The 139142-nt window shown below is 41.9% G+C and overlaps 4 protein-coding genes across 15 annotated transcripts in view; 3 read left to right on the top strand and 1 right to left on the bottom strand.

Moving 5' to 3' along the window:
* Positions 1-6762: 6762 nt before the first annotated feature.
* PSMD12 (proteasome 26S subunit, non-ATPase 12) lies at positions 6763-14419 on the bottom strand. Of its 2 annotated transcripts, none has more exons than XR_001920719.2 (11): positions 14286-14419; positions 12278-12337; positions 11938-12066; positions 10946-11053; positions 10562-10666; positions 9982-10131; positions 9722-9856; positions 9133-9245; positions 8591-8765; positions 8033-8165; positions 6763-7208 (listed from the first exon to the last, which is right to left on the bottom strand). XR_001920719.2 is itself a non-coding variant. In XM_018073110.2 (11 exons), exons 1-11 carry the CDS (start codon positions 14346-14348, stop codon positions 6999-7001), a joined length of 1326 nt encoding a protein of 441 aa, XP_017928599.2. In that variant the 5' UTR covers positions 14349-14419; the 3' UTR covers positions 6763-6998. The 2 variants fall into 2 exon arrangements, 1 of the variants encoding a protein (XP_017928599.2); XM_018073110.2 differs by having other exon boundaries at positions 8033-8110.
* A 4144-nt stretch (positions 14420-18563) lies between these two features.
* Positions 18564-95115, top strand: PITPNC1 (phosphatidylinositol transfer protein cytoplasmic 1). 2 transcript variants are annotated; one of them, XM_018073113.2, is made up of 10 exons: positions 18564-19101; positions 53683-53831; positions 57638-57726; positions 58179-58186; positions 67220-67291; positions 76292-76387; positions 84547-84702; positions 85435-85498; positions 88620-88738; positions 91586-92022. In XM_018073113.2, the coding sequence occupies exons 1-10, from the start codon at positions 19054-19056 to the stop codon at positions 91589-91591; spliced, it is 807 nt and encodes a 268-aa protein (XP_017928602.1). In that variant the 5' UTR covers positions 18564-19053; the 3' UTR covers positions 91592-92022. The 2 variants fall into 2 exon arrangements, with proteins under 2 accessions (XP_017928602.1, XP_017928600.1); XM_018073111.2 differs by lacking the exon at positions 88620-88738 and having other exon boundaries at positions 91586-95115.
* Positions 95116-98202: 3087 nt separating this feature from the next.
* On the top strand, positions 98203-108166 carry NOL11 (nucleolar protein 11). The gene is made up of 17 exons (XM_029960142.1): positions 98203-98337; positions 99062-99118; positions 99661-99806; positions 100053-100110; positions 100586-100724; positions 101084-101281; positions 101540-101616; positions 102334-102457; positions 103123-103226; positions 103480-103557; positions 104342-104526; positions 104783-104908; positions 105070-105291; positions 106028-106106; positions 107082-107174; positions 107463-107570; positions 107864-108166. Exons 4-17 carry the CDS (start codon positions 100069-100071, stop codon positions 107975-107977), a joined length of 1689 nt encoding a protein of 562 aa, XP_029816002.1. The 5' UTR covers positions 98203-98337; positions 99062-99118; positions 99661-99806; positions 100053-100068; the 3' UTR covers positions 107978-108166.
* A 3931-nt stretch (positions 108167-112097) lies between these two features.
* The window catches only part of BPTF (bromodomain PHD finger transcription factor), a 61129-nt gene continuing 34084 nt past the window's right edge, over positions 112098-139142 (top strand). For 8 of the 10 annotated variants that reach the window (XR_003212727.2, XM_025895130.2, XM_025895131.2 and 5 more), the window contains exons 1-13: positions 112191-112383; positions 123308-124130; positions 130745-130968; positions 131113-131313; positions 131827-132012; positions 134621-134782; positions 134943-135118; positions 136038-136393; positions 136664-136795; positions 137331-137460; positions 137858-137993; positions 138475-138690; positions 138969-139142. The exon at positions 138969-139142 is cut by the window's right edge and continues 2215 nt beyond it. Coding sequence is in view for 9 of the 10 variants with exons in the window: in XM_025895130.2 (XP_025750915.2) it covers positions 112191-112383; positions 123308-124130; positions 130745-130968; positions 131113-131313; positions 131827-132012; positions 134621-134782; positions 134943-135118; positions 136038-136393; positions 136664-136795; positions 137331-137460; positions 137858-137993; positions 138475-138690; positions 138969-139142 (3109 nt within the window). In the remaining variant the exon portion in view is untranslated. Of the gene's footprint in view, positions 112384-123307; positions 124131-130744; positions 130969-131112; positions 131314-131826; positions 132013-134620; positions 134783-134942; positions 135119-136037; positions 136394-136663; positions 136796-137330; positions 137461-137857; positions 137994-138474; positions 138691-138968 lie in introns of all 10 variants that reach the window. The other 2 variants (XM_025895137.2, XM_025895136.2) reach the window with 1 other exon arrangement.

Below are 139142 nucleotides of genomic sequence, written 5' to 3'. Positions count from 1 at the left end.
AGAGGGAACGGGAGGGGATGGGAACGGGAATGGGGAACCAGGAACGAGATGGGATGGGAACGGGAACAGGGAAACCGGGACGGGATGGAGATGGGGAGAGGGAATGGGGACGGGAACAGGGAACCGGGAACGGGATGGGACGGGATGGGATAGGAACGGGAACAGGAACAGGGAACCGGGGACGGGATGGGATGGGAACCAGGAACGGGATGGGATGGGAACGGGAACAGGGAAACGGGGACGGGATGGGATGGGAACGGGGACCAGGATAGGGAGCAGGAACCAGGAACGGGACTTGGACCGGGATCGGGACGGGAAGGGGATGGGGAGTGGAAACTAGGAACCGGGAATGGGATGGGGAGGGGAACGGGATGGGAACCAGGGACCGGGACGGGGACCCGGCCCGGGGTCCCCTCACGGATCGGATCCGGGGGCACCGCCCGCGCTGGAAACAGGCAACCTCCTTGTTTTCTTCATTTTTAATTTTTCCCTTTTTTTTACGCCCCATCCCCTTTCCTGGGGCTCGGGGGCGCAGCTGCGGAGCCCGAGAGGCGCTGGCGGGCAGGACAGGGATCCCACCCCTGAAAAAAAGCATGGAAGTGGCTTTTTCTCATGGTAATTCTACTGTGCGAGTCGGATTATTTGTGTCGGATTGTTTTTTTTTTTTTTTTTAGTCCTTGTTCTGTATGTTTTTTTTAAAGTTCCTTCCCTCAAAGACATGTCCCGAGGCTGGGTCCGGGGACTGCAGCGGGGATGGAGCAGCTCCCGCTGTACATCGTGTTTTCCCAACCCATCCACCCGTGCCCGGGGACTGTTGGGAACAAGGTCCCGGCCGCGCGTGAATCCCAGAAACTGCTTTGCAGAACAGTTTTATTTTCACGGAGTAATCTTCCCTGTTAGCTGCTGTTTTCAAAATGTTTGGCAATCGGTCCTTAATACCTACGCTGTTTTGCGAACTGGCTTTTTCAAGGCGTTGCTGGCCCAGCTGCCGGGGGTGTGTGCCCTGTGCTCTGTGATTTAGGGCAAAGTGGACAAAAAATTGGGGAAAGAACAGCTTACTTCAGGATCTTTGTCACCAAGACAGGGTTCCAGTGTTTTTGGAAAAGTTCTCCTTCCACTTTAATTAAAATAATTCCAAGATCCAGATCATTTTAGTATTGGATTTTCCTAAATACATTTGTATTAAAATTTACGTTTAATGCCTCCTAAGTCTTTGAAGAATAACCACCAGCCAAGCCTCTGATGCACTGCCACTGCAAGAAGATACTTGTGCCCAAGAAGGTTTTCAATATTCATCAGTGATGCATTTATAAAGAGAGAGCTCCTTGCAAAAATGTAAATACAGGAGGAAATAAACTTAAATAAATCCTTTGCATTTGCAGCCCCAGACTTAAATCAGTCCACTTTTTAACTTTAGAAATAGGGTTGGGAGTACAGTTACCTGGGTCAGTGTCATGCCAGAGGGGAGTGTGCATGGTCTCAGCCTAACCAGGAGACAGGATTTCAGGAGGTGACAAACACTCCCTAGAACCTGCCCTAGGCCATCTCTGCTGCCCCTGCCTCAGACACCTCCCCAGAGCTGTGACTTGTGTTTTCCATGGGCACTGTGCAAGGAATGGGGATCAGATGAAGCTGAAACCATGTTTAGGATCTAACTTTGTGCCTCATTCAGTCCAGGTTGTTGAAGTGGAATTAGTCCCTTTTGGAGGTTGGTTGTGGTTGTTCCTAGTGAGCTTTATATTACTGATAAATTTTTGTTATAAAATGCAAAGGTTTTCTTTAAAATAAATGATAATTTTTTTAAAAAGCAGTGGAAAATAGGATTTGTATTCTCTGCATATTTTTAGATATAAACACATATATATCCTCTGGAGTTCAGATTGGAGAAGACAGAAATTTGATGGGTTTATTTTTCCCATTTGTTCTGAGTGTATTTCTTTATGATGTGCCAGGAAAAAAACTGTGTGGCAGTGACTGAGTTATAGGAAGAAGGATCTGTTCAATGACAGACCCCGTTTTTATTGCTCTTTGTCTCTGGTGATTTAAAGTTCCAGGTTGAAAGTACCAAGTGGAAAAAAGGCTGCTGTAAAAAGGTGGCAACTCTGCCCTGGAGGAGCAGCTCAGAAGGGAGCTGGGAAGGACTCTGGGAACAGGGAATCCTCACCTCAGGAAAAGTGCTGTAACACATAACGTGGAGCCTCTGCCCTTGCACCCACTGCTTTTTATGATCTTGGTACTTAAATTAACCCTCTCAGCCCCCTGATGAAGGAGGTTTTACCCTATTTTGTGGACTGGTTAATGGTATTGAATAAACTCTCAGTGGACATGCCAGAGGCTGGACAGGGAGCCAGCAGCTCCTAGAGAGTGGCTGCCAAGCACTGCTCTGTCCAAGCCCTGCAAGGTTGGAATAACTCTCCTGTTTCCATGTGGTGCCCCCTCCAAGCTCTTTCAAAGTCTTTGTTACCAGATAGAAAGATGAGGACTGTTGGTCCAAAACAAATTGGGGCTCCAAGTGCTCGTTAACCTTGGAAATGCTGCTCAAAGTGAGAATCCTACAGCAACTGGCTCAAGGGATGAGATCCCAAATCCAAAAGGCCTTAATAAACTAAATTTGGTTTCAGAGCCACTTCTCTGCCTCCTGTGCTGCTGTAACAGGATGTCCCAGGAACTGGTTACACACCTACATGGGAAGAAAGAGACTGTGTGGCTTTCAGTGATATGTTTCAATACAGTATTAAAGGATAATTTAAGGAACTGAGTTGACAAGCCAGGTTCCCTCAGCACCGGGCGAGGCACAGAACCAGATGTGTTGGGTGCTGAGTGCTGCCTTGCATTTCCAGAATTGTCCAGACTTCCCAAGTCCCCGGAATCCCCGTGTGCTCTGCTCACCCATGGGATTTCAGAACAAGAGGAGAGCTCACAATTCTAGACCTCTGCCCAAGGAGACCAGGAGCAGCTGGGCACAGAGTCTGGGAGCAGAACAGAAGCAAGAGCGGATGTTGGAAATGTAAGGAATGCCAAAGGCACAATGGGGAAGCAGGAGATAGGAACAAAACCAAGGAATTCCCACTCAGCATCATGAGACTTGACAGGAGTCAGATCCTCAAAAGCCTAACAGTGATATTTCTAGGGACTTGTCATAATGGTAAAATTAAAAAACAAAAACCCCCAACAATATCAAACTCAGTTCCACTTTACACTTCTTAAGGTTTCAAAATCTTTCCGATCTGAAAATTGCACTTCCCTGCTGGAAGTTTAGAAAGCCCACCCTGCCAGGGGCCAGATCTGCAAGGAATGCCTGTGCAGAAGCACTAACAGATCCTGTGTCCCTGACTCTTTAGTCAGGATTCCATAAATTATGCTGGTTCACAGGGCCTCTCCCTGTTCTGCAGAGCAAGGAGCCATGCCCAGGTCCTTGGAGAATTTAGGATCCTGGCCAAAAAGCAGGAGTTTGAAAAGCTGGGGCCACTCAGAACTGCCCAGCTCCCTGCCACGAGGCCAAGATCTGAGCAGGGCTCTGAAAGGTGTGGCACAGATTCTGGAAGAGTTGGGAACTCAAAGCCTCACTTGCCCCAGGGCTAATGGAGAGCTGGGAGCCAGAAAGCCCTGGAGTCTTGGCTCACCCGTGAGCTGCACGCTTGGAATCACAGCTACAGCTTGGTTTCTACATTTTCAAAACAAAACTGTTTTAATTGAAACTTACACTGCTGCTTTTTTTCCTTCTCCTCAGACTTCTGTTTTCACAGGAAATTCAGAAAAATCAATTTCCATTCCCGTTTCTGGTAACTGGCATTTCTTGAATACAGAAAACTTGATTTTTCAATCAGCCCCACTCATGATGTCTAATACAGGAAACCCCATTACAATTAACATGTAAAAGTAATAAGCACAGAAGAGGATACATTCAGCAGGGAATTGCCTCCCTGACCCTGCAGCCCAACATCCCACCAGGCTTCTTGAACGGATCGTTCACCCCTGAGAACAAAACAACAGGGGGCCCTTCTCAGTGAAGTGCCAGACTGATTGCAACAAGAGGAGCAATGTTTTTATTGTCTTAGCACACTGGACCTCTATAAATTTTTGAACTCCCTCAGAAGCACCAGTCATGGGAAACGAACAGAAGTTAAGTGGTTTACCCTCTGCCACAAAGGAGGCAGTGGTAGACCTGAGGTTAGATAGCAACAGTAATTCTTAGCCTTACTAAACAATAAAGCAGACTGTTTCTAGGGTGCCATTAATGGCTGGTTATTAGGCTGAAGAGTAGCAAGTTTTGATTTTCCAGCAGGAAAATTCCCCTGGAATTCCTCCAGAGTCCTCTAATGAACAGATGATCTCAACTTTAATCTTACTTCATAATTATCCAAGGGTAATATTTCAACGTGAACTCCTTAAACACATACAATTTCTAGAGCAAGTAATACTCAAACTAATGCATTTCTCCTTTGATCCACAAAATGAGAGTGTTGAGAAGCAACCAGCAATCAGGGGATGTTGAGGGTACACTGAGGAGAGAGAAACTACAAAGGTCAGAGTAATGTGATGGTTTGATCCCACACTATCAAGATCAAAGATCTTCGGTCCCTGTACATTTTTTTTTAAGAAGCCAGAATGTCTTTATGCTGACCTTTAAATTGCCCATGGAGGAGCTCTAGCTGACATGTATCTGCCTTCCTGGCACCAAAAGTTCACAGCTTTTTTCTTAGGAATCTGAATATGGCAACCTTGTCCAGAGAGACTCAAGATACTCATTTCATTTTCATCCACAGTAGTCTGCAAACAAACAAAAACCCCCTGAAATAATAAAACCAAACTTCAGGCTAAATAGATTGTTTTCCACTCAGTTTGGACTTACCCTACAGCCTATAATTCTACAATCTTGTTTTAAAACTTCTAACTGTGATGTGTGGGGAGGGAAACCTGAGGGATTCTTGCTTCTGGCACCAAGCACTCAGCACACAGCAGGAATGTCTCAGTCAGGACAGAGGTAGGGAGGGAGCCTGCCTTGGGCAGTATGTTCCAAAACAAGACCAAGGTGATTTAAGTGAGAACAAAACTCTGTTTTGGATCAAAAGGCAGGAAGCCTGATCACTGTGGATCTTTGGCATGAATACAGAGCATGAAAGTGAACCTTCATAGTCCCTCTGAATCGAGTTTTAAAGAGATACCTGGACTGCCCAAAGGTAAGTTCTTTGCAGTGCTGACAGCAAATAGTTGTGAGGGGGGAGAAACCACCTCCTTTCTCCCAACAAACTGATGCTCTAAATACAAGCAAAGGCAGCATGGAGGGACAGAGCCAGGCCAGAGAGGGAGTTCTTGTAAGGAGAATCTGCAAGATCCTCAGAAAGCAGGGCCAGGAACACTGAACCATTCCACTCCAGGATAAAAAGGACAAGAGGGCTGGCTGGGGAAACAGGCCCAACATATCTCATCTGGCAGAAGCATCAGAGTGGATAAGCTTTAAAGCTTGGGGCTGAAGATTCCAGACCAGATTGCAAATGGAAGGAAAATGTTTATGATAACAGGGAGAGGCAAGTTCCACTTCCCCTGATGACCCATTGTTCTCCTTTCTGATGGCTACTGCCTGTTTCCAGCACATTGGCTGGGTTTTAAGTTCCTCTGTCCCTTATCCTGGCAGGAGCCAGGTCTGGTTATGTTACTGAGGCCTCACAACGACCAGAACATCCCACACTCAGGCAGGGCTGTGACAAAGTTTTACACAACTTGTTCCACTGAGTTCTAATACAAGTTAGGAAGTGAGATGCTGAGCATTCTGTGCATTCTGAACAGCTGCTCCTCTCTCTCCCTTCCCTCACTGAGAGTTCAGCTGCTTTTTTGTTGCTCAAGTGCGAGCTGGATTGGTGGGGCTTTTAAAGTTACAAGCCTCCAAAATGACATTCCCAAATCTCCCATAAGTATGTCCAAAGTCTGCATTTCCAGTGCAAACCTGCTCACAGGCTTCCATCTTTTCCTGTCCCTTCACAGACCTCCCTCACTCGAAATCCCTGCTTGGTTTCCAAACTTCCTGGGTATTCACATGACAAGAGTGTTGGTCTGAATGAAGTTCAGTGTCCTTGTGAAGAGATGGGATTTATACACATCTCAATACATCATTTACAATTGGAGGCTCTACCTAATTAATTATGAGCAGAGTGGTTATGGCTAGAATTAAAAAGCATTCAAAACCAGACCAAATTCATGCAAAGTTCCACTGATTCTTACTATACTATCTGTGCTATTTTACCTCCTTAAAAAAAACAGATCAGGGACATGGAGAAAAGTCCACAGCTTCCCTCCATTACAGGGGGTAAAAGCAAACAATAAATAGGGCATTTTCTTCTCTGAATGTATCACTTTTATGATGAGAAGCAGAAGCTTCAAAGTAACTGATTAATTGCTATTGTAGCCATTAAAAAGTATAACAACAAAACAGGGAAAATTAGTGACTTGCACCAAACAGACAAGATTTAGGTACTTACTCATTAATTGATTGCTCTGTCAGTTCAGAATTAATTAATAAAGTCTAACTATAGCACCAAATCACAAGAAATAGCATTATTCTTAAGCATAAACATCCAGAATTTTGTTCAAACAGTATCTTAACTTTACAATAAGTTACCTCACTGTAAACTCCTAGGATTTTATTATTTACAGTAAATCCTCTCAATCACAGCCTTAAAACCAGTCCTGTAATGAAATAACCACAGAATTATGTGTTAGACAGGTAAAGGTACACGTGGAAAAAAAGAAATCACAAGACTATTGTTATACAGGCAATACAGTTTTATTATGTTCTTTCACCAATTGTAGCAAAAACATTTAACAACTGAATGAATAATCAAGGGAACTTAATTGTCAACGGGAATTTCAGAATTATGTTCTAAATTTTAGACCAGGAAGGCTTGACAGGGAGAAAACAAACCATATACACACTTGTAATAATAGTCTCTATTATGAAGATTTAATGCCTTCTTTAAAAGCACTGAGATTATTGAGGCACCTTACTGCAGGTTATGGATCATCTCTTCTTTGGCAATGAGATGTGTGGTTTTGTTAACTAGGGCCATGAGGGAGTTGAGCTTGTGAGACCAGTCATTGAGAATATTGTTGGGGTCCTTAGGCCTCTGGAAATTGATAATTCCTGCCAGCCTGTCTACTTTAGCAAAGATGGTCTTATTAACTACTAGGTTAGACAGGAACTCCTCCGATTCCTGGAAAGACAAACAGCACTGAGTCAAATTAATAGCATCAGAATTCCTCCCAGACAGCACGAAAGCACCAGAAACAAGATTTCTGTTATACCTAACAGAAATATAGTTGTAACAATATTGCACTTTAAAAACCTTTTTTTTTTTCCATTTGACCTATATCTGATTATCTCCCATGAAATGAAAAATTAAAAATTTAATACAGACTTCTACACTTTGGAGTACTTGGCTACACAGATATGAAAGTGAGCCACGTGACAAGCAAGGGAGAGGAAAGTCTCTGTGAACTACTGACCACTGGAAAAAAAAAGGGTTATTATGAGTTTGTGGAAAAGCAGATTCAATGAAAAGGCAGCAGGGCAAAGCTTTTTATTTGCAGTCAAAATACCAAAATGTGTCATTCTCTTTAAAAAGCTCTTGCAAGCACAAAGGGGGATGGTAGGGAGACCACTCCACCCTGTGTTCCCAAAGTACCTCCACCTCTGACCAGGGACATTTAAAGGTGAGGAACCTTTCTGTGTCTTCAGTTGGTTTTAATCACCAATTGACAAGAACTTTTTAACACTGAAACACAAGAAACTCCAGCATTTAAACAAGACCTTGAATATATAAACGAGTTTTTAAGAGCAGCTTTTGCCTTATGGGCACTGGCATCACGAAACTGAGCTCTGCCTGGAGTAAAGAACACTTTTCTACCTCCCATAAAGGTACAAAATCAAATCAACAAGAATATTGCTCTGCTGAATACTCACATTTTTGCCACAAACACAGCCACACACACACTTCTACACCCCTTAGGAAAGAAGGAGAAGCGAAGCAACACTTACATCAACGGACAGATCCAAGAGCTGTGCCATTCTCTTCATTGTAATTCTGGTATAATATTTAGCCATTATTCTAATATTCTGGAATAAAAGTGTTCAGAGTAGAGGGTTATGTGCAAAAAATAATTGAAGCAGGCTGCAAAATATAAAAGTCCATGTTAAAAGCAGATTAGGAACTGTAGTGCTCTAACTGCAGTCCAGCATGGGGTGTGTGAGGGAGTTGTGAACAAACAGCTCTTTTGTAATAAAAGGTATGAAAATCCCTATGTGGCAAATTCTTAAGAAAAGAAATCAACCAATTATGAATTTAATACAAAGCAAGACTTTAAAGTTTCTGTTCTATTGAAATGTGAATGCTATATGAGTGCAATATGCTCTTTTTTCTGGCAACTGTGCCAGAAAGATATACAAGCAAATAAAGTGTTGAACCCTAACACAAAGAAAAGGCACCTTATCTGCTGCTTCACTCCCTACTTTTTTGATTTTCTTTGTTATTAAAATACAGGAAGCAAAAAGCAGTTTTAGCCAAGGCACTGAGTACACAGCTACAGTCAGACTTACATGTTCCACAACTCTGTTCTTTAAATCTTTCCATCTCTTTTCACCTTCCTCTGTACACCCAAAAACATCTGTTGCAGGACTGTCAAGGGATCCTTCTCTCAACTCTTTCCCATATTCTTCAACTAGGGCACTCCACCGCATCAGCTCCATGGTGGTAAACAGTTTTAGGAGGTCTCTAAAGGGTTTAGTAAAGTTGGATTACAATCCTGTATTAATAAGGCTTAGTTCATCCTTATAACAGATCAAAGGCATGATTTGAAATGTTTTATTTTTATTAACATTAATATTCATTGTTCTTGAATATACTTTGATACTTCATGCTGTCAGGAGACAGCTCAAATCAGACTGTATTTCTAATGAAAAAAAAAAATCTTTCTCTTATAAAGAGATATCTATGTTCATGTACAAGTTGCACAATCATGACATTTTTACAGTATTTTTCAGGCACCCTTAAATTCTGAGTTGCTTAAAGAGATTTCACTTGCACTGTTGGAGAGAGACATTTTTCTTTAATCTAAGAATTGTTTATTAGAAACACTTACTTATACTTGGGGATTTCTTCTAGCTTTTTGTCACTACTAATTCTGTGCACCAGATCAGATTGTTCATTGTCATAAGGTGAAAGAATAACATAAAGAACAACACTCTTCAGTGCCTGTTTAAGAGAAAAAAGTGGGTTTTGCCCATTAAGTTAAGAGCAAAGTGATGCCATCTGCAGAAACAAACCCTCACTCACAGTGATGCATTTTAATTGATACAGGTCAACTAAAATACTAGTATTTAATATATGAAAAAAACTCCTTTTCAAACATGTGATATCTGTACTGCACACACAACTGTACCATTCAGACCACACTAGCACAGCTATATATAATCTCTGCACTTATATAAAACACACAAGACATTCTGGAGATTTCAAAGACAATATAATGAAGATGCTGGTCATAAATATTCTTTTGAAATCAACTTTATCATATCTGTTTTCAACTAGCCAATTTGTTAGTACAGCCATTAAAGAAAACCAAACTCAGAACAGACTGGTGAGCTATTTCATCTGCTGCACATTGATCTGGTAAGAAATGAGGATTTGCCACATGGAAATACAGATATTTGGTATGTGAAGTTTTTTACCTGTTGCCACTTTTCACTTTCAGCCTGGATACAGGGAGTGTCATAAATGGCTCTGTAGTGCTTGCAGATGGAGAGGTAGGAGCCTTCATGTTGATCCAGCTGGATCATTAGGTTGTAGTATTTCAACTTTAGTTTCTGAAACAGTATCAAAGAGTCAAATTAATACACATAAAGGAAATTCAACTGGATCTCAGAAATACACTTGGTCCTGAAGAGAGGTAAGTCAGATAAAAATTGGAGTTGGGGAGGGAGTGACTTACTTCTGTGTTTTCTTCTTGGAAAAACTTTGTATTAATTTTTTTGCTGATAATTTGAGTCCGAATATAGTCTTTTACAGCTAGACAGAGTCTCATCTGCTCCAAGATAAATTCTACACGTTCTTTCTTTTCCATTGAACCATAGGTTTCCACCTGAAATGAAAATGTAACTATTTAACACTCAAAGTCAAATCAAGTCTTAGCTGTGCCAGAAGGGTGGGAGTTGTTTGGAGGGGGGACACACCAAAAGAAAACAACACAAAAAAGCTATTACAGAGCAGGTGAAAATGGAGTAAATGTTATTCCATTTTAATTATGGGCCCCATTTATACCAAAGAATCCACTAAGGCTAAACTCAATGCACTAGCTAGAGAACTGAACTCTACTTTCCAAGTAGAAAATACTCTATGGAACCCAACCCATGAGAGTAACAAAAGCAGTTACAGCTGAATTACACCTTCACCAATAACAGTTCATCTCATTCCAGGTATTTCTGCAGACGTACCTGATGCAGTTTCTAAACACTCAGAACAGTCAGAATTAATTGCTGCTGCTGATGCAATTTTGAGTTCCAAGGTGTTACCTGCAGTTCTTGCAGAATGGAGGCAGCTTCTTTCACTTCCCCGTTCTGCTCCTTTATTGTTGCCAGAGTCTTTGTCAGGCGAGCGCGTTCAATCTCCACGTAGATCTGACATCATAAATAAAGTTTAAACTTTACTGGAATCCTCTAAAGCAGAGTGCAAACTCTAAGCCTGCAGCCCCACCAAGAAATGTATTTGATGTGTCACACAACCAATTCATTTGTTGTGTATCCATACTCCACACTGGCACTATCCACAATACACACTGGAAAAATACTATGGACAGTTGATATTTGGACCAAATACTGTTAAGGAGCTACACCTTTAAAGAAGGTGAACATTTTTATTCTACCTTTCAGACATTCAGCCTTAAAACAAACTCTTACTTTTCCTTCTGTCACCATTCGCAACGTGTCGATTAAGCGCAGTTTGACCGGCAAGTCTGTGATTTCTTCGACGTAAGTGCAGCACTGCTGGACCATTTTAGCAACTGCCTGGTATGAAAAGAGAAAGGAAAAACACACTGTGGTTTTAGATTTCCCAAACTGTAACACTCAGGTAAGTAATAATGTCATTTCAAACTGAGGAGACTCATTTCAACAAAAAGCACCCAAGATCCATCTCCTGCCTTCGGTTCATAAAGAGCTGTTAAATGACACCAGTGACTGATGCTACAGGTCAAATGTGATGCTGTTCTGTCATCTCCTTCATCTCAGTTTTTCCAATGATATTCAAAATAATCCACTGCATTCAGTTCTCTCCTGAAAAGCAGTTCCTCCTCCTCTGCCAAATCCACACAACTCTCACATGCACTGGCAGAACTTCTCTGTTTGCCCTAAGACCTGCATGGCTGAGGAGAGATGTATCTTCTCTTAACTGTGTACACTCCCCCTTCTCCTTAGGGCACCTGCACATTCCTCAGGAAGGGAAGGAAGAGGGGTGATTATTTCCCACTGATGCTTTTATATACACTCCTAATGTTTCTGCACATTGATAAGTAACCTTTTTCTTCCTAAAACAATGTCATTAAAATTGCCTGTTGCTGATTAAGTCAGTCTAAACACAGAGTGCAATAAACTTTGCACTTTCCTAAATGCAAGTGCTTTCAGCCATCCTGACAGCTGATTTCTCACACAGGACTGAATGCCAAAGTATGACAGTTTCAAAAGGAAGCATGTGAAGCACACACCTTATCTGATCACAACAAACTGCAGTAATTCTGTTTAATGTACATCTGAACATTAAAAAATATGAATGTAGAAGAGTATAAAGATGAATCATCATCTTTACCCACAAAGTCCCTACACACAGGAGGAATCAGATACATAATACAGCTCCAAAAGGAGTTTTATTCCTTGTTTCAAAGGATTAAACTCACCTGTTTTAACTGACTTCTCCTCTTTGATAGAAGAATAATATTTTCATTAAGAGCATCCCAGTCTTTTGCTTCATAACACATTTTCACTATGGCAACCAGGATGCGGGATGTGGAGACCATGTCAGACGCCTGGAACAAAGCAAGAGCACGTCAGAGGTGGGGTGGACCTGCAGCCCCTCCAGCACCTGCACTTCTGCTACACAAAGGCAATAATTACTGTGTCTGGCCTCAGTGATTTGCTTTCTAAAGAAATGCAAGACTGAGACTCCAAGTCCCCTCCTGACTTTAACACAGGAACAAGGGCTGTGTGGACATCCCAGAGTCACCACGTCCTACTCACCGTCCGTGTTTGCTTTTCCAAGGAGAGAAGGTTTTCAATGACTTCTTGCAATCTTCCTTCCTAATAAGACAGGCAAAGAGTCAACTCCATGAATGAAGAACATAATTCAGTTTAAACTGAGAGCAGCTCTAATTCTCATCTAAGTAAAAACAACAGACCAGCCTGTACATTCATTTTTCATTTATCAGGAAACACACATAGCACCAACTTTAAATCCAGGGTTCTACACAAAGAATAAACTGGAAAGGTACAGTTTCATTTTTGCACAACACATGCTCTAAGTTGTCTGCCTTGAGAGAGAAACCTGGCAGGTTCCAGACAGGTTTGGTGAGCTCACATTCACTGTGCTGCGTGGAAGACTCATTTCTTCCCTGGCCAAAACAGAGCTTTAAGTGAGAACAGAAATGCAATTAAACATCTCAACCAAAAAAATTGTTCTACTATTACTTTCATCCACATCCATCATATATTAATTACAGAGTATTACACAAAGCATAAACTACATGGAATTACAGTAGTCCTGCCTTTTTGGCGTGGGGTTGAGAACTATATATGCCTTTGCTTAGGGGAGTTAAAGATATCAGAGTGTACTTTTAGTCCTAAATTGTAATTCCTAGAGAACATCTTGCAAAAATTTTAGTATGCCTCACTTTGTATCAGCCCATGGCAATGGTGGGGCTGCAAAAAACTCAAAAAGTTTAGAAGTAGAAAATGAGTAAAAAACCACAGAATATTAGATTTGTTTCTAAAATGTAGCTACTGAAATCTTTTTACACACAATGTTTGTGAGGGATGTGCTCTTACTGCCACGGAATTTACCTGTTGTGCAGGATGAAACATGGTCATGGCATCCATTCCTACACAGAGCTGTGCCTGTGGCATAAAACCCCTGTGCCTGCTCTCCACACAATGGTCTCAGGACAGTCTAAGCCTTAAGATAAGTACAACTGCTGCACAGGACAGCAGCTTTCACAAGATGCAGGGATGGAGTGCAGCATTTGCAACACATAAAGAGTCAGATCCATCCTACTGGGACAACAAACCAGGGAAGCTGTGGCTGCCCCATCCCTGGAAGTGTCCAAGGCCAGGCTGGATTGAGCTCTGAGCAACCTGGTCTAGTGGAAGGTGTCCCTGCTCCCGGCAGGGGGTGGAACGGGATGGTCTTGAAGGTCCCTTCTAACCCAATCCATTCTGATTCTGTGACTCCGTCTGTTCTGAGGTCTCAGATGCACAGGAATCTCCAAGCTACAGAACAAGTCCTTTATAAAAAAGCCCTTAAGACACACCGTGTGCACGATCACCGCTAGGACCCCACCGGTAACACCCTGCGGTCACAGGCGGGGGCACAGACACGGCTGCTGAGCCGAGCGAGGCACCCCAGAGCCTGCCCTGGCCCTGCCCCTGCATTCCAGCCTTTCAGGGCTCGCACATCCCCGAGTTTAGGGATGCCAGGCGCTGCCTGGCCAGCCTGACCCGGGACCAGTCACAGGAAGGCAGCGGTGGCGCAGGATGAGCAACCAAGCCCGCGTGTGCCCGGGCAGGGGCAGAGGGAAGGGCTGCACCCCTTGCGAGGGACTCAGGCCCTCCCCTCACCCGACAGCTCCTCCCGCCTGAGAATCACAGAATATCCCGAGTTGGAAGGGACCCAAAGGACCATCGAAGTCCAACTTCTGGCCGTGCACAGGTCACCCCAACAAGCCCACTCTGTGCCTCACAGCGTTGTCCAAACATTCCCTGAGCCCTGGCAGCCTTGGGGCCGTGACCACTGCCCTGGGGAGCCTGTTCAGTGCCCCACCACCCTCTGCTCGGGCATCAACTTCCCACAGAGCCCTGAAACAGCGGAGCCGTCCCTCTCCTCCCCTTCCCCAGCCCGGCACGGAGGTCCCTCTCTGGGCCCCCTCAGCACCGCTCCGCGGGGGCAGGACGCGGCCGCAGCTCTGCCCCGCGCGGCCTATGCGCGCCATGACTCAGCCCGGTCCGCCGCGCCGGGCATCGCCTCCCGCCTCACCTGCGCCAGCCGCTCGCACTCGGGCAGGCGCTGGTCCACGGTGGCGCTGTAATCCACCTCCATCTTGACGATGCGGCCGTCGGCCCGCTCCGGCCCCCTCCGCCATGCCGCGCTCCGCCGCCTCAGCGCCCACCGGAAACCGGCGGGCCCGCCGCAGGCGCGGCCAGGGGGCAGCCCCAACAAGGGCCCGCGCTCGCGCCAGGCAGGCGCTGCCGCAGGACCACCCCCGGTGCGCGCCAGGACCCGCGGAGGAGGAGCCACAGCTGAGGGGGGAGGAGCCACAGCTGAGGGAACCGCCCCTCACGAGCCTGGGGGGGATCGGAGACCCCCTGAGGGGACCTGAGAACCCCTGAGGGAATCCGAGACCTCCCGAGCCCCTGAGGGGATCGGAGACCCCCCAACCCTCTGAGGGGACACGGATCGCCACCCACCTCTGAGGGGATCTGAGATCCACCCGAGCCGATCTAAAACCCCCTACCCTCTGAGGGAATCTGCCCCTATAAGCACTCGCCTCTGAGGGGATCTGAAACCCCCCGCACCCGTCTGTGCGATGTTGAAGCCATGCCTGTGCAGGTAGGTTGCCATCAGCTCCCAACGCACTGCCACACACTACAGAAGTTTCATTCCCCAAAGAAATTCAGAAAAACTCCCTCTTGTTTGCAAGCAAACAACTCAGAAAGAAACACTGAGCAGTGAATGCCCTGAATCAGAACCACAGAATGGTTTGGGTTGGAAGGGACCTTAAAATCATCTTGTTCCGACCCCCTACCATGGGAATCTTTGGATGTTATTTAAGATTCCCAGAAAGAATAAGTTACCACAAAATTACATTTTGCATTGTGCTACTTTGAGACTATACTGCACATGGACCAATACAATGTGCCAAAGGGGTGTTTGACATAACTGTTTTAAGTCTTTAGTTGACAGAATTAAGACTGAGTTCCTACATCTGCTGAACTGTTGTAAATTCAGAGTAATTCAATTAAATGGATTCAGAGCTCTAATATTGTATTTTGCAACTGTGTCTGATGCATGCCTTCCAATTAGCACAGCACAGACCGTGGGCCGTGAATCACTTTCTGTTTGAACTCAAACTTGATTTTAAAAGTCCCCTAACACAATTTATCCATTATCTTTAATCATTGTTAGCTGATTTTAATTGACCTAAGTACTGAAAATACATGCACGTGTCACTCGGAGTGTATCAGTTGTTCTTTCTTAACTGGCCATTTACAGATTTTTACAGAGCTTTTGATTTTTAAAATCTCATTCCTTTAGCTCACTGTAATATTAGTATAATTTTACAGCTCATGGATTGTGAGCGATGGCTTCCAGGGAAGTTGAAAGTCACACACTAATCTAATTGAGCATAGTCCCATGCACTGTAATTTGGTTCAGACAGCCAGTGAAAGAGGAAGAGAATGAATCCATACTGCAACTGTCGTTTTCCTTTACCTATATGGGTTTGCTGGGGGACAAGGAGGCAGCTTTTGCCTCCAATGCAGACTTCCTGGATGGCTAAAAAATCCTCTAAATTTTTATTCAAAAGTCCTTAGCAAAACACGCAAAAAAACCAGCTTGGCTTTTGCTGTCTCTTATTCTGAAGCAACACTTTGCTGACACAAGTCCATCTGGAGTTCATACTCAGCATGATTTAACATATGGGCTTTTTCCCCTCAGGGCAGAAATGAAAGATGAGTGAAAAATGTCTCATTTTCACAACTGAGCGTAGAGAGGGTGTTGCAGAGGTAAGAGTAGTAATTTCTGCCAGTTCGTGGAAATCAAAGACCCAAAATTGAGGCAGGCACTGCCTGGCCAGTGGGAGCTGGAAGTTTTCTGTCTTAGCATATCTCCTGGAAAATGGTGCATGTAGAGAGGCTGGGGACAGTCATCCCAGTGGGGAGTGGTAAGGGACATCCTTAGGTCACTGCTTTTATCCAGTGTGCATGTGCAGCCAGCACAAGACTGAGCTGTGCCTCTGGCAGTAAGTTTGGGGTGACTGCAAGTATAGGAAGTAGGGGTTTTTTCCATTTTAAGCAGCTTCTGGATTTGACACACTGCTTTCCACAGATCTGCAGACTTTGTTATTGTACACAGAGCTATAAAGTTTGGTTTACGTTGAAAGCACGTAATAGGTGATAAACTGATTTAAGTCTTTCTCAAGGTCTTATTGAAATCAGTGTCCTTGCCTGTAACTGGGTAGCATCAAGGCCCCATGTAAAGAAGTTCAGGTTTTTATGCTGCTTTTCAGCAGAAACACAGAAATATTGTTCCCAATGTACGAAGCCACCAGCAAACCACTTAAAACTGAAGTGGATGTTTTAGATCTGAATTTGGATTAACTCTCCTCTCTGGGTAATATCACAGAATCACACAATCGTTAAGGTTGTAAAAGACCTTTGAGATCATCAAGTTCCAACTGTCAACCCAGCAGCACCACAATGTCCTCAAGTGCCACATCCACACACTTTTTTAACGCTTCCAGGGATGGTGACTCCCCCACTTCCCTGCACAGCTTGTTCCACTGCTGTGAAGAGATTTTTCCCAGTATCCAATCTAAACCTCCCCTGGCAGCCTGAGGCCATTTCCTCTCATCCTGGCCCTTGTTCCCTGGGAGCAGAGCCTGACCCCCACCTGGCCACAGCCTCCTGTCAGGGAGGTGTAGAGAGTGAGAAGGTTCCCCCTGAGCCTCCTTTTCTCCAGGCTGAACCCTGCCAGCTCCTCACAAGACTTGTGCTCCAGACCTTTTCCCAGCTCCATTCCTTTCTCTGGACTCACTCTAGCAGCTCAGCGTCCTTCTCGCAGTGAGAATCACAAGGTATTGCCTTGTCTTGGCTATTTTGCCTGGAATTTCAGGAACATACAGTACCAACATTATCAATTATAGCCACAGTTTCCATATTTATAAATGGCTGTGTCACATTTGAGACAGAAGTCTCATTAAACACATTGTTCATACCTCAGTTGAAAATGCAGACTGTTAATAGAGCTCCCAGATTTTTTATTTCTTTGTGTAGGTGTTTGCACTTCCCTGGGAAAGCAGGGATGTGAAATATTGTGCCATTATTGCAAGGGGCTGGCAAAGCGACACAGTTGGCTCCAGGAGATGGCACTGTGTCCTCTGGGCTAAGAATTATACCCACAGCTCCGAAATGTACATCCAGAACCAGTAAAATTCTGAGGGGTTTTTGCTCTTTCTTGTTATGAAACACACATTTCACTGTAGACATAAATTCATCTTCAGCTGTCCCAAATACGGCATTTCATCACTTTTTTTTTTTTTTTTGCAAATAATTGATACATAAATGCAGATGGATATTTTACCACTATCTGTGCAGTGCCTTGTATTTTCCTCTTACTGTCACAGCACTTCTCTGCAATCCAGAGAGTGGCTTTAGAGCCACTGGGAGCACAGGAGAAACAGCAGGATGAGCATATTAAGCATAAAATGCTGAGGTTGTGTAACAGTTCAGGGTTCTCAGCTAGTTTCAGAATTAGGTTCCAGTGCATTTCAAGTGTAACTTAATGACAGGTAAATGTCTCTGAAAAACACAACCCCCAAGCATATTAAAAGCCGATTTCAATAACAAATTGCAACTAAGGGAGGGGGGGAGCCCTCCCGAAACGGCTCTGGCTTTATTGTTCAACTGGGAAGGAGGCGCTTTCTCACTGAACTTTCTGCGTGGCATCTAAAAGTAAAAAACCCGATACCAAAAAAAAAAAAGGGCGGTTTTATTTGTGCTGCAAAATGTGCTGGCTGATAACGAAAGGGCTGACCAGAAGGGAAATGGGTGAGGCCTCCACATCCTGTGCTGTGTCCGCACCGAGCGCACGCTTGTCCTTTCCTTTGTACCGGGGGCGGCTGCGAGCCCGGGGCTCACGGGGTGCGAACGCTTCGCAAGGTGCCTGGTCACACGCAGGGCAATAAACTTCCAAAACCCGGCAGCTCCTCGCGGAAGAATAAACCAAAATCGCGGTTTCTCCGTGCTCGGCGCTGCCCGTTCCCCCTCCCGGGAGGCTCCGGCGGGCGCAGCGCGGAGCCCCCGCGGCCCGGCCCGCTGAGGCCCGCCCGGTCCCCCCCCTCCTTCGCTCCCTCCCTCTCTCCTCCCTCCGTCCTTACCTGCCGCCCCGCTATGTCAGCCCAGCCCGCCGGTGGCCGCGCCAGATACCGCCCCGCCGCGTGACCACCGCCCGCCCGCGGCTTGCGCGGGGGACCGCGGCCGCCCGTCCTCCGCTGCCCCCCCCGTGCCCCCGCCCGAGGCGCAGCGGTAGCGGGAGAGGGAACGTTATAAAAAGCCTTTGTCTCGGGACTCGGCATCGCATCTCTCTCCTGCCGCCCGACGTGCTGCCGGCGGGGGCGAGAGCCACATTTTCGGCTCGTTTGTTCTTTTCGCCGCCCCAGGCATGTCTTGACACAGCCGCGAGAGAGCCCGGCGTTTCCGTGCACTTCCGACGGATGTCTTCGGCTGGGGCGAGAGCGGTGGGGGTTTGAGACTTGGTAGCGTATCTGGGTGCGAGCGTCCGTGAGATTCCCATGATCGCGGTGTGAAGGAGGAAGGACGGGAAGAAAGAAGCGGTTGTGTTGGTTTCTCTTCTTGCTGGGTCAGCCTTCCTGGATGGTTGCACTACTGTCTTGTGGACACACTGTCAAGCGCGCACAGAGAAAGAGGCTTGATTATTTCCCCCCGTGTTTGGTTTTCGTCGTGATCTCTGTGCAGAAATCCGCACTTTTCTCCCAGTTCGCCGGTCCGCACTGAGCAGCAGGAATATGCTCATGAAGGAGTACCGGATCTGCATGCCTCTGACAGTTGAAGAGGTAAGATCCGCGCTCGTACCGGAGACGCTGTTCCTTACCCAGGGTTTTCTCTTGCCAGGCGACTTGAGGTTGTATTTGTTTTACTGAATATTTCTTCTTCGTGTAATGAACTTAGTCGGAGATGATTGGTTAGAGAGGAATGTTTTTATTGGAAAATAAAGGAATCCTGCAGGAACGAAGGTAACTTAAGTGTATCAAAAGCACTGTGTCGTCAAAATATTGGTTATAAAGGTTTTCCAACTAGACTTTTCAGAGGAATCTCATGCCTGTTTGCAAGGGAATGCTTTTGTGCTGAAATTTCTATCTGATAAAGCGTTTGTCCAAAACCCAGTTTCTAAATGTATTTCACCTTTGCTTAAAATACCCTCGTAGCTGAACATGGCCTGACACTCCCTCCAGAACAGGTAGGGAAAAGAGGCGATCATTTATTAGTAAAACTTTGTTGTCATTTAAAGAAACGACTGAAAGTCAAACTGTTCTTTGTCGGGTGCTCTCAACTCCGTGTTAGGAACACTGGTTTTATTTGTGTGCGGACAGTTTTCAGTAGGACCGTGACACCCCCACGGAGCACACGTGCTCTGGAGTTACTTGTGAAGTGTTTGCGGGTGCAGTAATTACCTAAAGGCCTGATGGAATACGAAACAGAGACGCTGGTTTATGGTTCGGTGCCCTGCAAGTGTGAAAAGACCCTGTTTTATGGAGCCACTTGTGGCGCGGCCGGGGCTGAGCCCGCGCTGGGCGCGGATCTTGCGCTTGAGCTGCGCCCAAAGTTCCGCCTGTGCCCCCGCGGCGCCGCCAGGGGGCGCCCTGGCCCAGGGTCCCTCAGGAGGGGCTTAATTCGCTAATTAATGGATAATTAACTCGCTAATTGAGTTACACGTTCGTTCTTTGAGTCCGTCCAGGACGATGTTGTGCTGCACAGTTTTATTTTCTGCGATATACGCGTGGAGGAGTCTTCAGGAGTACGGCGGGGTGGTCATTTCAATGGTCTTTTTGTCCGCATCTTCAGTTCTGGCAAATTAAACAGTTTTCTGAAACTGAGGATTGGAACTGCCAAATATTTACTTCGGGCTGCTCAGGAAATTCCTTCTGCAGGGAGCAGGACCCAAAGCCACCACATACATATAGTTAAACAGGTATAGGTTTAATTCTAGCCCTTTTCCATCCAAGTTATATCGTATCGTGGCATTAATCTTTTGCATATTCTATTATGCAAATATAGAATATTTTGCATTATTCTATTATGCATATTGGATGGCATTATTCTTTTAATACATAATTTTCTTTGTTTATTGCATTACCCTACTGTAGACAACATTTTATCCAAGCCAGTTCCTGATGCCCTCAGACTACTACACTTAGTTAATGACAGTTCACTACATCATCAGAAGGGAGCAGATCTAATTTATTTTGAAACATTGTTATTAAACAAGACTTCCAGACGCAGAAAAGTTCAAAAATCTCCCAAAACAGGAATGGTCGATTCATGATGAGGCAGAAGAAAATGTTGGATGTCATTTTTTTTCTCTAGAATGTTATCAGAATTAGTACAGATACACTATCTTGTAGTTTCTCTTATGTTGAATCATCCATTATTTAATCCAAGTGCTGCAGCTGAGATGCCTTAATGAGGAACCTAGAACATGTCTGATATTTAGCATCAATTTAATTACTAATTATAAAATGAACTAGGACAAAATTGTAAAATTAGCAGATATCTTATTTTGGTTACAGTATTTACATACTAAAAAAGTCCCACACTGTGTTTCTCGTAGTGGTTCATCCTTGTGACATTCCCTACAGTCTTATGAAGTGGTGTTATCCTACTTTTATACCCTCAGTTGCACATTAACTGCCAACAACGTGTGATGGTTTTTGCCACAAGGTGATGGGGTGGTTCAGTCATCAGGAGAACATCCTGGGGAGATGCTCACCCTTCAAATACCAGGAGCACTTTGGTTCTGAGAGGCCCAAACTGCCTCCTGCAAGGTGCAAAGTCACTCTGAACCTCGGTGGGCTTTGAGGGAAAGGCAGTTTCCAAAGGATATCCAGTTTCCCATGGGGCTGGGATGTTGGGCCCTGGTCTGCAGTGGCACTTGGGATCCTGACTCACATGGACACTGCTGGCACTTAAGCATCCAAGAAGGGTTTTTGAGGTTCTGTGTTTCAACAGGTATGGGAAAAATGCAGTTCTTATGCAACAGCCTGGCTCCCCCTTTTGTGCTGTTTTTCTTACTTAGGCTTTACAACGCTGCTTTTCCATGGTTGATGCTCTGGCTTTTGGCCTGTGCACTTTAGACATAAATCCAAAAGTATTTCCTTGAGCAGTTTTCCTTTTTTAGCACTGCCCTGCCAGTTACCCGTCCACAGAAGTCTCACAGCGTGAATGAGAAAGAACTGTGTCTTTAGGCTGTGGTGGTGTGTTGTCACCAACACCACAGTGGTTCCCATGTCATTCCTGGGAGGATAATCTGGCACAGGGAGCAAAATGGAGTGTTAAGTCTGCCAGCCAAGCACCTGTACCTGATCTTCTGCAGTCGGGTTTTGTGTGTAATGTGAAAAAATGTGCTGTAAAATGTTGTGTAATGTCCAGGCAAGTCATTACCTTGTGTGTAAATTCCTATGCATGCAGCAGGGAGCAGTTAGTGCTGCTCTGGATGACTATTATGACCTAAATTTATCTCTAGAGAAAAGAACTGCTACATCAGTGTAACAGCAGCGCTGTCTCCAGGTTGGAAGAGTTTCTGGCATTGTTGTGGGTAGGAAAGCCTCCATTAGCTACTGTGGATCCTGTTCCTGAGTCGTGCTTTCCTTGATGCCCTTATTAGATAAGATACCCAAATATTTATGGGAGTTTTGTTTACCTACCTGTCAGTTTGAAGGCCAAATGCTTTCTTGCAAAGAAAACATTTCCTGAGAAACGCTGTTTGCTCCAAACTGAGCTGCTCTGGTGTATTTTGAGCTTGGATAGAGGAGCTGGACATGCATCTTTGTGCCTTGGCCATAAACACCAGGAAAGACAGGTTGTTCCAAGAGTCCTTGCTGGGATGCTGTGGCACCACACTACAGTTCTTATTTAAAGCTGAGGCTAAGTCAATAAACTGAATTTTTATTGGCAGCTGTTTAGGTCTGTTACATATGTATGGTCAGAAGCTGCCTGATCAGCTTTAAAATAATTTAGGAAAGGAAATACCACGTTAATTTCTAAGCAAAGTAATAACAACTGCTGTAAGAACTTTGTAAACTAGGTCAGAATAGAGCTGTTGGTTGACAAAGCCAATATGATTGCCAATTAGAAGTCATTCTTTACCTCATTCGTGGTACTTTTGGGAGGGACCCATGCAAATTCAATCCTTTTGTTAACACCAAGATCTTAAAAATTAGGAAAAAAAGCTGTTTCTTTGCATTAATATATAAAGCAAGTAAAATCTGTTCCAGTAATTGCATAAAATATGTTACCAATCCTCATCCCAGCTGCAATTAATAAACGAGCCTGCCTCAGTTATTTTTCCCCTTGCATTTTCATGTGTTAGTTCATTCTTACAAATAGCTCGTTACATCATATGGGAGAATATTATAATAGGCTGCATTGTGGGTTTTTAAATATCATCAGTTTAAAAAGCACATTCCTAAGCAAGTGAAAAGAGCACCAAGCAATGGAAAAGAGCAGAGATGCTAAAAAATTCTCAGACATGGGTCTCATTGCAAATCACAATTCCACAATTTTTCACAGGAAAGATTACATGGCTTTGTGCTTTTGAGATGCCTTTATCTGAAAATGGAAACCAAATGTGACAGGTTAGCATGGTACTGAACTCTTGGGGGAGAGGCAAAGTCCAGGGAAGTTCCTGATTTGTGTGGAAAGCGATTCTTCTATTATGGAAGAGGCCAAAAGACATTTTTGCTGGATCCTATTGAAAATGGAGTTGTTACTGCTGTAAAATGCTGTGAAAGATGTGAAGCTGGGCTGTGTATATTTGAAAGCTAAACATCAAATAAACTACAGGAATCACAGGGTTTTTTCCTCGGAAACAGGGATGCCCATTAACATTTCTGTTAGTTCTGAACTCTACGAGCACGGCCAATCCCTGAATTCCTAACAGGTTTTCCTTTGCTTTGTTTCTTTATTTCAACCAAGATTATCTCTGCTGAGCCTGGTGGAATTGCTCCCACCCTGTGCTTTAAATAAAAGCCAGGTTGGATCTGTGGGGAGCTCTGCCTGCATGAGGTGTGGAGGAACAGCTGTATTGTCATGAATACAAACAAGCAGAGACCTGCAAAATGTCCATAAATGGAGATCGTGGTTTTTCAACAAAAAGTCCTCTCAGCATTCCCAAATTCTGGGTTTAGAAGTGTTATCCTTGCCCCTTTATAAAAATACCCATCGTTTAGCTCTTGTTTCAAACATTATGAATTCTCCCAGTGTGGATTATTTACGTAAAATTATTTCAACAACATCTGTGTAAACAGTGTTTGTATTCTCTGAATCTTGGGTACATTTCTTCTTTAAAAGGTTTCATAGTCTTCTGTTTTGTGCACAGAGGGTACTTGTTATAACATGTTTTATTCAGACAGATTTCAAGCTCATTGAAAGCATTTGAGAAGGTGGTGTTATGCCCTGAGAGTCAGCAGGTGTTATGATATTTAGACATAACTATGTGTCTGTAGTACAACAAAGCCTTTAGTAGAGTATAAAGTGTAAAAAAATTTTTTTTCATAAGTACAGTGATCTACTGCAGGACAAACTACACCAACTTGTCCTGCAGTTAATACAGATAGAATAAATAATGATCAACTGTGTGTGCTGCTTTCGTTTCCCAGCTGTAGCCACAGAACATGTTTTCAGAAGTACCTTAATGTATGAAACATTTGTAAAAGCAGTATGTTGGTTGTAAGCAAGAGGACTAGAAGCAAACAGGAGGTGAAGTCAAGTTTTCAAATGTAATTCAGTTTATTGCTTGTAAATGAAATAATAGTTGCACCCGGTAATGACGAAAAAGTTTCTCTGGCAGTTTGGAGCTGAGGTTGTCCTGCAAAAATGGAGTCTTGCTGTGCAATTTTAATTGAAACTATCAACAGCTATAATGCATCTTGCACCAATTCCTTTACAAGGCACTAAACTGCTGTGAGACATAAAGGACCTTTTGCAGTAGTTAATCATTGTGTCTGGATGGGCCTTAGAGAACATCAGCCATACCTGCCTTCTGCATTCAGCACCCCAGGGGCACTGCCACGTTTGTCTGAGGGGTATTCAGAGTTAATTATTGATCTAGGAAGCCTCTTTACACCATTATGAACATCTTTTTACCCTTCAAAAGAAATCCTTGTGTAAGTCTCTTGTTAGCAAAGGGATCTGGCCTTTGGTGGGTGGTCATGTCTGCTCACATCACAGGGCCTTGGCTCACACAGGGTGACCTCACATTGACCTGAGAGCTTCTGGCCTGGGGAGAGTCACTGTGACAGGGAAAACAGGTGAGGGAAAGCACCACAAGTTAACTATTATACCCAAAAATCACCTATTACGTTTTCTTTTGATGCACTGTCTAGCTGTGAGAATGAGTGGATGAAAAGTGAGAGCTGTGTTTTACCCTGGGGAAAAATAAACCCCTTTTTTAGCTTGGCCTTCCCGTGCTAGGTGTGGTCAGCTCCAAAGCACAGCAATGCAGAGCACGTGTCAAATCTTTACTGAGCCCCACTGCAAAGAGAAGACCAAAAATACCCAATTTTCTCCCTTACTCCTGTTTGCACTTTTCAATAAAACCCTGTGAAGGGAACAAGACAACCTTTGCTCTCCAAGTTTCAGTGTAAATCATTAAAAAAATCTGGCAGTGGAAAGGATTAGATATTACCCAAGGAACACCAGGCTCTGACATACATCTCTCTTTATCTCCCTTGCTCTGTCTCTCCCTGTCAACACTTGTTTTCCCCAAGGTATATATATATATATATATATAGCAAATAATACCACACAGTTGATTTGAGGACTTTTTTAGCAAAATGCAGGGCCCAGTTTTGCATTTCCCATAAAAGAAAATGCAGCTTGTCAATGTTTTAGGACATTTTTGAGCTAAGGCACTCTACAGAGCTTTGATGCCATCAAGGACTCCTTGAGCTCTCTTTGTCTTTGAAGCATAATGCAGGCTTGGAAAGAAAAGAACTGGGAAAGAAACACACGGAATGTCAATACTGGCTTTTAAAACTCAGCGCTTTAATTATTTCTTTGGTATTTTGGGATGAACTTTGACTTGCTGAGAACATGAGGTTCTCCTAAGAGTTGATGTGGAAGCTGAGTGATCAGCTCTTTAGAAATTGAGACCACTTCTGTTTATGTACCTAATAATGAATGTAGATGTCTGTATTGGCAGCTTGAAGTTTGATAGCTCTGATATGTCAAATACATTTTCCCTTAGTCCAGTCTGTTTAATTTCTTCATCTGTCTTCTTTTAAGGTTAGAAATAATATAGTTATATCTATTTTTATGTGATTTTTGCCTGACTGCCAAAAAAATTTAGGTGATTTATGGCCCTTAAAGTCTATAAAGCCCTTTAGATTAGAGGAAGAGAAAGATTTTTGTAATAACTAGGAAAGATTACAAATTATATTTTCCTTTATGAGTATTCATTTTATTCTGATAGACATTTGTATTGTTAAAATCTATTAGAGATCCTGTTCTTGGGTACAAAAGGCTGCCTAGTCAGATAATGGAAAACCCATAGTATATAACAATGATTCATTCACTGTATCCTTCTTTGTGAGTGGTGAGCTGACAAATATGTTCCCCAGGCTGTCCTTACAGAGCTGAGGCAGTTGTGGATGCTAAAATCCATGCAGGCTTTCCATCTTACTGTCCAGCCTACCATAGAGGCAACCATTAGACACTCTAAGGATGGAGATAAATGGTACACACATGAAACCCCTTGAAATAGTCATTGTGGGCGAGGAGTAACCCTTTGTGTCCTTACTCATGGAAAACTTGCTTGTAATTTAAATAGATATTTCTTTCAAATAGTTATAATTTTCCTTATATTCTGTTCTTTACCTTCTTTGGTTCCTAGAGCATCTCTCGTGACCAGCAGTATATTTTGTAGGATTTTCTACCAAAATAAAGCCAATAGTGACATTTCATGCAGATTTGCTCTGAGAGCCCTCCAGTGCAGCCTGAAGAGCTCTGTGTGGGCATATTGTGCACATATTCAAGTGTAATTATTGATGTCTGCAGGCATCTAGAAAGCAAGGAAAGGTGCTCCCCAGGATTATTGACTGTGTTTAAAAAGGAGCTAAGAAAAGGTAATATAGATTTCAAGTTGTGTTAACAGATGGGTTTGCAGTCTGTAGGTGGTGGAAACCAGACTTGAACTTCACCTGTGTTTATATATAATGCTTTTAGTCTAGTCTTAATCTTGTTTATCTCCTTCTCAGTCCACCATTTCTTCCCAATTTTGGCTGTAAGTGATCAGCCAATTTTGAGTGCTTGGATATGTATCAAAATACCATTTTTATAAAGCATAACGCAGGGTGCTAAATTGCAGGAATGACATTTTAATGGCTCTTCTTGGCAAAAAAAAAATATGCATCTTCCATCTTTTTTCTTTGTTTGTGGTCAGAAAACGCTGAGGCGGTTTTGGGCTCCGTTAGTTTTGTACTTTTGCAGTTCCAAAGCTGGTTTTGCACACTCTGAGCTCTGGCACATCCTGAGCTTGGGCACGTCCTTAATTTAAAGCACGAGGAGTCATGTGAGTCACACACATGAACGTTTGGGGATGAACCAGTCTCTTCCTGGATTTAGGAAAAGACTGGTTCATCTGCTCTCCAGAAAAACCATGGTCTTTATTTAGGAGTTTTTACGTGTCTGTTCTAAGATTAGTCTTGCCCAAGTGATTTAGGAATACTTAAGCTCTGTGGGAATTGTTTTCTGTGGGCATGCTGAGTATGCCTTATTTTCCATTTCATCACACTAAATGTCATCTTGGGTTTAATGTGTTCACCAATTAATGACTATGTTCAGGGTTTCTTTCAGTAAAAATATTATTACAATGCATGACAAAGTAATTGTGTGATAATGACACTCCAGTGTGACACACACTGTTGCTCGATTGCTTGATTAACAATCAGTCACTGATGACAAACACAACTAATTGTTGAATATATTTTCAGCTTTTTGCTCTCATTTTCTATAAAAGCCATTAAAAGTATAAAAATAACCATTCGTGCTTGTGTCACCACGTTACTTGAAAGGTTCCCTAAATGCAGAAGTCCACTGGGAACCAAAAAATTGTGTTTACCAGTAGGATAAAGACAATGATAATTCTATTGAGAAGCATTAAGTTCTTACTCAGGCCAAGCTTGTATTAGTCCTGGTCATACAGAGATGGTTGGGCTTTTTGTGTTTTGGGGTTTTTTTTGGCTGGTTTTTCTTTGAAAGTGCAGATTAGCTGACCTTTAAATAATATTTCCATTTAATAACGTAATTGTACAATGACTGCAATAAGCCAAATGAAACACCTGAACTTTACACATAATTACACTCTTAAGTAGCCTGCCTGCTTCTGTTGTTACATAGGCTTGATATAAAATTGATATAAGTCTTCTTTCAGTGGATCAGTTTTTATTTTGCTTCTCTCTGTGTGAAAGGAAAATCATTCAGTGAAATTTCCATCGTAGTGATACCAATGAGTTCTGTCACTGGTGCTAAAGAGGCCAAGATTTCACCAAATATGTGTCATAAAACACAGCATATTTATAGAACAGAAATGTTGGGAATTTAAATTCCAATCCAGTTGCATGGTGCAAATCTGAAATAATTCCCCTGCTCTCAGGAGATCCATTGCAGATTTCTCTCAGTCTGAACAAAAGTTGACTTTAACCAATGGCCATAAACTAAAAGAAAATATACATTTCTGGAATCTGTCGTTCCACGTGGAATGAAGTTATTGCTGTCCTCATCCCCCAGACTTGTCAGTCACCTCTCTGCTGTCAGTTTTCAGTCCTGGCTTTATAGGGGCTTTGATTCCCTTTCCCTTCTCCCACGGTGGAGTCCTTGGTCATGCTCCCCAGGAAGGAGCCTCTCCAGGCCCAGCAGGCATGTGGCCAGCTGGCAAAAAGCTGCTGCTCTTGCTGGGCCTGGGGCTTGCAGGGAATAAGGAACTGCACAGCAGAGCAGAACAATTGATAATTCAGCTCCCTCTCGAGTGCTCAGCTCGGGCTTGAATCCCTGTATTCCCTCAGTTACCATGGATCTTTCTCCCAGGCTGAAGCTGAAGAGAGCACCGAGTTCTGAAATCTCTCCAGTGTCTTCCAAGGTTGCTGAGTTTATTTGCATTTCCAAATTGTTTGCTACTCAGTGAAGCCCAGGTTTTTTTGCTTTCTTTTTTTTCTTTTTTTGCTTTTTTTCTTTCCCCCCCTCCTCTCAGGGATGATTCAGTATAAAAACATGTTTGTGTATATTGAGGGGACCCTGTTATACATTTAGGATATGTTGGTGTGTTTTTTTCCATATTAACTTCAGTGGAAACAGAATAAAGCCTACAATGGGGACTTTTTTTTTGTTCATTTGTTCTCTGGTGTTTTGCTATACTTATTTTCTCCAGTGTCTCTGCTTTCTTTCATGTCTGAACTTGAACTCTCCTAGAGTCAAGTGATGGTGAACTTCTAAATGTGTTCTGAGGGGGTTTGAGATGAGGCAAACAGCCTTTGAGTGGAAATGTTATGTCATAGTAACAAATGCCTATGGATTAGTTAGTTTATTTCCAGGACTTCATGGGCTATACATTGCTATTTATAATTTAACTTTCTCAAGCAGCCACGACTGTGTTTATGTTGCCATGGTGTTCCTTGCCATACTTGAGGGTGGATAGTAAATGCTATAATTGAAAATAGATACTCCCACTGAATTAAGGGTAACAGGTGGTTATGTTTTTATTTAATCATGCTGAAAGCATATTACAAGTTAAATGTGGATACCTCTACCCCTGCCTCTCTGCCAAGACATTTTCAGACATGCCAGTTTGTCTTCAGTGGCCAGGACTGGAGTAAACAACGTGAGTGATTTGCCTTGTGACAGGCCAAGGAATGTCAGTGGCAATCAAGGAGCATCCTCCACTTCAGGCTTCAGGAAGCAAATGTTCTCATCCAGGAGAAAAGGAGCTGCTCTGATGTGTGTGGGGAGCTCTGTATCCTTCTGGGGACCACAGTCTGGGCAAAGCCCTAATTCCTTATGAGCATCTGAGCAACAGCAATTACTGTTTCCTTGTGTTTCCTCATGTTAGCCCTCTAACCTCATCTCACCTCTTCATTTCCTTCAGTTTTCCACTGAAGTTTTCCAGTTTTTCCATGTGGGCACATCCTCCTAGCAAAACTATTCAAAGCATCCCCCTCTCACAACCATAAGAAATAGTTTTTGATTAAGTTTTGTCAACTCCCATAACCAGTTAAATATTATCTCTATAAAACATGAATCATATAATACATAAATATATGTATATATTTTTTCCATTTTTCGGAGTAGAAGGACAGAAACATATGGATATTATCCTAGATTCTCATTAATATTTAGGTGGTGGGGGGGAAAGTGTTGTAGATTTTTTCTCTCAAAGATATTCTAAAATGTGAAAATGAAATAACTCAAAAATAGCAAGATTGTCTCGCACTCTCTATATACTGCAAAAAGTAAAGATGCCCAGGAGGATTAAGTAACCAGGTGCAAACACTTCAGCCAGGATGGTGTGGTTACTGTCAGAGGCATTTGTAAAATCCATGTTCATAGAACCAGAGCAAAGGTACCTCCTTGGTGCAGTTGTGTGAGCAGTGAAGGGCAGAGAGGAGCCCGTTGCCTGAGTTCTGCACAGCAGTCTCCTGGGGAGGATTTCTGGACCTTTTTTAGAAGCAGCTGTCAGACTTTGGTCTTTATTAAGCTTGTATCAACCAAAGCCTAATATTGGGTCCTCCAATTTTTCCTATAGCTATGGGATGTCAGATGAATTCTCAGCAGCAGGAGATGTTGTGTGCACACACAGAGTTTTCTCTTGAACTCTGTTCGAGGTTGTTCCTCAGTTTTCCTTTCACATTTTGCCATTTTGTAAAGCAAAGCCAAACTAAACAGTGGTTCACAGATGGTAGGATTTGTCATATTTTAGTTTTAAGCTGGTTTACATTGGCTGGAAAGGTTCATGCTATTGAAACCAATATCACTTCCTTTGTACACAAGACCAAGAGAGCCGGAGTTTGCATCTTAAAGCTTTGCATTTAGGTCCTTAAGGCCTTTTCCAAGCTTCTGGCAATTGCATTCCTTTCCACAGGTTGTTCTGTTTAATATCTTTGTTTGCAGGCCTTTTCCACAGTTTTGGAAGTTAGACTTGCAAATTAAGTGAGCTGCTTTGGCTCTCTAGGCTTATGTTATAGGTAGCACTTGATTGAGTTTATTGTTACAGAAAGGCTGAGGACATTCCCTGGGGCCACTACCAAACTTCCATGTCAGAGTAAGTGTGCAGGAAAGCATTAGGCTTTGAAGTATTCATGCATATTTAATGGTGAGGGAAGAACTCAGCATTGCAGCCAATCTGAACCTTTTACAAGAACAATGAGTTATGGAAAAAAAATTGAGTTTGCAAGACGGTTTTGATCAAATGAATTAAAAAATGCATTGCTGAAGGTGATTGATGTAGATTAATACATCCCATGTCATAAATTCACCCATCCAATGGAAATTCCCTCTCCAACTTGGGGTTTGGATGGCCTTGCTGAGATATCCCTGCTCAGCCTGGGCTTTTTGGAGGGGTAGGATCTCTGCTTCATTTCAGTGCTGTTCCAAGTCTGAAAGTCCCAGAGCCCTTGTGTGAACCTGTGGTGTCCTGGAGCTGCCTAAATCTCCTCTAAAGTAGACCATTGACCTGGGAAATAACTAACTGGCCTTTCTAACCAGTGCAGCCCATGTGGGTACAAGAGTGAGAGTCTTGAGTCGGGCTGCTGGTCTAGCAAAGTCTTCATCAATCCCAAACCAGTCTTGCTGTTTGGGAGAGATTTGCCATTGTGCTCTCCCAGGCTTCGTTTTGTTGAGTTTATATCGGGTTATTCCACACTTCTCTTAAACAGTTCTCTATGAATATTCATCCTTAACAGTCACGATTCTCTGTGTGAAATTGTAGCGTGAATTTTTGATAGGTGGTTCCTGATACTCCCCCCTCCTGCCCCGAGTATTCATTTCTCTGGTGTCTTGTTTCATAACTCCAGGTTACACTGCAGTGCAAATGCTCCTTGATTCCTGGTCTAAAATGGGATTTTTACCCATTTTGTCAGTTAAAGGTGACAATAAGGGAAAAATAAGGGAAGAAGGAACTGTACAGAAGGCATTTTTCAGGGAAAGAATTTAATGAGTAATAAGGTTGTACAGCAATAGAGAGAATTCACTTGCTCAGCCAGGTGACATTTAAAAGCATTTTCCATTTTTTAGCAACTGGAAATATAAGGAAGCCATGTAGGAAAAGAAATAGACTTGCTGATTAATGAAAGCTTTGTCATTCTTTAAATATGTTGTTGTGTAATCACTGACATAAAAATAATGACAGAGCTGTTGGGGTACATTTTTGCCTTTCTTATCTTGCAAACCCTGATTTTTCTTTTGCACTTTTGACCCTTTCCGGTCAAGAGTTTGAAAGAGAAAGGATTTTTCACTCCATCAACAGTTCAACACCCCACTGATTTATGTGTGCAAATTGTTTGTGTATGTCAGATTGAAACATATACTGTTTTGGAGGCGCAGTAAACTTTGCAAGTTGACATATAAAGTTCACCTCAGTAAATCCTACTGAAGATTTGGTCCCTTGTGTCCTTTTAGCAAATTATTGCATTGCATCTGCTTATGATATTCAAGACAGCATGGAAAGAAAAACTATATGATCAAACTTTAAAATATGTGGAGCATCAATAGTTTTTTTTTTACCATTTCCCATACCTGCACATTGATACCAACTTAAAACTATTTTCCTTATATCAAACATTTCTTCCTATTTTGCATTTATGCTGATGAGGTAAAGAGTTGCTGGCTTTGCTCCTGTTAAATCTTTAGCATCTTTTATAAGCTAAAAAAATATACAAGCTCTCCTGTGAAGCATTTCTTGACAGAAAGCAGCGTCTCAGCGTGTCTGTCTAATGAAATGCTGAGCAGGTTCCCACTGGGGAGTCTCTGTCGTGAAAATGCAAAGACCTGTGGGTGACAGAAAAGGTGACATCCTGAGCACACTCCCAACAACTTTACAAACTGACCATTCCCTGGAGGTGGGATGCACTGGGATGTGCACTGTGTTTTCACAAGGATGAGAAATAACTCTTCCAGGACGGAAGGCTCGTGTCCTGCATTCCCGAGGGACCGTGCCCTGCTCTCAGGGGAGCTCTGGTTTCCTCTCCATGCCCCTCTGAGGTGTTCTCTGCACTGTCACACTGCTCAGCCCTGTGTCCCCACTGTCCCTGTGTTCCTCAGTGGCAGCAGGACCAGCAGCTCTGTGGTCCAGCCTGACTAGCAGGAACCTGGGGCTGCTCCACTCCTCTGGGTGGTGAAGCCTCAGTTTTTCATCCCTGAATTCTTCCGAGGTGACCCCGTGGGGAATTTGGGCTAAAGAATTTTAAGCTGGTGTTCCAGGTGTTCACTGCCACTGAGGTCAAGGAGATAAAGTTACTCTGCTTTCCATCTAATCAAGAGTTGCTCTCTGAGCCTTGCAGGCTGCCAGTGATCACTGTAACTGTATCCTCTGTTCTCTCCTTTTCTCTCTTTGTACTCTCTGTAATATACGCCTCCCACTCCCTCTTTTAAATCCTTTTTGTAGGAGGTTAATTACAAAAATGTAGCTTTCCATCCTTGTTGGCTTCTAGTTATCATTTGTTCTTTTTATATATTGTTCATTGGGGATTTTTTTTTAATAAGTTGCCACAACCATTGTTAATGAGCGAGTCGGACACTTTCTCAGACCCAGCTCAGATTCCTCTGGGTTTCACTGTCCTCTCTCCAGTGTTAAAAATTATCTATTTATTTTACTTTTTTATTGCATCTTTTAAACACTGATTTGTCCATATAAGGACCTTTCTTATGGCAAATTTGTTTCTTTTAGAACATCTGGGCAATGACCTCAGCAAAATGGGGTTTTGGTATTGAATTGCTTCATATCAGCTGGGTCTGCTCTGGCTGCTTCACCTGTGACCTCTTCAGAGACAAACTAAGACATGATTTTCCTCACTAAAGCTGTGTTAACTTTCCCTCTATATTTATGAATCCAAGCTGTACTATTCACACACTTTTTTTTATTTTTCTTGAGTAATAGGAACCACCCTCATGCACTCTTTCTCTTTCTCAGTTTTCTGTTCAATACATTGAATGGATGATAGCAAATGAAAAGCATATGAAAAGCAAATCAATACAACTCCTGTCCTAGTTGGTGAAAGTATAGAATTTTAATTTCATGCCAGCACAATATATTGAATGAACTGTAAGTGCAAAGATAACAAATTTCAATTAGAGTACCAGCTAATATTTTGTTTTTACCATAACTGTCTGCTTTACTGCATTTAAGAATGAAACCTCGGTAGAAGATTTTTGATGACTATTTTTTAATTCTTATTCATTTAAATCATTGACTCTTTGGGGACTGCTGAGAACCACAGAGGTAGCAATAATGCAAACAATAAGGATTTCAGGCACTTTATTGATATGTTTGGCAAGTCATATTTGTCAGTGCTGTGCACCAGTGTTTCCATCTTACAGTAGAAGTTGTTTTGCCAAGTGCTGCTTGGCAGTATGTCATGTTCCTTGGATTCCATTTGGAGCTGAGAACTCTTCTGGTCATTTTGTCTCTGAAAGGAGTTAACATTCGCTTTCTTTTAGATCTCAGCTCTTGCAGGATGCACAGCATCCAAACTAACAGGTCCTGTTCCTTGCTTTGGCACTGCCAGGAGCAAACTCTGCTGTGCTGCTGTGTCATCCCCACCGTTCCTGCCCAGTGCACACACAGCTGTCCGTCTGGGAAAGGGAGATAAACTTCCATGGCCGTGTTTAACTTTGATTTGTTGTTACACTTTGGCTCTGACCTCCTCCCCCTGACTGTAAATCAGTAAGGGAAAAGCACACCACGTCCATGAGCTGCAGTCAAGCATTTGATATGGTTGTAATTAATTGACAGCATTCCTGGATGTGCTGGTAGGCAGGATTAATGCTCTTCCCACCTTTACATGGGAAGTCAGTGGGAATTTCTCTCCTTTTGCATTAAGAATTTAAAAATATGAACCTGAGAGGGAATTCATTGAATGAGGAGCTGTGTATGACATACAACACAGTTCTGTCCTGAGCTGCACTCTAGAACTCTGTCACTTCAGGTCAAGTGCTCTTTGTCTTCCTCTCCCACGAAGTTACTACAGGTCATTTTTGCATGTGACGTTCACATTTATGTTTTCTTTAACTCTGTGCTGTCAGAGGACCAAATTATGTTGGAAAATTCAAACTGTTTCTGAGGGACTTTTAATAAAATTGTGAAACTGATGATTTGATAAATGATGCATAATATGGACAAAATGGCACAGGAAGAAGCAAGTTTTTTGTCTGGCCAGTGGATTTCTGGGAGGGATAAGCCTGGCTTGGTAAGCCAGTACATTTTTCTGTTCTGGCACTTGTTGCTTTACTGCCTCAGCATCCTCAGCAAGTGACTTAATAGTGAAAAAAGTTCTTCATGTGTTCTCCTTTGTTCTGGAACTTCAGCAGTTTCATTGTCTGCTGTTGATACATGAAAACCTGTCCTCTTCAGCAGAAAACGTGTTTTCCTCCTCAGAAAACCTGAAGCATCCCATGACCACAAGTGCAGGAATCCTGGCAGTCTCAGTTGTGCTCCACTTCCAATTAGGAATGACATCAGTGGATGGTTGGGCCCTCTTTGTTTCGCTGCTCCTGCTCTCCTGGAGTGGCTGCAGCCCTGGGATTGCTGCAGCCCCGGGATTGCTGCAGCCCTGGGATTGCTGCAGCCCTGGGATTGCTGGAGCCCTGGGATTGCTGGAGCCCTGGGATTGCTGCAGCCCTGGGATTGCTGGCCCGTGGAAGCTTTGGCTGCCGGGAATGGGGGAAATATGCAAATAGAATAATCTTGTGAATCATCTCTGTAAGGCACTGCTGGATCTGAGGCAGAGTTACAAGCCATCAAAACATGCAAATCACGTTTGTGTGAGTGACACAGTGAGGGTGTCCCTGTGCTTAAGTAGGGCATTACTCAAAATAGTACTATTCCAGCTTTCCATGGGAAAGTACTTTCTGTTCAGTGAGATGTTTTCTTTCTCTACCTAGTCATCAAAAACACCATCAATCCCCTTTCCAGTGAGGCAAGCTTCTGTGGAATGTGACATTTGTTATTTCCCTTACCTGATAAGAGTGTAGACCTAGATTTGTTCAGAATGCAACACATACTTCTCTTTTTAATTTAATTTTTTTTTTTATGCTTGAAAAAGGGCTCATCCAGGAGAAGTTGCTCCCCCCAAAAGATGATTTTTTTTCTATATGCAGGAAAGGTAAATTCACTCTCTCTTTGGTTTTCAAGCACCTTAATGCAGGGAAGGAAATAGGTTGGTTGCAGTCATGAAATAGAGTATATGGTTAGAAATAATTCAGAGGTAACCTCCCACTAGTATTGCTCTGTTGAAAAGAAGAACATTATTATGGCACACAAGCCTCAGGTGAAATTTCATAATTGATGTATCACAGAAGTAGAATATACTGTGCATATTATAATCATGCTACCAATTTATTGAATGGGGTTTTTTATGGGATTAACAGCATAAAATTAAAATCCATATAGGCTATAAACATATTATTCACCCAGTTGCCCTCCTGGATCTTCAGGCATGATCTTCTTTTCTCTGCATGCATGGAGTTTGTGCAGGCATCAAGAATTTCACACTAATCTATGAACTGATGTCAAGCAAGATGCAGTGAACAGAGGTGATAAAACTTCCCCCCCTCGGTATCCAGCAGTGTAATTGCATCACAGATACATCACAGAATATTTGGATAGAAAGAAAAGCTTTAAAATTTCATAGAACCCAGGAAACAGTGTGACATTGTGATGTTACTTTACATGGCTCCACTTTGTGTCCTGTAAAATAAAATGTTCTGATCCCGACCACTTACTTTTTTCAGTTTCTTATGAGCTTAAACATTTAGGATGATTCTCCAGTTTGGTTGGAAGCACAAAATGGGGTGTACTCATGCAAGTATTACCCTGGTGTATCTGTCTTTCTGAACATCAAATTAATAGTTTGAATCACAGAGGTTAAAAGGAATTTCAAGAGCTGCTCTAATGAGGACGGACAGGAACATCTTTTGATACCTTGTACTGAATTCAAGCAGTTCCCTATCTGATATACTGGGATAGTGGTGCCCGCTGCACTTCCATAATTATGGGCCTGTCAGCATTTCCATTCCTAACCCCTATATTACAGCTGGAAATATCACTCCAGGATGAAGTTTTGTACAGAGCCTTTCAGCTGTGAACGAAGAAGCTTTCAAAATTAATTTTGCTGCTTCTCTGATTTAAAAAACGAAGTTTTGCTCTTGCTCCGCCCAGTATTAATGTCTTGTTTGCAGAGAAAAACCCCACAGGGTCAAAATACTGCTGTTTGTTTCCTGGAGTGTGAATGTAACACTGAAAAGATAAGAACTGAGAGCTGAATGCTTCTATTTAACCGTTTTTTCTTTTCCAAAAAGAAAAAAAAAAGCAGGAAAGACAGGAAAAAGTACATCTGCAAGGTGCCACTCTGAGCTCATCCCCACCTCCCCTCATCTGTAACCTGTCTGCAAAGGTTTCAGTACCTGTGTCCTTTTGCACAGATTCCAAAACAGCAAGGAAGATATAATTTTGTGTTTTAGCAACGCAGACTGATTTAAAAATCATTATTTAAGAGTTCAAGAATACTTAGAATTAGGAGGTGACAAAATTATTGTTGCCCATACAGTTTTGGTTTGCCTGCTTTTTGAATGTGTTTGCCACAAAACTGGTTCCTGGAAGGGCTGGGTGAGGCTCAAGTGAACACCATTTTTTCATTATATAATTTTTTGGTATTTTTCCAGTAACTTATTACCTTTCACTGAAGTTGGAACCAGTGTCTATCATGGTTTTCAGTTATGCTTATCACTAAAGTTTATGAATGTTTACTAAATATTAGGCAACATTAATCAATTTATTCTCATTACACTCTTGTAAAATGGACAAATTTTCTAATTTTACAGATGACAAACGTCTGTATTGGGGCATAATAGTTGAAAATAGTCACTTTTTTTTGGAATATTTAACACTTGGAACCTGCTTTTTCAGAGTGGAATTCTGTAGCCCATTGAAAACCCAGTTCTCATTGACTTTAGCAACGTGGTAAATATTGAGCATTTCTCTGAATCAGATCCCATGTGTCGAGTGGAGCACCCAGCTGACGAGGAACAAGGGAATAGCGATTTCTTGGGAAGCTTTAGGATGAAGGGATTTGCTTTGTGCCCCTACATTGCTTCAGTTTTGTGATTCCTCATCCTTCCATCGTGCTGTGCTGGTGATGTCCAGAGGACACGCTGTGGATCTTCAGTTCTGTGACCTTGAGCTGGCTCTGTTTGCCCTTCCCAGAGTGTTTTGCAGCACTCCAGCAAACAGAGCAGAAGCCCTACGTAAAACCATCCCCATTAGTATGCAACTGCCTCCAACAGGGAGAAAAAGTGCTATGTGATTATCTAATTGTGCCACAGCCTTTAGGTCCCCAAGTGTATTAATATCCAATCACCATCCATCCTTTCTGGAGCTCCTCAGTGCCTGCCTTTCCAGCCTGGATTCCATTGCCTTAAGCACAGCTTTTGTTTGTAATTATTTTGGGGGCTTTGGAAAACTTCAGAGGGGGAAAAAAAAAAAAAAAGCTTGACTCTCATAGAATCATGGAATGGTTTGGGTTGGAAAGGACCTTTAAAGGTCATCTGGTGCCACCCCTTGCCGTGGGCAGGGACATCACATGATGTGTGATCACTCATGTGAGCACGGGCTCTTATCACCACTGCTGGAACCTTGGGATGCTCTGCACAGGCTGCTGCACTGGAGATAATGGAGGGGAATGGATAAAATGAGCATTGGAAATGTACACAATGACATATGAGAGAAGGGAATAAGCCATAGAGAAAAATGTGTGATAAAGTACATGAAAATCATATATCCTAAATATAGCGAGAGGCTTGAGAGCGTGCAGGAAGAACACAGTATTTTGATAATTCCTCTGAAAAGCCCTATAAAGCTTCTGTTGAGAATATGGAGCTGTATTTGCAAAGACTTAAATTTAAAGGTTTATATTTAGCCAGGGGATTTTCATGCACAAGATGAGTATTTATGCAAAGACTACATGTCTGTTGAATTTCAAGTCCCTTCCCTAGTTTGCTGTAGGCATAAGAGCCTTCCAAAGGAAAAAAAAATCTGACATTTATTTCCAATACAATGAATCATTTTTATTTAATAATTGCTATTATTCTTAGCAGCAACTGAAACATTCCTGAGCCATTTTGATTGTGGCTTTCTGAGCCCAAAGTAGACACAGTAAAACATCCGTGGAACTAAAATTCAGCAGAGTTGTTACCAAGAAGAGAACAGTCTCTAATGGAATTTGTTAGCAAGCTTAATGACAGGTGATCTCTTACTTTCTCAGCTCATACTTTAGATACAAATCTCTTCAATGTAAGTGGTTCATTTTCGTTTTACTGTTACTGATGGCATAAATTTTAAACACCATTCCGTTAAGAGAAAAATACCTCTGCATATTTACACAATATAGTGCTTATGTCAGTGTTAAAATAAATAGCTGATGGTAACATAAACTTGTGTTTTACTTACCTGGCAATGACCTGCTGCAGTATCAGCATCATTGGGAGTAATATAAACAGACAGCTGGTAAATACACAACACGTGCACTGAAGTGCTTCATTGGAATTATCCTCAGAGCAAGACTGGATTAAGTGAAATTTCCAGCTGCTTATGATATTTTAGGCCAGATTCAGCAAGACAGTGGCCGTCCTCAAGTCAAATACAGATCAGCAGGAGATGAGAAGGGTTATTTGGCTTCAGTTTTAAGCTCCTTTATCTTTTGTTCCAAAAAAATGGTGATAAACCAAAAGTCAAAGTCAGCAAAAATGAAGAAGGAGCTAAAGAGTACAGGGACACTCCTGAGGGCAATATTGCAGCTGGGTTACATATATATATGTGTGTATATATATACATATACACCTGGGTTACCTGCACATGTTGGCCTGGGTGTTGGCAACAGTCTGTCCATGGGAGCACAGAGCAGTTCAGCCAAACAAATTAGCCCTGGCTGAGCCTGCACTGCAGGACATGTCTGTTTTATTCTGTATTATTTTCATCTTGTTTCACAGATTAATTATCTCCTAGCCCTTAAAACTCGTCTTCTTTCAGCATCCTCTGCATGTAACCTTCTAAACCATCTCTCAGCTGTCATTTCAAGAAAATTTAAAGTAGTTCCACCTCTTTGAGCTTCTCAGTAGCTATTCGTACAAATCTTAAAGCTGGTGGTGTTCTCTGAGCTAAGATGAATTTCTTCTATGTTTTAATGTATTTCTGAAAAGGTAAAATGTTCCATTTTTGCCCATGGATTTCTGTTGTTGCAGGGGCAATTGCAATTTTAGGAATTTCCATGAAGTTGTTGTGACGTGAAGAAAATGGTTTTGAGGCCAATATCCTGTGGTAACCTGAGGATTCATTTAATGTCACTTCTTCCCTCTGATGTCACTGGAAGGAGAAATGTCAGATGGCCCTAATGAAATGTTTGGTATGAGGAGGAGAGGCAGATGTGTCTCTGCAAGTTTCCCTTTGGGATTGCATTTCTAGGCTTGAAAAAGTGCATCTTGTGCTCTGTCATTGCCCAAAAGCTCTTCACAGTGACACCACAGTGACATCTTCTAGTTAATCACATGGCAAAGGGATTATAATGCAAAACCCCTTTTGCATCATACTGACTTCACAAGCACCTCAGCTGCAAAGATAAAAGCATCCATTTTGTAAAGGTGGAGAGTTTTGTGATATGAATCTCCCCAGTTGAAGGGGAGAGAAAAGGAACTAAAAATGGAATGGCAAAGAATAGTGTAGTGTTTCAGCCCTGCAGGATTGCCTTTAATAGTAAGTGGAAAACCAATGCTAGTTTTAACTTCCTGATGTAATGAAATTACTGAATTATCCTTTCATGTCCACAGGTCAAAAAAAAAAAATAAAATTGGAAAACTTGATGCCTTGTAGGCATTTATTCATATGAATGAATTCTTAGTCATTCTGGCTGTCTTTGTGACAGGGAAGTCAGTTTTGAATAGTTGGGGCTGTCAGGGCTCTGTGGCAGAGCAGAGGACTAGAATGACTATATTAATAGCAAGCCTCAAATTCAAACCTCCTGGCTATGGAAGAGCATGTTGTGTGTCTGTCTGTGGCACATCAGGGCTGGGAGGAGAAGCACAAGGTCTTTTTTAAGCAAAGAGATGTCCCAAATGAAGGCAGAATAAAGCAGGTTTGGTTCTCTCATTTGTGTGAGCTCTGGCACCAAAAATGGGGCGACCTGCAGGGAGTCACCTGCAGCCTGGGGGTTCTGTTCCAGTCCTGGGCTCGGGGCTGCTCAAGAACTTCCCTGAATTTTGTTTAGGAGGCCCCCAGATCCAGATTGCTGTGTAGTCATCCTTGTTCTCTCTGCCATATTTTGCCCATAAAAAAGAAAGAGAAGAAGGTGCAGGACTACCATGAGAGCTGGATCTGATGGATTTGTACCCACGGGGGGGAACCGATGTGTGCTTGCCACATGTGGAATTTGGTGTTGCTTAAGGCAGCAGTGCTGGGTAATATGGGAGAACCAAGCAAAGGCAGCCAGGCTTGAAACTCTGACTTCATTTTCTCCCTTCCACACTTTGTAATTCAGGTACTGTAATGCAAATCTTTTATTTGTCCTCAGTAACTCAGGAAGAACTGGGCAATAGGAATCCTCTGAGTTGTGAAAGAAGAGCTCTGACCCGTCACTAAATCCAGTTGAGTCAAACACACTGTTTGCCCTTTTGAAAGGCCTGTTTGGCTGTGGGATCTGAGCTTTTGTGTTCTCTGTTGATGGTCATTATGTGTTTGTGTGTTAGAAATTATTGGAAGAATAAGAAAATAAAGCAATAATCAGTCATGCTTCCCAGACTCTGTAGTTTTAATGACACTAAGTGCCATGGGAAAATGACATGAAAACACTTGTCATCCAGAGCCCTGAATGCAGCCCTGCAGCTTTCCTTTCCCCAAAACAGCTTTGTTTACAACCCTCATTCCTCTTCTGTGTTTAGGCCTCACTTTAAACATCTGAAATATTTTTCAGTAGTGTTTACTGATTGTGCAATTTAAATTTAGAAAACCAAGTTGGAATCTAAAGTTCAGTTTGATTTTTCATTTCCCCACCCCTCTTTTTGGCATTAAATACTATTTTTGAGACCGCTGCATTATCTGTTCTATTTTATTGTAATACTGGGGGGCTTCCTCTTTTCTAAAGTTACTTCATTGATGTGTGTTAGTTGTTTATTTGGTGTGAGTAGTTGTAGATCCAGTTTTATCAGGTGGCTGTTAATTCAGAGTCATGACAAAAGAATAGGCACACAACAGGTTTAGTATGGTTGAGTATAGAGCATATAAAGTACATAGCAGAATATACTCAGTGCATAAACCCATAACTGCTTGTGTGTGTGGATGAATCCCAGTGGAAATGCCAGATTTCTTCCCACCTATTGCCCTCCTTGTCAGCATTTGTGCTCACAGCAAGTCAACCATTTGGCTCCAGCAGCAGTAACTGAGCTTCCCACAGAGCCAAACTGGAAGCTCTGGCTCCCAGGGGCAGTTGTGACCACTCCAGACAGCAAATTGCTCATTACCATCCTTTCAATCAAAGAGGAGAGTTTGATGCATTCATTTATTTGGTTTTAACTGGTTAACAGCATTATCTGGTTAACAAAGCTGAGAGTTCATCAAGTTTATAGATTAAAAAATTTTGTCATAAAAATGTTTCATAGCCACAGGCCTGAAGAAATAGTAGAAATTATCTAAACCATTATAGAAGCAATGTTTAAACTTAAAAGTTATGCAGATATGTATGTCTGCAGATATCTTATAAATATTTGACTGAAGCACATGCACTTAAAAGTATGTTGGACTAAAATTTGATTACCCACCAACCTGTTGGGCCATAGACCTTTTTAGCGAGTTTCATTCATGTTTTAACATTTTCTTCCATCTTTTTCCTTAATTACACCTTTTTGTGTTTCCCAAGGAATAATTTCCATGTGAAAGAATTCTATAAACTTGTCTGAATTCTTTAGTTTTATGAAAAGTAATAAGTTTATCAAGACGACGAACTAGAGGAAGGTCAAGTCGTGTTGCCACGCAACAAGTTTCTGTTCTTGCTGTCTGCACTTTCTGCATGCTATAAAAAAATCAAAGATGTAGGAGATAAGGAGCTTTCTTTGGGTTGCCATTGCTGCAGCAACCACTTCCTCCCTGAGTTTGAAGCTCTGACTTCAGTGCTTGTCGTTTGGGCAGCACAAGGCCCTGGGGTGGCAGGGAGGGAAGCGAGGATCTCTTTTTAACTGTATTTTTAGACCATGGCAAGGAGGGTTTTTTTGTTCAGCTTCTGTGCCTGTGGTTTTTGTGGGGGGTTTTTTTTCAATTATTGAGGTCTGCAGCAGAATGTTTTCGTGTTAATTCTCTTGACTTTTTCCAAGCCCAGCCTTTTGCAGGGTGTGTGCATTTAAGGTCTTCGAGCTCCATGTTTTCCGTTTCAAACATGTGTCTCAGACAGCAGATTCCAGCCTCGGAGAAATGGTGCTCTCACAGCTGTCTCAGAGCACTGTGCTGGTCTGAGGGGCTGGAGGAGGAAAAGCAGGTTCTCTATAAAGAATTCTTATCTATTTATACATTTGGTTGTTATGGTTTTCAGCTCTATTCCCTGGTGCTACTGTACACCCTGAACTCTTATCCCCCAAGGATCCCTTCCAAGTGACGCAGCTGCTCCAGCTAATGAGGAAGTGGTTAACTTGGGAGTGGGGAGTGCAGGGAAGCTGTTTGCTCACTTACAGACAAAGCTCTCCAGAGTCAACAGGAGAGTCTTTCCATGGAGCTCAGCAGGGTCTGTTCCAGCTCAACTGGCCTTTGGGAAACTTCTCTGTACCTGGAAGTTTGAACACCAAACAAAATTCTTTGTGGCAGAAAGAAAGATGTTCCCGCTGGCAAGTATTGAGGAATTGATTTCTCTATTCCTTGTGTACAAGCTGCTGTAAAAGAGTGCACAGTCCAGCCCAGAACCAGGAGCTGCTCATTCTCCTGGTGGTCATCACTGCTGTTGCTGGTATCCAAAGGGATAGGGCAGGAATATCTGTCCCAGAAGAGTTTTTTTAGTTCTCTGGTGTATGGTCAAGGCTCCATTTGTATCACTGGATGCTCTGACATGTTGCATATCTGCACTGAGAAATTGCCAGCTATGACTTACAGCCTCTGGGTAACTGTTGTTATCCCTGTGGAATATAAAGATATTTATTTGCTGTATAAGCTCAAGAAATGAAATCCCATTCAACCCAAACATTATCACTTTCTCTAATCTTCCTAAATATGATGAATCAGTGTAATTTTTCTGTATTGGTTAAAATCTGCACATTTGTGGCAGTTTTCTGAACCTCCCTCTGTACTGTTTCCAGGTTCTGTCCCAGAGGAGATGCTGGTTGTGTTTGTATCATGTTCTACACTCCCCTTACAGGACATTAAGAACAGATAAGCACTGCTGGAATGCCTAATTGCTGGAACACCATCTCTCCAAAACATCTGGAGACCATATAGCTTCCCATTTCTGGATTATGATAAAATTGAATTAAGCCCATAGAGTTCCTTGGCAGGAATTCTTTGCCTTCATCCTTCTTTCATTCTACATGTGGTATTGTAGGAATGTCTGCTCTGGAAGCTTTGTAGCCTGTCAGTCAGTCAGGAATGTGGTCCTTCCTGGAAATTTTGCTTATACTTACGTAAGAGCTTGTGTTCTGTGTTGTGCTGGAAAGCAGCAATTCCACCCATCTGTTCATTGTCAAAGAACTTGCACCCTCAAGGTGGAAAGTTTGAGATGAAAGGTTGTGTAGCCTGGAATTGCTCTGGACAGAGACATGAGGTGGCAGCACATTCTGTCCCCAGCACCCTCACCCTCCCTGTGTGCACCCACAGGTGTCACCCTGCACTGCCTTCTGCAGCAAACTTGGGGGGTTCCTGCCCAGGAGTTTATTTGGCTGCAGTTTGGGTTTTCCATAAGTATCAGGAAAAGAGATTTCTTCCCTAACCATGCTCAGGACATTTATTAGAGACTCGTGCCTGTAACAAAGGCAAAGGTGCACCAGCAGTGACTCATTGCAACGTGGGGGGATTCTGTCACAGATTTACAGAGTAGGTATTAAATTGCAAAGGTTTGTTCTAATGAAGTAAAATGGAAAAAAATTATATCTTCTTTTCGTATTAATTTTGAGATTTCAGTGTATCTCAAAAATCAGGGAGTGGCGAGGAAAGTTATGTCTTCATTTCCTTCTTATGCAACTCAAGTCTTGCTCTCGTGCTTCCTTTCATCAGATGACTTTAGATAACATTAAAATCTTCATCACCCTGAGCTCTGGGTTAGATGGAGAGACGCAGGAGTGACCTCAACTAATTACAGACATTAGATTGTATATAACATTATTTTTATCTACAGGATGCAGGCATAAAACATGTGCATTTGAAAAATGAAATTGAAGTCAGTTTTATTTTCGAAGATCAGAAAGTAGGATGAAGTATTTGTAATAATCAAATGAAACATTCTGGACTGTGGGTGTATTTTTGTTTCATTGTAAGTAGCAAACAAAATTGCACTTTGTTCTGAATAAGTTATCAGAAGGCAGATTGGATTTGTCTTGTTCTGCTTGTAAGTACTAAGTACTAATTCTGATGCTGTTTTATTCATTTTAGATTGTGTATCCTAAGGAAGTTCTCCTTTTTTCATATTTATGAGCAGAGTTATATTGCTTGAAATGCATTGTAAGAAACTTGCTTGCTAAAAAATCTAATTGCAGAACTATTCCCTTCTGTGATTCTGACAAAGTTTATGGAATCCTTTGTAGTCTCTTTGGTGCTTCTAAACTCAAAGTTTACAGGCAAATATTTCTTTCTGAAAGCACTGAATTCTCCTTAGCTGGAAGTTGATGGTGTTGGTGTGAGAGAGATCCTTGTAAGTCATAAAAATGAGTAATTACTGAAGAAGAGTAATTAGAGAAAAGAAGCCTGAGGGGAAAGAAGTTCTACTTAAACATTAAGCAAACACCATTAGCCATGCAAAGAAAGAGAAAATAATTTCTGAAAGCATGAATAGATGCACACGTGTTTGGTCCATTTAGAGTTAAAGATAAACCCAGCTCCCCAGTCTGTTGAATTTTGAGAGGCTCAGGGGCTGTCTGCAACTTAGAATACTCCCAGCTTAAACTGAGCTGAATTCAAATTAATACATTTTTAAAAATCCTGCACTTACAGGAGTGAACCTTCATGTTCAAACCCAGCTTTGCAGCCCAACCCTTTGCTGCATTACCTGACTGGCCAAACAAAACTGTGTTTCATACACAAGGCACACGAGGTGGTTCTTGCCCTCAGATCCTGTTTATTTTAATAAAAAAATAGATAAGAGCTTTTGCTGCCAGGTTTAATAGAGCAAACTCCTGCATCCCCATCACCAGTGCCTGGAGGATGTTCCTTTTCACTGGGATTCAAACAAATTCCTGTGTGTGTCACCCCCTGTGAGCTGCTGGAAAAAGATCAGTGACAGGGATGGAGAAGGAAGCTATGCTTGTCCAGTCTGACTTTTCTTGGAATGTCTGAAATGGAAATAGCATTTTCCTGGAATACCAGGAGAAGAGTTTACGTTACTAAAAACCCTTTAGTAACCTCTACAAAAATGATGTTGTCGTTTTACTTCATTTTACTGCATTACTAAGTTAAAATTATAAGATATTTACTGAACAGCTCCTTGAACGTCAGCCTTTAAATTAACTACAATCTCATGAATGAATTGTGGCTAGCAAATAAAATGTGCTTTTGTAGTGACTTGGAAAAAGTGTTAATTATCAAAGCAGTTGTGCACTGTAAGGCAGAGTGAACTGGGCATGAAAAGCAATAAGGTGTAATTAAGACATGGCATGTTTGCAGATAATCAGAGACAGGTCCTGATAAACAGGGCTGAGGAGAAGTGAAGAGTGTCCCAGTATGCAGGACAAACTGGTTATCAATGGTCCAGAGACACAGTAAGTCCCTTTTAGCTGTTCTCCATGTGGACAGAGGGCATTGGAGACACTGGAAAATATATCTGCATCCTTTGCTGGAAATACATGTGTAAATCTACATAACAGAACATTATTGGTATTTATGTCCAAAGAACATGGTGTAAATGGTGGAAAAAATGTAACCAGCTGACTCACTGTAAAATATTGTTCATGAAAACTCATTCTTAAAAATCTACGAGCTCGTACACTGCAGATAAACAGCTGGCTGTTTTCAATAGCACAGCTGGTGTAGAAGCATAAAATGACTACAATTTGAACAGGACATGAGCTATATTTGGTAAACCATTTGCATGCAAGCAGAACATTTGCAACTTAATTTTCATTTGTTTTAATTTTGGTTTTCATTGTACACCTGTTAACCACAGATCTGGACCTGCTGCCATTGATTTCAGCCTCACTTGTTTGGTTGTAAGCCACGAGGTGCCAGGATGCTGGAGATTTAGGGTAGGCTGTGGTTTTCTAGCTGGAAGTACCAGAGGATAGTGACTTTCTGAACATCCAGTGTGTTGTTGCTGAACTGCCATTCACGGGAATTTAGACAGATAAAGTATCTAAAGGATGTAATTTCTTCCCTGAAAAGGCAAAGCAGCATGAAAGCAGTAAGAATGGCACTTCACAGCGTGCAAAAGTCAACTGTTCCTGCTGCAACTGTTTGTTTGTGAGGCTACAAAAGCTTGTTCCCATGAATTTGGGCAGCAGCAAAGAATACTGCTGATGCAAGTCAGCAGATGTGTGGTGCTTTGTGACTCACAGATGCGTGCAGGAATTAGCTGAAAGAAAAATTTCAAGCTCAACTCTAAACTCTGACTGGTGGGATTCTTTATGTATCACCGGGGGAAGTGACATTTATACCTCTAAATGACTTTCTAGGGCCTCGAATCCCAACAGTGCATCATATGGATCCAGATGTTTGGGGTTATTCCTTCTGGGTTTTTCGGAGAGTTGCTTGATCTTTTGTGTAGATAAAAACAGATTTGCTTTTGAAGACAGTAGTTTAGAAAGCTGCCTCTGCTTCTGGAGCTGCTCTCTCCTGTTTGTGCCTCAGGGACACGTGAAACACCAGTTCAGAGAAACTTCTTTGCACCAAGGATATTTCTGCCTGACAAAGGGAGTGCAGTGCAGAGGTGCCTGGTTTGCTCTCAGCAGCTTAGCTTGGAAACAAGAAGTCAAATGGTGGATTAGTGTAGAGTCCACCCTGCTGTTTGGCCAGGCTAAAGGAGATTTACTGTCAGTTCAGAGGTAGTCTGGGATCTCTGCACAGAACTGGAAGAACCCCTCCCTTCTGCCTTCTCTGTTTATTATTCATGCTTTCCTTGCAGAATTTCCCAAGCAGTCAAACCCAGCAGTACTCTTTTCACAGACCCCTAACCCACAGTGTAGTTATTTCACCAGGAAAATCACTATTTTAGAAATACAAACCACTACTTCACACTGGTAAGTTCTGCTACATAACAGAGACTTCCAAGTTTGAGTTAGTTTTCTTCCTGCATGTAAAAAACAAGGATTATTTCAGTGGCAAGACGTTTTCTAACTCTGCAGTGGTTCTCAGTTTGACTAGTTTCCCTCCATAGCAATGTCCTGCAGTAAAAACCTTGAGGGTGGTGTTTGTCAAGACATCCTCACCTCCACTGCTTGCAGAGTAGAAGCTCTGTGCAGCACCTGAAAGGAAACCAAACCAAAACCCAACTGCAAAAAGCAGCCAAGGAGGAGCCAACACAAACCCCTCAAACACCAGCACATTGCACATTCCTCCACTCTTGTTAAAACCCATGTAGGAATGTTAATAACAGGGAGAAACAAATCACCTTGTCAGAACCTGGGGCTTGTGTCAGGACAAGATTTTCTGAAATGATTGTTAATAGCTGTGAATCATCATGGGCAGGAGTTTGGGGATCAGAGGGCACAGCCTGGGAGCTCCATCAGCCAGGGCTGGGATTGCCCACATGTGAGGGCTCTGCTCCAACCTCCAGATGAGCATGAGGAGGCATCAGGCTTCACCCACCTCAGAAGGCAGATTAAAATGATGTCTAACAGTGTTAACATGAAGGATTTATGGTTAGTGAGTGAGATAAGAGAAACCACTTCTGTTTCAGTAATTACCGCTTAGAATTAAAAAGAAATTACAGGTGTGTGTTGTGGTAACAGCACTGAGCTGGAAATCACTACATTGAGGCTAAATTCCCTGTCCTACCACAGACATCTCTTTTCAGGTTGAGATATTAATTTCTGTTCCAATTAATCAAGTATAAAGTAAGGATAATGCTTTCTTTGCCTGTCTTCAATATCTTAACTGCAAGCTTTTCATGTTCATAGCAGGCTTAGGTCTTCATTCAGACCTGAAAACAATGCCTTCAACATCAAAACAAACACAATAGGAAACCTCAGTGTATCCTCCTAAACAAAAATATTTACTCAAGCAAGTACATTTCCAAACAAGTTATTCCAGAGGTAAAATATCTCTGGGAAGCTGCTGGGAAGAGGTTGCTCAGAGTGACAAGGCTGTGCATGTTTGGACAGGGAACTTCCCTGGGATCACCGTGCTTGTCTCGTGGTGGTCCTTTGAGGAATAATCAGAAATTGTTTTAAAGCATTCTAAACATGGACAAGCAATGAATAATATTCCTATTAATATTTTTAATTAAAAAAAAATCTGAAGTTCTGGAACACGTTCACAAGGAGCACACAAAGAGTCTTCAAAGACTGTGACTTGAAAATAGATCAGAAATGTGTCAGTTTTAACATTGTTTTCTATGAATGAGACAGCATTCTATCAATCAGAATTCCATAATCAAATTGCTACTGTTTTGCCATAACCAATGCCCTTGGGTTCAGTGTAGCTGGGCAGATAGAACTAAAGGTGAAGCTGATTCATGGTATTTTCTTGCTGTAAATAAATCTTTACTAAATGGAGGTCAATGACAAAACAACTCCTGCCATCAGTGGAGGCAGGACTGTGCCCTTTCGAGCTGCCCTCGTGCACAAGTTCAGATCTGTTGCAGTTCAGTGGGTGCTGGTTTTCTTCATTTTTTTTCTGTTTTACCACTGCAGTTTTCTGGGAATGGGAGTAGAAGCCACTGGCATGTTTTAGCATGAATCACTGCGTGAGAAATACTTTCCATTGTGGAAATGCAGCTGAACAATCCTTACCTTGAATAGGTAGAAAAGACACTCAGTGTCTTCTGGCCTCCAGCTTTTGTCTGCAGGGAGGGATCTCACTGCTGGCTTAGAACAAAAAATTGCAGAAATTGAAAAGGCAGCACCATCCCCAATGGTTTAGTTTAGTTATAGAAAAGTAAATGCAGATGAAAGGGTTCAACCATTCTTTTGAATGTGAGAATTGACTCGTAAGACGAAGCCAGTGATAAATCTGTTGCATTTTCTGTGAGCATTCAGATAAGAGCTTCAAGGAGTGGTATGAAAATTTCAGATAAGAGATAGTTTGGGGCATAATTTCTCCTTTGAGAGACTTTCTTTTTTACATTCCACACGGAAGTTTGAAAGTTTGCACTCTGAGACTTGTATTAGATGAAACCCTGAGCAACAGTTAGTCAGGCTGAAAAAAATTCAGACATGTTTGTGCAAAGATTTCTTGTGCAGCTTCTGCTAAAGACAGTGGGAGCTCAACAAATGAGAGATGGGGAGGGTGGACCCCTTTTTTCATTTTTTTTCTTTTTTCTTTTTTTTCCCCCCTCCTATCTGGGGGATGAAAAAGCTTCTGGTTTCACTTATAATTTTAAACAAAATCAGATTGACCACCATCATGCTGTTGCTAACATGAGCCTTGTTTCTTGTCTGACTAAACTCCCAACAGCAAACACCATCTGCCTGTTGAAGGAGGAGAGGAGTCACCACCCAGACAATGTCTCACTCGTTGGGGTTGGAAAACATCAAGTCTGCTACAAAAACTACATAGCAATACCCTTAGAAACCCTCGAAATCCATGTTCTGTGCACTTGTTTTTTGAAGTTCTTCCTCTGAGATTGAATACATTTTCCTCTGTTAAACAGAAGAATTTTCGAACAAAGACCTTTTGTCCAGATCCAAATTCAGGTCAGGTGCCACCATGTGAACTTTTACTGAATTCCTTGGAACAGTAGATGGTCTTGGCAAATTATCTTGCAGCTAAGAACATGTAAATTCAGCCTGTGATAGAGCAACATAAATAATAGTGGTACATCAGTTTACCCTTTCAGGAATAATGAGTATCATTTGCTGCTGTAAAATGGTCCTTAAGTGCTGTTTCTCCACAATATCAGTAGGAACTTTGAAAAAGCTGTGACTTTTTATTCAGGCATTTGAATTCCAGCAAGTTCTAAAAGACACGTCTTTGCTTTGGATTTTATTCATGTAAATAGAAACAGTCACTTTAAAACATGTTATTTTATCTGAAATAATAGTTTTGTACTCTCTGGTTTGGTGAAGTACTATTATTTTGGAAGTTAACATTTTCCATCCTGCTCCAGAACGATTTTGAAATATTATGAAGCAGATAAAAACAAATGAATAGCACACAAAAGAGCTAAGTTAGCTACTTTAACGTATGTTTTGTAGAATTCCAGCTGGGAAAGGTCATGGAATGGTTTGGTTGGAAAGGACCTTAATGCTCACCTCATTCCAACTCCCTGCCAGGGACAGGGATGCCACTCACTGGATCAGGTTGCCCAGGGCCCCATCCAAGCTGGCTTTGGAGGGGGATATTTCTCCTTGCCTGGAGTCAGATCCATAGGTCTGGAAAGCCATGGCCTGTGGAGAGGCAGGAGCAGTGGGATTCCTGCAGGAGAGCTGTCCAGCACTGCTCCTGGTGCCTTCTGTTCCCTTCAGCATCTTCCAAGTGAGAGGAGCCTGCTGAGCTGCCTTGGATCCCTTCTGGGAGATCTGGGGTGTCATTGGAATGGGGGGGATTTTGAGCCTCATGGGAGAAGGAGAACCTTCCTTTGAGCACTGACTGGGCAGCCCCTGTAAAGCAGCTGCTCCTTGACAGCCCTGCTGCTGATACAGAGTGCAGAGTTTGCTCAGATTGATTTGCAGGCTTTGGGGTTTGATATTTTGCAAGCATTTTATGGTAGTGTAGGTCCTTGAAAGAACAACAACCTCTGTGGGTATCTCTGATTCATGATGCTGGAGCAAATGAAGGCTTTAGTACAAGCCCACTGTTAGCTGTCAGTGTGAATGTACCTTCATCCTGATGTTTCTGAGCCAGAATTTCCAGCAGAAACTGAGGTGTTTGTGTTTGACCATTCAAGCCGGGAGCAGAATTACAAAGGACTGCATGGAAATAGGAAATTGATATGTGCAATTATGAAACACTTTCCAGAAGTGTCCATGGCAACTAAAAGTCATGACTTTATGGGGTAACAAAAATCCCAAGAGAGATCTCAATCGAAATATTGACTTTATGGCAAAGTGTAATTTATCTGCCCTCTGCTCACACGACCTTTTCATATGGCACAGGATATAAATTACTGACCTCTTCCTTTCCATTAGAAGATAAGAACCTTATCACCTTTCCTCTCTTCTGCCATCCTTGTCACTCCCCAGGCACTCATCTTTGTTCTCAGGGGGTCTAATTGATACATATCTAATTAAAGGCAAAGCAGTTTTTCTCAACTTGCACTCGGCTTTGAAGTGTGGTGCTTTGATTTCAGACCTGAAGAACAGCTTCATGTGCCTGAAAGTTATTCTTTTTCCAACTGTACTTGTTGATCAGATCAAATACACAACCTCTGTGTACAAACTCTGCCTTGCCTGTGCACCAGTGCATTCATCTATTGTTAGTGAAAAAGAGAAGACAATTTGTCATGGATCTTGTTAGAGGGTACCTGTGAGGTCTGCAGCTCTTCAGAGCTTTGGAGGTTAGGGCAAAATGTTCAAATCTGATGAGATAGGGGGAAAAAAAGGGTTCAGTAGAGACAATGGTAGATAACTGGATTAGCAAGTAAAAAAATGTTAGGATTTAATGATCCTGCAAGATGCAAGTTCTAAATTTCTTACCTTCTTGTGGCCTGCCTGCTGCAGAGGAATAAACTGGAGTTATTCCTCCATCATCCTCTTCCTTGTCATTGTGTTTATTAAGACTGTCCTGTTGCTAGTTGCTAATAAAGTCTGTGATGGTTTGGTTGTTTGTTTTTTTTCCCAGGCTAATTGCTCTTTTGATTTGGGCTTTTTCAAGTGTGTGATAGGATTGCTGTTTATAAGATGCAATAACCACAAGAATCTCATGGAGTTTTCTGAGGTCAGACTGTCACTGTGCTTTTGTTTCCTTATGCTGAGCTGGTCCTTGGCAGCCTGTGTGGCAGCTCAGCCAGTCCCTAAATTAACAGGTTGTTCTTTGTATTGGAAGGGACTGATGTGATTGAAGTTATTGGCAGGTATATGCCCAAACAAATTGTTCTGGGGGAGAGAGAGGGATCCAAGTGGAGAAAACTGGACAGGTCCAAAGACAGTTTGTTATAAAAACCCTGGTACGTTCAAGAATGTGTAAAGGACTAGAGAATAAAATTTCAGACCAGAAAATGAATGGGAAAGTACAGTTTTATTCCAAAATCTTTGTTAACGAAGGTTCAAGGATGTACTTTTTGTTATATTTCTCTGAAGACAAAAGCCCTGGTGTACATGCAAGACATAGTGAGAAAAAAATCAATTGCTGGTGCAACAATTTATTTTTCTGTAATAGCAAAGTTGGGCCAATCCTCCTGTGGTTTGGCTTCCTGAGTAACTCAAGAGCCTATAGAAAAAGAATCATTGAAGTGCTTAAATTAATTTTAATAATATTGCCAAATCACTCATCTCAAACTTCTTTTTTCAAAGGGCTTAGAGTCTTGTGGGTTGTTTTTTTTTTTCTGTTTCTGTGCACCAGCAATAGTTACCCAGAATCTTTTTGCAGGGCAGGACAGGAGAATCCTGTCCCACAGAACTTTTAGAGTTCAGCTGCTGGTTAAAATCCCTTGTCAGCACATGGAAGCACTAGATTAATTGTTTATTTATTCTTCCTTTATATACTTACAGCATAATTCTTTACATGTGCATGCACACAGATTTTGTTATTTTTTTCACATGTGGTGCCCTGGGCTGAATAAGACAACGGGAGGACCCCAAAAATAGCGCGTTTTGCCTTTAAACTGCCTTTTATTCGCACATAAAATTACATCATTACATCAAACTAATCTTTTTGTCTTGGTTTTGCTCTGCAGTACAGGATTGGCCAGCTGTACATGATCAGCAAGCACAGCCATGAGCAGAGTGACCGAGGGGAGGGGGTGGAAGTGGTGCAGAACGAGCCCTTTGAAGACCCCAACCATGGCAATGGGCAGCTGACAGAGAAACGTGTCTATCTCAACAGGCAAGTGCAATAAAACTGTTTTCTCCCAGCGTGGGCTGTAATAAAAATTTGCAAGGAATGCCCCTTGCAGGCAAAGAGAGAGCCTTTCTGTTGCAGTGGAACGTGTTCCCAGGAGTACCTGCTGCTTCCTGAGAGCCAGAGGAAGATGGGATAGTTCAGTGGCTTGAAATAGAGGGATTATTGCTACTCCTTCTAGAGAATCTCTTCCAAGAGAAGGAATTATAACTTGAAGTTAAGGGTGTCCTGAAAATCAGAACTTTTGTTTTCTTTTACACTGAACTGTTTGTCATTTCGTTTTCTAAAATTGTTGGGGAGGGGGAGCCAAAACTAAAAACCAAAACCAACAAACGCCCCCCCAAGAAAACCAAAACCAAACCATTAAAATATTTTTTTTAAAGTTTTTCTCACCTCATAATCGTGTCCCAAAGCCAACATTTTTGGTGCTGGAGTTTGCCTCGGGCGAAGTTAATTTGCGTTATAAATGATCGTTGGGCTCCTACAATGACAACCTTCTGGACCATCAGGCTTAAAGACCTGGTGGACAATTTGCTTTTGTTCCCCCCGAAGTTCCAGCATTTCTTAGACTTGTGGTGAAATGATGCTGCTGAGGCATCGATTCCTCCCCACTCCCAGGCCAGAGATGTTTATATATAGATTTGTGTCCTGTGAAATATATTGCTCAATCTGTTCCCGTTTGCACTACTGCTGATCTAATTGAATATCCCTGCTTTTTTGAAGTTCTTCTTTTCCCCTGGGCCTGTTTCATTTTATTAAACTTTTGCTCTGCAGCATTTTTGGAGTGGGCATAGAAACACTCCAGCTATTGTTTTTACATTGCAGGTGACTCCTGCACTGCAAACCTCTGACATCTCTGACCTTAACTCAGGCCAAATTCAATCACCAGTGATGTTGCACACACACACACACACAGATAACATAGGAGTCCAATAATATATATCTTGCCAACATTTAATATTATTGTAATTGTAACTGTTCTCTCACAGGCTAGATACAGGACTTGGAAAAAATCAATAAATGTGTTCCCACTGTAGAGCTCCCAGAATTTGTGTGGTTTTTTAAATGTTTCTGGATATTTCTTTCCAGCATGTTAAAAAGCAATAAGGCTTTAAGCATTTCAGAATTGCCACTTGAGGGTGATTCAGAACGACCACAAGGACCTAGAAAACATGTACAAACCATACTTGGGAAGTGGTTCCTGGTAACGCAGGCAGTGGGACAGAGGATCTTTCAGCCAAAGATGGGTACAAAGACTGACAAAGAAGATCTGAGTGCCCACTCAAATCTTTTCAGAACATCCACAGCCTCCAGCTGTGGTGGATGTTTGAAATCAGGCTGACCAAGTTTGATAATAACTGTGAATCCTCCATCTCTAGATTTGCCATTTTAATCTGGGTTTGGTGTCACAGTGCCACCAGATATTGCAGTGCTATTTGTGGGAGGGATCAGCAGGTTTTCAGGCCACTGTGGATTGTGCCTGGAGGCCAAAATATCCCTGGAAAGCTTCACTCCAGGAGATGTGCTTCAGTACAAGATGTGCTGCAAACTTCTTTGCCTGCCTTCCTTGAGGAACAGGACTCCCCACACCAGCTTTTCTCTGCCTCAGCTTTTCTCCCTCCAGGGCCCACTGCCCTAATAAACTGGGGAACTTTGCTTCACTCTGTTTTCTTCTGGACTGATCTCTCTTGAAGAAATTTGAGCTTCTATATTTTAGTGATGGTTTCTTGCAAATACTTGTGTATTATTTGTGTTGTCTTCTCTTATCTGCCAGTCCTTTAATTCTTGCAGAGGGTCTTCTTGCTCACCAGTGGTTTCAGCTGCACTGCCTTTAAAAAACACATTCTCCCTGTGTGCTGAGAGACTGAACTTCACCTGGGGAATAATAATAAGAATAAAAATAAGAAAAATAAGAGATAATGTGATCCACAGATACCTGTGCTGCTGAAATAGAAATATTATCTTTTCATTCTCTGAGTGGACCCTTGGAACAATTCATGTGTGCCTGTGACTGGGACTTACTGGCAATTCTGAGTATAATGTATTTTGCTCATAAAATTATTTTTTACAAGATGTGCTGTACCAGTGAGGATAGGTAGACAGGCAAATATGCTAAAAACAATAACCAAAAAAACCTGCAAAATGAGCAGATGTATGTTTTCGAGTGTCAGTGTAACCTTAGTTATATTTAGAATTGTTTACTGCCTTTTCTCTCCTGCTGGAACAATGTTTTCAGAAGCTGAAAGTCTCTGCATCCTCTGGTATTTATAATTTAGGCATCAGAGTAAAGTTTAGCAAAGGTAAGGGAGGCAGTCATAAAAACACTGACAGAGGCTGACAAAATAAACAGATCTGATACAGGGAAGTCTGTTATGCAGGATGTAAAATGCTGCTTAAAAGTCTGTACACAAGAAAGGTTTATGTAAAGAAAAGAATTGAGTTTTGAGCAATGTCATCAAAGAGCAAAAGTCAATGCACTTGGCTTTGGATCTGTAGATAATGTACTAACTCTGCATTTTGCCCCTGGACAGATAAAATATTTATGTGTAGCTAGACCGTAGTTAAATAAACCCTAATGATCCGAACTGTATTTTCTTCAGAAATTTGCTAACGTGGAAAGTTAATTTACTTTCTGCACACAGTTATCTAAACAGAACTGTTTCAAACATTTCCACTTGGAGGTTTGAAAGCCTCCAGTTCAGTAAAGATTCAGTCTTGGTCCAGGTGACTTTCTCAGCTAGACCAACAATTGGAACTGAGTCCCTCAAGAACAGGGATATTTGTGGTTTTTCAAGGTGCCTCAGAGTGACCAGTCCTGGCAGCCTCAGTGCTTATAGCTGAAGTCATTAAGAAAGGCCTGAAAGAGGAATTACAGTGAACTTGCCTTTTTAAAATGTTTCTTTGCTCATCAGTTTTGTGACCAGAGTGCTGGAAATAAGAGACCCAAGAGCCATGGTAAAAGAATGCTCCCCCTCTGCCATAGTATTATTTAATTATCCTTTAATGATGCTGTATCCATTCATTTCTGGCCCTGCTGCTGTTGTACCACCATGCTGGTGAGTTCTGTTGACAGACTGAGCTCTGAGCTGTGACATCAGTTCCATTAATTCCCTTCCCTTTTGTTATTTACTTTTCCCATCTGCAGAGAGGGGCAAACGCTGCCTGCCAGCCTCACGAGGTGTTTTGAGTGATTTGTTAATTTTAATAGAAAACCCTCCCACCTGGGAGTTGGTGTTGGTAGTGTGGGAACAGCTGCGTGCCAGGTGAGCTGAACATGAGGGTTGGAGCGCTGGCAGAGAATATGGAGGGAGAAAAAACAGCCTCTAAGAAGAAGAAATCATGGATTTGGGATGGAAGTGGACTGAAATCCGTGTTTCCTCACGAGCTCTTGTCGGAGGGTGCCTCCCTGTGGTTAAGGGTGTGGTGCCCTGGTTACACCTGGGGTGGACCAACCTGTTGAGTCCAGCCATGGCCAAAGGGCTGGGGCCAGCAATTCCCAAAATCTGCCAGGAATTCCCCAAATCTGCCAGGAATTCCCCAAATCTGCAGCCTGGGTTCAATCTGCTCAGGGATCATTGCAGTGGCACCGACCTGCTCCCCCGGGGAGGGGAGCCAGCCTTGCTTTCACCTGTGCTGTGGGGAAAGCTGAGGCATGAAAAATGAAAATACTCCCATGAAGTCTGAGCATTGCTGTGGCCCCTAAAACACCTGCCAGGAAACGAGCACCTTCTTTTCTACAGGGCTCAGAAGCCATAAATTCTTCTAATTTTATGTTTTCTTTTTCCTTTCAGCAAGCTGCCTAGCTGGGCTAGAGCAGTCGTTCCCAAAATATTTTATGTTACAGAGAAGGCCTGGAATTATTATCCTTACACAATCACAGGTAAGGATTAAAGCAGAAATGATGAGTGGGTTGGGATTTTGGGATAGTTGAATTTATCTTCAGAAGCTCCAAGTTACATCCTGAGCAATAGATGCCAAGTTTCTGTAATAACTCCTGTTGAACTGCATATATTTTTCCACCTTATATTTACTAATATCAGAAAATAAAGATTATTTATTATATGTCTATAAGGACAGATAAAAACTGGAGAGTTGTATCTATGCAGTTTCATCCTTGCAAAGAAAACATCAGGTGCTTGAGTTCTTGTGTCCTAAATTTATTGTCCCATAGACTTTAGTCAAATAAAATCAGCAGACTATCTGACACAATAATCTTTATTATTAATGTATGTTTACTGTAAGGATCTTGCATCATTGTTTTATTTCACATTTCTTCTTTTTTTTCTTTTCCTTCATCGTTCTTTTTTTTACAAATGGACAACTGGAAATCAGAATACACAGTAAGTTTTTCTTCCTCTTTTTATTCTAAAAATAGAAAAAATATGTAAAATATAGTAGTAGAATCCAAACTGATTCCTTTCTAATATAACTAATTCATAATGGATTCAGTAGTGTAACTTTATTTCAGCTATTTGTTTAAGAAATTTAAGGGGAAATTTGAAGTGTTTCTATGGAGATCCTATAAATTATTTACCTTATTTTTTTATCACTTCGAAATAATTTGATATATTTGTAGATACTCACTGTAACAAAGAGAAGCTTCTGTAAAACAGGGAAAGGCTTTTAAGGTTCCTGTTATTACGTGGAGACATGAGAACAGATTTTATTTTATTTATTGTTTTATTAACTTATAAAATGCTCGTCTCTGGTATAGTATCTGGGAAACTGTACAATCTGTAGACAAAATTAAACATAATCTGGGCACAGTGCCCAGAAAAATCAGCTATTCTCTCTAGCAGAGCTAAGGCAAAATATAGCACATAAATCATGAGAAAAAATTGTTTTAAATGTGCTGGCCTCAATAATGTACAGTAAGTTTTCAGCAGCCTTTGGAAGATGAGGAGGAGATGGTGAGGAAATTCCAGGTGAAGGGACCTTCTGGAAACTCCTGCTTTGATTTAGTCTGAACTTCTGACTGGTGGATAAAACATAATCCACTTGTTTTTCTTAACTCTACAGTGCTCAAAATGTTTGTGCAGATTTTTTAAAAACTCATAAAGCATAAAGAGAGGAAAGAGATTTCAGGGTGATAAATGTGGAAGAGGGAACATAAAGGGATTTAAAGGCTCAGATCTGAAAGGTGGAGACCAGGAGCTGAAACTGTAATGGCCAGATTTGAAAACCCAAAGCACCAAACTGTGCTTTTCAATATGTGCTGTAGATATTTCTTTCTTTTTCTGCTTTATTTCATGTTTAAAGTTCATTTGATTGTCAGAGGAAACACAAATGCCCCAAAAGGGACAGTAGTAATGAGGGACAAATTCTCAGCTTTTTGCCTGAAGATGTTTTCAGTTCACATTAATTAAGGGTTTACCTTTGAGAGCACATTTAGTTTTAGGCTGGGAAGGTGACATTTGCTGTGTTGCACTGATGTCTCTCCATTGGATATTTGAAAGTAAATCTGAATTTTTTTCTGTGAATCTTTTTTTTTCTTTAACTGAAAGAGACGAGTGGGAACGATGAAAAGGGATGGTAGCAGACAGAAATATATATGTCTGAATTTGAAATGCAACACATTCTCAAAACCAAACAGCAATGCTGTGCTCAAAGAACCTGAACCAGGAGGTGATCTCTGTGTAATCCCATGAAACCACAGCTGGGACACATTTCAGTGCAGGTTGGTGGAAGGTGAACAGCTACAGAGATGTTCAGGAGCATCAGCAGAAATGATTGCAGGGCTGGAGAGACTTGTAAAGTAAAACTAAATTGGTCTCCAAGTGTAGAAGGTAGGCAGAGCAGTCACAAGTGACAGTATAACTGCCTGGGGGAGCTGGGGACTAATTACTCACCATGGTGCAAGGAAACAGAACTAGAAATACTGGGATGAGATGAGGGAAACTACTGCAGACAAAAATCTAAACTATGTTTTAATGCAGCTGATAGACTGTGAATTTATCTTCACGGAAAACAGAGACAGTGCCTTTGCCTCAAACTGTTGAATCTAGAACAAAAATGTTAAATGTACCACTGGGAATAATTCCTATCCCTGTCTGGAATATTTCTCTAAATTATGATCTTCTGTAGTCATTAGAGAATTCTGAAAGAAAGAATAAGCCCACAGGCATTGCCCAAAATATGTAAGATAGCTTGGAAACCCTTTTCTTACAGACAGCAAATTCCCTCCAAAGGGTCTGTGGGCCGTGGTAAGAGTTAAATTGAGCCTCACTTCAAGGAAAGCTGATTCTAAAGGCAGGCCAATAATTGGATAAATAAAGCATAATCTTATCAAGTACATACTGCTCTGTGGTGTGTTCACACCTTATTAACCTTCAAGTTCCACTCTAAACAGAGGGAAGGACCTTAAAGGTTTAGGATGTTATTTCAGTGTCTGTCAGTGACTTGGAAGAGGATGAACAACAGACTGAATCTTACTGATGGTCTGAAGGCTTTTTCATTTGTAAAATACGAAGGCTGATGAGAAATGTTCAAGCCCATATTCTGTCAACCTGGTTCTTCTGTGGAATATTATGGAATTCATAAATATGACCTTCTTAGGAGCCTGAAATTAGGACACCTAAGAAAAAAAACGCTCGCTGGGCATTGAAAATAATTTTCAGAATATTGCTCTCTGCAATGGCTGTATAAAAAGCCAAGAGTGATTGGATGCATGAAAACAGGAATGGAAATTATGCTGTCATGATGTTAGTCCTTAATAATCTGGGGCCAGTTATGGATAAATTTGACAGCAAACAGCATGTCTGCTCCCAAGTCCTGACAGCCATATTAAAAGTATGGAAAGCAGCTGACACACTTGAGATAATGAGCTGAGCAGAACTATTGCACAAGCAATGCCTTTGTGGTGTGTAAGATGTGAAATCGTGGCGTGGCAGGGGAGCATCTGCAGATGTACCTCGTTAAAGCTGCCACACAAAAGACTTCCTACCAGGAAGATGACACATGGCTACTGTCCCAAGAAATGCTGTCTCAGAGCTGGAGATAATCCTTGAAAGCTTCCTGCTGACATTGAGAGGGAGGAAGAAGTCGAAAAAAATACTTTGGGAGCTGAAGCCAAAGGAAGTCAGGCAGATTTGGGGGTGCTATTTCGGGAGTAAGATGTCCCTGTAAAGTTCAGTTTAGGTGGCTGTGTGAGAAAGTCTTTCAGGTTATTCAGGAGCTGCTTTGATTTTGATCTTGTCATTAGAAACCTGACAAGATATCTTGCCAAAATACGTGATTAATTTTTATCTAGGAGTTCATTTAATATTGTGATTAGGTTGATATTAAGATGATAAAGTTGGGACACTGTATCTGGGGCACAGCAGAAAGGGAGCCCTATGGATTCCATTCCATAAGGGATTCCAGGACTTGGGAATCAGCAAGTGCCTCCTGCCCAGCTACACCTGCATTCCCAGGGGGAAAGCTGCTGTCTTGGGAAAGAATTCCTTTGCTAGTCACAGGCTGGGCCCTTTGTCCCTTGGAGGATGGAGGAAAGATGCCTTGCAGCTCTCAACAACCCCTTATGTGCCAGCTTATCACAGCCTTGGCAAATACATCTCTTGAGTGGAAAATATTTATGCTATTCTTGGTGGGCAAGAACGAGGGAACTTGCAGGAGGCTTTGTTATTTTTCTTTCTGGATTAGAAATAATTAACTAGAAAGCAAACCTGTGTCTCTTGCAAACCAAACGAAAAGGAATTGTGTAGAACTAAGTTTCTTTGCCTGCACTGGGATATCGTTGGAAAATAAACAACACAGAGCAAATATCCATTTGAGCTGCTCAAGTGACAGTGGAGATTCTGGACAAAAAAAAAAAGAGAGGAGCCCTCAAGCAAACAAATAATCAGATCACGAATGTTTGGTGACTAAACCGTGGTACAAAAACTTCATATGATCGAAGTGCAGTGAGAATGAGCCAAACAAAGTTTAGCTCTCAAGTTGGAGCACAAAGAGCTTTGGAAAAGTACAAACAGAATTGAAGCAAACTCTTTTGAGTTTGAAGGAGCAGTTCAAGTGTTTACCAGGGAGCATTTCAAATAGATTTGCTGCCTGACCCAAACAGCTTCAGTGTTGTTAGCAATATTTCACTTCTGGGGCTGAAATTTAAAAAAAAACAGCTGGACAAATTTTTTTTTGTGCATAATTTATGGCCAGTTGTTGGTTTCATAATTATGTAAAGCAAAATAAACACTGGAATGACATGGTTTACTCCCTGTGAGGAGGAGGATTCCTTCAAGATGCCAATGTCTCAAATTAACTTAGGAATGGGATATAAATTCAGAATGTTTATGAAAAACAGTTATGGAACAGAAAGCAGGAGACAACAATTCCTTTGATGATTTATCACAATGACATTAGTTCTTCCACAGCAAATGACTGAGGAAAATAAAATTATGTCATCTGGTATGTGTCAAGGCCCCAGAGTGAGAGTTGCTAAATGGTCCATTACTGACCTGCTGCTTTCTGATTACTTTTGAGAATAGGCATGTTTTGTGCTTCACTTTGCTGCTGGTTTATCTGTGAAGTAAATTATCTGGAAGGAAGGTTTTTGTAACTGTTATTTTTATAATGAGATGACTTGAGAAGGAAAATAGTTGTTTCAGATAAACATGGCTGTAGAGTTTTTTCCTGTGTTCACTTGGTCTGATTACCAGCCCTTGAGATTTGGATGTAACCCATCACTCTTCAGTGCATAAACTTTTCTCCAGTTTGAGTAGATAAAGAGCCTGCATGAAAAGTGTAACAGAATCTTATTGAAGGATTAGAGCCTAATGCAAAGTCACGACCAGAATTCCTCCCCTCTCACCCCCAACTCAGAAGACAGGCTGGTGCCACTGCTCTAAAAAAACACAGATTTGTGTCCCTTAGAGGTTCCAGCAAACAGGAAGGACCTCTGTAGTATTTATAAAACCCAAATAACATATTTTTAGAAAGCTTCAAACCTGTGTTCTCATCTAATAGCTTAATCCCATTGAAACAAGTAAATCAAAACTGCTTAGAGAATTCCCTTTTTCCAGCACTGGCTTATTGTGAAGCAATCCAAACCCCCCTGATTGATGGGACTGTCATTTCCACTTGTGCACGCAGCTCCTCCCTGCTGTTCCTCCTCAATAAGCAGGTTACTGCTCCCATGCATCAAAGACAGAGATCCTAAGGGAAGGCAAAGCCAGAGAGAAGAGTTTCACAGTGGTTGGAGGCATCTTGTTAGTCACTGTTTCATCTCCAAGTTATTGTATGTAATACAAACAGTGGGTTTCTTTCTCAGCTTGTTTATGAGTTTTGCTCCCTGGTTTATTTTCAAGCCCTGCTTTTATATTGTTCTCTACCCTTCCCGCTCAACAGCACTTCTGTTTTGCTGTTTGCCACCTTCCTGTGCTTATCTTGCTGTCCAAATTCTCCTCCCTCTCGTGGAGTCACATCTCCCCAGTCCTGCCATCCCCCTGCCCCGATCCTGCCATCCCCCTGCCCAGCCCTTTCCGTCCGTTCTCTTCCACCCTTGTCATCCTGGTGGCTGCTGGTCTGTGCCCTGGGTGACCTGTATCCCACAGCAGCCCTGGGGGGTCCCAGGCAGTGCTGTCTGGAGCAGTCTGAGGCTACTCAATAACATGATGGCCATTTTCCAAGGAACTGTGGATATTCCACCTTCCACTACCCCCTAATGTCACATCCCCTTTGTCTGTTATAGAGAAGTAGGGACTCCATTTGCCTTTCCCAGTTTTTTGATCTTCAGCAAAGAAATGCTGTTGTCACCCACTGAGTACCAAAATAGTGCCCCAAAATTTTTTAATTCAAAGGGTGTGGTATCTGGAAATGACCCTTTTAGAAAAGATTTAATTTGGCTTGGCCACTCACCTCACTGTAGCAGTCACTGGGTTCTTTACCTGGAGGTTCCATGGAGATTGCTCTGTAAAGGATCCAGTTCCACCTGTGTTGCCAATATAATGTATATGTGACCATATAGAAAAAATCATCAGTCTAAGAAGTGCTGAGAAGTGTCTGAGAAGACATTTATATGAAATGTCTGCCTGGCCAGGCTTTTATGTTAAGATTTAGGGGAATGTGCTTCTGCTGCTTAAATAAAAAGTGGGATTAATTCTTACTGTACAAAAATAACTGCCAAGGATTGTGGATTAATATTCACAAGGAGCAGGAAAAGTGAAGTGCAAGGGTGAGGTCTCTAGCAGGTCTTTGAACACTCTGCAGACAGAAACCATGTGGAAAATGAAATGTGGAAAATGTCAGCTGCAATGGCACTGATGAACTGGCATCACTCACACAAAGCAGGTTCCAGAGGGTAAAGAAACCTCTCTCAGACGAACATATTTACTGACAACTCCAGTAATTCCTGCAGCCACCTCGGGTGTAATTACCATGCAAAGGTTAATCTGACAGCCCTGTCCATAAAACCATTGTCACACTCCGTGTGTGTGACTGTCTCTTTAAGACTTTGGCAGTGTTTTGGCACACTTGGGTTCTACCCTGTTCTTGTAAGTGTTGCTTATTGCCATGGCAACGCTAATCAATCACCGTGCTAAAAATAGGCCTTTCGTTTTTCAAGAGGTTATATGTGGGGAATTGCAAATGCGAGTGCAGGCTGTGCTTTGCGTGTGCTGCATTCATTCCCTTCATTTTGATGAGGAAATGCCCCTCTATCCTGCATTCATTCCCTTCATTTTCATGTGGAAATGCCCCTCTATCCTGCATTAATTCCCTTCATTTTCATGTGGAAATGCCCCTTCTCGTGTGTGGTATTTGCATTGAGTGCTCTCACGAGCCTTAAACCTCTCTCAGCTCATCCAAAATTGAGGTGCCAAATATAGAAAGTTTAAGAAAACAAACAAATAAACCCCTGAGAATATACCCCTTGTTTGTTTTTGAGTGTCACAGGTATACTGGGGTATAACAATTTTTAAGGGGTTTATAAGACATCTAAAATGTCTGGAGGTGACCATATAGAAGACACTTGCTTTGAGAGCTTTACACCTTACCATTGAAGACACTGAAGATTTTGTACTATTTTGTAGAATTTAAGTCTAATTTCAAGTTAAAGATTGAATTTGCCACTGTTTTATTCCAAAGAGGAACCTTGCAAGCTGTGGATACAGCGAGATGGAGAGCTGAAAACAGTACCTTGTGCATTCCTGAGTGTGCTGGGGATTGATGACCTCCAGGTCTGTGCTGGAAGAACATGGGCCCCAGGAGAGGCAGAGCAGGAAGGGAGTAGTGCTTGGAAGAAAAAAATCTGCTCAAGGGTTTATTACCTATTATTCACTCCCCAGTTTGATTCTGACTGTTGCATAACAATTTTAATTCCCAGTTAAGTAAATACGAGGCCACTTTAGGAGGGGGGAAAAAACCCAACAACTTTTTGCATGATGAATAATAGTCTTTTGAATGATGCATAAACAGTGTTCTGGTTCTGCCAGAGCCCTCTGCCAATTAGTCAGAGCACAGCTGATGAATCATGAGACACATTCTGTGAAATGTTCAAAAATTTGGGCCCTGCTAAGCGTGTTCCTGAAAGCCAGCGAGACCCCCCACGGGTGCTGGAGCAGTGGCTGCCAGTCACTTGAGTTTCTGGGAGATATATTTGCAGTGCAGTTACTTTTGGGTGAATTTTTCACTTGGGGTAAACCCATGTTACCATTTATAATCTCAAATTAGGTTGTTACAGTCCTCCATGCCTAACACAAGGGAGGCTGACTGTGGGTGGGTTTACACAGGGTGACTCTGCTCTCTAATGAGGTGGCTTGAGGTAAAAGGCACTTATGATTCTTCTGTGCTACTCTAAGGATCCTTGGTCTTTCCTTAGTGATTTTTTTTTTAAATATAAGGTTAGAAGATCTCGTGTTTTAATTAGAGTTGAGATCCTGGGTCACAGGAATCAACAACTAGATTCAAGCAGTGTCTTGGTGAACTGCTACAGTCAATATTTGGGACAGCACCATTTCAGTGTCATGACCTGACTCACGGCTGGCGACCTCCAGGCAGTGACTGAAAACAGCAGGGGTTTTTTAGTAGCAAGGGGAAAGGGAAATCTGGCATTTGGCTTTATTCATAATTTCATCTGCAACTGCAGCCACGCCTCAGATCAACGGCACAAAGGGAGGGGGTTGCCTTTCACAGCACCTCATTTTGGGAAAACTCTCTCCCTTGTTTTTTAAGGATTGCCTGTGGATGTGCTGGTTGAGTACTGGATATCCTGGGCTCAGAAGAACGTTGAGCAATGACTTGTTGGGTGATATCCGGGGAAGAAGGGCCATATTTTCCGCAGCCTGCAGGGAGCTGGCTCCTCATTTCAGTTGTGCTGCAACTCCACCTGGCCTCCTAAATCACCTCTCCCTTAGTCATCAGCCCCTCCCTCAGAGCTTTCCCGCTGTTATCAAGCCCAAACTTGGGCCAACAGCACCGTGGCCACTGAGGCACCGTGTCCTCATTGTATAACCTGTATGTACAGCACCTTAGAGAGCCATTTGCTGTAGGGGATTTGTGCTGCATCAGTTAATGCAAGAAAAGACTTGGTGACTAATGGTAAAGATGCTGAACTGGAGTCCCTCAGGGTTGGTTACACAGCTGCTCTGTCTGCCTACCTGCAAAGTTGCTTTGAAAGGAAAACTGTGACATGCTAAATAAAAGATACTTGAAGTATTTTTTCTACTCGAATTATGTTGCCTACTGTTATAAATTCTAGTCTTCGTAAGACAGCTAAGCTGAGCAATCCTCAGAAAAATAAATTTATTCCCATGTAAATACAGAAATATTATCTTTAATAGAAAAACCATTTGTGTATTCTTAATTTTTTTGCATTATTGAAAATTTATTTGGGTTTAGTGTAAAGGAATTTCCCCAGCAGCTCATAATCCATCTTAATTTCATTAATAGGAAATTACACTAAAATTCATTTCTCACTGAAAATTGTAAAAAGCCCTCACACATGAAAGCATTGCTGTCTGTTTGGTCAGGACCTGCAGGTAGTGAAGTGTCCTTGGCTTATTTTATAGGAGGGATAGACTGATCCATGATGAGGAATATCAAATTGCTCTCAAGATCTTAGTGAATTAAATTTATAACAAGGCATTCAGTACATTCAAACTCATTGGCATAGTGAGCATGGAAACAATTGTATCTAGTAATTCCAGAGTGCCTTTACTAATTTATTTATACCTTCATTATAGTATTCAGCTTTTAGGTAAAATCTCTACATCCCTCCAGAATCATAAAACCCTTTGCTTTTATGTTCTGTGAACTTTTACATTTTTTTCTTGAAGTAACCTGCAAAAAATAAGAAAGCTGATACCGAAGGGTTTGTACTGAATATGTCAGCTGATGAAACAAGGTGCATTTTTTATGTTAAACATATCTTTCTTCTGTTGCAGTGTTCCTTTTTGCCTAAATTCTCCATTCATATAGAGACAAAGTACGAGGACAACAAAGGAAGCAACGACAGTGTAAGTTCCATGGCTTGTGCAACATTAGATTTAATCCTCTTAGTTACCCGTGGTCTGTGTCTGGGGGTTGTGGGTCTCAGTTTGGGGAAAAGCCCCATCAGTTTGTGCCTTTGCCTCTCCCTGGGTGACCTGGTCATGAGGAGCTTCTAAGTTTGCAGAGGAGTTGCCTCTAAACCAGCAGGAGATGAAAGATCCGTGTACACACTGTCCCCTCTGCCTGTCCCCTTCTACTTGTTACTTCTCTGAGCACAAGTTACACATGTGAATTTAGTCCTGGTGAACCTTTATGCAGAGTAAAGAAAAGATTACTCTTTTTTTGGTGTAATTGTATTCCAGTTTCACATAATTCTCTGTGGGTAAAGGGGGTCGAATTCCAAGGTGGTGTCAGGAAGAGCAAACAGGAAACTAAACAATGGTCAGAGATCTCAGTAAACAGCTTCAGGGGAACAGTGGGTGGGGACCGAGGTGATGCTTTTTGCAATCATTTACCCAAAGTTAAAAAGGTTTCAGAGTTACAGCTTAAAAATGAGAAGACAATTAACTATTTAAAATCCTCTCTAGGGAAGGATGGGATATCCAGCAGCTGCTGATCCGGGGGGGCTCAGGAGCAGAGGGCAGGAGCTCAGTGGGGCTTTGTTGCTCAGGGAGCAAAGCAGAGTCCTACACCTTGCCAAAAAAGAGTAACTTCCAATAAAGCCCAACATTTAAAGTTGCAGCCCTTGGATTCACACACAAACACGTTCCTCTGTGTTTCATTTTGGTTTGCTTTAAACAGCCATTGGCTGCACACTTAGGGTGAGAAGTTTCTTGTAGGCATGAAATACAAGTTACAATGTCCAGAAAAGTGATCTGTAATACGGAGACCCCAGTGAAGGAGTGTTTGAACCTGTTCTTGAGAAGGAAGAAGGCAGTAAAGCAGGTTTTAAGGGTTGTGAGACACAGCCTTCCAGTGTCCTGGAGGTGTCCCTCCTGCAGCCTTGGTGAGGGGAAGGTGTTTTCTGTTCTGCAGGTGGGAGGCACATTTCCCTCAGCCTTGCTGTTAACGAGGCTGACAGCTGCTGGGCTGCTCATGGCAGGGTAATTACATGTACAAGAACAAGGTATCATTTGGAATAATGCTTTTGGCATACAGACACTTTCCCACTGGGAACATGACAGGGATCATCTATTACCCCCCAGATACCCACAGCCCTCAGTCAGCGCTGCTCTGAGCCAGTGCAGTGAGCGAGTCAGAAAGAAGTGTGTTCCATTACCAGCTATGTGAGCATTATGTAATTTATGCACTATTTAATGTTCACCTTCTGCTTTTTGGCAGCACTTTTCATTCAGAGCAAGCCCACACCTTTGGCTTTGGGAGGGTGCAGACTTGTCTTCTGGTACATCATAATGTCAGCAGTGAGCAGACACGTTCTGTGCTGCTGCCTGACAGAAGGAAAACTGAAGCTGTTGAATCAGTGAGTTTTCAGGGTGTCAGCTTGTGGCTGAACCCCTGTGAATCAAGCCCTGAACAGTACCCAGCCAGGGAATTTAAGAGGAAAGGGACACAGAGGTGGGATACTTGGGTGATGTAAATCAAAGAGTCTCTACTCTGCTTGAATCCAGCTCTCCCAATGTCATTTTTCCCAGAGTGCCAGGGGGATAATATCATATTACCTTTATATTGCAGCACCTGAGTCACAGACTAGGCAAGTGTTTACCTAGATTAAGAGATTTCATTGACCCTTGCTTGAACTGAGGAGGAGAAAGAGAAACTGAATTAGAGAGTTGCACTGCAGCCCTAATTTCCCTGGTTTTGTAATTCTGTGAGCTGTGCTATTCATGGGTGTGGACACAGTAAACCAGTGGAATATCTACATTTTTGTGCTGTTGATCCAATGCCCTTGATCTGGTGACACAGACATGGCTGGTACAGCCCTGAAATGCTGAAAGGTTCATAAATATGGAGAGACTTCTGTTAATCCAAACCTTGGAACTGGGGTCCATTTTGTTTCCATTACTCACTGAACAGGCTTAAACTTCTCTTAAGAGCACACAAAGTGTATTTGTCCTTCGTGTCAGACAAGTTTAGATTAAATTTCACAATGTTTGTCTGGCTAGAAAACAAAAGGAAGCAGCACCCATTCCTATAGATCTCCTTAGATACAGTATATATTCCTTCATTGCAACTATCAACCTTGGCTGATGAAGAAATAATTAATCCAAAAAATACTTCTGTAAATTTTGCAGTTGTAGTGCAAAATAGACTGAATGAATATTAATGTTATGGTAATGAGGGTAATAATGCATGTCTGATTTTAACTCAGCTATTTCTTTTTTTTTTGAGATCATACAGGTTTTTTGAAATCTTTTATCTCTTCTTCATTTCCATGCTGTCTGGTAAAGTAGATATTGATTGTGAAAAGCAATAATTAGATATAAGGATACTAAAACTCTGAAACTAATTCCACTGATGAATGGAAGAAGGCAATATAAATGCTCTCAGGTTCCTGGTGTCATTTAGCAGGCTGGTATGTTATTGGAATTGTTTTATTTAACATGTTGCATTGTCTGGTATAATTCTACCAAATTACTGCAGTATATCTTGATGCAAAATTCCTCCTGATTTTCCTTCCTAATTGTCCTGACAGAAGATACTGGTGATCAATAATGATCACTCCTCCAGAACTAGATTTTTTTGTGTCTTTAACTTTGTTATCATCTTAACCTATTTTAAATGTGTTAAAGCACTATTGTTCTGATCTGTTAAAGTTTGAACTTGATTTGCACAAATACAAACACTGACAGAAAGAACAGTGGACAATAATAAAGTCCTTTATTGAGGTAAAACCTTGGGTAGTGGTGCAGAACCATAAATCCATCCAGCTGTGATTTCAGTGCCCAGTGCAGCTGATTTTGCTTTATCACACGAGATGTTCCATGGCAACTCTCTCCCTGGAAAAACAGAGCCAGTGCTGGATGAACACGTTAGTACATCAAATATTGTCCCTGCTACCTTGCAGTTTATAGCTTTGGTAGCTGTTAGAAACTGGACCAAGGAGTCAGGCAGTGTTTCCTCTTTTTCCTTTTAAAAAGCCGAGTTCTTGATTTAAAGAGAAATTTTATTTTTTTTATTTGACTTTTGTTCGAAATTACAAAATGGAATATCTAAAAAATTAGAATGTTTTCTGTCATGTAAATGCCCCAGGAGGTGGGATCTGCAGGGCACATGAAAATACTGCTTCCCTTTGCATCCCCAGCCCGTGACGTCGGTTGGGGCCGCAGAGGGAGCTGCAGGTGCTGCAGCAGAGCCTCAGTGAGCACAGACCAGGGGGAAAGTGCAGAGTAATCACACACTTCTCTTACCATAAGGGAAAATCAGCACTTTGGGAATTGGAATGTAGAGACAGAAAGTCTGTGTTTTGAATATTAAAACCGTAGGGCACATCCAGGAGAATCCCTGAGGTTGCCCAAGGATTGAAATGGTCACAAATCCGGGCAGGAGGGGTGGGAGTTGCTGCTGGTTTGGGAGTGACTGAGGTGTGTGCTTCCTAGGAACAGTCTTCCTTAATCTGTGCTTTTATTTGGGCAGGTCTTTTCTTTACCCAGTCCGTTGCATGGTCAGTATTTGTGTCACACAGGGCTCATTTTAATCTAGTTGGTGTCTTGCTCTCACTTTCCCCCATCTCCTGTTCTCACTATTTCCATGTGCACTACAGACACACATTTTGGGTTTTTTAGTTTTAGTGAGGAATGCACCAACTGTGCATGACAATGAGCTGTGTTGATTCCAAAGGATCCACCATATGGCTCCAGTGGATGCTGTAATCAATGCACAGTGATCTCACACAGCTCCCTGTTTTCCTTGGATGCCACACTCTAGTCATGGGGAAAAGGTTTGAAAAGCAGTTTGTAGCTGAAGGTAGAGAAAGGCAGAGTGAGGACAGACACTGTTCAAACAAATCACTGAATCACAGAGACACTCAATTTTCCTGTTTGTTGCAGAAGGGTCATTATGTTTGACTGATTGCTGTTGGTTTGTTTTGATTTGTTTTTTAGTCACAGAATTAATTGCTGCTGATATTTGGGCAGTGAATCTTTGCCATCTGACAGTGTCTGAGGAAAGCAAAAAAGTACAGCTTGTAAAATAATCCAAAAGTTGTCAATAATGGAAATTCACTGTATATAAAACTTCCAGTGCCTTGCTCTTTGTAGCATAACATTTTTCTCTGGAAAACTCCATGGCTGGGTCTTGATTATTAAACTGAAGTAAAATAAATTTTAGGTATGGCAGCTCACAAGAAAATCCATTTCTAGTTTGGCTTGGTTTAGGGTGGGCTTTTTTTCCATAGTTTTATCTTCTGTCTTAGTAACATGGAAGTAGGTTGTAACAAACTTGAATATAGCACATGGAAATTAAATGTAAATTCACTATTTAAAGCAACTGCCATGAAACACTGATTTAAGCTGAAAAGGATTCAGCTGTGCCCTGGTTTAGCCTCACTGCACAGCAGGATCTCATTCTGGAAACTGTCAAAAGGATTGCTGGGCATCACTCAAAACATGGCAAAGTCAAAGCCAGGGGCACTCTGAGGGTGCTTTTATTTGCACCTGGACCTTTCCCGTATTTTGGTATTAAATATCCATCGTCTCCTGTGTAATTTGCAGTGAAAAATCCTGATTTCGTAGAGCTTTCCCCCTCTAATAATTCTCAAAAAATACAAGCCAACCAGAGGAGAGGTTAGCCTGAAATTCCTCCTGTGTGAAGAGCTGTCTCTCTGTTGAACTCCAGATCGTGTGTCCCAAGCACATATGGCTCTCACAGAACATATGACAGGGCCCACACTGACAGGGAGTGTGAACAAGTGCTGTGGTTGTGCCTCTACATTTTGATTTTTCTAAATGAACTGCCGAAGTGAGTTAGTAAATCTGGCACTTGAACTAGATGTGACTTAAAAAAACCCCTAATCCCAGTAAATATTACAGATAGTGTATCATGGTCTTGGAAGCATAGCTACTTTGACATAATGGCATAAAAATCCATTTCTGTGTCCGGAAAGTACAAATCTAAATGAGATATTTTGTAGGAGATGGAATAAGAGGGGAGTCGTGACATGGAGAGCAAAAGGAGCAGGGAGCAAGGCTGCAGATAAATATGTGAGTGCCTCTCCCTCTCTGCAGCAGACAGGGATATTCCCTTGCAGTTCAGGGAGCCAAATTTTCTGCTCTCACAGAGGGATTCAGCCTTTTCCCATAGAAGAATTGCTCCCAATTATGTGTGTCCACAGAAATAGTTTTAGCCAGCAAACAGGTCTGAAATTGGTCAATTCCTGTAATCTTTGCCCCAAAAAAAGCAAATTAAGGGACTTTGGAGGTAAAAGAGGTTGGGGCATGACTTACTGAAAAGTTACACAATAAACTCCATGAGTAAAGTTCTGAGTGGAAGTTCTTTTGGCTTAGAGCAAATTTTCCTTCAGAAAAACGAGAGCTGCAGTGCCCCAGGTGACACAACCTGCTCAGGGGTTCTGGCCCTGGCAATCTGAGGAGATCAGAATTTCAAGGTGGAGAGTATATTTTGTGCCTTTTTTTTGGTAGAAAAAAAAGGATTATTCTTGCAGTCCTTGCTGCAATTACACCCCTAACACGAATTAGCTGCCTCATTACAGGCTTCTGCCCACAAACTCCTTGTGTCTGGGCTGGTAAAAAAAGAAACCATTTTGTGGTAATGAACAGAGCTGAACACCTTTTCCAGCTGGTAATCCTTGGATGGCTCTTCTGCTCTTGAGGGCACAAAAACCAACATCACAAGAGAGGATCATGTATTATGAAATAAAGCCCAGCCAGAGGCAGGGATGTGACCCTCCTGGTAGTGCAGAGGAGCGAGGAGTTTGCCAGAGTGGGTGGAATCAATGGATTCAGCAGGATCTGCCTTTATACTGTTTCTATCCAACCCAGGTTAGCTTTGGGGATTGGCCTTGAAAGTTAAATTTTGGATTGACTACATCTGAGTGGAATTGAAGCCAGCAACTTAGCCTGAAAAAATAGGAAAAAGAAGCAAAATGGGAGAGAAGCTTATAGCAAAAATGATGTTAAATTTGCTCTTGACTTCCCGTCCTCTCCTAACCTGAGTTTTTATTCTGGCTGTGGCCACCTGGGAAAGAGAGTCACTAGCCAAGGGTGTGCCAGGATATGTTATTGAAGGGCATGAGAGAAATTTAAATACCTCAGGTTTTACATTTCTGCACTGTCCTGTGTGAGCTCTCTTTGCTGAGGTACCAGCATCATCTGCCAGAGGGGTTTTTTGTGTGCTTTGATTGGTTGGTTTTGTTGTTGTTTTTTTTTTTATTTTCACCAGGAGAAACTACTGAGAATCATAAAGACCCAGTTGAAACCTTTCTTCCACTTTCTATCACTCTGTGACGTGCTGAGATCCATTCCTCTTAGGAGGAGGAAGTGTATAAATGTTTGTTTTAGAAAAGCTGTCACATTCCTCCCCCCCCCAAATAAACCCAAAACCCACAGCAAAAAGGACACTTCAGCCTGAATGTTGCTCTTTGTTTTCCATTTGATTGTGTATTTCAATCTCAGTTAATTACTTGGCTTCCAAATGTAAAGCCTGTCCAGTTCTTTCCAATATAATATTTAATATTCTGCCTTTCTACATCATCTCCTTAAGGATACAGATTGTTCTCACCATTCAGTTTCTGCACATTTGCAAAGACAGTTGCACAGATTGGGAGCCTTCTGCTTCTTTTTGTGGCCTTTAATCTTTTCCCTTAAAACTTTTAAATTTCTCCAGTCTCTTTGATCACAACCACAATAAACCCATCCTCCCTACAGGGTTTCAGGCAATCCCACATTCTGTGGCTACGAGAGGCAATAAGAGAATTAGAGCTAAGAAAGAAATCAGTCTTGTTCTCTAATGACTTCTTATTTTCCACTGCTGATAGAATGAGAAGATTAAATCTCAAACTGCAAATCTTGTGAGGACAATCTGAGAAGGGGAGAAGCATAAATGATTAGACAACAAGTTCTGCTGGCAAAGGGAAGTGAAAATGTCATTCAGCAAAGCTCTGGAGTAGAGGGAATGGTCAGAGACAGCCTGGGCAGCAAATGAGGCATCATTGAAATGGTTGAAAAATTCCTCCTGGTTTTGACAGATTGGCAAAGGCATCTGTCATCCCCACTTCCATCACAGCACTTTAAAGAGAGGAAAGGAATTTAGAGCTATATTCTAAATGAGGTGAAATACATGGATCAAGCCTGGGACAGAGCAGGGCACATTTCTTTGGATAAGATACTGGGTAATAATCCCCATTTAGGGCCTTGCAAATGTGCAGAGATTTGCATGTGCTTAAATTTATGAGGCTTGTACCTAAACCATGGACAGATTCAGAGCCTCAGCTGACCTGGTAATGTCCATTTAAGAGCAATCTCCATTATTTTGTAGAGATTATGGTGGAAAGGATCTTGTTCCAGAAATAGTCCAACTTATTTCGTTGTGAGCTGCTCTGTATTTCTGAATTTGTTTAGGAAAAAAAGCAAGGGAAGAAGCTTAGAAAAAGCGACCTATATTATATATATAAAGCCAGCAGTGATTTACATCAGTGTGCCCAATTCAGAGAAGGAGCACTACAGGGGAAGGACCTCCCAGCTCCAGTTTGTTCAAATAATCAGCACAATTTTTTGCAAAGCAGGGATTGGAGAAGGAGGACAGGCACACAAATAAAACTAGGCTGTAGTTTCTCTTTTTCAGTTTTTCTGCAGTGTCAGATGTGTGAACATGTTAACATCCAGCTCAATGAACATGCAGTGCTGCCTATTTCATTCACTACCAAGACAAGTTAAAATTTTAGAGTCAAAACTTCAGCTTTTCCTCTATTTGAATTATGATTTCCTGAGCAATGTTCTTCTTATCAGCCGGTTCCTGTGTTCACTGGAGGCCATTGCTCACTTCAAATTCTTTAAATGGGCAGCTGCATTGCTTTCAGAAATAATAAAGTAGCATTCTTGTTCCTAAAGAGTTGCTGGCATTTTGTATTTTTAACTGTTCCTCCAGGATGAAATTAAGTGAAATTAAATCAGCAGAGCATTCACTGCATTTATTTAAAGAGGGGGGAAAAAAAAGGAAAACAAAAATATTTATGCTTCCTGGAAATGTCAGCTATAGAACATTGTGCCCCAAAGGAAAAAAGCACATCATGAGCTTGTTACTGATCCTGACAGTGGCTGCACAACTTCCCTGAATTTCATGGCACTAATTCACGGCAGCCTTTAACTCAGCACTATTTCCACGCCTCAGAATTATGAGAGAAACATATTGCAGACACAGTGTAAGTCACATGGGTCACTGAGATGCCTAAATAATTAAATTATGGACAGAGGCACAGAAGGAGACTGTGCTGCAGCTGCAAATGACCTGGATTTTCAAAATATCCCCATCGTTTGCCTTGCATAGAACAAGAGACTTGGGGTTCCGAAGCAGGTCCTGAAGGATTGAAATGAAGATGGGCTCTGTGTGTGCACAGATGGATAGGAGGAGCTTGCAGCTTCCACTGAGGCAGTTCAACCAACATTTGGAGTCTCGGTATAACAGCAGCTTAGGCTGAGTGTTCACAGCAAACACCTGCACCTTGCTGTCATCCTCAGAGTGAGAAGGTCAGAAACACCCCGAGTGCAGAGAGCTGGGGTTTTACACAGTGATGGGCTCTAGGGCAAACACTGGAGAACATGGTAAAACCAACCTGAGCTGGTGACTTTACTGTTTGGAACCAAAGTCTCCATCCAGAAGGCCCAGGGAAGAACAGCAGTGGGAGCAGGAGGTGCTGAACACAGTGTGTGCAGGAGGCTGGAGAACGTGACCGTGTCCCCGCAAAACCCTGAGTGTCTTACACGAAGCTGTTCAGGCACAAGCCTAAAATACATTCTGTTGCAGGTCATTGAAACTGCTTGTAACCACGACTCCAGGTGGATTTTGTGAGGGTGTTGTTCTGTCACAGCCTTGAATTTCTTTAACTCTTGCAGATTTTTGACAAAGAAGCTAAAGACCTGGAGCGAGAGGTTTGCTTTATTGACATTGCCAGCGACGAAATTCCCGAGCGCTACTACAAGGAGTCAGAGGTAAGAGACAGCTTGGTTGTGAAGTGGTGAGGAAGGGAGTGTAAGGGGCTGCAGAAAAGCCTGGCTAGGAATCAGAACTATTTTTATTTTGGTCTGAAATCTTGCTGGTCAGTAGTATTCCAAAAGCTATCCAGCAGAGGGGAAGCAGCAGCAGCCTCTCTGTCTGGATTGCCTGACACATTCCTTTGCAGATGATTCCTTTTGAAATGCTTCCCTGCCATTATCAGGAAACATCCTGTGCCAGACCTTTGATATTCAGTTGAATTAATCCAAAATAGAAAAGGCCTTTTCTCTGAATTGTGAGGCTCAGGGAGAAGTTTGCAGGTCTGAGCAGTTTGAAACTTCCCTGTTGGCCTTATTTGCATCCCACCCCAACTGTTAAGTCCTGCAAAGTGCCCAAGCCCAGCAAAGGGCAGATGTGCTGCAGTGACAACGGGGCTGGTGCACAGTGATGACACAAGACCAAGAGGGACTGAAGCAAACTGCAGACTGCAGCAGATCTGCCAAAAAGCATCAATGGCAGCAGGCAAAGCCACTCTCCAAAAATTCCCTTGGAAGTTGCTCCCATGTATATTTGATGGAGCCCGTCTCTGAAGAGCCCGTTTCTTCTGGGTCAATGCACTTCACTGTTTGGAATCAGCAGCCACCATGCAGAGGAAGATGAGGTCTCTCAGTGTTTTAATCTCAGGGTTGAAAAATGATGGTTCACAACAAGCAGCTCGAGAGGAGTGATGGGATCTGTGCTCGCATTTAATTTTGGAGATATGATTTGTCTCTGGAGCCAAGTCTATATTCATAGCTGGCAGTGAGTATGGCAGCTGTTTGACTATATAAAACGAGACTACAGAATCATTTTTAGGATAAAAAGTGAAGACTTGCCAATAAATGTATTTCTATACTGTAGGAGACACGATTTTCAGACTAAAAAAGTCGAGTACTTGTTATCTTCCATTTATAGATCCTATTTCAAATGTTATGTACAGGTCATAAACCAAAATTGGGTCTCCAGTAGAATGAAAAGTAGTTCTATTAGTTTCCTTAGATAATGAAACCCATCTGTTTAGTACCAAAAATTATATAACACCTCATCAAACAGCTTATTGGTCCCATCATCTTATCAGAACTCCAAGGATTCTCACTCCATTTAGGAATGAGCTGCTATGGAATGGGTCAGCATTTGGCTGTGCTTTAAAGAACTTTATGTGAGAGTTTTCATCTCAGCCTGTGCAAATCCAGAAATTATAAACACAAAGGTAACATCCAGTTTTGCAACTTTCCTACCCCTTTTTGATAGCCATCTATTAAGCATAATTTCCATATGATTAATCTCATGGTATAGAAAACCAACCTCATCTTGAGGGAGAAAAGAATTTCAGAGTCTTTGTGTTGTTATTTTGAAGACAAATCTAGAGACCTGATTCCAAGCAAAATGGAATTTTATATGGGTTGAAACAACAAAAATAGCCCAGCATCTGTTGTTTTTTTCTGTACTGATGGATGATTTGTCTGTTGACTACCAAATTCTGTTTCAGAATTCATACAGAACAGTAAGAACACCTTTAGCATTTAACTGTGCACATGCTGTAATTGAGAGTGAGTTAATAATACTTGAAAATAGTGTCTCTTCCAAAGTTTACCAACTATGGGGGTTTTATGCTACCCTATGATGAACATGAAGCCAAATCCCCATTTCTGATGAGGCCTCTTACATAATTTAGGCACTGTAAAAAGGTTTTTAATGTTTGTAAATGTAATTTCCGGCTGTTTTCAATCAGAACAGCATGAAAAAGTAATTCCATGCAAATGAGAAAGGGTTTGTGTTTCCCAAGTAGCAGCTTCAGAGATAACTAAAACCAGTTAGTGCAAGCTTTTGAAATGTATTTTAGTTGCACTAATAACAACAATTTGGCTGCTTTTAGGTCATGTAATCTGAACTGATACTAAGTTTAAAGATTAAAGGCAAAGCGCAATCCTCAGGATTTACCAATTAGATCCAACAGGATAAATGTCCTGACTCCCACCCAGAAAGACCAGTGGGAACGATTTTAACTTCAGGCACGGCAGTAATCTCTCCATTTCAGGGGCTCTTTCACAGGCTTAAAATAAAGCAAGTTCTGTATCAGGGTCAGCTTGTTTGGCAGCTTCTAGAAATGAGCTTTAAATTGCTTTACATCCTGACGAAAGCTCAGCCCTCTTCAATTATAAATATACTTCAGTTTTTAACAGCAAATGTCATTATTTAGCTGTATTACTGTATATTAGAGAGTGGCTTAAATAATTTAGACCCTTCTTCCCACACTACTTGCACTGCTTGCTCTGTGTTGGTGCTTATGAACCTGATTGTAAAGGGACAGTCACCACCTTCCATTTCAATGATTCACACACAAAAAGACAAAATGTATAAAACACCCTCATAAATGTAATATTCCATTTGAATTGCACAGCTCATTCTGACTGGTGCTGGTACTGATGAGAGAGGAAAAGTGTTCCATGAAAATGTCCTGGCTGCTGAAGGGAAATGATTGAATTCGACTTTGTGCATATTTGCTTTTCTCTCCTTCTAAATATTAACTAAAATTGAAAAGTGAAGAATGTAGTTAGCTGGAGGCTTAAGGAGAGCTGTTGTTTCATTGAGGAACACTTTAAGGGAACCTCTGCCAATGATACCGAGGGATCTCTTGAACAGAATCATTCCAAGTGATTGGAATTCCCTTAAGGATGGAGGGCTTATCTGGCAGTGGGAGCACAGAAGGACCAAAATCACCAAGTCAACAGTGAATCAGAAGGCAGTTTTGTGAGCTATTACAAACACTCACAGAGTCTAGTTCTGTCTTCTGTGGAGGACTCATTTCTGTCCTTGCAGAAGGCTGTAGAAGGCAGCAATTCATGGGTCCCAAAGCACGACTTCATTTTAACTTCATGACCATCTACAGACTCCACCGTGAAGCAGCCACGTCTGAAATACAAGATGTGTTTTTTACAAGCACGGTGCTAAAAATCCTTAAACTTTGAAGAAGTTTAGATTGGAGTAAGCTTGAGTGTGGATCCAAGCTGACAGGTTCGCCTGTTTGTAAGGAGCCACGTGTGTTCCCAAATCTGAGTGTACTTACTGCACTGAATACAGAATTTTGTGTTTCTCTACAGAGCCTGCAGGTGAGAGTAGTTGTACATTTTGTAAAGTCATTTCCTTGTGACTTTACCGTCCATGAATATGTATCACCAGCCAGCCTGTGTTCCCCCATATAGACAGACATATTTATCTGAATTACAGAGAAGAATGGAGCTGAGCTGAGCTGAGGAGCGAGAGCCTCCAGTGAATCATTCCTGCAATGAAACATTGACCGGAGCTGGGAGCCACTGAGCGAAATGTTCTGTGCAAACATATTCCAGTTCTCAGAATTAGCAATGTTTCATTTCCTGTTTATATCAAAGCAATGGAGAGCTGGACAAATGGAATAAACTTTTTCAGGCTACCTCCAAACACAGGGATTTCGTGCAGCTGCTGCAGTTTTCTTCTGCCATTGCTGGCTTTTTTTCCTCTAGCACAGCAGCACTGTCCAGCTTAGCACAGTCCAGGTGCTTTCAGAGTGACACAACCTCTGTCACATCACAGAGTGACAGTAGCTGAAATAATCCAGCTGCCTCAGCCCCCCAGTGAGTGTGGGCACCGTGTCAGCACAGGAGTTCAGTGCAGGATGTTGCAAAAACATGAACATTTCCTTTTCCTTACTCTCTTCAGTTCTGAGTTTATATAAACCTGGCTGGATTATCATATTTTAATGCCTCAGAACTGTCCCAATATTTACAATTCTGAAGTATTTAGCTGGCTCTTCCAGAAAATACATTTTAATGGAAATTTTTAAAGGAGCCCTTAAAAAATGACTCTCCATAAATGTCTGTAGTAACATCTTTACATCAACAAATCTTTCCTGAGCCCTGGCTATAAAAGCTGAAATCCAAAACCTAACAACTCCAGCTGATGCTGAAATGCCAGATCACAGGTATTAAACTCATGAAAGGTTGGTGCTGAAATTCAAGATCAAACAAAATGGTCTTCAGCTTAAAGGGGGGAAAAAATTGACTGCACTTCAAAAGCACCGTGATATTGCAATAGGAGTCTGAAAAAATTAACCCAGGCATTAAAAGGAAGGAAGGAAGGATCTCTTTCAGGGACATCTGGGTACTTCCAGTGAGAAAACAGGATGCATGGCATGAGCAGCATGTTCAGCTTGGGGACCTTTGCCCAGGCTGAAATGGCCACCCAAGCACCAAGGGGCTGTCAAGGCAAGTGGGTGACAAGGCTCACAAGGTGTCCCACAGAGGCTTCCAGGGTGTGGACAAAGGGGTGTTATCAGCTGCATCTTCAAATCATGTGTGAGAGCGGGACGGAGCCAAGGGCAAAGGTGCCCCTGCAGGTTTGGAGGTTTTCTGTGAACAACAAATGTAGTTCATTGTTTAACTTGAAGTACAAAGTAACATTTAGCAGAATTAATACTGAAAAGTCATTGCAACAACCCAATGTTGGTGTTTGCTTCCTGGAAAGGGGGGTGAGGATTCCATGTCTGATGCCCGTGACGTCCACAGTCCACGAGGAAAGTGAAGTAAATAAATGCTAAATGTTAAATAATAGACACTCCAACAAAGACCATGTTGAGCCAGGACTTGTGGTCTAAGTAATAAACCCTTAAATAATGAGAGTGCTAGGTTTGAAACCATATCCAGCACATTGGGGCTTTTATTTCATTGTAATTTTACATTTTATTCTCAGCTAAGCCCAGCTCGTGGGTTATGATGTTTCTGCTCTGTTGGCAGAAGTGCTATTTTTAAATCACTCTGCACCTGGCAATAATGTATTGCAAATACAGAGTAGGTTTTGCTCCTCTAGCAAAAGGATTTGCCAGATGGGCTTTCCTAATAAATTGTGTCTGATAAAAGGACGAGAAGGTTATTTAAACAAAAAGATTTTAGCTATGCCATTACATTTGAAACAGATTGAGGATTTTGCCAGTAGATAAATTAAGGGGAAAACAGTGGATAGACTCAGTATTCTTTGGATGATGGCTTCTCTAGGAAGGAAGGCATGGGTGGCTAAAAGCAAAAATAAGGCACACACAAAATTCATTATCTAAAGAATAACATAAAACTGGGGCCAGAGCAAAGCTCAGCTTGCCCAGTTTCTAGTCATGGACAGAATTGTTTCAAACACTGTGTCACGAGTCCTGCCTAGAGAAGCAGTGCTGGGTACCAATATAATTTCTTCTTGGTTTTAATAGAAAATGTTCAGCCCTGCTTTATTGGTTTAGAAGGACCTTACAGGCCTAATTGCAGAAAGGATTCCAGGCTGTAATCCTACTGTGGCAATTTGACCCCACGAGTTAGGCACAAAAAATCATTCGTGTCTGAGTTCTCACTGATTTCAAGGGGCTTTGGGACAGCACTGAAGAGCAGAAGATGAGCAGTCCTGGTCCCACCATGTCCCTCTGGCATGGCATGTTCTCCATGGCTGTGACCAACAACAAAGGCCTGGGAAAAGTGGAAATACATGCAAAATATAGAGAAGAATGTAGAGATTCTTCTCCTGAACACTTCCTGGTATGAACTATAGCTGAAGCAATTGTTGAGACAGAATTTGTGTCTTTCTGAACCAGTCCAAGATGTTTTTAAACACCTAATTTTTCAGCATCTGGGTAGATAAGCTCAGTGATGTTCATTTTAGCGATGATAACGATGATAACAGCTCACTTCTGTCAAACATTTGTGCCCTTCAAACTGAAGGCCTGGAGGTTGAACCCTCAAGTTCATTTTGCCTCATGCCTCTCATCCCACTGCTTGGCTTCTGTGCAGCCTTTGAGCCTCAGCCCCCTGAGCTCAGTAAAAAATTATAAACACCTCGATCTTTCCCACAGCAAGTCTGCAAATCTGCCCCCCCGAGTCCTGGCTTTCATTCATCAGTCTGCAGTTCCACAGTAGCAATATGTTAATGCTTTCAGAAAGGCAGGAATTTCCCTAAAAGCTCTGGGATGTGAGTTGCCCGGACTGTCTGTCATCGCCTGGCTCTTGGCTTGGAGCTGTGCAGCCAATTTGTGACTAATCTTCGTGTCCTTCAAGAGAAAGGGACGTGATGAAGGGACACAAAGGTGCCATCTCTGGGTGCTGTGACAGGAGAGTGATGTCAGGGATGAGCTGCATTGACTTGTGGGCCACCAGGTTCAGGGTGATCCCCACTGTGTGTCCCCTTGTCTGGGTTAAACTCAGCAAAGCAAAGCAGCCCCGAGGTACAGAAGCTGTGGCTGAGCAGTGGGACAGGGCAGTTCCTCCTGATTTCATTTTTATTTATAAAGTCTCAATCCTTGATCCTGACTCAAGTTGATTACATTATATCCCTTTGGACTGCACTGAAGTTATTCCATTACAGATCTGGTTACCTCTGAAAGGATATAAAGTACAACACTCAGAATTATTAAAGAGTGTGTCTGAAATGCTGAATCAAGGCACTGTGTGTGTGTAAGGAACAGCAGACCCTGCCTTATAGGAAACTATTTTCTCTTTCAGAAACACTTATTTTACACTTGGAATATTTTGCAGGGCTGTTTGAAATCATATTTTCTGTAATTATTTCTTTATTCAAGGAACCACCTACTAGAATGTTACATCTTTCTGAATATCATGTCTTACTTCTTCCCTTTTTTTTTCTTTTTTATTCGTATTATTTTCCTATTGATTGCTTCAGATCAATTAGAAAACAACTCTTTCAGCCAGAAAATATCCATATCCATCTGAGGTCAAGCTGTGTTGGGTGAGAAGATTGGCAGCATGATGTGACCATAAGCTGTGCTGCACAGGGGGGTGTTGCTCTGATATACGATGACACTGAATTGTTTTTATGGTGATTTAACATTGAAACCTTATTATGCTGTGAGCCTGAAGTCTCCACTTAGCAAAGCCTGTGTCAGCAATAAAAGCAGTGACTTTCACAGAGGGGAAAGACTCTTCACCTCATTAGGGGTTTGTAGAGGAGCTTTAATGGCAGAGCTTCAGTTTATGGGTAAAACCAGAAGCCAAGTCAGGAGATGAACATCAGGGAACAGGAATGCTGAATGATACATAAACTCACACTGAATGAAAGAAAATTAAGGTCAGAGTAGTCTTATCAATTTTTTGTTAGTTTTTCTCCTAATTGTCTTCAATATAGCACATAATTAAAGCAGATATTTAAATACATGTTAAACTGCTTTTATAGCAAAGGATCTTCCCAGACCTCAGCTTTGGGGAAGGAACACAGCTGAGCACTGGTGGTTATTCTTGAGGAGAGATTTTAGAAACTCCACTGTGAATTTTCTAAACTGACATTATTTTCAAGTTCTGAAAAGCAGTGCTTAACTCTAAATTATTTCTATTTACAAGATATAATTAGCAGGATTGGACATAAAGGGAAATGGGATTATACCAATATGGAAAATAACACTTTGATAGATAAAACTGCATCTTGTACAGATAAAAGTAAACTTTAAAGATGAACTAATGTCTTTAATGGTTTTATGAAATTATGTTGTGATTTCAACACCAATTTCTTTGATTTTTTGGGTTGTGAAAGAGAGGCAGAGTTGGAATTAGTGTTTGCCCATAACCAGAGAAGGCTAAACTGGAGGACTTTCCTACTGAGGTGCCCACGTGGCTGTACAAATTCCCTTCAAACTGGGAATGACATTGTCAGGGTCACATCAGTGCTGAGGTGTCAAAGCCCCAGCTGGCCACGATTTCAGGAAGACGGGAGCGGGTGGAAAGTAAAGAGTCACTCACACTGAGGGAGAGTGGAAAAGCAGGCTCTGAAGAAGCCACTTTTTGTTTCCAAAGGCCATAAATAACCCTTGGAGAGCACTGCACTGTAATGACTTGCAAAAACAGATTTTCCTACAGCAGAAAACGTCCCAGCTGATACGACTGTCAGTGCACCTCCAGGAATACTCTGCCATCAACTCACTGCCAGGGTTGGATTACAGGATATCCTAGTGCTTGTGCAACTCAATTCCCTGTTCATTTTTCAAGATGTTTGTTAGCATGGTTTAATATTTTATGACTTACCAAAACATTTACTTTAGCAAGCTGACAAACACGACTTCCCCGCCTGCATTTCCCTGTTTGTTTTCTTTGTTTTGCAGGATCCCAAATATTTCAAGTCACAGAAGACTGGGAGAGGCCAATTGAAAGAAGGCTGGAGAGAGACCCACCAGCCAATTATGTGCTCCTACAAGCTTGTGACTGTGAAATTTGAAGTCTGGGGACTTCAAACCAGAGTAGAGCAATTCGTACACAAGGTCAGTGAAATGGGAGCTGTTTCTTACCCTTCACATAAGCAGAACTTGAGCACACACAGGAATGTGGCTCTGGTTTTGGAGAGGCCTGGGAGCTCAGCTGAGTCCACTTCAGACCTCTCTCAAGGTCTGAAAGATCTGGAGCAGAGCCAGGGAGTTCATCTCTGGGTACAGACTTGACAAAGCCTGGAGCTGCTCAGGGCTAAGGATGAGAACAGCTATCCATAACATTCTCAGGGCTGGGACAAATATGTGAGCTAAAGTATTTGTGAGTATATATGAGCACTGGACATGTAGCAATGAGGTGCAGAATTCCTTACAACAGGTAGTGGGAAAGTTTTCCAGTCTATTAAACAATGAATTAATGAATGGCATAACAGCCAAATGATAAGATTTTTCAAAGTATTGACCTTCCACGTGTTTAAAAAAACTAAGAAGGAAAAAGAACTGATGCAGAATGTCTAACTGCCCAAAGATTAATGGATTATATGCACATTCCCAATGGATTACATGCTAGTCAAGGCCATGCTGAAGTGATCCAGCTTTGGCAGCAGATCCATTTCTAGTGGGAGACTGGACTTTGAGCCCTTCTGAGCCAGCACCTCTGACTCTGCAGGGCATGACCTCTTAGACCCAAAACTATCACAGTGATTTTCACTTTCAGTGGTGTTGAAAGACAGCGGTGTTACTTTTCTGAGGTGTTTTGTTGCTATTTAACCCTTTCCCTGTTTGCAGGTGGTCAGAGACATCCTGTTGATCGGTCACCGGCAGGCGTTTGCCTGGGTGGATGAGTGGTATGGTGAGTGTGCTCCAAGCTTGGCCCGTTTCTAAGGGCTCATGCAAAGCTCAGGACAATTAACAGCAGATTTCCATTGGATTTCCTGGACCATCATGTCCAGAGAGGTTGTGGACTCCCATCCCTGGAAATGTTCCAGGCCAGGTTGGACAGGGCTTGGAGCAACCTGGGATAGTGAAAGGTGTCCCGGCCCATGGCAGGGGGTTGGAATGAGATGAGCTTTAAGGTGCCTTCCAATCCAAACCATTCCATGATTCTGTGGTCATCAGGTCCTCCTGTAAGTTGTTCATGAACAATGAACTATGAGATGTTCACAGTTCCAGGAGGTGGAACTCTGAGCAGTTTCTCTGACCCTCTTGGACCTCATTTGCTGCAGGTTCTTTGTAACCAGAGCAGGCTGGATTTAGGCAGCCAGGAGGCAGCATCCAGGGATGCCTTTCCATCCCAACATCTGAGTGTACCTGCCCCAGTGCCCTCTCCCTGCACTGCAGGCAGGGAGGAGCTGCCCCTGCCAGGAGAACCTCCTTCAGGTTTGCATAAAGCTTCTTATTAAGGCTGCATTAACATGCAGTCATTTCCCTACTGCAAGCTCCAAAGGCCTCTGATCCAACACAATTCCAACTTTCTAGGAAAGTTTTAAACTGCTAATGTGGATTGCAACAAAGAAAAGGTGAAGCTTTTCTGAAAAAAGGTGGATATGAGCATAAAGCCTGCTGGATCTGATGCAGCAGCAGCTGCATGCAGAAAGTGTTGGGAATCCATGAGGCAGCCCTGGGAATGGGCACTTCCAGTAGGACACAGTGATCTGAATATCAAAAAAGTCAATTAGATTGAATGAAATAAGCTTGTGGAGTTATTAAGCCTTTTACATGTATTTTCAGTAAGACATATCCATCATTGTAGATACTCATCAAACAAGTTCTGAGGCAGTCCTGTAACATGTAATAGGAGTTTGGGAATATATTTAGAATGTTTATTTAGACCCTCCTTAAGCTTCAGGAAACACCAATTCGGGCATTTTTTAATTTTAGATTTTTTTCTTTTCTTTTTACCTGAAACAGAGTGATCCATTTTTTCCCCTGTACAAAGTCAGGGTAACTGATAACTTTAAATAAAGCAGCCTGACTTCGTGTAAAAATTGAGCCCATAAATTTGCCCCAGATCTACCCAAAAAAATCTATACAGTGAGACACAGAGAATGTTACTGGGAAGCAAAGTGTCAGCTGTACTTTAGCAGAGTTACTGGTAATGATGGCAAATGAGTAGCCCTGAAGTTAAACTGAATAGTTTAGCTCAAAAACATTTCACCACAGATTTTCCCCCTCCTAACTCTGAAATCACCCTGTCAAAAATACTCTTTCCACAAATGAAATACTGTGGTACACAATTCCCTCATGGATTTTTACTGTCATGGTGAGGCTTTTTGTTAACTAATACAGTGAACTTTTAGAGCTTAATTATCAGGGAAAGTACAGAACCTAAAAAACATGGCCCTGCTAAAACAGATGTGAAAAAAAGACTCAGTGTACAGCATCAAAAATTTAATTTTTAAAGTCTTTTAACATCTTTAAAAATAAAAGTTTGAGAAAGACCTGGAGATGATGGGAGTCAGCTGAAGTGAATGAAATAATCAGTGTGATAAACAGTGTGTTCTGTTGTGGATATTAGTGGCTGGTTGCTGTTACTGACACTGTAAGTATGAATGTCTTGTCATTAAATTTACTGAACTATATTTAGCTTTATTATGAAGAAATTCTATTCTCTCAGTGTTGTTTACTAATAAAGAGCATGTTCTCTGCTTGGCAAAGTGCATCCCAGCATGTTACTGACACGGCTTCTGAGCTTGTTTTTCTTTCCAGATAACACTAAAAGACTGAAAAAGCAGGAGTTAGTGGTATTCCAGGTTTCCTTTTGATCAGAATTTTAGACTGCATTTCTTTTTACCGATGAATTATGACACTGTGCTGCAGATATAATGGGTGAGGTTGTGTCTTTCCTTAAAAGCTGCCTCATAAAATGCAGCAGGAGCCTCCTGGCATGGAACAAGGAGTGGTGTGATACAAGAATTTGCAAGTCCTGGTGGCACATAATAAACTTGAGAAAAATGGGAGCCTCAAGAGTAGATCACACTGTGCAGGACCAAAGGGGCACCCATTTGCAAGTCGACTGTGCCAATAAAATGCTCTTTTAAGTGTCAGGAGTAAAAAGTTGATGGCTGTTTTTATGAGGCTCCAAAGTTACCAAACCCTTGTAAAGAACAGACCAAAATCCTGACACCATTCCTGTTCTGACTCCTGACTCCCAAGTGGATTTATTGAGAGCATGGGAATACTCAGAAGAGTAAGGTCACAAGTCAATTATTGGATTCTTTATGTTTTTACTGGAGTTGTGGTTGATGACAAATCCTGTTAAATCTGTAATTATTGCCTGGTGTTACGAGACAGACTGAGCTGGTTGGACACCAGAGCCAGGCCTGGGCAGTGGGAAATGATCCTGCTGGGGGGATCAGCCTGATTTGTAGGATATTTCTAATTCTTATAATTCATTAAATTGCTTCAGGCTCCACAGCTTGTAGTCACTAATGTAGTCACTATTAATTCACTTCCCTGTGTAAGTAAATGTTAGTTGCTGCAATCTAAGCTGGGGGGCTTCTAACACTTAATTTGCTGGTTATGAGCTGTACAGTGCAAAGATAACGTGAAATCTTTTTGCCAGTGCTGGAAAGGTAAGTAAACATTTATAATGTTTATAATGTTTTCTATCCTTTTTTCCAAGGGATCTTCTAAAATCTGCTTAGAAGATCTTGGCCTTTGCCAAGGCCTGCTCTTCAGTGCTTCCTGCCTACCTTACATTACACAGACACTCCTAAACAATTTCCACTCCTTCCTGTTCTCTGGCTCCCTTTGACTTAACCTCCTTGCACCTTCCTTGGCTGACACAACTACCTTTATGAGGCAATTTTCATAAAGCTAGTTGCTCCTTGCTTTTTAAAAAAATCCTTTGTTGGCTTCTGCTGAAAGACTTTGTGTTCCTAGAACCTTCTCCTTAAAAAAAAAATAATAAAAAAAAAATTAAGTTTGCCCTGAATCAATGGAAAATGCCAACAATTTTGAACTTTTTACAGATATGACTATGGATGATGTTCGAGAATACGAGAAAAATATGCATGAAAAAACCAACATTAAAGTTTGCAACCAACATTCATCTACTGTGGATGAAATAGAGAGCCATGCCAAAGCAAGAGTAGGTCAATTTTTAAAACATCCTCAGCTAATAACACCTGCACAGACCAGAGGAGAGCAACCAGCTGATCTTGCTGACCAGCCAGTGGAGTTTTGGGGAGGTTTTGCTCCAGCAGGAACAGAATCTTTCTCCATGAAGTGCAATCCTGCCCTTGGTTTGCACTTTAAACCTGCCCCTGGTGTATGGAAGGGTGGGGTTGGGCTCCCTGTCCTCCAGGAAAACACAATGCTCAAATTTCAGTTGGATGCATAAAGAGGAAGTTAAAGAGGAGTTTTACTCCTAGTCTTTAAATAGTTCAAAAATGCAGGAGTTCACAGTGCTTCAGTCAAAAAGCCAGGAATGGGGGGAGTGGAAAATTGCCATGGGACTGCTAAAATTCTTTGTTTCACCAGGAAAAAAAGAATCCAATGAATTATTCACTCTTTTCTAAGTAATTTTAATGTTGTCATTGATTGACTACCAACAAGGTGGGAAGTATTTTAAAAAGTATTTAACAGCAGTTTGTGGAGAAGGGCAGGTTTCTGTGTATGTTCTTTGATTGAAATTCTGGAAATTTCATGAAGTATTTTATTTGCTAACTTGAGCACCACATGCAGAGGTCTAAAATTAGAGATTGTTACTCCCTGCAGATAGAAAAGATGCAGTGGTCTTTGCTTTTGAATGTCATTATTCCTTTATTTCTACTCACTGCTCTGTCAAACTCAGTGATGGTTTTACTCGTGTAACGAATTGGGGCAAGGTCTGAAGGGCTCCAAGTCTTTCCTTGGTTTTTACTCAGTGCCAGTTGTCACCAGCCTGAGAAAGGTGTTGTCTGAGTAGTTACCAGGAAGGTAATTCTTGTGTTTGTAATGCAGCAGCTCCACTGACATCAAGGTTACCCTCTGTAGTTGAGAATTAGTTTGGATTTTGGCTCCACACTTCAGGATTTGGCTCTGAGCAACGTCTGCCATCCATAGTTCCCCTGTGGAATAATTGTCACTGAGGTCAGAACAGAAATTGTCATTAATGGAATTTATAAAAAAGGATCTGAGCCTTCTTAGCTCAGGGGAAGGGCTGTTTTACTGCACTGTGGGTAAGAGCAGAGGGGAGTTAAAGCAAGTATGAGCCAAAAAGCAGAAGTCAACTGAGGGGGCATCAGGTTGTTCATGTCTGCATTGGAAACGAAGAGTCTTGGAGGCTCCACTCAGCAAGATTGCACTTAAATGGCCAGTGCTCTGGGAAACCTGCCTGTCCCCTCCCATGTTTCCAAGGCAGCTTTTGGTTCCCCTTGTCCAGAATTCCTCCATTGGAATCTCTGCCGTGCCTGCACCGGCTCCCTGAGATGCTGGGGGGGATTTGGGACCCCTTGAGTGCAGGAACACTCCCACACTGTTACAGGGTGTGAAATGAAATGTAGAGCAGCAAAACGGGTTCAGATCTCTCTGCAGCACGAGCAGGTACAGCCCCTCTGAGACCATCTGTTTATTGCCACCACTTCTCAGGTCTGAAAACAGCCTCGATCTCACTCCTAATAACTGTGGCTGGAGAGCTCCCTGGAATGTTGGTGCAAGGGAGAGGGAAGGCAGCTGGCAACGTGCATGCTTTTGTTTATTTAATATCATGTTGTAATACAACATAAAGCTGCTTTTACATAACATTTGCAGCCAAGGTTACACATGCCTCCAGCTGGGTGCTGTTAAAAAGTGTGGATGCCCTGGCAGTCCAGGGTTTGTCACACATTTGGTCATCACCACTGCCAGTCCAGTGCCTCAGACACCCAAATGGGCAAGAATTCTAAACTGATTAAAAGCCTAGTTTATTTCTGGGTTTTTTTGAGCTTTCAAGGCTCGATCTATAAATGTTTTAATGAAATATTTCGAATTCACGAATTTAATGTGACATTCAATGCAAACCTTCAGTTGGCTCGGTGGGCGTCTTGCAGGCACTGCAGGCGTGGAGCAGCAGGTTCCAGAAGAGCCTTCCTGATTTTCTGCTCAACTTCCCAGTTTGTAGCAGATGTCACTCCTTTGGGATCGCATCGGGAAAGTTTTGCAGGGCTGGGCTCAGGCAGAGCCCGTCCATGCTGGGGTCGCTCTGCCCTCTTGTGGGGTTCGACAGCACCGGGACACCTCTGGCACCTGCAGGACGAGAATTCCTGGGATCCCATTATCCATCGCACGCTGGCTTTAATCTCTCAGCTCCTTTCGCCTCCGTTTTGCAGGGAATGGAGCAGTGGATTTGTCACCCGGCCATCAGGGTTTAAGTGCAGTTTCTGGATGGAAAGTTGGAAGGCACATTGTGGCTTTGTTAAGTGAGAGGGAATTCTTCAGGCTTTAATAGTGGAAAAGCAAAAGGGGCTCAGTTCTGTGAATGAAGCTGCAGCTACAAGTCAGTGGAGGGAGAGAGAATTTTTCATCCCTCGATAATTAAAGCAGATGAACAAACCCATGAGAACCCTTTACCCATTTGGGTTCATAGCCTAAATGAAAACCTCAAAACCCCTTTCAGTTTTATTTTGCTTGAAGTTCTGAAAAATTCTACCTGCTGACTGTTTACCCACTGTGCAATAGCTGGATTTTCCCAGCGATTCCAGAAGCAGCAATCTTTATTCAGCTCAGACCCACGCAGGAGAACCATTAGGATGTGATTAATGGACTTAAAACTTTGTTTCCTTTAGTTGTGCTTATCGTGCTCCAGTCAGTGCATTACAATGGGGAGGCATTCGTGTGGAGAATCACTTAATGAGATGCATGATAAGCAGTCATTCCCTGATTTAGAATTTGGATGGAAGTAGTTTAACTGAGCTAGTGAAACGATCATTTGAAATCATTCTAACGTGCCTTTGTATTTCATTCCCTCTCGCTGAAGACATGACAATGGATGAAGTCCGAGAGTTTGAACGAGCCACTCAGGAAGCCACCAACAAGAAGATCGGGATTTTCCCACCGGCAATATCTATCTCTAACATTTCCATGCCTTCCTCAACCCGCAGTGCTCCATCTAGTGCTCCATCAACTCCTCTCTCCACAGATGCTCCTGACTTCCTAACAGTTCCCAAAGACCGGCCTCGGAAAAAGTCTGCTCCAGAAACTCTCACCCTTCCAGATCCATCCAAAAAAACCTTTTAAATTAACCCTGCATGTTTCCTCCTGATAAGCCATGTCTGCCACAGCAAGAGTGACATAACTCAATTGCTACAAAGGTCGTGGTGATTTGTTGGTTGTTTTTTTTTTTTTCTTGCTTAAAATAATCTTCCTGGTGTGGAAAGGTGACTTCTTTCCTCAGACTCGATCCTTAAAACCTTCTGAGAAGTGCATGCAAGAGAACATAGTTTATATATTCCTAAAGTAGTGTTTCAAGCCATATGGTGCATCTTACTGACATCCATGGAAAAGTCTGAGGGGATGCTCTAAATGAAAATCAATCCTCCTGTAGCAGAGTCCTGCCTGCAAACCCTCATCTAGGTCACAGCATTTATAATTAGGAGTAGGTATTTAGTAAAGCTGCCAAGGACTTCTGAGGCAAATTAGTGCCAACTCAAACGCAGGGTTAACAGGAAAAAAAAACCTTCCCATTTTCTTCTTTTATAGCTGATTTTAAAATCCTTCCTACTCTCAGGCTTCTCCTGTGTGTGTTTATAAACCTTTGACCTGTAACTCATTGTACTGGAACACCAACAGATTCACATTTCTCTCAATATGACTCAGGATTTGGGGCCTAAAACGCAAAACACAAATCTTTTCAAACCTAAAGTATCACTGTATCAAAGCCCCAATTGTAATTAATTATACTGACTTTGAGGCCATTGAACTATTTCTATCTTGCACAGAATTTGTAAAAGAAACCACCTATTTCTTGTAGATAATGTATTTTACTAGCTCTGCCCTGTCCCTTTGTGAGCTCAGAGTCCGTGTGGTGTTCATCAATGGTGTTCTGTGCTTGAGGTTGACAAAGAGCAGCTAAAATGTGCCAGTTGAGAAGCAAAACTAATGAATTCTGTCTTTTCCTTGCTGGAAGAAGAGTAGTGGTCAGGCTGTGAAACCTTGGATGTAAAGGAAAGAAAATATGAGGCTCTTTTTTCTTTCCTGCCTCACATCTTTCCTAAACAGCACAATCTCCTGGATCATCTGGGGAAGGGGGGAACAAAATCAGTCACTTTAAGAAGCAAACGAACCATGGGTGACCTTGAGGAATCAGGAGTGTTCCTCTTGGTCTGGCTGTGCAATCATTCTTCAATCTCAGGAATTCAAATGTAGACAAGGATGTTTCCCAGAGGGAAGTGTAGGTTGTGGAAGGAGGAGTAAAAGGAGTGGCAGGAGGGTTCTCTTCCTTCCTTCCAATTCCAAGTGTGAACTCGGTGAGACCCTTTCCCTGCTGACCCTGATTTGGGGCACTTTGCTCTCTCCCACACAAGTTGCTGTTTGGTGGCTGCTGGCAGGACCTGTCTCCTGGTAGCTGTTCAACAAGCTGCTGTTCAATCCCCAGGGAATGACAGCTCCCACCTGGATCATGGCCAGAGCAGGGGATGTTTTGTACCACTGCTGACCTGGGGCATTGAAACAAGAGAGTCCTGCAGAGCTGAGCTGTCACTGAATATTGAACAATCAGTTTGGGGGTGGCCCCTCACCTGGGCAGGAGGTCACAGTGGCTGGAATGCAGGAACTCCTGGATAGATGCAGCTGCAGTCCAAGTTACGTGGAATGTGTGGCATTTAGGGGGTAGTTTTAGTAGCAGGAGAAGTAATTCCATTGCCAGCTTGCACTGCAAACAGGTGTATGTTTGTCTGATAGTGACAATCCTGTAGCCAGCAAAATCCAGGAGCTCTCTGTGGGTTTGACTTCCTGTGTTCTCCCAGTCCTGTCCGTGCTTGGCTTTGCTTTTCTTCCCAAAGCTGGGAATTCCGAGGGATTGGTACCTGATGGGTGATGCTTGGTTTGTTTAAAAAGCAGCTGCTGTAATGATGCAAACAAAACTTTCCTGCTTTGGTTTATGATTTCACTTCAACAAGGGTGCAGATTATACAATCATGACTATAACTGCTCTAATCCTGTTTTCATCATTATTAATTAATATCGTGAGTGGAACATTGAAATGAGGAGGAAGGTCTGAGTACTTCAGTGCAACACCTTGAGGCAAAGGGGTTGTTTTCATTACTGACTTTTCCCAGTCAGCTTTCTGTTGTATTTTCCAACATGTTTATTAGGATTAAAATAGAGAGAGTTTTGCAGGTGTTCCTCACTTCTTTTGCAAAAGTACAAGCTGTGATTATTTTCTGAGTACATCTTCAGAGCATGGTGCCAGGCACCACAGCCGTGTTCCTGTTCTCTGCCACAGGGACAGGAATTCCAGGATACAGCTCTGCTAGGACTTGGCAAGGAATTTTTTATCAAGGATACAGTTCAGAGGAAAAAATGTGCTTAGTTTGTTCGGGTTTCTATGAAAACCTGCTCCCAGCTCTGCTTGTGCTTTGATGTATTTGGGATAGAACAGTCGTGGCAAAACAACTGGCAATTCAGTGCAGCTTCAGAAGGGTTGATCTCCTAATAAATCAAAAAGGGAGGGACCCAGAAAGGCTGTGAGGAGCAGCACATTCCTGAAACACGTACTTAATAGGACTTCTTATGAATGTAATGGTCAATTTTGTAAATGACTGGATAAATCCTATGGAAAGAAAGTATTTGACCTTATTCTTTGGCTTTTTTTGATTATTCTGGAAGGTGATTTTGTGACATCTAGTAGCCAATTTGCATTAATTGCTGCTGTAGAGACTTTGAAACTGAAATATTTGTTCCTTGAATTTCAGTTTATAACAAGACCGCTGTACTTTGTTAAAACTGCTTTGAAGCTTGCTGCACTATAACTTCAAACTGATGTGTTATCCTTTGAAATAAGCCAAATGTATATGCTTTTTATCAAATAGTGAGTGCAGTAAGAGAGAATTCATGATCTTGTCGATAGGAGATTTTCTGTTGCCATTGTTTGGACTTGGTTTTCTCTGTGTAAGTTAAAATTGCTAAATAAGTCTAACAATGTTTTGCTTTAAATGAACAGCATGGTCATTGAATTACGATCTCCTGTAGTTTTGTGGTGTCACTAAAACAGGTTTTCATTGGTTTATTTCATTTCTGTGATAATTTCTGTATGTCCAGTAATCCATTTCTTTAATTTAGAGCGCTGATGGCAACATCAGGCAATGCATCACCACCATCCAAGAAGGACCAAGTCTTGATTTGCTCTGCATGTTAAATAGTGCAAGGCTCAGCGGGAGAATTTGACTGTCATTTTTCTCATTCATATCACTTAGTTTCTGGGTTTTTTCCGAGTTATTTATTATTTTTAATATTGTATTTTCCCTTGCATTTTGTTGTAAATAAACTACCAACAACTATTCTTTACAATGGGGACTATTTCCTCTTACTGGGTCTCCTCTGGGCAGGAACCTCCTCATTAACATTTACCCATTAACATTTCTACCCCCAGCTCTGCAAGCCACTTCCTCAGAATTAAATAGCACAAAGAATTGGCTTTGAAAGGAAAATTCAAAGCACTTCCAACCTCTCCTTGGTCCTGTTGTACCTCAGCTCTGTAAGGATTTTACCAGGGCAGGTTCCCCACCAGTCTGGCATTGGCCCATTCACTTGTAAATGACCATTGGGTTGACAAGGAAGTTTTTCCAGTGGGGAATCTAATTCCCTATGCAGGATTTGGCAGCCCAGTGTCCTACCAAACAACTGGAAAATACTGGAAAAGAGACCACTCAAACCCTCTCAAACTTGTCTCCAAGTCAGTTCATTTTAGTCAAAAACATTTTCTCCCTACAGCGGCTCTTGGAGCATTTCAGGAGAGTCTTTCTCCATAGAAACGCAGCTTCCCCTGCTCCAGAGGAACGGCAGTGCAGGGTCAGGAGGGAAACGCTTCACAGCAGCTGGGACAGGACGGGGGGAACAAGGAGAGGACTGGATCCCCAGTGCCCCCCAGTGATCCAGTGATCCCAGTGGCCCGTACGTCCAGTGATCCCAGTGACACCGGATCCCAGTGATCCCAGTGCCCCAGTATTCCCCAGTGACCCAGTAGTATCCCATTGGGACTCCCAGTGACCCCAGTGATCCCCAGTGCAGAGCGTGACACTGGCGGGCGTTGGGTTGGGACCGGGTGTGTTTTACAGTTTGGGCGGGGCTGCGGTGGAAATATGAACACACTCGAATCCTACACCGCTGGAAACGCCTCCCAGAGCGGTGACACCGGACCGCGGCCCGTGTAACCCTCGGGGCCGGGCTGGGCGGGTGCAGCGGGGACAGTCCCACCCGCATAGGGGACAGTGTCACCCGCACAGGGGACAGTCCCACCCGCATAGGGGACAGTGTCACCCGCATAGGGGACAGTCCCACCCGCAGCGGGGACACCGCAGGGGCAGGAGCTCATTGCATTGTCCGGAACCCAGCGATGTTTTATTGCGGAGATCAAACCCCAGCGAAGCCTTTTACCTGATGCCATGCTAATTGGCACACACGTGACCGCTCTCATTAACATAGTTAACCCGCCATTAACATACAATTGTCTCCTCTCATTAACATACAGTTAACCCCTCCATTAACGTAGGCATGACACTTCTCATTAACATACAAGGGACCCCTCTCATTAACATACACATACAAGAAGCCCATCTCATTAGCATATACGTGACCCTTTATTAGCATACACGTGACCCACATTAGCATATGCATCGCCCCTCATTAGCGTGCACGTGCCCTCCCTCATTAGCGTACACGTGACAGCGCGGCACGCCGGGACGCTCCCGTGGGAATGGCCGTGGGAGTGACCGGTGCCGTGCGGGAAGCCCACTGGGGACAAGTGACTAAGGCGCTGAATCCTGACTGATCTCGACTGTTCTGAGAACAGTCATTGATTTTACGGCATTTACAATATTTACACGTTGGGACAGCACCGTACACCCTGTGCCGGAGGCCGCGCCACAGCCGCGCTCCGGTCGCGACATTCGCCGTCCCTGTCGCGACCCTGGGCCCTCCCGCCGGCCCGCCCGCCGGGTCACGCCCGGGCGCGCGCGCCGCGCCGGGTCTCGCGAGAGGGGCCAGCCAAGATGGCGGGCGCTGTGCGAGAGCTTTCACGCTGCCGGGCCGGCCCGGCGCGGCCCCGGGAATAGCCTCGAGCCGGCCCCGGGCACCGACCGTCGTGCTGTCAACGAGCGCGGCCGGAGCGCCACGCTCTTTCAAGGTACCCCCAGCGCCTCCTCGGGGGCGCCCCGGCTGCGAGGACCCGCGCGGGTGCACGGGCGGCGCTCCTCTCTCCTCATTCCCCTTCTGTTCCCTCCTCCCTCCCGGCCTGACGCGCCACCCCCGTCCCTCTGCCCGATTGTCCAGGTTATTTCTCCCTTTGCCGATGTTCTCTCCCCATTCCCCATCGCAATAATCACCTCCCTCCCGGTGCCCGCGGAGCTCCGGGCTCGGCGCTGTGTCAGGTGCGGGGCTGGCGGCTGGAGGAGAAAAGGGTTTAGTTTGCAGCGCTTGGAACTGAAAGCATGTGCTGGTCTGTGTTGATTATTTCGGTGACCGTAATAAGAAAACGAGGCAAATATTTGAGTCTCTTTCTGTAAGTGGCTTTCACATTCATGGGTTTGGGGGTTGTAGTGATGGGATAAAGGAGAATGGGTTTAAACTGAAAGGCAGTAGAATTAGATTAGATATTGGGAAGGAAATGTTGACTGTGAGGTTGGTGAGGCCCTGGCACAGGTTGCCCAGAGAAGCTGTGGCTGCCCCATCCCTGGAAGTGTCCAAGGCCAGGTTGGACAGGGCTTGGAGCAACCTGGGCTAGTGGAAGGTGTCCCTGCCCATGGCAGGGGGTGGAGTGAGATGAGCTTTAAGATCCCTTCCAACCCAAACCATTCCATGACCTGTGTGGATTGATGATACAAGCCCCTTTGAGTTGTTTATTCCCACTGCCAAGACCAAATGTGAGAACAGAACTATGTTATAAATACACCCTGTGTAGCTCTGGAGCGAGGAGAGGGGGTTGAGTGCCCTCACAACAGTCTGTAAATCACACAGAACAGGAGCTCAGACAGTACCATCCATTGCTCTTGGTCTCACTTACCTTGAAATAGGAAGAGAAAAACCACATGATTGTATTAGTGAGGAAAACCACATTCACTAGTGATTAAAATTAGTACCTGCCCTTTGGAACAGCTCTTCCTCACACCTGTGCTCATGGGATGAGCCCTTCAGACTTACAGGTCAAAGTTCTTTCTTATGTGAAAAGAAAGAATTCTAATTGATGTAGAGTTCTTTCCTGTTATTCTGCAGTTGCTGGTGTTAAAGTCAGGAACGGGAATGCTCCAGAGGAATTGGAGTGTAGCGGTTTCCATATTTTGCTATTCTCATTCAGATCAGATGTTGCTGCCTTGCATTTCCTTTCTGGGATGAGAAAAGTCCCCAGAGTCATCTGTTATATGTTATATTTTAGTGACAGTGCCTTTGTTCTGACTCTTCCAGATCTCAGATCAGAAGCCTCTGGGCTGCTGGTCAGTGAAACATGGGCAGGTTCTCACCTGTCCTGTCGTGTGCAACTTTGAGACTCACGAGTACATCGCTGTTCATGACGACAGGGTGAGAGCCTTTATCCTTCTGTGGGGGAAGAGAGGATATGGTGGGTCCTCTGAGGGAGTGTGGGGAGGAAACTGGCAGTTTTTGGTTGAGTGTAAAGGTGTGGAGCCCTCACAGCACAGCAGTGACATGAGGGTTACTGTGCTGAGCAGTTACCTGGTGGCCCTCTAAAGCATTCTCAGTGCCTGATGCATTCATTCCCTAAGGAGGAGTTATTTCTCCTCTTGTGTCTCCAGTTACAGCTGCATGACCATTGTACTGAAATGATTGTAACAGTTCAGACCTCCAGCCTTATTTTCCTGCTCTTGTTTCACAGTTAATCATTTCTCTGTGCACACGTAGCATTGGCTTAGATCGTGCTGAGCCTTTGGCTTTTCCTTGTTGTTGTTGAGGAAATATCTTTCCTGACCTTTCATTTTACCTGCAACGTTCTTTTCTCTGTCTTAATCTGTCTCCAGATTTAGAGTTTAGAGTTCTGCTGTATCTTTTTCCTTACTCTTTCCCATCCTTTCTTTCCAGTTCAGGATTTCTGAGCTTGGTTTCTATTCCAGTTATCTCTGCTTCAGCTTCTTCTCACACAAACCACCCCCCTGGGGCAGTTCCCACTCAGATCCCCGGGACTACTTCTTGTGTATATTCCTCCTGGTGCAATTTGCTGATATTTTGGGTGCTGAGAAGTCTGTTTGCTACTGTTTTATTGGGCTTAAAAATGATGCTTTTCTTAAAGGTTTTAAGAATATGGAAGAATGAAGATATTAACTTGGACAAGGCCTTTAAAGCAACAGTAAGTCTCTTCCTTGTGTTTGCTCTTATGGGAATGTTTTGGACCCTGGTGGAGGGAAGAGATGCTCTAATTTTCGTAGTATTGATCATATTTAGCTGACCAGTGTTTTAATTTGTGCTCCAGGATGTTGTGGAGTATTGCAGGAATCCACTTGGACTGACTTTATCATCCAAATATTGCTCTTAAAACGATTCATATTCCAAGGCCAAAGTTTCTGAGGACTTTCTTTGAAGATGGTGAATTGTATTCAAATGTAGATCTTTGTCTTCTGCTGATTGGTGTGTTAAACAGCACTTTGTGTGAACTCCTGACCCTCAGTTATGGTTTTTCTGGTGTGATTCAGGGATGTGATGCTCATCCTGGCTTTTTGCTGGGCAGTGACTTGCATTATTTATAGTAGATCTACATTGTTAGGAACCTTAAAGTTTCATCATTCCTCTGTTAAAAGTTTATTGGAAGAACTTTAAAAAAACAAATGAATAAAGCATTTGCCTTTCAAGGTGATGGACTGAAGAACCCTGATTTCTTTTGATTCTCTGCAGCTCTCAGCAGATGTGCACAGGATACATTCCCTGCCCCAGGGAGGGCCCGTGGTGCTGTTCAAGGGAGGGGGTGTCCGAACTCTGGATGTGCTTTTGGAAGCCCCACAACAAGAGATTGAAAACATTATCTCAGATGAAGCCATCAGGTGAGTGATGAATTTTATGGCAATTCTCACTTGGAGGAACCTGCCCACGAGGATGGAAGTTGTTCCCTTTTGGAGGGGATGGGGAGAAATCAAGGGCCAAGATCTCGGGGCACATCGTTTTTCAAATCTTAGAATCATGTATATAAGTATCCTAAAAATAAGAAGCTACCTAAAGAATAGGTATAAACCTGACTTTAGGTATAAACCTAGAATTTGGAACATGCTCATGCAGTTTTCTGGTTTTAGGTGGAGTGGAGCTTTTATGGAAAGTCAACAACCTGTGGTAGTTTTCGCTACTGAGAAAGTGAGTCAAATACTTTCCCCTTTTAAAAACTTCCATAGCAGCAGATCTTAGTGCTTTTTACAAAATCCATCACCTGTTTCATTTGATTTTAAGAGCTTTTAGTGAAATCATTATCCTGATTTAATCAATGCAGCAGTTAAATGGAAGTTGTGTTGCTTTTAGGGCTGGGCTCTTGGAACTGCATAGAACAATTAAGATGAAACACAGTAGACATTGTGAGACACTTCATTGCTCATTGTGAAGATCCTATTTAGTAGGATTTATATTTTTTGTAAAGGAATTATACATGAATCTGTATATTCAAATGCTTCTTTCTGTGAATCCATTTGTTACATCAAATTAGAATTTTCTTTACGTGCCACAAATTCCTAATTTTGCATAACATTCAAAGTTAAGCAGTACTAATATCTGAATTTCTGTTCTGTCTTCTTTGTGTAAATTAAAGGAACACGTTATATTTTTTTGTTTGTTTCAGGATGGGGACTTTTTTGTCTATGTGCAGAAACCCAAGCTGGACAGTGTCCACAAGTACAGGCTGGAGCCACAGGAATCATCTAAACCACTGAATTTCACAGCATATCTAAAAAACCAAACTGTCACACTTCTGTGTTTGTGTAAGTTACCTTTTCTAACAGGATGTGATAATGAAGCAAAGACTTATATGAAAGGACATGAAATGTTGATATTTATGAATAGTGGTTTAATATTTTTAGCTCTTTAAACTTTCTAAACCAGCTAGAAGTGGTAATTAAACCTTCCTAATACTCTAACTGTTCCTACCTGTTATCACTTGTACTTTGTAGATCTCCTGCTGTACCATTATTTTGCTGCTTTGCATCACAATGTGTCCTTTTAATATCCTGTGTGATTTCTTCCTTGAGCATTCACTGGATTTTGGTCTTTTTAGATGTACCTTTGCCATATTGTATCAAATAATTTTTCATAAAAAAGAGTAATCCCTTTTTTTGGACAGATTCCAATGACTCTGTGTACCAGGTTCTGATACCTCTGCAGCAAGATACTGAAGAGGAAGAAGAAATTTTGCCCAAGTCACTGCTACTGAACCTTTCAGTATCTGGAAGTGTTCTGAAAGGAGCATCTTTGGTAGTCCTGGATGAAGACCACGTGGCAGTGCTGGGCAGTCTGGCTGCACCTGACAAAGAACCCAGAGGTAACTTGAAAAATCACAGTAAGATGTCGTGAGATCTAAATTTTATTGTGCTGCCCCTCTTGTTTAAAGCTCTTCACTGGAAAACCAGCTCACCTTTGAACCTTGAGCTCTGACCTCAGTGACATAATTCCCAGTGCTGGATACTTGCTTTGGAAACAGTTATTTCTGTTTCCACAGATGCTTGTAACGGAAAGTAGCAAAGGCAAGTGTAGCATTTGTGTTGCTTTTTGGGTTTGTAACTCCTGTCCTTTTCCTCAGAGTGCTTGACCATATGGAATACAAAATTTCAGACCTTGCAAACCTCCAAGGAGCTGCCCCTGGGGACCAGTGGCCAGGTAAGTTCAGTCTGGATTTGTCCCCAGGCTTTGTGTGTTTGACAGCAGGGAAGGGAGTGTGGGGCTGCAGAGCTCTGCTGAGGAGCAGTGGGGGCCAACTCCTGAAGCAAAATTAATATTGAGCAGTCAATGGGTTGTTTCTGTTGGAATATTTAGCAAGAGAGGAGTGGCTTTTGGCAATTTCTGTGATTAATTTAGTACCTTCTCACTTCTGATGGTCTTGATTGTTTGGTGCAAATGAAATCACTAATTAAATACAAAACCCAGCCAATTGTTCTGTTCAGACAATTTGCAGTTGATGGCCTAAATGATTCTATGATCTCCCAGAACAGTATTTCAAGGTAATTTCAAGTGTCAATTAAAACAACACCTAAGTAATAAATGCACCAGTGAACTGGAACAGCTGACTGGTTTTGTCTTAATATTGAACAAGAGGGAACCTAAAAAGAAAAATTATCAGTGGACTTAATGCCTCAGAGCAGCCACTGTGCTTTAAAACATCTCTGTAAAAATACCCAACAGAAAACTTCTAATTTCTGTATTTAAAATCAGCAGGTAATGAAGATCTGCTAACAAGTGTTAAACCTACTGAAAGTAGTTTAATATAATCTGATCACTGCCTTTTATCTGAATTTTATAGTAAGGAGTTCCCTGTCAGCTTGTGCAGAATGGACTTCTCTGCTCACCTCATTAATGGTACATTTTAATATTTTGCAGTTGTGGTGTTATGAGGAAAAGTTTTTTTTAACTCATGGCAAAGTGCTGACTGTGATTATGTACAAGTGTGAAACATCATCCCTGGCAGCTGCTGTGGGAAAGCTCAAGGACAGTCAAACCCCTGGTAAGATTTTTTTTATAATTACAGGGGAAAACTCTTGTAAAAGAAAGACTTCTGAATTTGTGTAAAAGTTATTTTAATGCAGTCCTATAAAAATCAATTGATTCTGAACAGCTTGAAGTTACCTAACCCTGTATTGTGTTCCTGGCTGTTAAATTTACTGCTGCTGGGAATGCCAAAGCACACAAATGTTTGAATTTTTGTGACTTCACTTAACCTGGGTTGTCATTCAGGTACTGGAAAATTACTGAAAATATTGGAATGCTGGTGCTGAATACTGAAAACAAAAGGAAGTGCTCTTTCCTAAAATATATTTTCAAGGATTTTGTGATTAGATAGAGCAATGTCAAACCTTAGTATGTGAACTGCAGTTTAAAATTGTTCTGTCATAGTGGTTTTCATTGAACATTGCATTGGGAAAATGTTCTTGCAAATAGTGCTCAGAATAAATTGTGTAATAACTTCTTTTCCTCCCAGAGGCAGAATGAAGAAACAGGATGAGAAAAAAGTATGCTGCTGAGATAAAACTGGCAACTTCCTTGGCATAAAATCACTTAGGTTATATTTCAGAAAGTTATCTACTAGCATAAGAAGTTAATGCAATATTCATACTTTAATAAACGTGCTTTATGTGTTACCTTCATATTGTTTCATTGGTGTGTTCACAGGTGTGTCTTCCTTTGTGAACTGGGACACCCTGGAAGGTGAAGACCTGGTGGTTTCCTTCCAGTCCCAGGAGTCTGTAGCTCTAAAATCTGAGTCCAGAATGAATGTAAGTTGGCATCAGGGTCATGTGAGGTTTTTGTTTGTCTTGTCTCTTCCCCGTGCTGCTGATCCCTTTTAGCTGTTGTAGCAGAAGGAAATTTCACATTGTGTTGCTCATTGTTTCCAACACTGTTCCTGGAATTGGGGTTACTGGTTGTAATCTGTGCAGTAATTTGACACATGAAGTTCCTGGTTGTCTTGCCTGAAATCCTTAAGTGAATAGTCACTGAATAGTAACTGTTTATTTTTCTTTGCCATAGTTAAGATCAAGAAGGAGCAATGTTGCCAAAGTACAACCAGAGAACTTCTCAGTTGGGCAGCTCTTACTAAATCTCAAAGTAAGTAAACCAAATATCCTCAAGCAGTGTTTAGACACTGAGAATATTCCAGGTGTCTCTTAAGCTGTTATCTTTTTCTGTGTCCTCTTGCACACATCAGGTTGACAAGGCTGCCTGGAACAGGTGAGTTGAAGGATGTTATTAGTTGTGCAAGAACAGAATTTGGGCTTGATGAAATTCAGTTCTGTCATAGGAGGGTGTTTGAGAACTGTACAGTGCAGTGCTTATAACAGCTGAGTTCTGAAAACTTGCACAAATTTGTTCATTTTTGATGACAACCTCTTACAGTAAATAAGGTGGGAGGATATTTTACCTGAACTCTGCTTTTTTTACGTTCTTATTTATGGGTTTAATTTTGTTGAAGGCAGTTTGGCTCTATGAAGTCTGAATGCTGGGAAATCCACTGCAAATGCAGGAATAAGTTATTTAATTCCTTTCTGGAACTCGCTGCCAATGTTGTGGGAGGTTAAGCTTCCACTGTTGTGTGAATGTACCTGTATTTCACCTGTGGCTGAACACCTTGGGAATGTTCTTGAAATAAAAGGTGATTAATCCATGAGTAGCTGAAAGATACAGTTACCTGAGTTCAAAGGCAGTAATTACCTCATTTGGCTCTTTCATGCTTGATTGATTATCAAAACACAGAGTGGTGAGGGATTTTTCTGTAAATATTTTTAGCTTGAGATCAAAACTAAGTCTGTTTCTACTTGGTGTAATTAGTACCAGGACAGTTCTCCAACCTGTGCCTTGTGTTTCTGAGTTGTGCGATATTTGTCTTTTCCAGGATGCTCCTACAAACGTGTTAGAAAAGGAACTGAAACAACTGATGTCAAAATCCCAGACACCAGATTTACAAGCTGCCATTGGGAGTGTGGTCACTGCCCTGACAAACAGATGTAAAGCAAACCCAAGGTACTACCCTCAAAGTTTCCTGCTGCAGATAGTGGAAACCAGAGACTTGTCCTACAGGTAATGAATGACTCTGCTCTTTTTAAACTGTGGGGAGTAGTCTTTAAATATAAAATTAAAAAAGTAGAAATCCCTTTCTTCATAAAGCACTCTTGAATTATCAGAATCTACTGTCAAAGGTGCTTATTTTCTGATGAAGCTGATGTTTTACTTAAAAATCCAGCTGGGGGAGCAAGATTAGTACCACTGCCTTAGTTGTAAATGTAGTTCTCAGTGGGTGTGAACTGTGCAACCTATTAATTGCTTATTTTTACAGTTTATGTCCAGATTTAATGCCCATTGCTTTGGAAAAAAGAGATTTCTATCTCTTACAAATCTGCCTGCAACGGTTTCCAGATATTCCTGAACAAATGACCTATGCTTGCTTGAAAACATTTCTAAGGTAACTTGAAATCACTTCTTTTTTTCTTCACCAACTTTTAGTATATGTTTTTACTTTCATAGTAAGCTCCAAAGAGTATGTACTGCTGGTGGGTTGATGGCATTGCTGATTTTTAAAGCTAATGATTAAAAGTCTTACATGTGTGGCATTTTCTCCTGCAGCATTAGTGACGCCTATCTTCGAATGACAGATGTGGACCTGGACTCTGTCATCTGTTACATTGATGTTGAATTCAACAATAAGGGAGTTAAGACTGAAATTGTAGAAAATGGTTTCAATGCAGAGCTGGACCAGGACACATGTGACACCAAAATCCCAAGGCAAAGCCATTCCAAGAGTGATGGTGAATCCTGCCCCATTGGACCTCACAGGGCAGCACTGTTGTATCCTCTGCAGTGAAGGGAAGCCAGTGCACTGTATGTGCTGTGGATGCTTCTATTTGACACATCTTCTATTAGTGCTGAAAATTTTGGATAGGAGAAGTTCTTACTCAGTAGAAAAATGGTTTAGGATATGGAATCATACAATGGTTTGGGTTGGAGGGGATCTTAAAGCTCATCCAGTCCCACCCCGTGGTGTGGGCAGGGACACCTCCCACTAGCCCAGGTTGCTCCAAGCCCTGTCCAGCCTGGCCTGGGACACTTCCAGGGATGGGGCAGGCACAGCTTCTCTGGGCAACCTGTGCCAGGGCCTCCTCACCCTCACAGAGGAGAATTCCTTCCTAACATCTAACCTAAATTTCCCCTCTTTCAGTTTGAGTTATATAAATAGAAAATTTTTAACGAGCTACATGTATAGAAACATATCACTTTTAGAAAGCATCTACACCAATTTAAACTTATATTATTGCAAAACTGTTCTCTATTCAAGAGAAAATCAGTGATTTGGATGTTTGCCTGTTGAACCACGAGGCAGTTACATCCTTGCAGTGAACACAACTGTTCAAGGTAACTGTTTTGTGATGTTTTAGTTGCTGTCAGTATTTCAGGATAGAAATAAGGATGATTCAAGTAGGACTTGTCTCAAAGAACGTGGAGAAATACTATATTTAGAATTCACTCTGGTTTGTAGAAACTGGTATTTTTCCTGCAGTTTTATTCCCTTAATAGCACTGCCCAGAAATGCTGTTCTCCATTCAGCTTACAGTGAAACGTTTCTTTTGCCTCACCTGAAAAACCTCCCAGCTCAACATGTTATTGTAAGTATGTTGACTTTGAAAAGTGTAAAAACCCTTGTTATTTTGTGGGGAGAGAAAGAAAAGAGAGTTTTTCAATTGTATGTGAGAAACTCACCACTCTTAGTGGAGTCTGAATAACAAATTAATGCATCAAAATTAAATTGAGGTGCCTAATAAGATTTAATGTTAAGGAATGTCACAGTTTTCCACATATGTATGGAAATTTTACTAATTTTTGTAGTCCTTGCTTATTTTAGAACCCTCTTTATGACCCAGCCTACTTGGAAAATGTTGTTTATATTTTGTTAGAAAGTAATGGTGCTTTTGCTTGATTTAGATGCTTCCTAAAAAAGGAACAAGACACGTTGATTTAGTCGGTTCCATCAGCAACAGAAATTTAGAAAATATGAGAAACAAACTGTACACTCTGTGTAATGTCAAATGTAATACAAATCAAGATCTTCTCAAAACATCTCAGTTGAAGGAAAAAACCCACCAAACTCTCCTGTTCCTCAAAACCTGAAATTTAACTTCAAGAACTGCATGTACCTGAGTGTATATGTGGCTTTCCAGTGATTTCAGAAAAACCATCTCAGAACTGACACATCTCCTCACTGACCTTATTCTGACCAGTAGCAATTTATTTTTGGGTACTGAAAGTGAAAGTGGGACTAGGGTTATTAATGTTGATACAAGTTTTAGGAAAGTTCCTAGAAAGGTCTTTGTCTGAATTACATTGCACTGGCACAGTCACTGGAACAATGATTACCCCTAACTGTAATTTACATTGAATATTGCTGAGAATTTTCAAACATCCAGCTGTGGGTGGTGTAAGAGAACCATAAAACTTGTTTTTAATGTGTAGTATACAGATATCTATGTTGCTTTAACAACCAAATTAAAAAAACCTTCATGAGTATTACTGTGAGCAGGACAAAACACCTCAGTCTGTTAAATGTTTGCCCTTTAAAAATGCTCTGACTTTTCTACTTTTAGCTGTTTCTCAGGTATTTGTATTACCTGTATGTGAAGTGCAGTGAAAAAGTGAATACCACTCTTCCTGGAGTTCGCTCTCCCACTATAAATCAGGTGAGAAATTCATTCTAAGACTTGTATTTCTTCTCTTTCTGTGGTGTGTAAATTGGTGAGTAGTTGTGAATATCTGAAATCAACTGACATCTACATTCATTTTAGAAAGTATTAATACAACCTGTATTGTCAGATGTAACACTTTAACAGTGAAAACCCAAAAACTCAAATATGAGCCCCTGCATTTTGCATTAGAAATTAATGTTTCAGAGTTGAGCTTTTAAAGCAAAATCTGTGTCATTTGCAGATTGTGAAAGTGTAAGTGTTCTTTTCTTGGTTTATCTTCAGATCATGGATTGGATGTGCCTGTTACTTGATGCTCATTTCACAGTCATGGTGATACTGCCAGAAGCAAGAGAGTTGCTTTCAAACCTGCATAAGTTTGTGAGAGCCCAAGTAAGTTGCATCTTCTGGGATGATTATTTAATTTTCAGTTGGGTTTGGAATCATTGAGGAGGGTGAAAGCAGGCAGCAGCAAATTATATAGTGAATTAAACAATGTCTGTCCTCCTCTGTGTGCTCCTTCCTGAGCAGGAAATGGCAGTTGCTTCTGTCTCATTGTGATTTCAAAAGCTGCTGTGTTTGTTTGGTTTAAATATCTGAAACTGTGCAGAACCACAGGATGACGATGTATGAAAAGAATTAAAATGTATTTTACTTTAAATGTCTGTGTTTTCTGTTTTTTTTAGGTGAGGTTCTACTCTGAACTCAACAAGATTGAAGGAAGTTTGAGGGAATTACAAAGACTTAACCACCTGAGAGACTCTCAGACCTATTCTATTGAAGTGCTGGAAATCATTTGAATTGGAAATTCACTATTAACACATTTATTTTTTATTGATTCCTTTTATGACAGGGATGTATTAGCACTCCATATTGGGGATGTGAAAAGTTGTTTTCTACATAGGAGGAGCCCGGTTACTCTGTAGCTACATGGGGGTTGTAAGTTTGAAACTCATGTATTAAAAGCTCTCTTTTTGACTGGATGAGGAGCTGGATGCTTGATTGTATTTTCATGTCACATTTTGATACTCAATCATAAGAACATCCTAAAATACCCCATCATTCTTGGCCAAACACAAGATGGTTGTGGCAGAAATGCTGAGGGCACTTGCTGGACTTGGGCTGTGTAAGTTTGAAAGAGCTGCTCCCACAGTTGAAAGCCTTAAGACACTTGGGAAGTTGACCTGTTCCAGTTGTGTTTATACACTGTTTGTCAGTACCAAATGTATATAAAAGTAAAATTTAAAAAAACCCCACTGCAATGGCAGCTGAAGATTCATATAGAGGGGGACTTCTTGGCACTGGTAGCAGTTGTTTTCCATTTTCTGAACAAGAAAACTCAGAATTTAAAATAACATTCTTAACTACATCAGTCTGTTTTCTCCAAGTACTTTTTCAACTAGTGAACACCTCAATTAGTTAACCTCATCTGTACTGCTTCAATTCTTGCATTTCAAAGTATATCATAGTTTTAGATTGGGTTTGACTCTCTTTAAAATAAAAAGTGATGAAGCTTTATGAAAACAACATTTGATGAAGGTTTTTACAGGTATAAGCATCTGTTGAATTATACTCTTGATGAAAATGGCAACTGGAAATACATTGAATTACCCCAGCAAAAGTCATGCAAGCCCTTGCTTCTTAGGACTGACTTTTAGTCTGCAGCTGAGTTCTGGTGTAACGTTACTGAGCAACACTTTGGTGTCTTAGAAAAATGTACATGGAACTGATTTGAGAGGTGAACACTTAAATTCAATTCCTAATACAAGTTATGAAATAACTGGAGGGAAGGACTGGACAAAAGTGTCTCAATAATTTAAGCAAGAGCATATGCTGCTTGTTCTGAATGCCATCCAGCTGTAGGTTCTTTCCCTTATCCTTGGAGAGAGGAACCCATCCAGACAACAGCTTGGAACAACTGGGCTATTCATCTTCTCCAAAGTGCCTTGTGAAAGGAGGCTTTTTCTCCATCAGTCCTGAGCAGGGAGGCAGGGTAGGGCCTCCAACCAAAAATTCCTCTTCCTGCTATATTCAATTCAGTAATAAATATGCTCATTTAACCATACTAGCAAAAAGGAACTTCAAGTTCCTAATCAATATGTTCTATTCTGAGTGGATGTGAGTGGGTTAAGGGGCCAGGGTTGATTTCTCTGTACTGAGCTGTGTGTTGGAAAGGACTGATTTATAGTCCTGACCCTGAAAGTTAATGTACCTCTCTATGCATCCATTTCTCCACCTATAAAATTATGTCCTGTTCAGTAAGCACTTCTACGTCACCAACTGCTCAATAAGGGATGGGATTGAGAGAAAAGGTATTTGGATTCATAGTTCAGAAGCAAATGTTTCTTAGCACCTTTGATCCACTCCAGGTACACAAAATACACAGAATTTCAGAGATAATAATGCTCTCATAGTGCTGCAGGCTGTGTGGTTAGTGCAGTAGATGCACTACATACCTTTGCTGGATTCTCAGTGTGTAGAGGGCAGAATGCACAGATGGTTCTTCCAAGATCACAAAGGGAGGCAGAGAAATAACCTCCCTCAAAATGTGTATCTGTGTATTCATGTTTTTGAAGAGTTACCACAATCCTTTGCAATCTTGTAAGAGGTTGCAAAAATTAGCCTGACATAAGCAATCTAAAGGTAATTTGGAAGGTTTGGAATGCAAATTGAGTCTAAAGGTGTAAATGGGGTTGGGCAACAATATTGCTGTTGCTGTGTGTGTCATACTGTGCTTAGACCAAGGTTCAGCCTGTGCAGCTGCAACACTGTAAGAGAGGTGCAGATAAAAAGCTGGATGTAAGAGTGCAAACTGGGCTAAACCCTGCTGCCATTGTTGCATACTTGCAGGTTTGTGGGTTTAATGAGGTGCTTGGCTTGAGCAACAGGTTAATGAACAAAAGGCACTTCAAAAATGACTCTGGAAGGACGGAAATGAAATGACACGTTGGACATGGAGCTGCCACGCTTGTGGCATGGCCAGGGTTGGGGTTTATTTACCTTGCTCAGAACCATGAGCAAGGGACTGAGAGAAAATTAACATGTGAGTGGATTGATTTGCTAATGATAAAGCTTCAGGCTCTCTGGAATCCCAGAGCCGTGTCGATTTAGCAATGACAAGAAGGCTGGTTGTCAGAAATGCAAGATGTTTGTGTGCCTTGGGCCAGCTCTCAGTTTGTACTGAAACCGATACCTTGAATTCAAGCGACGCTGTTGGAAACCCAACAGTGCAACTGTCGACTTTTTAGCCCTTTGGGGGCTCTGGCAAATGGGAAAACCAGAGGGAGCACAAAATAGATGATGTAGTGATCCAGTGAACTGTGGACACAGAGTAGATGGATGAAAATGCTAATGGTGGGTCCATGTGTGATCTCAGTCTGTGCTTTACAGTGACTGGCTGTGTAAAGGTGAGCTTCAAGAGGGGTTTAGTGGGTGAGGATTTAAAGTACGACAGGGGAGCTGCTTGGTGCGGGCGGCGAAGGGAAACCTCTCCCGAGGGAACATCCACGGGCTCTGGTCTCGGTGGGGGTGAAGTGCCTTGTGTGGAGCCCCTGCCCGGGGCCCACCTCGCTCACGGCTGTGCCCGGGGGACTCGGGGGTCCCTCGGGAGAGGGACACGCTGGGCTCGGGCACCGCGGGTCGGGGGTGGGCACACGGTGAGCCCGGGGCAGGTCCGGCCGTGGGGGCACAGCGGGGGGACAGGGGCGAGTGAGCGGGGTCGGAGCCGGGGGCAGCTGGGGCCGGCGGCGGTGCCCGGGCAGTGTCATGGGGGGGCAGTCGGTGCCGGCAGCGCGAGTCGGGATCGGGGTCGGGGTTCGGTGGCAGTGCCAGCGGTCGGTGGCGCTGCTGGGGGTCTGTGTCAGTGCCGGGGGTCGGTGTCGGTCCCGGTCCCGGTGTATCTCAGTGTGTCCTGGTGTGTCCTGGTGGATCCCGGTGTATCCCGGTGGGTCCCGATGTATCTCGGTGTGTCCCGGTGGGTCCCGATGTATCCCGGTGGGTCCCAGTGTGTCCCGGTGTATCCCATCTCGGTATATCCCGGTGTATCCCGGTGTATCCCGGTGGTCCCGGGGGTCCCGGTGGTGTCCCCGGTGTATCCATCTCGGTGTATCCCGGTGTATCCCGGTGGTCCCGGCTCTCTCCCCGTCCCTCGCCGGTTACCCCCCTCAGCGCGCCGGGATGCGCCCCCTGGCGTGCGGCTGGGCGCGCAGCGCGCAGCGGGGCGGTCACGGTGAGCGCGCTCAGGCCCTGGTGGCCGCTTCCCCCAGTCAGCGCGAGCGGCCGAGGCGCAGGCGGGGAAACAAGATGGCGGGCCGGCGGCGAATCCGGAGCGGGGCGCCGGCGATTCGCGCTGACCGCGGCCCTCCGCCCGGCCCCCCGGCCCGGCCCCGGCGCCCGATGCGGGGCGCGGAAGCCTCCCCGTAGCCGCCTGTCCGGACTTCCGAAGCGCACTCCCGAGCCGCCCGTTTTCCACCACCCCCCGCCTCCTTCCCCCTTCCCCTCGGCCAGCGCCCAGCGATGCGGGGCGCGCCGGGAGGCCGCCAAGCAGCAGCAAAGCCGGCGGCGGCCTGCCGCTCCGGCGAGCGCCCCGGCCCCGGCGGGCCGCCATCGGCGGGCTTGCGCTCCCGGCAGCGGCGGCAGCGAGCCGCGGCAGGTGGGCACGGCCGCGGCCCAGCCGGAAGACCGGCGGGGCCCAAAGCAGAAGGGAGCCGGCGCTGACCCAGGCCTCGCCGCCCCGCCGCCGCCCTCGCCCAAGGGGGGCGGCAAGAGGAAGGCGGGCGCGCGGCGGCACCAGTTGACGCACCAGGTGGGGAGCCAGGAGGAGCAAGGCGGTAGGACACAGGGCGGCAGGGCAACCGGGGGCGGCGTGTGCCAGAGGGGCATGTTGGATATATGTGTTATGTTTCGCGTATCGAGGGAGGCAGCTGCAACAGCCAAGGCAGGGCTGCCTCGTCCAGGAGGAGCATCAGCAAAGTGGTGTACGACGATCATGAGAGCGAGGAGGAGGAGGAGAGCATGGTGTCCGAGGAGGAGGAGGAGGGAGACCCCGAGGATAACCAGAACTCCGAGGAGGAAGAGGAGGAGGAGATAATGGAGGAGGAGGACGACGACGACTCCGACTACCCCGAGGAGATGGAGGATGAGGACGACGCCAGTTATTGCACTGAGAGCAGCTTCAGGAGCCACAGCACCTACAGCAGCACCCCAGGTAGAGAGCCCGTGGGCGAACTCAAACAAGTCGAGGGGTCCCCCACACGCTCCCTTTAGGTTTGCAGATCCGGTCCGCGCTCCCAGGCGCGGTGTGAGGGATTTCTGCGAGCGCTCCCGGGGACAGGGGGTCGCAAATAACCGGTGGCAACCCCACGGATGCGGGAGCATTAGAAGATGCTCCCAAACACATGCACCGGGAGGAGGGAGGAGGGCGGGCAGGACTGGCTGTAACGAGGGGATGCTTTGCAAATATGCGCGTGGATTGTGGTGCCTGCAGAAATGATCCACCTGAACGTGTTGCAAACGATGTCAAAAGTGCGTGGAGCGTTTCTCTTTAAATTTAAAAACAAGGGAAGCGACAGGCACGCCTTGCAAAGAGGTCCTTTCAATTAAACACAGGAAGAGATGGCTTGTGCTTGCAAATGTAACTTGATGTTGAAAGGAAAGGAGGCACATGCAACTTGGAAGTGGCCTTAAAAAAACCCGAAAACCCCAGAAACACTGAAAATTTTCAGGCTCTTGAAATCAGAGCTACAACTGGATCCAGCATTTACTGGCTTTAAGACAAAAGTAGCTTTCCAAGGAGGGAAATGAGGTGCATTGTTCAAAATGGAGATTGCATTGTTATAGTTTAGAGAAAAGTGCACAGGGCCTCATTGCAAGGGTGTAAACCTTGTTTTAGTTAAGCTCGAAGATTAAAAGGTGGAGGTCGAGTCAAAAGTCTTGGGTTTAAATGCTGCGTTTATCTTAAGATATAGCAACCTTTAAAACTTGTGCTGGGATTACAACTCGTTAAACATCATTGTGGTTATTTATTTTTTTTTAATTCTAGTGGCAAATTTGGGCACAATTTTTTAAGGCCTGCTCTTCTGGGTGTCCTTAATTGGTTCATTAACCATGTGGGTTTCAACCTTCGAAAATTCTTTTATTTAACCTTAAACACTTTGGATTTTTTTGAACTCATTCTAGAATGGAGTCCAAACTTAGAATATTTTATTTTTTAATTTTTTTTTAAAGTGTCTGAACCAGGAGAGTAGTTAAGCACCTCTGGTGATTTGGGCTCCAGAGCAGCAGACACTGCTGGTGTTTGGCCACTTTGTAAGAGGGAAGGAACAGGTTGTTGGTGTAAATGCATTGCATCTTAACTGAAAGTTAAGTAGTAAGTTTTGAGTAATTATCTGATGACTTCTTAAAAGGGGGAAGTACTGGCTGCTAAATGTGTCATTTGTTTTTATTTTGGTGAGTTCAGGGTATCAGCTCATTCTGTGACTTCATAATAGTCCTTTAAAAGGCTTTATATGTTTGTCTATATATTTTTTAACCTATATCCATATGCTCAAAAATGTAAACGAATCGAACTAAATACATGCATTGCTGAATTAAATTAATTTAGAGATAATTTTTAAGAAGTTAGTTTACCTGTTGCAGGGGTGTCCTGCAATCAAATTGAAATTTTTGGAATATTTTTTACTTTAAAGGTTGAGATCTGCCTTCGCAGAAGAAAAAAGCTTTAAAGCACTCTCTTGACTTTTAACTCTTCATTTTCTGCTTAGTTGTGGTAACTTTAATTTTTATTACTTGTTGGGTGTGCTTATGTCAGGAAAGTAATATATTTACGACTGTAACTGGCTAGGTCAGGAAAATATTTTTCACATGAGCATCCAGGTTTCAAGTGAGTTGTGCAGAGAATGGGTGGATGCAGTTTTTGAAATGTGCTCAGTGTTTTGGCAAATCCCAGGACAGCTCTGTGTGCATTGTTGTACAAGCAGAGACAGGTTTTATGTGGTATTGAGGTGTATCAGAAACCATTTTGATCATTTATATGTTTATTTCTCACCTGGTCAGGATGACTTCAGTTAGCTTCTTTCAGACAAGTGCAAGTGTAAGCATTTTCACCCTTAGGTGTTTATGCTGAATTTTCCAGAGTTAAAACATCTCTGTTGTTGTTTTGGTGATTTTCTGGTGGTTCCCATTAGTTCAGTATTTGCCTAAAGGTCTCCCTGCCTCCTCCCCTCTCTCCCAGACAATCTGTTGCCCTTTTGCAAAGAAAATATAAACTTTTCATTCACTCAGCTCAGTCTGTTCCTCTCCAGGATATATCTCTGTGTGGGGAGCACGGCTGTGCTGTGGTGGCCCTGATGGAGATCCCAGTCCTGTCATAATCCAGGGAGGGATGCTGGACATCAGAACAGCATTAATAGGCAAGGAAAAGGTTCATCCAACATCAGGACCTGTGTCTGACAGTGGCCAGTGCAGAGGGGAGTTAAAGCACAGATGTGTCTGAATTAAATGTTCCTTCAGGGGTTCCAGAGCTGTTTGACTCAGGTGCACCCTGAGCCAGAGCTGGTCTGTAGCTGTGTTTACATATGGGCTTTTTCCTTTCAGATCTTTGTCTTCAAACCAGACAAATTGTAAGACAGTGACAGAGTTCCTGGTGAACTGGAGGCCTTGAAGGAGTGTCTCTTCCCTTGTTTTAAACTCTCTCCTGACAGAATCCTGCAGTTTTTTACCAGAGGAGATGATGAACAATCCTTCTCCTTTTATCTTCCCTCAGTCATTTGCAACCTGAATTACAGCCACTCTCAGGATATAGTCTTAGGGGCTGAGGAGTTTATTTTTTGAGAGCAGGATATTAAAAAATTGCCCTCCCAGTCAAACTCCCCTGTCAACCAAGCTTTTACACATAAATCACATCCCAGTTAAACGGGTGACTCTTTCTACAGTCTTTTCAAACTTCCATTGAACAATGAATTAAAAGATCACAGAGCAATGTCTCAAGCCAAGAAAGGCTCAGTTTTTATGCTCTGATGGGGAGTTTGATTTATCTTGAGCTTGGCTGTAAGGATACCTTTTTACTACGTTGTTGTTATTATAAGTATTTAAAGAAGCAAAATCTTGGGAAAGGTAAAATGCCTTTAATATACTACTTAATAATGGTACAGTAAAAGCATATGACACTTATAATTTCACACAGATTTTGTGTGTGTGATGTCTCTTACCCCTTGGCATTCCCAGCAGGTGGATGTACTCTTAGGACAGGTATCCTGTGTATCTTGGATCACTAAACATTTTTGCCATTCCGTGTCTACTGAAAATTCTACTTTAGGCTTGTCACCCTTGCATTACAGTTACCAAGTATTTTCCATATGTTGCAGACTTTTAAGAGAAGGAGTTAATAAGGTGCCTGGAACTCCTTCATTTTTTGTTTCTTGATTTTTCTTCCTCAAAACCTAGAAAAACTACCTTTAGGAAGAACTGTATGTCTAGATTTTGGCTGAGATCATCATCATCAATCTGTTGAACAAGCTCGAGTTGGGAGCCAAAATATTTGTCCTAGAACACATTAAATAATACTTTTAGGTGGATTTTGTTAGTCTGAGCACTTGCAGGACTTGACCATTGCTTCTGTTATCTGGTTACTTCACCTTTTTCTTCCGAGTGAAAGAAGGTAGCTGGAAAGCAGCATTCTGTGTGTCTGGAGTGATTTTTTTATCTTAACGTTTTTCTGCTCTTGAGGAATTGTTTAAGTGGAGACATTGAGATAGGACAGTAAGATATGCAGCCTCTTTTGTGTGCAGGGAGAGAAGATTTATCAGCCTCCCAGACACCTTACCTGGGGTACCCTCTTCTCTAAATTAAACCTGGCATGCTCTTATTTTACCACTTAGTGATCTGCACTTTGATTTGTGCTCTAGAGGGAATGATCACTAGTTCATCATGCCAGTCATGGAAAATGTAGGAGAGAGTCCCAACAAAGAAACTGTGAAGGCCAGAGGAGTAAATCTGGGGCTGATCCTCCTGTATTGACTCGTAAATTGGCAGTTTATCTGGAGAGGGTGTTTGTCACTTGGGTCAGAGCTCTGTGCTGCAGGTGCCTCACCCTTATCAATATGTGTGTTGTAAAGGGGAGGATAGTTTGATGGGCTGCTGATGAGTTTATTGTGCAAACTTTTTTTTGTAGATCCGCAGTAAAATTCCATAATTGATCGTTGTTTTGGGTAGGACTGGTGTGAGGTGAATAAAGGTGGATTTTAGACTGGGGCTGGCTCTCAGGGCTCTCTCTAACTTCTGAAATGAGTTACAACTCATCCCGAGTGTGGTTCCTAAGAAACTGTCAAATTGTTCCTGAAAATCATTAAGTCAGCGCTCCCTGTATTTTTGGGTAGGTTTTTTTGCCTGGGTTCAAGGCATGAAAGGGTTGTGCCTCTGAGTCCTTCTCAGGATGGCAGTGTGGGACCTCATCTGTTACTTGTCTTGCATTAGTTCTCCAAATGTTCAAGTGATGCCACAGAACTCAGTGGGTTTGTATTCCTGGCTCCTGCTGGGAGACTGCTGATGGCCATAAAGGTGGGAAATTAAATTTTTAATATAAAATCCGTAGAGAACCCTAGTTTAATTTAAAAATGCACTGCTGACAGGTGTACAAACTGAGAAAAAGCAGCCAAAAGTTTTAAGGTTTTAAAAGAACATCAAGACCTATTTTTGTACAGGGCAAAGCAGGAGTCAGACTTAACAGGTGAGAATTTGTGTGATGGGGTGCACTCAGGATGTAGTCTCATAACTAGTTATTTTTCCATTTGTGTTTCAACTTCCAAAGCTTTTGTGGTGCCTGAAATGTCTCATTTTTAATGTTGGTTTAGATTAAGTTTAATCTGGTTTATGTTTGGTGTTGTTTACTTTTCTTTTTTCCAGGCAAAAGAAATAAATTGGGTTAGGTGTGATTATTGCAGAGCAATGCTCAAATTGGAACTGCACCTACAAGTAGTTACAGACACATCTTATTCTTTCAAAATTTTTTTCTGGAAGAGACTGTTCAACTTGTGGATATTAGAAACATGTTGATTATCAGGTTGGCATTTTTAAAGGGGAAAAAAAAGTGTTTTGTAGAAGTCAAAGCCTTTAATTTTGGCCCATCCCAAGAAAAAGATTTAGATTCTTCTATTTCAGTACTACTTTTCATAATATATTCTTATTTTATGTTAAACTCATTCATTTTACTGCTTTTTCTTCTTTGGTGTAAGCTGAACAAATGTTCTCCCAAGGGGTTGACTTTTAATTAAGGAACCAGCTTGGATATTGCTGTGACAAACATGCAGCTCTCTCCAGTTTCTGCATTCTGCTGTGAAAGGAAAGAAAAACCCCAAAAAACCTTTTCTTGTGCATTTTCATCGACTGTTCCCAGTTTTCTCAGTGATATCCAACAGGAGCTGTGTTGCTGTTCAGTCCCGTTTGAAATGTGACTGGTGCAAAGCAGCAACAAGAAGTGTGTGTTTATTAAAACCAAACCAAAACAGGGAGTTCAGGAGTTTCCAGGAGGAAGGAAAACGTAGGAGAGGGCGTCTTCTCTAAGGAGCACTCTGCTTCCAGGACATCATATAGAACTGCCAGCTGGTCTTTATGGTGAGAAGTTTTTGCAGTGACTCATGATCTGGAAAACAAAACCAGCCCAGTTCTACTTTACTGAAGATGGACTTTTATGTGAGAGTAGTGAGGTTTGACTTGACTCGTGGAACTTGAAACCAAAAATTCATAATCTGTTCTTGGGGGAGAATTAAAAGTCTTTTCACTTGCTGGGGTCAGTTTTGTGGAGTGCAGCTGAAGGGTGGTGGGGGTTGTTCTATATTTTCCCCCTCCTGTGACAGATTTATGAAGTATCTGAAACTCCTTGGTCTGACTTTTCTCTCCCCAATACTCTTACCAAGTTTATCCTCTCCACAGCAACAGTGAGCAGGAACCCTGAGCTTGACTCAAGCCCTGAGAAATGATGAGGAAGGGAAAGTTTTTAGAGACCAGTTGTGAGCTTTCAGACCAAGAAAGGGTGGGCCAAGTGTGTATTTTTCAGGTCATCCCAGTGCAGCCACCACTCTGTCCCTGTTCTAACAACACAGTGGTTCTGGCAGAGCATTTGTCCTGTAGGATCCCATCCACCAGTCCAGTCCTTGGAATATGTTGGGCTGGAAGGCTCTTTACTGGTCCTGTACATCTGGAGAGGAGGGATGTGTAACATCACTGAGACAAGGCAAAAGTGGATTTTGGGGATTTTTTTTTAGGCTGCAGGTGATTGGAATAACTGAAGTGCATGAAAGTCATATTTAGTCCTGCTCCAACCTTTCTGTATTCTGGACACTGTCAATAGTTCATTGAGATACTCTGTTTTAAAATTCTACATAGGATGATGTTAAAGATGGTTAAAGTAGTTTTAAGTTCTATATTCTCCTGTGGTTAAGCATAGATGTGACTTTCCCTTGTCTTCTCTCAGTCTGTGAATGAAAGTAGAGTCAAGCTTTTTGGTCCTTTCAAGCTCCTTTTCGTTTCTAAATTTTGGAAAGGTCAGCATTTGAACCAAATAAGTTGAATAGATGGAAAAAAAAATAAAGCAAGTGTTTGGGTTTTTAAAGTAAATTCTGGTTCTGGGTGTTCAGACTGTTAGTTCAGTAACTTCATTTTATTTCAAATATCATTAGTGTGTTTGTTTAAATATTTGTAATATAAATTATTTTCATAGATCATTGTAAGTGTAGGCTGTAATTATCAATATCTATAATTAAATTTGCCATGGGAATAAAATTGTTTACTCTTTAATCTTAATTACAGATTTAGTTTGATCTTCAGCTAGAGAATTCAAAGTAGGGACAGGTAACCAGTGCAGGCTGCTTGGGCACTTTGGGAGACAACTAGTGAAGGAATGCCAGTTAAAAGAAATTTGTGCTGGGTAAAAATATAATGCTGAGACACTAAAGGTGATCTGGATCCTGTCAATAGTCCAGTTGTGGCAGCAGGAGACTATTGGCAAATCCATTTGTCCTTCCAAATAAAGCTGTGGAATTTGAGTGGTGCAGAAGTGGATGTTTTCTCCCTTTGTGCTGCCTCAAACTTGGAGGTGAAATTTGATTCAGAGACTTAGTTAATATGCAAAAACCATCTTAAAAGTATCCAATTTGCATGTAATAAAACTTGAGTACGTTTTGGGAGACTGCAGTGTGTGTAAATGGGGAGTCTTTAATTGAGAGTAAATTCATGTGGATTCAGTTTAAAATCTGCTCAGTCAGGTGGTGCTCAAAGCAGAAGGAACCTGCTCATGCACCTGCTCTGGAATCCTCTTGGTGGTTTTTCTTTCAGGCAAAACAGTGCAAACTGCAATTTTGCCTTGAAACAAACATTCCCTGTGGAGGCCAAAATCTTTGACAAATGACAAGTAAAAAAAAAAAAAAAGTTGTTGTCAAATCCTAGAATCTGTAAAGTAATTTAAAGTCAAAATGAAGAGATCCAAGTTTTCTGCTGGGCTGTGTCTGCCAGTAAATGTCAAATTCCAACACTGGACAATTTGCCTTGTGGAAAAGAAGATTGTCCTTGAAAGTGAAGAGCTTGAAAAGTTGGGTGTGTTTATGGTAGGAAAGCATTTTTCAAGGTTTGAGGGATTTTTTTTTATGTGTTTCTGAGGCACAGTTGGATAAACATGGACTGTGATCTTCAAAAACCTTCACAGAAATGAAACTGCTGCAAAGCAGGGTGAGCTGGGTGGGGTGTGAGCACATGCAGATAATCAGCAGTGCAGAAAGAAGGTTGTCCACCCAACCAGTAGAACACAAACATTTCAGCTCAAAAAAAGAGGTTGTAGCACTTTGACATCATTATCTGATATTCCAGTGACCTGCACTTTTAATTTCAGTTCAGTGGCCACTTAGAGATGCTTCAGGATTTCTGAGCACCTTGGCAGAGAATGTCCATCCTTTTCACTGGAGATTATTAGACTGCTTGGGTTGGTTGGGTTGGGGTTTGGGGCAGGTTTTTGTTGGGTTTTTGGAGGTGTCTGGAGTGTTCCTTGAGCTCACAGTTGATGCACTGATCAGTAATAAGTATAAGCACAAATTGCTTGGAATTTCTGAATTTCCAAATCACACTTTGTGATTCCCTTCTGAACTTCAAATTCTGTTCAGCCTGGGTACACCAAATGTTAGTAACAAATTGAAAGTGAAATTAGAAAGAAGAAAAGCCGGCACAGAAAGATCTGAAATACTGTGCCACCAACTCATTCAAGAAAAATACAGTTTCTTTCTAAGACATTCTACATCTCTGAATACTTTCCTTTTTTAGCTCTGGAAACCAGTTCATATGCAGTTCAGAATTCTTCAAGGCAGTTCAGTGTCTGAAAAGAGAAATGATTGGAGCTCTTGAGCTGTGGTGTGTGATTTGCAGTGTGGATGGGGAGTATTTTAATGTGCTGCAACTGTGAGGTGTGGCACAAAGTAGTGGACAAAGGAAGCACATGTTTTATAATGCACTGTGTGTTTCTTACTGTCCCAACTATTAGTTTTATTATTACTTTTAACATTTCTGTGCAAACACATAAACTGATTGCAATAGAGGAAGTGTTAGGGATTAGTTTTTTCAGAACATACCAGGAATGCCTTGTTTTAGGGTTCTTTTTTGGTGTGACAAATACAGTGGCCTTAATTTGCACCAGGGGATGTTCAGATTAGTTAGTAAGACATTTTTTTTCCCTGCAAGGGTTGTAAAGCACTGGAACAGCTGCCCAGGGAAGTGGTGGAATCACCACCCCTGGAAGTGTTCAGAGGATGTGGCACTTGAGGACGTGGTTTGGTGGTGAACATGGATGGGTTGACAGTTGGACTTGATGGTCTTAAAGGTCTTTTCCAACCTCAGTTATTCTGTGATTCCATACCTGTGGTTATCTCTTGGCAGAGATGTCAGCAAAGGGGGTGTGTTGGGAGTCTGGTCCTTTAATGAGGGGGAAAAAACCATGCACAGAACAAGCAGAATTTTGTTGAAGGGGGAAAAATCTCAACCCATGAGAAGACATAAAGAGCCTTTGGTTCTTTCAGCAGTGGTCCTTCATTGCAGTTTGTCTGAAATTATGGGGGTTTGTCACTCTTGGTGAATTTGGGTAAAGCAGGGGGAAGGTCCTTGCTGCTCTTGAAGGGCTGTTTTATGGCTTTGCTGTGTGACAGATACATTCTTCTGCTACAGTTGCAAACACTGGGAAGAATCCTAGTTGATAACTCTGCTGGCTTTGTGATATTTGGACTCTGTGAGGACCATCAGTGATCTCAGAGTATCTGCTCTGTGTTGTTGATGTCCTGCATGGCCAGCTGGGACGGGTCCCACACAATATTGAAGGAAAGTTCAGGGCCCTGAAGGAGTGTAGTGTGTGTGTGTGATTTTTGCTTTGTGGCCTTTGCACAAACCACAGCTGGTTTAATTAATCTGTGATTTTGGATCATGGTGATAGAAAAGCTGAGTTTCATCTGGAGAACTCTTGCTTTGGGCCTGGCTGTGAAACTCCTGTGTCTTGGTGCGTTTGCCATGATTAAACATTTTCCACTGATTAATGCATGTTGGAAGACAGTCATAGAAGCATTCTTTCATTTTCCACAGTCACAACTCCAACTTCACTAAACTTGGAAAGTTATTTTTACCCTCAGATGATGTTGACCCATTACTTCTGCAGTGGAAACATCTGGCAATTCATCCATATTGTTTGAGTGTGTAACTTGTTGCATAAGATTTAATTCTTTAAAATTGGGAAGGGAGGGTTTATCTGGGATCCTTTTGCCATATCAGCTCAGGAATTAATTTATTTTTCTTCTGGAATCATTTGTTATGCATCAAGGTGTTTCTTAAAGGTAGCTTTTCTTTCTGGTAACTTTTTTTTCCCTTTTTCAATGCATTAAAGTTTAAGGTGTTTAAGGTTCAGCAGGGTCTGCCTTAGCAGGTCTTCTCCCCCCATTAGACTTATTTCCTGTATTTATGGGGGTAATTCTGAAGTTCAGTTGTTGGCCACAATCTTAGTGTGCTTACCAGAGTTCAGTTCTTGAATTAAACCAATAGGATGGTTTATGAGGTTGTCTCCATTTGATTAAATTGCCTTTTTTCTAAAAATGGCAGTAAGTTTAATGAGTGCATCCTAAAACCCATTAGCTGCTAAATAGTTGCATGTTGCTGGATAGTTTTTTTGTTATTTTGGTAGATGATTAAAATATTTCACCTGTCTGGTAGTGTCCTGCACAAAAACTTTCCTCTTTCATATTTCCTTCTGCTTGGCATCAAGGGTAATGGAATTAAAGGGAAGGAATTCTTATCTGAATTGGCATCTGAGACTGAATTAATTATGCTCAGTGTCTTTTAGGTAGTAAAACAGCTCTTTAGTTTAGCTTTTTGTGTTAAGCTTTGCCCTTCCATAATTTTGCCTCTTATTCTGTGGATATCCCTCCTGTTTTACTGAAGCATGAGAGTGGGTTGGTGTTTTTTTGGGTTGGTTGATTTGTTTGTTTGTTTTGTTTTGTTTTCAGAAATCAGGAATTTTTGAAATATTTTCATAAAACATCACATTTAACTTTTGGTTGTGGCTTGTAGATATCCAGGTGAAATATCCTAGTTAGAAAGCAGTGGACAAAGTGCTTTAGGTTCTCTTTTGTATTTTCATCTGGTTGAAATCAGTGTCCTAAGACATCTGCTTGAAATGAGCTTTCCTGGATAGGAGAAGAGCTTGCAGTATTTTAGTACAAAATATCTGTTGTTTGGAGCTCGGTGCCTCAAGTTGAAACAAGTCATACTGAAGAAAAATGAGAAGAATCTCTAAATTATTATTATTTTTTTGGCTGAGGGAAATATCTTTCGTTCTAAGTAATTCCAACAATTAAATTTCTAGGTGTCATATTAAAGATTTAGTAGATGTATATTGTAAAGGAAATGCAACTGCTCTTGGTGTCTAAAGCAAAACTTCACATATCTGGGATTTTATTTCCATATGAGATTATTGGCTGAGTTGTCACACTTATGTAACTGTGAAGATTGTGAATCCTTATTTTACAATAGTTTACAGTGTGAGACAGTCATTGATGTTTAAACATGTTGACCTGTGAAGAGCAAAATCCTGACTGTTGGTTTGGTTTCTTTTCCAGGTAGGAGAAGACAAAGAGCACATCGTCCTCGCTCTCCGATACTGGAAGAAAAAGATATCCCACCCTTGGAGTTTCCTAAATCCTCAGAGGACTTAATGGTGCCTAGTGAGCATATAATGAATGTTATTGCCATCTATGAGGTACTAAGGAACTTTGGCACTGTTTTACGCCTCTCTCCTTTTCGTTTTGAGGACTTCTGTGCTGCTCTGGTAAGTCAAGAGCAGTGCACACTTATGGCAGAGATGCACATAGTGCTTTTAAAAGCAGTTTTACGTGAAGAAGACACTTCAAATACTACCTTTGGACCTGCTGACCTCAAAGATAGCGTTAATTCCACTTTGTATTTCATAGATGGAATGACGTGGCCAGAGGTCCTGCGGGTTTATTGTGAGAGTGACAAGGAATACCATCATGTTCTTCCTTACCAAGAGACAGAGGACTATCCTTATGGACCAGTAGAGAATAAAATCAAAGTCCTGCAGTTCTTAGTGGATCAGTTCCTTACCACAAACATTGCCCGGGAGGAGTTAATGTCAGAAGGTGTCATTCAGTACGATGATCACTGTAGGGTCTGTCACAAGCTGGGGGATTTGCTGTGCTGTGAGACCTGCTCGGCCGTGTATCACCTGGAGTGTGTGAAACCCCCCCTGGAGGAGGTGCCCGAGGACGAGTGGCAGTGTGAGGTCTGTGTGGCACACAAGGTGCCTGGAGTGACTGACTGTGTGGCTGAAATCCAAAAAAACAAGCCCTACATCCGACATGAACCCATTGGATACGACAGGCACAGGAGGAAATACTGGTTCCTGAACAGGAGGATCATCATGTGAGTAAACTAGTAATTTCTGAACAGTCATATTGTGTTGGATGTGTTTCAATATATACTGTGAGTTGCTGTTGCCATCTTAAAGCTGTTCTTTCTTTGGGTAAATCCATTGCTTGCTGTTCTGTTAGCAGCTTGCTAAAGACTGTGTAATTAATCCATCATATTTATCCAAAATTAATATTCTCATAATCCATATATCAAAAGGAAGAAAAACCAAGGCCTCATGCTTAATATTAGTGTGCTTAAAACACATGAATGTGAGGAAAAGGAGGGGAATTTTCATGAGAACCCTCCAGTTTCTTGCAGAAGTTGCTGGAGAGAAGTTGAACTCTTTTTATGACAAGTTGTGGTGTATCACTGCTTGGGTGGTGTTTGGCTGCCAGCTACTGGTTTGATGCTTTTGAACCTGAATTTTTTAGTGGCACTCCAAGATATTCACCATAGAAAAGCAGGAAATGCTACACTGAACACTTCTGCAGTGTAAACAAAGTCAAAATAGCAAGACATACCTGTCTTCAAGGGAACTGCTTCCTGTGTTTCACACACTTTGCTCTTACTGGTTTATCTTCATATACAAATGTATCTCAAAACATTTTGAGTAATCAAACCCTTCTTAGTGAGGGCATTGTGCTCTGTTATTTTTTACCTGAAAAGTTGAATCTGAAATTATAAAAGCACTTCTGGAGTTTCACAAAAAAATAGCTAAAGATTGGGGTTTTTTTTAATAAAAGACAGTTATTATCTAATTGTTCTCATAAGAGGGGAGAAATAATGTTTAAGTGAAATCAATGGTATTGTTACTTCATGAGAAATAGAGATTTTACTAGATTTCTTAAAAGCTTTCCATTCAGTGAAAATAAGCCACAACTGGGTACCTTGACAGAATTTCATACCAAACAGGTCACAGGGAATGTTAAGACAGTAGCCAGTGTCTTTAAAAGGGACTGTTGATGGTGTTACATCTTGCAAAGAAGACACTTCTAAGGGTCTCATGGTAGTCCTTCAAAATGTGGGGCTCTGATGCTTTAAGTATTAATTATTGCTGCTCTTTGTTCCCTGTGTTCTGCTTTCACACTTGTAAAAAAAGAGTGAACCTTTGATGGTTTTTAGTTTCTCTGGGCTATAAATGCCACAGTAGTTTCAAGTGATCTTTTAAAGGAGGCAAGGCATCTTTTATACTCTTACCTTTTTTTTTATCTCTACACTTCATGTTTGTACTCAGTCACCTGCTCTGCAGTAAGTGGTGGATCATTCAGATGGTTCCCCAGGATGTGATGGGCAGCCTGGAGCTGTTGAGATCCCAATTCTTTGCCTCAGACAGAATTTTCTACCTTCTGTTTCCAGAAAATGTGTTGAAAGTTTGATTTTTTTTATTTTTTTTCCCCACAAAAAGCCTGGTTGTGAAGGACACAGAGCTGGGATTATTTTTGCTCTACTTACTTGTGCTTTAATAACTTATGGTCTCCTCTGTGTATGGTTTTTGTGTCTCTCCTCTCAAACTCTTGAGGGCAAGGCTGTTCTAAAGATGGGTTTGCCTTCACTACTCTTGTGCTGGCAGAGGTCTGGGAATTCACATAAAAAAAATCCAGAGTCACTCACTCAGGAGGTGATTTTAAGATAAATAGGCAGACTTTGTTTCCTCCCTATATGTAGCAGATTGGTAATTATTTTTAACTAAACTTGATCTGTGAAACAATGTTTTTTTTCCCAGTGAAGTGGAGTGTTTGATATTCAGAGGATTTTGATACAGGCAATACCTGAACATGTTTTAAACTAAAATAAATCTTGCAGGTGCTTCATGATCCTTTGATATTTGCACATGTGAGGGTTGTTTCTCACATTGGTAGTAATTTTAACTGCACTAGAAGAGGCATCTTCAAAGGTTAAATGTATTGAGTTTTTTAAAAAAACAGCATTTTGGCATTCCTGTTAGGAGTTCTGTGGGCAAATTATTTGTTTCAGAAATAATAAGTCAGGTTTGATGAAGCTGGTTCTGGCAGATGTGCAGCAGCAGTGCTTGAACAGGGCGGTGTGGGATGAACAGAATCAGCCAATTCCTCTGGACTTCTCAGGGAACTTTGACATAATTAAATTTATGGACAATGTGCCTTAAAACTGTACTAAAACCAGTTCATGGGGGACAAAAGTATGTACTACACAACTAATTTCCAGGGAAATTCAAAATTAGTAACTCATGGATATTAAACTCTGTACTTGCAGTTTTTAATGCCCTTTAAATTCAGTAAGCACTTTGTATTTTGCACATACAGACAGATATATATATATATAGTTACACACTGAAAAAGATCAAACCACCCCTGATGTCTTGGATAACTGAAGAATAACTTAAAGGATGACTGCCAAATGCTAAAACCTGAGATTCATGAAGTAATATTATCGTATCAACTTTATTAAAATGAATAGAATGTATTCCCCAGTGCCATGTGATCAAATATATCAGGGGAAACTAATAGATCTAAAAATAATCTGCACAAATACCCATTTGATATCTTGCCCAGGGGGATTAAAGAGCTGAAATCCTAAATTCTTGGTGGGCTTGTTTTTCAGTAGGGTTTTTAGGGCTTTTTACTTCTTCTCCCCTCTCCCCCTATAAATATCATAGATCCATCATACCACTGGTTTTGTCACCTTTTAAAGGGTTTTGTAGACTTGTTGTTCCCTGATACATTTATTTCTATTACTTGCTGAGGGTAATAAGCCTTGTTTAAGCCCTTCATTGTGTGTCTCTTTTCCACCTCTTCTCTTTTACAAAGATGGAGAAGTGCCCATTGAGGGGGTTCTCCTCATAAATGCCCATGAACAAATATCAACAAGATTAAAACAAAACAAAAAAAAAGAGCAAGAGAAAATTCCCGAGGTTTTTGTTTCAAGCTGTTTACAAATTAAGGCTGATGCCTCTGGGTCAATTGTATTTGTTTTACTTGTGAAGAATATTTCTGCAAGTTAACAGCTCTGGAAATTTAGGACTTGGACTTGCATTGTCCCAGTAAACTCCTGCAGCGTTTTAACCAGTTATCTTTCTATAAATATTGAGATGCTTTGGATTTATCAAGTGTCTGTGAAAGAAGATAATGAAACAGTGTGTGGCTTTCATTTTGATAGCAGAAATAGGGCACACATTGTTATTCCTGAGTTGTGTGGATCTTCCTCGACAGTCAGAAGCAGCTTCAGCGTTTTTGCAGCAAGATTTGTCATGCTGTTTATGTTCTTAGTGTGTCCTCCTCTATTTTCTCCAATTAATTAACAAGGGTTCGGGTCTTCATTTGAATAGATTGCTTTAAACAATTAACTGAATTCCTCAGTTTCTAATTGTATCAGCATGGAGTTTAGGAAGGGCTGTATCTACTACTAATAATAATTTCTCATTATTACTTGAAAGTCCGAGCATCTTCTGTGGTGTTGTTTTTATCAGTCTCTGCAGCCTGCTGGGGAATAGTTCCTGGCAGCCAGGGAGGCTGAAAGAGGTAGGAAATGCTCATGTGATCCTTTTCTCCCTCCTTGGCCTCACACATTGTGTGTGACTCAGCTGAGTCCCCTGGAGACTCACTGGACCTGTGCAGCACCGAGCTGGCAAATCCAGCTGGCTCGTCTGAGAAAAACAGTGGGAATTGGTCCTTGTGCAGCCCTGGATCTTTCCATCTTCTCTTTATGACAGCCCCTCTGATTTCCTCCGGGGGCAAAAGTAGTGTCCCTTTAGCAAATGCAGCAAGATGGTCAGGGAAAGTTAGCATAAATCATTTAATTGTTAATTTAAATCTTAACTACCTCGGCCAGAATGGATTGCATGGAATGATTTCTGCTGCATCCTCCAAGGCTTCCCCTGGCAGGCATCTGAGTCTTGACAAGACGTCTGGCCAGAGATGAGTTTGGTGGAAGCACAGACCAGCCAGCTTGTGCCATTTCATTTTCTGCCTGTGCTTTTTCAAGAGAAAACTAATTCCTGAAATTCTCCTGCTAAGATTGTGAGAACCTTCAGTTCAAAACAAACTCTCTGCACAAACCCCGAGATAAATGAAGCAGAAGGGTATTAAAATACTCTTGGATAACCTCATTGTCTGTTTCTAGAACGTTGTCTGAGCAGTTCTTTAAGGGCAGGACTGGAATCACACATGGAAGGATTGGCTCCAGGTGCTTTCTGCAGGACACTCTTGGTGCTCCGGTGTCTCTGCTCTTCTCATGAGCCCCGGGGTTTATTGGCCTGCAAACCTTTCCTGGTGCTGAAGGCTTTCTCTTGAGTTATCCAGGGAAATTGAAGACAGCAGCTAATTGCTTTGCAATCCAATGGAACCTTGTAACACTAGAATAGAGAGGTCTGAAGGAACAGGAAAAGCCAGATGCTGCTTGGGCTGTTCAGGCGACACAAACACACATCCTGGCTGCATTAGCGTGGGTTTGCTGGACAGGGGGGAGAAGGATGAAAATAAGATAACACTTGGATGATCCCCATCAAAATTGAAGCAAGGTGTACGAACCTCTGTGCCTAAGCTGCTTGTCTGGGAAATGGGTCTAGGCACAGCCTGTCCTCATGGAGTGATGGGAATATACAGTCAGATTTAATCTTATATGTTTTTTCCAACCCAAGTGACTCTGTGATTCCATATAAAGCATTCACATTGTTGCATATCTAGGTCATATAAGAAGATGCATAAATGGCATTATTTCTCTAGCAGATAATCCTGTAGGCGTTCAAAATGAAAGGTTAAAGTTCCCCTTTTGGTGAGTTAAGAAATAAACAGCCTCATATTCTGCAGTCCCGTTTGTCAGGAGCAGGGCAGCCTTACAATCCCCACTCAGCCGGGGTCTTGCACTTGCCACTTCCCTTGGAAATTTGCCAGGGAAAGCTCAGAAGGGATACATTCCCATTTTGTTTCATCCTTTTATTTTCTCTGGCTGCATAAAGCTCTATTCTTGCATTCTCATCCCCCCTTCCATCTCGGTTTTTGGGTGTTTGCCTTTATCTTCCTCTGCTGTGGCTTTTGTTCACCACCAATAATAAAAGCGCTGTCATTCCTATTGTTGTTAGTAAATAACTCTTGGTTTAGAGGAAACATGGTTTAAACAGTAATTTTTCTTTAACATGGAAGTTCACAGGCCCAGAATATTCCATAGAGTCAAAAGATTGTCAGTGTTCAGCTGTTACTTTTTGGTGTTGTATGTGGACAGTCTTCTTGAAATGAGCCATTTTCTGAGAAAACTTGTCAAGTGTAACAGGTTGGTGTGGTTAAAACAAAGGGAATATTGGCACTTTAGAGGAATGAATGGGTAAAGTAGAATGAGTTGCTTTTCATGAGCAAATACCTTTATGAGAGAGATGAGAGTATTTCTTTGCAATAAACCAATTTTTTTTCATCAAACCCAAAAGTCTGTTTTGTAGTAATGGTTGTGACAAGTGAGTAGTTGAATTTTGAGCAGTATTGCCATTATTAGCTTCATAACCACCTTATTTCAGTAGTATCCTGATTGGGTTGCAAATATTAGTTGTTTCAGAAATACCTTGTGGAAGTTGCCTTTGGGTTGTTTGTGTTTCTGAGTCCCTGAGGCCAATTTTTACCATCTTTATAAACCACAGGGAGGCAGCCAGGAGAGAGGAACCTGCAATGATTCTCACAAGGATCAGTCTCTCAAACTGCCCTCAGCTTTCCATTCCTCTGGACACTTTGGATTAGGATTATCCATGAGCCACAGGCCTGCAGTGCTTTGACAGGTGGTGCAGGTGCAGCAGGAGTTTAATTCCTTTCCACAGTGAAGGCTGGGGGGTAAATGATGTCACCCCCTCGGTGTTGGGAGCACTGGGATGTGGGGTGGAGGTGAATGGTTGGGCTCAGGGCCAGCCTGGAGCTGCTGCTGCTGCTCAACAGGGCGGAACAAGCCAGGCTGAAGTCCAGAGTGTTCTCCTTGTGCTCTCAGGTGCTCCAGGAGAGCCTGTTACCTGAGATATTTATGGAGCTCCCTCAGATCTGGTGGCCCTGCTGAGGTGCTTTTGGCACTGTGGGCCTCCAGTAGTTCTGTTTGGGCTTGTGGGGTCATGGAATAACCCAGATAAAAACAGTGGAAATCCTATGATCTTTTCAAAGGAGAGTATTATGACTCTTGTCCCTTCCTGGTGCTTCACAGGTGGATGTTGTAGAGATGCCAATATAAAATATTTTATGGATGTGACATTCTACTCTTTGAATTTTCTAACTGTGCTCTTTCCTGAACATGCAGTTACAAACACCACCCATTAGGGATTCTGAACCCATACCCTCCTTCATTGCAAACTGTTTGAGACTTAGTAGTAAATTACTGGTTACAGTAATACTAAATATAATGAGAATAAATCTTGTTGTCAGATTGGACTAACAGGTTTTGAGGAGACTCTTCAGAAGCTTTCCCAAGGAAGCTGTCAGGAGAACTGAGGGAATGAAGACAGGGAGGGAAGCAAAAATGAATACTGAGTATTAAACTGGGTGCATACAAGTGTCCACATGTGCTTTGTTTGTTCACAATCAGGTATTGGCATTTAATAGTTCCCTGCAGAAAGCAGGCTGACACTAATCCTTGTCATTTATCTAGATATTTTAAAATGAATATTTTTTAAAATACTCCTACAGAGAGGAAGATTCAGAAAGTGAGAAGGATAAGAAAATCTGGTACTACAGCACAAAGATCCAGCTGGCAGAGTTGATTGAATGCCTGGACAAAGATTACTGGGAAGCTGACCTATGCAAAACCCTGGATGAAATGCGTGAGGAGGTTCATCGGCACATGGATGTGACAGAAGACCTCACAAACAAAGCAAGGGGCAACAACAAGTCTTTCCTTTCTGCAGCAAATGGTAATAATATTTTCTTTAATGGGAATAAATGCTGCACTTTGAATTTATTTTATATCAGAAGCAGGATTTATGTCGTGTTATTTGTGCTCTGTGGCACTGCAGGTGGTTGTTTATTTATTGATGACAACATACTTTCTGTTGTAGATGAAATTTTGGACATCATCAGAGCAAGAAAAGGAGAAATAGTGGAAGATAAAAACACAGGAGATGATGAAGGAGAAAAGGCCAAAAGTGATGGTGATAATGACCAGACAGATGCTGAGAGAGACAAGGAAGAATCTGGAGACCAAGATAAAATTGAGGAAACACAGAATGAGCAAGATGTGGAAAAAGAGAAAACAGAAGGTAAAACAAATTTGACTGTGCTTTAACAGCTCCATTTCAGTGAAGTGAATCTTTAGTTAAGAGCTTCACTTTTCTTTAAGTGTTAATGTGATGCCTTTTTTTGGTATGATTCTCTAAGATATTTTTGTAATAGGTGATATTTGACAGTTCCTTTGTGCTTGCATGTTGTAGTTGTTTTTCTTGTTAAGTAATTGCACCAATTTTCCTACTCCTATACAGCTTCTAGATCCCCTGCCTTGAGGTACAGGAGGCACTTACAGGTTGTGATCAACAGGTTTATAGTAAGCCATATTACATCATTTTTAACTTTTTCCTCATCACAGGGGGTTTATTCTTTGATTCTGAGACAATACTGTCTCATAGCAAAAGGAAAGAAAAGGAAAAAGCTCGATATTTTTCAGCATTATCAACCAACCAAAAAGCTGCTGCAGTTGCTTTCTGTGGATGATGCCAAATGACATCCTAAGGCATAATAAAGAATATCCCTAAAGTTTTGTTGTGGTTTTACTGTAGAGGCAACAGTCGTTGGGGATAAAAGTAACTCTGTGACACCAAGCACTGATGACAACACCACAAATCCTTCTGCAGGAGACAGTAGTTGCCCTGAAGGGAAGAACGTGGGGTGTCAGTCAGAAACCCTTGATAGCAACAACGTGGCAGAGAAGAAGGTGGCACCAGAGCTCCCCCTGGAACTCTCAGGTACAGAGGGCACTGTTACCGATGCCTCTGTAATTTGGGGAATCTGTGAAGTTTTTCTCTCTGATTTGTCCACTAAAACCATTCCCAGTGTATATCACTCATGCTGTTTGCTTGCAGTGCCATCCTTACTGCTACGTTGTCATTATTAACATTTCAGAGTTAATTTTCTTGCAACTGGTGCTTGAAATCCGTGATCCTCTGTGACAAGAGCATTGTTTCCATGCCTTCTGAAGATGACTATGGCTAAGCTTTTTATTTTCTATTTTCCTTATATTTTGTTTTTCCATAGTGATCCATGATGATTGTTAGCGTCCTCTCAGAGTTTATTTCAAATTCTAATTTGCTGCTGGCTCGTTTATTATTTTAACCTCTCATTTACTGTATAAAGGACTAACAAACAAAGCATTTTCATTCAGTGTGAAAGCAGTTTCATTCAAGGTTAAAATTGTCACGGTAGGAATTTTAAACAGATTGAAGAGTTATAATACAATGGCTCTTGTGTTTTAATGTGTTTTCTTCTGCCATGTCATGATTCAAATGACATAATATATATTATTGAATTAAAAAAACCTAACCAAACTTTTGCTTTAGGAATAAAAGGGACTTGACTAAACGTAACTTAAATTATCAGTGAACTATTTCAGAATTATTTTCTATTACATTTAGAGTTATATTCTGGACAAGATTTACCAAATAACCAAGTGTTGTTCTAAACAGCTGATTACTGTTCAAATGATGATTTTATTTTCAGTTCTTCAAAATCTAAACATGCTCTAATCTGTGTTGTAGCCATACTCAGTGTGTTATGTTTTAAAAAGTGGTGGTAAATGTTTTCCCTCCTACAGAAATAGTTTCCCAAGCAGGGACAGATTGTAGTCCTTGAACTTGTGGAAGTCAGTGCATCCAAACCTTGTAATAGACTTTCTTAACAGGAGGGCAAAATGAAAATTAAGATTAATCTGTAATCTGGAAGCCTCATAATACACCCTTTTAGTACAGAAAATGTCTTAGTGCATGAGACAAACACCATATATTTTAGATACTCGGCCAAATATTTTTGCCTGTTCTCATATTTTTTATTCCCTTTTAAAGATGTTAAATTGAGGTTTAATTGGAAAGATACATATCCTATAATTTTGTTTCAGACACATTTCTGGGTTTGTATTTTATTTTAAAGATTCACTTATGTATTTATCATTATTTATTATACTTTCACAAGTACTTTTCTCCTTCCAAAGCTTCTGGAAGTTAAATTAGCAGGTTATTTTTTTGTAGGAAAGTGTGTGTGGAGAGAGTTTTTCTTTGTGTCTAATTTACTATATTCACCATGATGCTTGTGTTCCTACTATGAAATTCCAGATTGAGAATTGTCCTTTCAGAGGGAGGGAAAGATACTGAACTAGGATCAGTGAGGCAGTTCCCCCCAAAGAGGAGGAAAATAAGAGTAAAATGCAAAGTTAGACAAGAATGTCCATCACCATCCTTGTTGAATGTAATTTGGATATTAGTCTTTATTAATTAAGGTCTGGTTTGGGTGCTTCCATCCTATAAACAGGCATGAAAACAGTTCCATCTTTTCTAATAGTAGAAAGGGAAGTGGGTCAAACAGGGGTGGTCACCCACTGGGCAAAGCCAGAATTGAAGATGCATTCAGGTTAAGGATCCTCTAAGAATCCCAGAATATTAATCTTGCTGCTAGGAGTGAATATTGCACAAAAAGCAGGTTTTTGTTCTCTCACCTTTCTTAACAACAGCAGAATTCCTGATGTTTTGGGAGGATTCTGGAAACAGAAAGATCTTGTAGTTTTTAACCAGCTGAACTGTGCCTCTTTAGCACAAAATCCAGAAGAAATGGCTGGTTTGAGGGACAGGGGTTTGTTCCTGCTGGGAATGTGGTTTATTTGGAGGTAGCTGCAAGTCACTGATGTTTAGTCCAAAGGTCCTACTGGGGCAGCACAACAGGTGAGGTGACAATAATCCCACAGTGTCAAGACACATGAACAAGGACAACTGGGGAGCAAGAACCCACATGGAGACCCATCAGACTGTAAGGAAGGGGCTGATATTTGAAGTGGGCTGATATTTCCAGTGGTGCCAATTGAACTCAGAATTAATGAGCTGAAGACCAGACAATCAAAGACTCTGTGGTAAACAAGGGGAAGTGAAAGGTCTGTGCTTTGAGGGACAGGTAACACACAAGAAAGCCAAAAGAGGGAAAATCATAGGAGCTGCAGGAAGACCAGATTTTATGAAATCTGAATTCTAAATGCAAAACAAAGCCTCAGTAGAGGATTCTCTGTGTGTGCATCTGTAGGAAAAAAATTGTCTTGGATGAAATATGAATGTGTCTTAAACACCAGTATGAATTTCAATTCTTCAGAGTTGTAAAAGTTGAAACAGCTCAAAACAGAACAAAAAGTACTTTCAGGGATACAGTGCTCTGAAGGGAATGAATATTTTATGAGTGTTTCCCTCCAATCCAGCAAAACATGTTCATCTGACTTTTTCTGGTGAAAACTTTAAAGCTTAAAAAAATTGCATTGATCCAATTTAAAAGGAGAAAAAAAAAAACAAACCAAAAACTAAAAATGAAGTTGTTCTTTTGTAGAAGAAACTGGTCAGATGATCCCCAGCAACAGCAGCAGTGGGTCTGCTGCACCTCCACAGCCAGATGTTGAAAACAGCAGTGGCAGTGAGCAGAATGACTCCATCAGGACTCTGGATGATGCTGAAAATGCAGAGAGGGGATCCCAGACTTCAGAGGACATAGGTAATAATAATAATAATAATAATAATAATAATGTCTCCAACTTTCATTTTATGCATTTTTTCACTGTACTTCTTTTCCTTCATGTGGTAACTATTGTACATCAACAGAAAACTCCCAGTTTTTAAGTTTGTTTTAAAAGCCTTTTTTTTTTCCTGGGCAGGAGAGAAATCCAATGGTGAAAGAAGTGATTCTCCAGGAGCAGGAAGAGGCACACCAGGCTCGACACGAATGCTCACCAGGTTGAGGAATCCAGACAGCAAACTGAGCCAGATGAAAAACCAGCAGGTTGCTGCTGCAGCACAGGAAGCAAATAAGTTATATAAAGAAGCCAGAGAGGTTTGTGCACATCTTGGAAAACTCAAAGGAGTACAAACAAATGTTCTAGAGAAATGCTAATTTATTTAAATAATAATAAACTTTTATTTAAAAATAAAAAAGTGATTTTGGCAGGCAGTGGAGGTACATAAAAAGCAGTAATAATAGATTAGCAAATGGTGAAATTGTACTGTCACAGGAAGCTTTATTTCTCCTTGTCCTTTGTCTGTGCTCTCTTGGTTGCTCTCTACAGAGTGATCTGACAGTGACCCAATACACTGGTATAAATGTTTTGTATCACTGTTTGTTGGGTTTTTGGTGGTTTGTTTTGGTTCTGGTTTTTTCAAGTAGCCCAGTTTGTCCAGGAAGGAAGTGTTTGACTGTTGGGAGTTCGTTGCAGTTCGTTGCATATTGTTTGGTGTATTGATTTTATTTTTGTTAACTGATTTTCCAAAGGAAGTTAGCATTTAGTGTATTTGTTGAGAAACAAATTGGACCAGTGACTTTATCCATGTCATGTTTTCAAAGTCCAAGATAATTGTTTGCTTTGCTCTGTGTCTGATTTGTGTGATGTACCGAGGAGGGGGTTCACAGAAAGCTTGACTGAGTTTAGTGAAGCTGTTTTCCCAAAGCTCTCTCTCCCTCCATAGGCATAATTCAGAGCAGAAAAACAGGTTCTTGTTTGGACTGTGGAGCCTGGATAGTGCTCTTTTTTAATGTTAAAGTAGATCCTGGGAATATCCTAACTCTGTTTACAATCAGTGATGGAGTACATATGTTGGATAAACAGTTATTTGCTTCTACAAACTGAGGCAGGATGTTTTTATTCTTTTACAGATAGAGAATTGAAGCCTAAATCATAAGTAAATAATCATAAATAACAAATAGAAATATTGGAAACTTAAATGTGCATCTTTAAAATCATTGTTTCTTCCATAAGGTTCTGGTGGTGAACTCTCAAGGCGAAGTCTCCCGAGTGAACACCAAGAAGGACGTTGTGATTAAAGGAAATATGAACAATTATTTCAAGTTGGGGCAGGAAGGGAAGTACAGAGTTTATCACAACCAATATGCCACCAATTCCTTTGCATTGAACAAGCACCAGCACAGGGAGGACCACGACAAGAGACGACACCTCTCCCATAAATTCTGCCTGACCCCAGCTGGGGAGTTCAAGTGGAACGGGTCTGTGCATGGCTCCAAAGTCCTGACCATCTCCACCTTGAGGCTCACTATTATTCAGCTGGAAAACAACATCCCAGCATCATTCCTTCACCCTAACTGGGCTTCCCACAGGTAAATTAAGAAATGGGAATACATTTTCTCTTGTTTTGCTTGCATTTTTGCTAACAGTGTTAATAAGCAATGATCTTTGTTTTTTCAAGTCAGTGCTTCAGTATATTAAAATATAAGATAATGTGTGTTTATGGTAGATGGCTAAAAGAATTGTACATTTGACTAAAATTTTGAAGTATAGGAGTCTTTATCCTACCATTAAACCTATTGACACAGTACACTGTATTAGTGATGTATATGTTTCAGGTTTTGCTCTGTTTTCCACTTTAGGTCTAACTGGATTAAGGCTGTTCAGATGTGCAGCAAGCCCAGAGAATTTGCACTAGCACTGGCTATATTGGAGTGTGCAATTAAACCAGTTGTCATGCTGCCCATCTGGAGGGAATCCTTGGGGCACACGAGGTAAAATTAATACGTATTAAAATATTTTTGACTATGAGAACTTCCTTTGGTTTACAATTACTAGTTCCTCTAAGCCTGTAAGAATTATGTTTAAATTGAGTCATTCAGCCCTTGAAGTGCTTTTTCTCAACCAGAAACACTGACAAGGCATGACAGCATTTTTATAGTGTCGTTGCTCCTGTGTTTGTTTTATCTGAGCCACAGTCTGAAAGTGCCAAAACTTTGGGGCAGTAGAAAAGCAAATTTCAACACTCTTAAGTTCAGTGGAGTCTGGTTTTTGTCTCTCATTGGTGTCATAGGAGCAGAAAATGGATGTGTCTGATGTTAGACACAGTTGCAGGCAGCTGTGTTTGCTTTACTGGAATAGCCAAAAAAAGTGGTGTCACTGTTGCAAGTAATACATAAAACCTGATTCTGGGCATTCCTCTTAACTTCAGATATTTAAAGTTATTTAAAGGGGCACTATGTGCTGTTGGATTCTTATATTTGCTTACAAGATCCTGTACTTAAATGCACTGAAATCTGTGTGGGTTAGATTACGCAGAATGACAGCAATAGAAAGAGAAGAAAAGGAGAAAGTGAAAAAAAAAGAGAGGAAACAAGAGGAAGAAGAAACCATGCAGCAAGCTACGTGGGTGAAGTACACATTTCCTGTCAAACACCAGGTGAGGTTTTCTTCTGTGGGAAGAACAAGGCAAATACAGAAATGGTTGATTTCTGACTCTTTTTCTGTTTGCATTTTAAACTTAACTGTGTTAATGTCCTCTGCACTTCTTGTAACAAACTTACAGGTTGATTCAAAAACTGCTATAATCTTTCAGCTTTTAGGTAAAGTCTCACTATTACATTAAATAAATAAGATTTTTAGATGTTACTATGATAGAATCAATTGAATTATCAGCACATATATCTTTAATTTTAGAGAGTACATTATTTCACAAGTGTGCTTCAAAAGTCTGTAAAATAAAGTTGTTTTTTTTTTAATTCATCTTTGGTTTTTAAATGTAAACAATAATGCAGCAAATAGCATCATTAATGCTACTATTTTAAAAATGTTGACAGGTTTGGAAGCAAAAAGGAGAGGAATACAGAGTAACAGGATATGGTGGCTGGAGCTGGATTAGTAAAACCCATGTGCACAGGTTTATGCCCAAACTGCCAGGAAATACTAATGCAAATTACAGAAAATTGCTATCAAGTAAGTGTTTGCATTGCTTACACATTTTTTTTATTTACAGTTAATTATCTGTATGTGATATTTCTTGTGCAGACTTTAGGAATAATGTTCCAGGGAAGCTTTAGTGGATATTTGCTAATCTTTGTCAGTGTAACACGTTCAGTTGTCACAGATATTTTCAGCTACATTAAATTGTTTCAGTTATGAAGTTGTGTGTAATATTTGTACAGCTTTGTATAGGCTTATCCAAATTAAAGGTAGATCAAAATTGTGTAGATAATCAAAACCAAAAAGTACCATCTAAAGTATTGGGGTGTGTATATATATTCAGTATTGCACTAAGTTTAACCTGTGGTGTTACCACTGCATACTTGATTCTCTTTCTGAGTTTCACTAATGATGTGCAAATGATTTGAGAGGTTAAGTTAACATACATGACAATGTAGCAGAGTACAAAAAAATTTTCTGAATTATTGAAATAATGTAATTAATTCGTTAATAGCAAAGAGTGAAGATGAAAAATGCAACTTGGATAAACGAAAAGGGCCCACTAAGGTAAAAACAGAGAAAGACAGAGCAAAGGACTCTCGTGATGTGCAAGCAAAAGACAAAGCAGATGTTTCAGAAACCTTGGAGAAAGTGAAAGAAGAAAAGTTGCCTGAAGAAAAAGTAGAAGTTGATACAATTTCTGAAAACTTGGATCAGGCAAAAGACACAGGTGATAATCTTTTGTTATTGTAAAACTACCTGATCATTACACAACTGAAAGCCCAGAACCTCAGAAATAACTATTGAAAATCTGTGTAACACGTTTTGTCAAGACATCAAAGTGTCTCAGTGCTTATTATCCATTGTAATGGTGTCTGAAGTTTTTGTTCTTTTTTTCCTCGAAATCTATTAATATGCTAAAAGTTCTGTTTATTTCTTAGAACTTTATGTAAAAATAGAGTTTGGTGTCTGTTGTTGGGGACTCACTGACTTGTTTCTTCTTCACAGCAGAGAAGGAAATCGATGGTGAAAATGATAAAGTCATCAAGGAAGAACCTATGGATGTAGATGATGTGAAAATTGAATCCTCCCTGAAAGATGAGGACAGTCACTGTAAGCTGGATATAATCAATGTCAGCGAGGGCTTTCATTTAAGGACTTGCTACAAAAGGAAAGTAAAAT

This window comes from Manacus vitellinus, unplaced genomic scaffold (assembly GCF_001715985.3).
Source record: "Manacus vitellinus isolate BGI_N305 unplaced genomic scaffold, ASM171598v3 scaffold_24_pilon, whole genome shotgun sequence".
In the NCBI taxonomy this organism is placed as follows: domain Eukaryota; kingdom Metazoa; phylum Chordata; class Aves; order Passeriformes; family Pipridae; genus Manacus; species Manacus vitellinus.
The sequence above is the reverse complement of the archived record's forward strand: the minus strand, read 5'-3'. Positions and strand labels throughout refer to the sequence as shown.

Coding starts and splice junctions, on each gene's coding strand:
- PSMD12 (XM_018073110.2), bottom strand. CDS start 14,348: ATGGAGGTGGATTACAGCGCCACCGTGGACCAGCGCCTGCCCGAGTGC. Junction 12,338..14,285: donor AGTGCGAGCGGCTGGCGCAG/GTGAGGCGGGAG, acceptor CTGTCTTATTAG/GAAGGAAGATTGCAAGAAGT. Junction 7,209..8,032: donor TCTTGGATCTGTCCGTTGAT/GTAAGTGTTGCT, acceptor TTGTCTTTCCAG/GAATCGGAGGAGTTCCTGTC.
- PITPNC1 (XM_018073111.2), top strand. CDS start 19,054: ATGCTCATGAAGGAGTACCGGATCTGCATGCCTCTGACAGTTGAAGAG. Junction 67,292..76,291: donor ACAAAGGAAGCAACGACAGT/GTAAGTTCCATG, acceptor TAACTCTTGCAG/ATTTTTGACAAAGAAGCTAA. Junction 85,499..91,585: donor CTGGGTGGATGAGTGGTATG/GTGAGTGTGCTC, acceptor CTCTCGCTGAAG/ACATGACAATGGATGAAGTC.
- NOL11 (XM_029960142.1), top strand. CDS start 100,069: ATGGAAAGTCAACAACCTGTGGTAGTTTTCGCTACTGAGAAA. Junction 100,111..100,585: donor TAGTTTTCGCTACTGAGAAA/GTGAGTCAAATA, acceptor TGTTTGTTTCAG/GATGGGGACTTTTTTGTCTA. Junction 104,909..105,069: donor TGCTTGAAAACATTTCTAAG/GTAACTTGAAAT, acceptor TTTCTCCTGCAG/CATTAGTGACGCCTATCTTC.